The 129,944-nt window shown below is 39.2% G+C and overlaps 4 protein-coding genes across 14 annotated transcripts; 2 read left to right on the top strand and 2 right to left on the bottom strand.

The window, feature by feature from the left end:
- Nucleotides 1-539: 539 nt before the first annotated feature.
- Nucleotides 540-52,467, bottom strand: CENPI (centromere protein I). Of its 3 annotated transcripts, XM_057718382.1 has the most exons (21): nt 52,426-52,467; nt 50,463-50,698; nt 49,702-49,839; nt 45,594-45,712; nt 45,201-45,308; nt 35,489-35,537; nt 35,175-35,221; nt 32,013-32,102; nt 31,549-31,671; nt 31,145-31,312; nt 30,637-30,757; nt 29,424-29,515; nt 27,159-27,276; nt 27,009-27,073; nt 23,932-24,026; nt 20,760-20,895; nt 19,757-19,881; nt 18,324-18,372; nt 17,632-17,850; nt 5,287-5,328; nt 540-4,601 (listed from the first exon to the last, which is right to left on the bottom strand). In XM_057718382.1, exons 2-21 carry the CDS (start codon nt 50,683-50,685, stop codon nt 4,500-4,502), a joined length of 2,229 nt encoding a protein of 742 aa, XP_057574365.1. In that variant the 5' UTR covers nt 50,686-50,698; nt 52,426-52,467; the 3' UTR covers nt 540-4,499. The 3 variants fall into 3 exon arrangements, with proteins under 3 accessions (XP_057574365.1, XP_057574366.1, XP_057574367.1); XM_057718383.1 differs by lacking the exon at nt 32,013-32,102; XM_057718384.1 differs by lacking the exons at nt 540-4,601; nt 5,287-5,328 and adding an exon at nt 9,149-9,195.
- Nucleotides 52,468-53,976: 1,509 nt separating this feature from the next.
- Nucleotides 53,977-65,760, bottom strand: TMEM35A (transmembrane protein 35A). Its single transcript, XM_057718710.1, has 2 exons — nt 65,517-65,760; nt 53,977-55,779 (listed from the first exon to the last, which is right to left on the bottom strand). Exons 1-2 carry the CDS (start codon nt 65,634-65,636, stop codon nt 55,366-55,368), a joined length of 534 nt encoding a protein of 177 aa, XP_057574693.1. The 5' UTR covers nt 65,637-65,760; the 3' UTR covers nt 53,977-55,365.
- A 14,039-nt stretch (nt 65,761-79,799) lies between these two features.
- Nucleotides 79,800-115,785, top strand: TRMT2B (tRNA methyltransferase 2 homolog B). 9 transcript variants are annotated; one of them, XM_057719390.1, is made up of 14 exons: nt 79,809-80,074; nt 81,729-81,890; nt 82,966-83,230; nt 83,930-83,984; nt 85,313-85,447; nt 86,252-86,351; nt 90,007-90,077; nt 102,885-103,031; nt 104,195-104,289; nt 104,553-104,767; nt 104,940-105,041; nt 106,072-106,191; nt 106,421-106,520; nt 114,685-115,785. In XM_057719390.1, the coding sequence occupies exons 3-14, from the start codon at nt 83,010-83,012 to the stop codon at nt 114,809-114,811; spliced, it is 1,488 nt and encodes a 495-aa protein (XP_057575373.1). In that variant the 5' UTR covers nt 79,809-80,074; nt 81,729-81,890; nt 82,966-83,009; the 3' UTR covers nt 114,812-115,785. The 9 variants fall into 9 exon arrangements, with proteins under 9 accessions (XP_057575375.1, XP_057575373.1, XP_057575377.1 ...); XM_057719394.1 differs by having other exon boundaries at nt 83,039-83,230; XM_057719391.1 differs by having other exon boundaries at nt 79,809-80,049.
- LOC130842701 (transcription factor Spi-C-like) lies at nt 87,393-88,139 on the top strand. Its single transcript, XM_057719397.1, has one exon. It carries the CDS (start codon nt 87,393-87,395, stop codon nt 88,137-88,139), a length of 747 nt encoding a protein of 248 aa, XP_057575380.1.
- Nucleotides 115,786-129,944: the final 14,159 nt, after the last annotated feature.

Below are 129,944 nucleotides of genomic sequence, written 5' to 3' on the forward strand. Positions count from 1 at the left end.
CACCAATCTAGTTAGATAAGTTAATATTCTTCCCGGCAAGCTGAAAAGTTTTGCATTCCTGTTACATACTTTAAAATGAACTTTAATTCACATGTACTATTATGTTCCTTGGGAAGATACCCTATTCTGAGTATTATAAAAATAAAGCATTAATGATTCTGATCAACAGTATATTCTATTAAACATCATTGCCCATTGTCTTAGTCACATCAGGCTGCTATGTAACAAACATACCACAGACTGGGTGGCTTTAAAAAAAAACAAATTTACTTCTCACAATTCTGAAGGCTAAAAGTCCAAGATCAGGGTGCCAGCATGGGCCCTCTTCCTAGCTTGTAGACAGCTGCCTTCTTGCTGGATCTTTACACAGTGGAGAGAAAGATCATCTTTCTCTTGTCTTATAAACACACTAATCCCATTAATGAGAGCTCCACTCTCACAATCTAATTACCTCCCAAATGCCCCACCTCCAAACACCATCACATTGAGGGTTAGGGCTTCAACTATGAATTTGAGGAAACATTCAGTCCATAGCATCCATCTTTATTAGAAACATATTTTTTTTACATGACAGAAATAGAGGCTCTCCATATTAAAAAAAAACTAATAATTTAAACAAATTGAAAAGTAATATCAATTGAAAAAAGATCTTAAAAATATAATACCAGTCTTAGAGAATAATTTTTCTTCTATCTAGTAAACTATTTTGTGATACAAAATGAATCTGATATAAAGAGAATTTCTACTATGTTAATAAAAGTTATGTGAGGCACCACAGACATCTACTTTTCTTTCCAGATTGTCCCCAAGACCAGAGAAAGGAGAAGTTATGATAAAGAGAAAAATAAAATGTTAGAAATCTAATAGCAATGTATTATTGAATATTAAGTCAATATTTATAACATCAACAATTTTACACAAACACTAGGTAAACAAAGTATTCTTTTTGTACAATTGGGAAAATAAGCCACATTTTCTATTTCTTTTCCTTTCTAGACATGTTTGGCACTAAAGCAAAATAGCTATTCTTATTTAAATCTTGTTTTTCTTTGCCATGAAGATTCTTCAAAAAAGACTTTGGGCATGTTTGCATAGCTGTACATCTAATCTTAAGTGCGTTAAAAATTGATCAAGAGAAATATACAGTCAAAAGGCACCCAGGGAATCATTAGTGAACAAAAAGGTAAGCTAAAGGAAAAAACTTTTTTCTCCCATAACATAAACTTAAGTTTAGAAAAGTTTCTTCCATGATCTGAAGATTGTTAGGGGTTAAATTTCATAAAAACTAATCAAAGCCCTTCTCACAATTTAAAGTTCTACATGATCTTAAGGACCAAAATACCATGTTCTAAAAAATAACTATGGGAAGTTATTTGGAGTACAAACTTAAAAAAAGAAGAGAATTATCTAAATGATAAAGGTTACCCATTGGGGAAGCTATCAGATTTACTTCAAAGCAGCTAAAGCTTCTTTTACCCAGGTATATAAGCTACATTCATCATTAAATACCCCCTCCTTTTTTTTTTCTTTTTTTATTTTTTTGGGGGTACACCAGGTTCAATCATCTGTTTTTATACACATATCCCCGTATTCCCTCCCTTCCTTGACTGCCCCCCCTCGAGTCCCCCCCACTCTCCCTGCCCCAGTCCTCTAAGGCATCTTCCATCCTCGAGTTGGACTCCCTTTATTATACAACAACTTCCCACTATTTTACAGTTGGTAGTATACATATGTCTGTGCTACTCTCTCGCTTCGTCTCAGTTTCCCCTTCACCCCCCGCCCCCTCCCATACCCCGAGTTCTCCAGTCCATTCTCTGTATCTGCATCCTTGTTCTTGTCACTGAGTTCATCAGTACCATTTTTAGATTCCGTATATGTGAGTTAGCATATAATATTTGTCCTTCTCTTTCTGACTTACTTCACTATGTATGACAGATTGTAGTTCTATCCACCTCATTACATATAGCTCCATCTCATCCCTTTTTATAGCTGAGTAATATTCCATTGTATATATATGCCACATCTTCTGTATCCATTCATTTGTTGATGGGCATTTCGGTTGCTTCCATGTCCTGGCTATTGTAAATACCCCCTCCTTTTTGAAACACTTTCTTTACTTGGCTTCCAGCACACCAGTCTCCTGACTCTTCCTTAACCTCACTGGTGGGTCCTTCTCAGTCTTTTGCTAGTTCCTCCCTTTCTCTACTTCTTAACATTGGCATACTCCAGGGCTTGGTCCTTTGCCATTTTCTCTTTTCAAGCTGTACTAAGTGATCACATCCAATGTCCTGGTTATTCAGTAAAGACTCCCAAATCAATTTTATCAGTACCAAATTGTACCCTGAACTCTAGACCTGGATATCCAACTGCCTATTTAGCACCTCCAAACTAACATGACCAAAAAAGAACTCGTGATTCCATACTCCTCCAAATTTGTTCCTCATCTCTCCCTTCCAGAATTCACCCAGTTGCTCAGTTAAAAACCTAGGAGTCATCCTTTACTCCTCCCTTTCTCTCTCCTCATAGCGAAGCTATCAGCAGATCCTATCTTCTTTACCTTTAAAATAGAGCTTGAATCCAATAATAATTACCCTCCCTCCCCCTCTCTATCATATACCACACTAGGCTAAGACTCTTGCCTGGAACACTGTAGTAACCTAACTGGTCTCTCTGCTTTCACGCTCAGTCCTCTTCAGTCTAACCTTCACACTGCAGCTCCATACAGGTAAGTAAAATTATGCCACTCCTCTGCTCTCAATCCTTCTAATGGCTTCACATTTCCATATCCATACCAGGCTATAAGGATTTTCATGAACTACTCTCTGGCTTTCTCCCCTATTTCATTTCTTACCATGCTTCTCCCTTAATCACTATGTTGTCACCTTCCCGGCCTCTGCTATTCCTCAAACATGCCAAGTAAGTTAACATTTTTAAGACTTTTTACTTGCCTTTACCTCTTCCCAGAATGCTCTTTCCTCAAATATTCACATGGTTCATACACTTATTTCATTAGGGCCTCTGCATACGTCACCTCTTCAAACAGACCTTCTCTTACCATCTCCTCTAAAGTTGCAACCCTCTCAAACATGTATATCTCTTTATGTATAATTTGGTGGAAGGCAAAGTCTGATGATGAAGTCATTTTTCACTAGTGGGCTAAAAGAATCTAGATCTTGAAAAATATAATTAGCCACATTGAGGCTCTCCTGAGCCATGGATAGAAAGACAACTTAAGCACTCCCTGAGGATGGCAGTCTGTTGGTAAAACAAGTTGAGCCACTTAGCCTCTCTACCAACTAGGAAGGAATTTAGCCCCATACGCTCAGTTTGTTTCTGCCCCTATTCCTTGCTTTTTCTTTAAAGCACCTGATATTATACATTTGTTTACATCTCTTCTCCCATGGAATGTAGTAAATTCCACAAAAGCAGGTACTGTATAACCAGCACACAGAAGAATACATGGCATGTGGTAAGCTCGATAAACATGTATTAAACCAAAAATGAATGAATAAATAGTATTTCTAGTCTGAACACCATCCAATAATATAGTTTAGGGTTCTGTTTGCTTTAAAAGGAAAAAAAGAACCACAATGTGCCCTTAAAAACAAAAATAAATTCAGCTTGATTTCTCTCAAATGATATGAATTTTATTAAAAGGGAGAGAGTTATTCAGTAGCGCTGAAGCAAAATTTTGTAGTAAATTTTCAGCAAGATACTCTAGCTATTATAAAAATTTTTTAAAAGCTTCAGAATTATTCCTGAAAATAAAGTTATAGTTAGTTTATTTGTACCTAAACACTTAAAAATAGGGTATATACGTACACATACACGCGCACACACGCACAAAGTAGAGCAGTTCTGTGAAATCAAACTGGTATAAGTAGGAATGTTGATTATCCCATAATCCTCTCCCTTTCCTTCTTTCATCAAATTGCTAGCAGTGAAGACCCAGGAAGCTGCCAACTACTTAGAGCCACCTTTCAGAGTTAGAAATATATCCCATTAACTTGGTGTTGGTGTGGCTGTTCACAATAAGAAAAATGGCAATATCCACAGAGGTTTCACAGAGGCAGCTGAGTATTCTGCACGAATATGTCTGTGGCTTAACTGCTACTGTATATTATTACCTGCCCTCTTCCATCGAAAATGCAGTTCATAGCCCACAAGAATGTGAAAAATCCCACCACATAAAGGATATATCTCTTTATGTATAATTTGGTGGAAGGCAGAGCCTGATGATGAAGTCATTTTTTATAAGTGTGCTAAAAAATCTAGATCCTGAAAAATAAAGTTAGCCACATTGAGGCTCTCCTGAGCCATGGATATAAGGCTAGTCTAAGCATTCCCTGAGGATGGCAGTCTGTTGGTGAAACGAGTATGGAAACTCAAGTTGAGCCACTTGACCTCTCCAGCAACAAGGAAGGAATTTTAGTCCCATATGCTCAGTCTGTTTCTGTCAACATTCATTTAATGTTGATCAGGTGGTTTGTGCTCTCTGCTCAGGAAAAAGAAGAACGATGAATACTACTTCTTATGAAAAGTTTCAAGCCTTGTAACCCTTCTGAAAATAAATAGTCCAAATACCAGTTCCATTTCTTTCCCTGCAGGCACAGAAAAGGGAAATTACTTCTCAAATATTTAGTTTGCTTATTCTCTACCTCCTCTTCTTTGCTTAGGAAATGTTCCCAGTATCCTGGATGCACATACCAAGAGTTAGCCTGAGTGGCCAGGTTCATAAATGAAACTCAGTCACTAAGTAACAGTCAAACCAGAAAGTACCCAAAGTTTAAGGGCTAAGTATTCCTTTTATTATACTGGCCAAAAAAATTTAGCTGTTCAACTGAACAAGTACTGTGAAATGGAAATTGGTCACCATTCCTGCACTCTAGGAATTAAACATCTAAAATAGACAACACAGGAGCAGACATTATTATATTACTGACTATATTAAATATGTACACAGCAGAGTTGCTATACTGAGAAAACTACGTTTGGTTTTGTTAAATCAGATGAATTACAGTGACACTTTGACTACATGCAAGTGTATTATAAAATAAGATGATGCACAACAGCAAGAGTCAAACTATGAATAGTTTTATCTATGTAGAGGGCATGTGCCAATGAAGTCACATAAAAGTCACTGGAATTAATTCAGAGGGCAAACACTTCACTTTGACTTTGTCTAGGCAGCAGACTTGGGATTTAGGGAAAAGTAAAGGTATAAATTCTTTTGATGAAATGAAGCTTTATGAAATCCCTGAACATGATGAAAATAAATTTACTTACCCGAATAGAACTCATGTTTACAGTCCTTGTTTCTGGCTGTTCCTTTAAAAACAAAAACAAAAAACAAACAAAAAATGAAATGGAGAGGAATGGAGATGAAAATATTTGGTTAGCAAAAATTACCAGAAAATTAAGATGGCTCTTGACTATCTGATTCATTTGCTACGTTCTATTCCTACCAACAGTCTTGGATTCCTTTTGAATAAACACCCACTATAACCTTCCTTATTTCTCCGTAGAAGCACAAACAGAAAGAAAATAAAATCACAGTAGATAAAGTAAGCACCATTTTTTGCTAATCTATGGCCTCATTTTTTAAAATTCTGTACTCAGCCACTGGGGTAGAGATGAAAGGTGTTACAGAAGGCTTTTTCTGAGGAATATGATTAACTGAATTGAGTTTTGAATGATAAGGATGAAGCTGGGTGAGGCAGTCTGTGTACACAGTCGATTCTATGAAATTGTAATTCTTTATGAAAACTCAGAGCTAGGTGAGCTGGCTAGTTATTCCCTGGCCTTAACTATTACCTACTGTACTTCATTGAAGAGCCATCAATTCTGACAACTTTTTTTATGTATCACTAAGAAAAAACTCTGCCTATTAAACTATGTATTAAACAATGTATTTTTAACACTTAGAAGTTTTTATTTTATAATGATTGAAAGTTTTAGCTGTAGGCAGATTTTGATCATATATCATTTTTACAAACATGAAATGGTAAATATAAACAAAATTAAGTGGTGAAAGTATTTCTAAAACTTCACATTCAGAGTCCAACTCTTCTGAATTACTTTTCTGCTCAAGGGTTGTGGATATCTATGTTTTTTCACACAACATCGTCCTCTGTGCCAGACTGTTGATTATGCAGCATTGCTTAAAAGAACTAAAAGGTACGGTGCTTAGGTCTCAGCTGCACAAAGCTAACCTACTTTCGACCCTTGATTCAAGGAAATTCCATAATATGTATGGTTCACCACTTCCCTCCCTTCTTCCTCCAAGTTATTTGGTTTTGAGGGCTTAAAACAGTGCTTCAATATCTTCTCCAATTTTCCCCCATGCTGCTGACATCCAATCTGCAAGGTCTGATTCTGGCAATCTGCCTGTGCACACTCAAAAACAGCAAATGACAATTATATCATGATTGTTGCCTGGCTGACATTGATCACAACATGCATCTTGATCTCTGAGAAGTTAAAAAGTGAAAAAAATGTGGTTTTGGAACTGATGCAGTATAGTCCCTGCTGATGAATTCCATATTTATTTCTCTCATTCCAACCTTTCTCTTGAGTTCTAAGCCCCTATTTCAAACTGCCGACTTACACTTCTTCTTGGATATCTAACAGGTATCTCAAATTTAAGTAGGTCAAAAGAAAACTTGATTCTCAACTTGTCTTCCCCCCAAAACAAAATAACCTGTCCTGTTCTACCAGTATTCCTCTTATTAATAAATGGAACCACCATCAACCCTGTTGCTGAATTCAGAAAACTCAAAAGTCCTTTCCTTTTTCTCATTCCCACTTCTAATCAAGCCATTGGTTCCTGCCTGCTCTATCTCTGCAACATATCTCAAATCAGTCCACTTCTATGCATCTTCGCCACCACCACTTGTATACAAATCACTATCAATGTATTTTGTCTAGAGCAAAAGCCTCCTAACTGGTGCCTCTGCTTCCACTCGGGCCTCCTCTTACAACTCTATCCTCCACTAAAAAGCCAAAGTGATCTCTACTACGCATCAACTCAGACCATACTACAACCTGCTTAAAAATTTTTCAATTGTTTACCACTGCACTCCTAACAGATCTGTAAGATAGTGGCCCCTGCATCTCTCCAACCTTATTTCATTCCATTCTCCCTCTTGTTCCTTAATCTAAGCCACACTGGCCTTCCTTTCTTCCTTGAACCCCTTAAGTACTATTCCCACTGCCTGGAATGCTCTTTTCCCAGCTATTCCTAGGCTGGCTTATTCTCATCTCTTAGAAGAAATCTCAGATCAACTGTCACCTCTTCAAAAAGGCCCTCCTTGAACATCCATCGCTGACAAATCCCCAGTCACACACTCTCTCACTCCACCTTGTTTATGTCCTTCATAGCATTTCTCAAAATTTTAAATTATCATGTCTAGCAGATGTAGAGAACAGACTTGAGGACACAGGGAGTGGGGGAAGGAGAAGCTGGGACAAAGTGAGAGGGTAGCACTGACATATATACATTACCAAATGTAAAACAGATGGCTAGTGGGAAGCAACTGTATAATACAGGGAGATCAACTTGATGATTGGTGATGACCTAGACGGCTGGAATAGGGAGGCTCAAGAGGGAGGGGATATGGGGATATATGTATAAACATGCTGATTCACTTTAGAATATAAACTCCATTTGGACAGAGATGGTATCTATCTTCTTACGCACTGTATTCTCAGTGTCAAAAGCATAGTGGACACCAAATATTTGTTGAATTAATAAAGAAATAACTAGTTATTAATTCAAAGGTAATTGATGATAAGAAAACCTAGATCTTCAGAATTTCCTGAAACCATAAGCTCTACAAATGTCCAGACTCATGAAGTGACCTGAGCTCTTTTGATACTGGCCAAATTAAATTTACTAAATTATCTCTAAAAATATGGCCAATCTGAAATATTTACAATATGAAAATTCAGCAAAGTAAAACTGTCAGAATTAAATCACACTACGACGATAGCAGATATTTTTACCACCTCAAAGGTACAACACTTAGATAATGAGCAGTTAGTTGGTGACAAGGCTCAAAAAGCATTCTTTTAAAAGGAAGATTGACATTAAGGCTAGTATTTTCAGAATCATACAGAAACATCATCAATTACAAAATGGTAGTTTCACATTTTGCCAAATGGGCTTAATGCTGCTAGAATTAAACCTTCAAGAATCAACCTTCCTAAAATATTTTTAAAAAACACTTCTGATTTAAAAGAATATATTAATTCCTGATCCTCCAAAACAAGTTTGCTTACCTATGTCTAAGCTGATAATATTTACTACTTTCGAGACTGAATCTTATAATTAAGACACATACACACACTCAGTCTGGGAGAAAAAAAGAATCGACTTATGAAAATCAATTCCACTCTACGATTCATCACATACTTTTTCAATTAAGAACTGGATGCAACTGTATTGACAGGGTATGGAGAGCTGGACACCCATTCATTGTTAGCAGTAATATAAATTGGTATAACTTCTACTGAAAGCAATTTGACAATACCTAACAAAATTACAAAGATATATCCTTTGAAACCAATTCCACTTGGAGCAATTTTATCCAACAGACACAGCTGCATATGTATGAAATGATGTATATAGTTCAAACACATTCATTAGAGTATAATTTAATAACAAGATTAGAAATAACTCAAATACTCAATTTATAAGTTATATGCTTAACTTGTACTACATCCACACAATAGAACACTATAGAGATAACAAAAAGAATGAGGCAGTCCTTTATGTACAAATATGAAACAAAAGCCAAGATACTAAGTAAGAAAAAATCAAGAGGCAGAAAAGTATGTATAGTGTATACTGTTGAAAAAGATCATTTATACAGAAACATACAGTATGTCTCTGGAAGGCTATTCAAGAAACGGAGAGTGGTTGTTCTATGATAAAAAGTGTCCACATGGAGTTCCACTTCCAGGATGAGATCATGAGGAGTTCTCTGGAATCACTCCCCAGCAAAGCGGGCAAAGTTGGCAAAAACTACTTTTACAAACCCAGCTTTTAAAGTCTCTGGAAACTGTCCTAAATGACATATAGAAAAACAAAATTACTTATTCAAGAAAATCTACTAAAATTCTGTAAGAACAGCAATGTAAGCCACTGGTCCTTCCTACTCAGCGTGGCTGATGAGTCAGGGCTGTAAACATAACCTACAATAAAAATGAAGGTCTCAAATTAATAATCTATTTTACTAAAAAATATCAAATTGTACACTTTAAATATATGCAGTTTATTGTATGTCAATCTTTTTTTTTTAATTTTTTTTATTTTTTGGGGGGTATACCAGGTTCAATCATCTGTTTTTATACACATATCCCTGTATTCCCTCCCTTCCTTGACTCCCCCCCGCTCAAGTCCCCGCCACCCTCCCCACCCCAGTCCTCTAAGTCATCTTCCATCCTCGAGTTGGACTCCCTTTATTATACAACAACTTCCCACTGACTATTTTACAGTTGGTAGTATATATATGTCTGTGCTACTCTCTCGCTTCGTCTCAGCTTCCCCTTCACCCCCCGCCCCCTCCCATACCTCGAGTTCTCCAGTCCATTCTCTGTATCTGCATCCTTGTTCTTCTCACTGAGTTCATCAGTACCATTTTTAGATTCCGTATATGTGAGTTAGCATACAATATTTGTCCTTCTCTTTCTGACTTACTTCACTCTGTATGACAGATTGTAGTTCTATCCACCTTATTACATATAGCTCCATCTCATCCCTTTTTATAGCTGAGTAATATTCCATTGTATATATATGCCACATCTTCTGTATCCATTCATTTGTTGATGGGCATTTCGGTTGCTTCCATGTCCTGGCTATTGTAAAGAGTGCTGCAATAAACATCATGGTACATGTTTCTTTTGGGATTATGGTTTTCTTTGGGTATATGCCCAGGAGTGGGATTACTGGATCATATGGTAGTTCTATTTGTAGTTGTTTAAGGAACCTCCAAATTGTTTTCCATAGTGGCTGTACCAACTTACAGTCCCACCAACAGTGCAGGAGAGTTCCCTTTTCTCCACACCCTCTCCAACATTTGTGGTTTCCAGACTTTGTGATGATGGCCATTCTGATTGGTGTGAGGTGATACCTCATTGTGGCTTTGCCTTGCATTTCTCTGAAGATTAGTGATGTTGAGCATCTTTTCATGTGTTTGTTGGCCATCTGTATGTCTTCTTTGGAGAAATGTCTATTTAGGTCTTCTGCCCATTTGTGGATTGGGTTATTTGCTTTTTTGGTATTAAGCTTCATGAGCTGCTGTATGTCAATCTTTAATGACTCCCCAGCAAAAAAAAAAACTCTAATTTACGGCCAAGAAACTAGAAACAGGAGAGCAAACTATTAATAAATCCAAAGCAAGAAGGAAATAAATAATAAAGATTAGAGCACAAATAATTGAAATAAAAAATATTAAAAAAGAGAATCTCACACTTCCTGATTTCAAAACTTAATACAAAGTTACAAATTAAAAAAATGTGATACTGGCATGAAGACAGACATACAGACCAGTGCAAATGAATACAGAGCTCAGAAGCAAACCCTCATGTATATGGTCAAATGACTTTTGACAAAGGTGTCAAGATCATTCATGGGGGGAAAGAACAGTCTCTTTAACAAATGGTGTTGGGAAAACTGGATCTCTACATGTAAAAGAATGAAATTGGATCCTTACTTTATACCATATACAAAAATTAACTGAAAATGGATTAAAGATCTAAACATAAGACTGAAAACTATAAAATTCCTAGAAAAATACATAGAGGGAGAGATTTATGACATTGGCTTTTGCAATGATTTCTTAGATATGACACCAAAAGCACAAGCAAAAATAGGCAAAAAAATAGCCAAATGGGATTACATCAAACTTAAACCTTCTATGCATCAAATGATGCAATCAAGCAAAATGAAAAGGCAACCTACAAAATGGGGGAAAATATTTGCAAATCATATATCTGTAAGTAATTAATATCCAGACTTCATATATAAAAAATCCCTACAACTCAACAACAAAAACATCAAATAACCCAATTAAAATAATAGGCAAAGGACTTGAATAGATACTTCTCCAAAGAAGACAAACAAATGGCCAATGAGCAGATAAAGAGATGCTCTGCACCACTTATCATTAGGGAAATATGAATCAAAACCACAGTAAGATCACTTCACACACATTAAGATGGCTATTATGATAAAAAAAAAACTAGGAAATAATAAGTACTGGTGAGGATATGGAGAAATTGGAAACCTTGTGCACTGCTTGTATGAATGTAAAATTAATATGGAAATGCCTATGGAAAACTGAATGGTGTTTCCGCAAAAAAAGTAAAAATAGAATTACCATATGATTCAATAATTCCACTTCTGGGTGTATAGCCAAAAGCATTGAAAACAAGGACCTGAAGAGACAATTTTACACCCATGTTCATAGCAGCACTACTTACAACAGCCAAAAGCTGGAAGCAAGTCAAGTGTCCATCAAAGAATGAACAGATAAAACAAAATGTGGTACATACATACAATGGAATATTATTTGGCCTTCAAAAAGGATATTTTGATACATGTTAAACCATGGATGAACCTTGAAGACACTATGCTAAGTGAAGTAAGCTATGTACAAAAGAACAAATACTGTATGATCCACTTATATGAGGTACCTAGAATTGCCAAACTCACAGAGACTGAAAGTAGAATGAAGGCAACAAAGGCTGATGAGAGGAAGGAACAGGGAATTACTGTTTAATAAGTACAGAGTTTCAGTTTTACAAGATGAAAAGAGTTTTGTAGATGGACAATGGTGATACTAGCACAACAATGTGAATGTACTTATTGCCAGTGAACGGTATACTTAAAAATGGTTAAGATGATAAGTTTTATGTTTCATGTATTTAACCACAATTTAAAAATTTTTTAATTTTTTTAAGTAGAGAAAAATCAATGAAACCAAAAGTTTGTTCTTTGAGAAGTTCAACAACATTGACAAACCTTTAGCTAGACTAAATAAGGAAAAAAAGAGAAGATACAATATACTAAAATCAGGAATTAAAAGGGGGAAAACATTACTGACTTTATAGAAATAAAAGGTATTATCAAAACAACAAGGTCCTACTGTATAGCACAGGAAACTATATTCAATATCCTGTAATAAACCATAATGGAAAAGAAAAGAAAATTTTTATTAAAAAATAAAAATAAAAAAATCAATAAATTAGACAAATAACATAAAATGGAGAAATTCTAGAAAAATAAATGTTGAGAGCGACTCAAGAAGGAATAGAATATCTGAATAGACCTATAATAAGAAAAGAGGTTGAACAGTAATTTAAAACCTTCCCATTAAAAAAAGCCCATGACCAGATGGCTTCATGGGTAAAATTTACCAAATATTTGAAGAAGAATTAATGCCAATCCTTCACAAACTTTCCCAAAGAGTAGGAGAGAGAATACTTCCTAACTTATTCTTGGAGGCCAGAATTAACCTGAAACCAAAACCAGACAAAGACATCATGAGGAAAAACCAATATCCCTTATCCTCCACAATCAACTGGGAGGCCAAATCTGAAGGAAATTATGCTAGGTGAAATAAGTCAAACAGAGAAGGACAAATACTACAAGATACTACTTATATTATGAATCTGAAATAATTAAACTCATAGAAGCAGAGAGTAGACTGGTCATTTCCAGGGTCTGAGGCTAGAAGCAAATGAGAAGGCATTAAAAAAAAAAGCACAAGTGATAAAAGAAAACATTAATAAATTAGAGTTCATCAAAATTTAAAACTTGGGACTTCCCTGGTGGCACAGTGGTTGGGAATGCCTGCCAATGCAGGGAACATGGGTTCAATCCCTGGTCCGGGAAGATCCGACATGCTACAGAGCGTCTGGGCCTGTGTCCCACAACTACTGAGCCTGCGCTCTAGAGCCCAGTGCCTAGAGCCCATGCTCCACAACAAGAGAAGCCACTGCAATGGGAAGCCCATGGCACCGCAATGAGGAGTGGCCCCCACTCACCACAACTGGAGGGAGCCCGCGTGCAGCAATGAAGACCCAATGCAGACAATAAATAAATAAATAAATATTAAAACTTCTGTGCTTCAAAAGATACCAACCAAAAAATGAAAAAGACAACCCACAGAATAGGAGAAAACTTCTGTAAATCACATATCTCATAAGCAACTTGAATCTAGAAAATAGAAATGAGTCTTAAAAATCCGCCTGCCAATGCAGGAGACACAGGTTCAAGTCCTGATCTGGGAAGATCCTACATGTCAGGGAACAACTAAGCCTGTGTGCCACAACTACTGAGCCTGCACTCTAGAGCCCATGAGCCACAACTATTGAGCCCATGTGCCACAACTACTGAAGCCTGCATGCCTAGAGCCTGTGCTCTGCAACAAGAGAAGCCACTGCAATGAGAAACCCACGCACCACAATGAAGAGCAGCCCCCGCTCGCCGCAACTAGAGAAAGTCAGAGTGCAGCAACAAAGACCCAATGCAGCCAATAAATAAATACATAAATTTAAAAATAAAATAATGAGCCTTATAAGCCTTTGAGACAAATAACCTAATTTAAAAATGGGCATAGGGTATGAATAGACATTTCTCCAAAGAAAATATACAAATGGGAAATAAGCACATGAAAAGAAGCTGAACATCAACAGCTATCAGGGAAATGCAAATTGAAACCAAAATGAGATCCTACTTCACAACCTCTAGGATGGCTAGAATGAAAAAAAAAGAAAACAGGTAATAACAAATCTTGGGGAAGATATGAAGAAAATGGAAACCTCACAAACTGTACACCCATAAATAGACCTTAAAAATATTATGCTAAGTGAAAGAAGCCAGCCACAAAAACTCATATATTGCATGAGTTAATCTTTATGAATTTCCAGAATAAGCAAATCTATATAGATACAAAGTAGATTGAGTGTTTGCCTAGGTCTGGGGATGGGGAAACTGGAGCATGATAGTTAAGAAGTATGGGGTTTCTTTTTGGGATAATAAAAATATTCTAAAACAAATTGTGGGCTTCCCTGGTAGCACAGTGGTTAAGAATCCGCCTGCCAATGCAGGGGACACAGGTTTGAGCCCTGCTCTCGGAAGATCCCACATGCCGTGGAACAACTAAGCCTGAGCACCACAACTACTGAGCCTGCGCTCTAGAGCCCATGAGCCACAACTAATGAGTCCATGCTCTGCAACTACTGAAGCCCGTGCGCCTAAAGCCTGTGCTCTGCAACAAGAGAAGCCACTGCAATGAGAAGCCTACACACCGCAACGAAGAGTAGCCTCTGCTCTCCACAACTACAGAAAGCCTGGGCACAGCAACGAAGACCCAACGCAGCCAATAAATAAAAATAATAAAAAAAGTATTAAAAAAATAAATAAATAAAACAGATTGTGATGATGGATGCACAGCTTGGTGAAAATGCTAAAAGCCACTGAACTGTATACTTCAAATAGGTGAACTATATTGTATTTGAATTATATCTTAACAAAGCTGTGAAAAATAAGAGACTGAAAAAAAATTTAAGTGCCGTTATCTTTTAGAGGTATAGAATGAAACATTTACAGTAAAATTATGTAACATTTGGTATTTGTTTCAAAATAACTGGGTCAAGGGAGAGTATAAAACTGGGTGGGAGTAAAGACAGAGCTGGGTGATGGGTACACAGGGGTTCATTATACTATCTCTTTCCTTTTGTATGTTTAAAATTACAAAACGAAAATAAGTTTTGTAAAAAAAAAAAAAAAAGTAATAAAGGGATAACACTAAGGTAAGGAATGCCAAAATCAATGGTAAGGAAAGCCAAAATCTAGAGGATGAGAGCCCAGAGGGGTAAACGTAATACTCAAAGTCACTCTTGGCCTGAGGGAATTTGCCAATCCAGAGGACTCAGTTGCAAAACTGAGCTGCCCTTCCACAGCCTCGAAGGGCTAAGCTGACTAAAGTCAAAGCAGAAGCTTTGCTAAAAGTGGAAACTCTCATAAACCAACCCCCTCTTTAAACTAGAAACCCAAAGGGCTACACCTTCAAGGTAAGAGTTCACCAGAAATAAATTAGCTTTCTCACAGGCTTGCAGTCTGTCCACCAATGGTGTAGGGAATCTCAGGCACAGAACTTGGATTAGGTCAGCACCAGACAAACAGCATCCCTATGTACTTGTAAGAAGCAAATAAAAGTTCTCTCTGAAGGAAGATATTCTAATTTTCTGATTTTTTCTACAAGTAATATTCCAGGCGTCCAGCACATCATCAAAGGTAAGCAGATACACAAAGAAATTAAGCAACATGAGGAAGAAACAGCAACAGAAGGAGGCAACAGACACCAGAAACTTCTGATATTGGAATTATCAGACAGATTATAAAACAATGTTTACTAAGTTTAAAGAAACAAAACATTGGATAGAAAAAATAAGGAGCAATAAAAATGAATACCTAAAGACAAAGAAAAGAAAAGATGGAGGAGACAAGGATGGAAGTGAGATTCCTACAGTTCAGAATTTGGAATCATTTAAATGTTTTATATATTCTAAGAATCAAATTAAATCAAAAAGAAAAATGTGAATAAACAACAAGGTCCTACTGTATAGCACAGGAAACTATATCCAATCTCCTGGAATAAACCATAATGGGAAAGAATATAAAATAAGAATGTACATATGTGTATAACTGAGTCACTTTGCTGCAGAGCAGAAATTAGTACAACACTGTAAATCAATTACACTTCAATAAAAAAATTTTTAATGATCAAAAAAAAGAAAAAGCAATCTCTAAAGCATGAAAACAAACTAAAACAAATGGTCTTAACTGCATGTAAAATACAGCATTGCAATGTACATTTTTTTGTAAGATTTAGTCCAGGGGCAACAAGAACTAAAAATATTTCAAATTTCATCCAGTAGTCTCATTATTAATAGTAATATATTATTAATTTGAAATAAGTTTTTTATATATTGTATGATAAATCAGGCAAGTTATTATGAAAGCAGGAAAAGAGAAAAAGAGGAAGGAATATCAGAAAAATCACAAAACTATATTGCCTCTGTGTACTTTAAAAATGTAATTTTTATTCAATTATTGAAATCAATCAGTATGTTTTTGAAGGCCTACATATTACTTTTTTCACCTTCTGGTCCTTGACTACATTTCAAAACATCATCTCCTACCATACTATAGTCTAGCATAGTGATTTTCAACCCTTGTTGTACATCAGAATATTTATATCAAAAAAGCAGATCCAGGATATCACCCCAATTAGTATAGCAAAATGTCAGGGTGGAAGCAATCAAGGATGTATACTTTGCAAAAGCAGCCCGGATACTTCTGCTGCTGAGTCAGGATAAAATCCCTGCTCAAACACTACATTTCTGCTTAAATTCCTCAGACAAAGCATGCTCTAACATACGGGTCAGCAAACCACATCCAGTCCAATGCCTGTTTTTGTAAATAAACTTTTATGGAACACAACTACGCCCATTTGTTTACTCATTGTCTATAGCCACTTTCACGCTACAACAGCAAGGCTGAGTAATCTTGACAGAGACCATGTGGCCTGCGAAACCTGAAATATTTACAGTATGGCCCTCCACAGAAAAAGTTTGCTGTCCCCTGTTCTAGCTTTGTACTTTCCCCCCAATACTGCTCTTGTCTTAACAAGCTCACGCTCATCCTTCAAAACTCCAATTAGCATCATTTCTGTAAAGCCTGAACTAGGTTAACCCTCCCTGTATATTTTTTCATTGTTCTCTGTACTTTCCCTATATTATTCATCATTCTTTATTGTAAGACATCTGTTTAATGACTGCCTCCCTGACTAGATTCTAAGCTCTATGAGGGCAATACTCAGATGTATCTTGTTCACCACAGTGCCTGGTTCTTACATGAATATATTAAACATTTATTCAATGAATATCTCCCCCATTCTATACACTTTTTTCATTTTGTTAGATTTGTCAATGTTCCAATCTGTTCAAGAAATTCTGAATCCAGATTCTATCAGTGTATTTGTAATCCCATCCTGTTGTGTCATTCACATATATGATATGCAAACCACTTGAGTTCTTTGAGTCACTGACACTGTTGAAAATGACAGGGCTGGTGATAAAGTCCTGAGAAGACCCCCTTGCCTACATACTGATATCAACCCATTAAATCAGCAGTCTTTGGCTAAGACTCCAACTCTAATTATAATATCATCTAGCCTACATTTTCCATCCTTTAAACTAAAGCTTCAACTTCTCTGTACCCTTTTCTTACCTGGCACCACCTCTACCCAAGTAGAACTGAACTAATATGCACTCCCCCATCTTTCTCACTATTGTATAGCCTCTCACTTCACCTAACTGTACTGTGGTAACGTTCACAAATCTGTCTCTGCCACAAGCCCAAGCTCTTTGCAGGTAGAAACTAATTACTTAACTTTGAATCCCCAGAGCCTAGCACAATGCCCAAAAGTTAGCTGATAACTCAAAAAGTATGACTGAACACATCTTGCAATTCAGACACACTACATTTACGGCATTTCCTATTTCTGCCATCATAGTATTCCTATAAAAAAAATCTAAAAATCATTTAAATACACTTACCTGTAGCAGAAAGGAAGCAGCATAACTCAAAAGAGCAGGATGTTGGACTAAATTTAAACTGTTTTTATACTCTGCTACTGAAGCTTTTTCTAAGACTTCCAGGTCAATATATAATCCTTTCTGGAAGGGTTTGGATGTCCACAAGCAACCAACCATGGCTGTCAAATAGTGATTAAATTCTTGATAGGTCTTGCTGCTGAAGCTGAACTCTGATTTTGTCTATTGGGAAAGAAAAAAAAATGTCAGTATCACCTATTGTCTCTTTTTCTTATTCCCAACAGATCATATATCTCTACACTCAATTTTCATTTTTTTAAAATAAATAAATAAATAAATTTATTTATGGCAGCGTTGGGTCTTCATTGCTGTGCGCAGGCTTTCTCTAGATGTGGTGAGCGGGGGCTACACTTCCTTGCAGTGTGCAGGCTTCTCAGTGTGGTGGCTTCTCTTGTTGTGGAGCACAGGCTCTAGGTGCACAGGCTCCAGCAGTTGTGGCTCGCGGGCTCTAGAGCTCAGGCTCAGTAGTTGTGGCGCATGGGCTTAGTTGCTCTGTGGCATGTGGGATCTTCCCAGACCAGGGCTCGAACCCATGTCCCCTGCATTGGCAGGCGGATTCTTAACCACTGTGCCACCAGGGAAGTCCCTCAATTTTTCAACAATGGTGATTTAAAACAGAGATTTATCACCCATACCTTTTGTACCAACTCATTTTTCTTTGCAGCAGTCAAATTTTTACGATACCTAAAGACAGAACAAACAGAACTTTTACTATTAAATGCCTTTGATATGTAAACATAAACAAAACTTCACATTTTAAATGTAAATATATGCACATACACAAATATCCAGCTGTCTAGTTTTTTTTCCTTGTTTGGTACATTTTCCTCAAAGAATAAAAATTAACAGAGGCTCAAGTATTGAGTTGTACATTTAAGATATGCACTTGACTCTGTAAATTATACTTCAATAAAAAAGAAAGGAAATGCTTTAATGTTTCACTATTAAAAATTAATAGAGTAAAAACAGATGATTGAACCTGGTGTAACCCCCCCAAAAAAAAAAAATTAATAGAGGCTCAAAAGCAGTCACTGATGCAAAACATACTTTCTTAATGAGGAAAAACAGGTGCAGTAGAAAGATTAAAGGGAAAATTTAGAAATGTACTTTTTTCTTGCCTGAGAACTATTCTAATTAGCTTTTGAAAAATTTTTTTTTAAATTTATTTTTGGCTGCATTGGGTCTTCATTGCTGCGTGCATGGGCTTTCTCTAGTTGCAGCAAGCAGGGCCTACTCTTCGGCACGGTGCATGGGCTTCTCACTGCCAAGGCTTCTTATTGCAGAGCACGGGCTCTAGGAGCACAGGCTTCAGTAGTTGCAGCACGCAGACTTAGCAGTTGTGACTCGAGGGCTCTAGAGCACAGGCCCAGTAGTTGTGGCACATGGGCTTAGTTGCTCCGTGACATGTGGGATCTTCCCGGATCCAGGCTCGAACCCGTGTCCCCTGCACTGGCAGGTGGATTCCTAACCACTGCGCCACCAGGGAAGTCCCAGCTTTTGAACATTTTAACCTTGGCATAGTCCTACAAGTTATGCCAAAAAAGGTCTACACTTATTGGCTAAAAAGAGCAATTTCAGTCTGTAAGTAAACAAATTAGAAGGGATGAGAAATAACACAATTTTACATAATTGGTAATAGCTCCCCTTATCTCCCAGAAAATGTTCTTTTTACCAGAGAAGCTACATAGACTTAAACCAGTTGTCAGTAACGGACTAATTTTTCTTTGAGACACAGCAATGAGAATTAACAATGCTGAGTTCAGCGGTACCATTACACAAAAAATCCTTAACTATGAATTCTTTTAATCCATATCCCCGACAGTGACATTTAAAAAATATAGTTAAGATAGTCCCATGTTGGAAGGTCATTCCCGAAAGAAACCCATGTTTCCTACTTCCAAAGTCCTGGCAGAAAATCTGTAACAATTTTATAGTACTTAATATTTTACCGTATTATATACAATAAACTTATTGTAGTATATTTATAAATTATAAATTATTGTATAGCTGGAAAATTAAGATGAAATTATGATGTACTAATTCATAAAATGGTAAAAAGGCTTTGTACCTGTCCATAATGTAACAGAGCTGGTTCAGGATACTAGAATCCAGGCTGAGGAGTGCCGGATAGAAGACCCCAGGAGGAAACGACACCACTAATGGAAGGTTATAATTTACATATATGTCACACACCTTTTTGGGAAGAATGATAACATCAGTATATAAATTATTCCTCAGAACCCCCCAATTTCACCCAAACAATCATCACTAGAGAATAAGCAATAATATAACATCAGGTTTGGGCCTGCCTGATTCATAAATAGAATAGGTAGCCACAACTTGCTTAAAAATGTACCTCAGCAAACAGCAACCTTACGATACAGGATTATTTCTGAAAGGTCATTATTAAAATCTTTTATTTTTTTCTGGGGAGAGATCTTAGAGTTAGGGAGAAAGAGAAAGGGAGCATTTCTTAAGTCCTATAAATATTGAATTATCATATTAGTTAGCTGTCAACCTGGAAAACAAAGGAGTATGCTTCCAAGCAAATATAACACAAGACAACTAGGTATCAATGAAGGTAAGAAGCCAGGAAAACTAAGACTAGTGGGTACTTTCTGGATAGTTCTGTCTAGGTTGAACACTACAGAACAAGAGGAGGACCCGAATCATAGGTACTGGGAGAAATAAGGCAGTTGAAAGGTGCGGTGGAGAGCTAAAGAAACAAAAGGTATTTTTGGTTTTCTACCAGGCGTTGGAAATGTACAATGGATGAGCAAAAAGTGATACTAAAGACAGACTTCTGTCTGGGGCCAGCATTATTTAGGGGAATGCCTATTAAAGTGGTACCTGGACTTAAAAAAAAAAGCATTTACTTTTTCCCCTTTGTTTTATGCATGTCAATTATTCAGGCCAGAATACAACATTAACTTCAAAATATGTAGCTTATCTTAACTATGCTGATAAGGTCACAGCCCAACCTAATAGTTGTGCATAAAATTTAAACAGTAGACTAGCAAAGCAGACAGCCATCACAAAAATCTAAGTAGAGAAAATGGGATGTATACTACCTTCTCATAGAAATCCAAAATAAAGTGCAGCAAGAAAGTACTGTTGCCTTCCAAGCGCATTGCAGTAGTGGACAGCCACCCTACATAGTGAATCAGTTCAGACACAGAGTTCATGGATCCACCTAGAGTTGTCTCTCTGCAATAAGAAACCATGACATCCGGATGCATGTTAGCAAAAGACCTCACAACTTCCAAGCTAAAGTTGGATTAAAATATACAGCAGAAAGTTGTTGGGAACTTCAGAAAATGATCAGTGCTCCAATGTATGATTCACTTCTTTTTTTTTAAACCACGGTGATTAACCATAAAACTACACAGCCCTCTAGGGAACCATTACGATCAATTCACAGAACATCCTGAGCAACCACTCTACTAGTAAATACCAGAGAAAGAAAGGATTAAGCTCCAGACTTTAGAGAATATTACCAATGTCCAGCGACCACAGCATCAGCAAATTACGAGGGTGAGTCAAAAATTATCCGCACTCGGGTTATATTAAAACTTCTGTTGGCTGCACTGTCTTATCAGCACTTTCTGTTCAAGGCTATTGTCTCCCCAGTCACTGCTGTGCAGGTATGAATGTGTTACATCACTTCATTTGTAACTGTAGTGTGAGCAAAAATGGATGTCCCACTTGTGATTTGCACAAAAGAAGAGCAGTGTGCAGTGATTCATTTTTTGTGGTCTGAGGGTGTACCTGGTGCCGTTATTTATCGAACACTTTGTGTGCAGTATGGAGAAAGTGTTTTGTCATGAAGAAGTGTGTATGAATGGACAGAGAAGTTCAAGGAAGGTTGCATAAGTATTAGCCATCAAGGAGTCGGACACCCGTCCACCTCCATGGCTGATGACAACACTGAGCATACACGTGAAATGATTCTGTTGAATAGACGAGTGACAGTTTTCTCGGATTCTTAAGGGCCAGTATTGGAATATTATCAGGAAAAAGGTTCAACAATCAACAGTGCTCATTACAGTGAGATGCTTAGTGAAGAACTGAAGCCTAAACTTCAGATTTAACACAGAGGACTGCTCTCCAAGGGCATTGTGATCTTCCATGACAACGCGTGTCTGCACACTTCTGCTCACACTGTTGATGCTCTGCAAAAACTTCGTTTTGATGTGTTAAAGCATCCTCCCTATAGTCCTGATCTTGCTGCATTGGACTTTCACCTGTTTGGTCCCCTGAAAGCAGCCCTATGAGGACGAAGATTCACTTCTGATGAAGAAGTGAAGACAGCAGTACATTCATGGCTCACAGCTCAGCCTAAAACATTTTTTAATGAGGAAATACAAAAGCTTGTTGACAGATGGACAAAGTGTATTGAAAAGCAAGGAGATTATGTTGAAAAATGATGTCTTTGTCTTTTCTAAAAGTTAATTAAAATAAATTCTACAGCCAGAGCGCAGATAATTTTTCACTCACCCTTGTAGTTTCTAAGTACACAAATTCAAACCCAGTTTTGCCTGAATTCCTGAACTAAAATGCTGTTAAAAATATTTTCACTTTAACTGGAATTCAATTCAATTCTAAAACTGAATGAGTAAAATTTTTGGCATCTTTCATTCTTCTAGTAAAAACCAGATCTAGATATTTTATATTCTTCCCAAATCAATGAACCATGTCTCTTTAAATCACACATGGGTATAATTTGTTCAATCCATCTATCTGCCCACCCCTGTCCTTCAATCCACGAGTGGATTAGGAAAAGACTGGGAGATGTGATTTCTTAGCTTTACCCTCAGATCTAGATAGCCAACAATGGTTATGCACAAGGACAAAAGGACAGTATATAGTCTTACAGCTTGAGATGATGATAACTCTACCATTATGCACCACCATGATGATTCAGTGCCAGAGCAAGCAGGGAAAGATTAAGAGCCCATTCAAATAGGCAGGCATACATTCAGTCAGCCCATCACTCTCAAAACTGTACTTTATGATTTCTGGCAGCACTTGACAAATGTGTCTGAAATAATTTGTACAATGATGATTGCTCAGATAGCAACCATGTTTCTCCACAGGACACTACTGACATTTTGGATGACACAATTCACCATTCAGGACGGCTTCCTACTCCCCACCCACCACAGCAGATTTAGCACCTCTGGCTCTTACCTACTAAAAGATGTTAGCACCTTCTTCCCAGTCACTATGCCAACCAAAAATGCTCCCTGGAGAACCACTGCTGAGAATGGTTTCCCACCCTTCTCTCCTTGTGATCCACAACTACAATTTACTCCCTCTTTGACAGTCATATGGCATATGGTCATAGGATGGAGACACGGCATTACACTCATATCTCCAAAATAGAAAAAATTATTGAGAACTTAAGAGCTATATTATATAATGCCAAGCAGTATTATGGGAAGCAAAGTTACCTACAATTATGTCCATTTATTTGTTTTAAGAATTTTAGAAAGCAGAGCCCCTTTTTAAATGCTCTCTCAAAATTTATGACACTAATTAAAAAGGATCTTAGGATTTTTGGAAAGAAAATATAGAAATTGTAAAGCAACTGTATTAGGGTGCCTAAGACTTATACTGCAAATTGGCCAAAGATTATAAATGCAAACGTACCATTCTTAGTAGAATTGAGGCGCTTGAAGAGGCTAAGCATTCAAATGCAATTTTTTTATGATAGTGGTTCTCAAACTTTAGCTGGCATCAAAATTATGGAAGCATTTGTTAAAACACAGATTACTGGGTTCTACCTCCAGAGTTTACTTCAGTAGGTCTAGGGTAGGGCCTAAGAATTTCTTTCTCTACAAGTTCCCAGGTGATGCTGATGCTGCTGGCCCAGGGACCACACTTCGAGAAGCACTGCTTTACAAGATACTTTCACTACTCACTAATGCTCCATTTCCTTCTAAAAGTGATCAGACATACACAATATATGGAAGCACTGCAAAAATGAGTAAGAAGGATTAAAAAATTTCCAGGCAACTCCCAAGAAGCTTCTATTCACCATTCTCCTAATAAAGTAGGAGATAATTATAGGGAAAAGAACATATAAAAAATAGGTCTGGGCTTATCTAACTAAGCTAACCACCAGCTATTTGCAATTGGAGCTAAGAGATCCTTATAAAGTAAGAATGTGACTGATATGCACTCCATATGCAAACAGTTTTGAACAGATCAACTCTTGTGGAGGGTTACAAGATAACTCACAGAGGACTGTTCATCACAGATTTCATGTGGATGTCCATAGAAAGCCACAACAGCCAATTTTGCAGTAGCTCTTTCAAACACTGTAGAACACTGCACTGTGGAGGCAAAACAAAAAAATCATTCAGACATACTATAGTGTTAAGAACAGACTAAACCAGAGGTTTAGAGGTGGAAGGGACTTTGGAGATGACCACATCCAATTCAGAACCCAACAGCTGCTGCTCCAACCTGATCGGTCTCTAAGAGACAGATTAATGCAAGTACAAGTTTATTTTGCCATTTTCTCTACAAGCCTGCCCCCAGCTTATCAGTGAGGAACAGACCCTTGTTTCTCTACATTACATTCATTCATAACATGTATTACATTACCCACCCCTTATTATCTCCCCTCAGAGATCCTTTGAAGTTGCTGCAGATAATGAGTTTCCCACCCTTTTCAACTTGTGTCTACAACTGCAATTTACTTTTTGTTGGTCATAAAATTTATCTTCTGTGACTGTGGAAAACAAACAGTTCTATAGTTTTTCCTTTCTCAGGCCTTGCCTTGATTTCCCAGGGACTCATTCACATACAAAAAATATAGTCTTGAAATAAGTGTGCACGGCACACTTATAAGGATAAATCACAATATGTATAAATTTGAAAGCAATTCATATCATCCCAAAACCTAATACAGGAAACCTTTCTTAAATATCCTTAATAAATGATGGTCTAGATACTATTTATATTTGATTATCTCCAGTGATAGAATGCTTACTGCTACTTCATAGAACAGTTCAATTAATATATATATTTTTTGAAATCGACACCTCATATTCAGGTTATAAATATGTTCGAGTTGAAAGCAACCTTGGAGTCACCTAAAACAATCTTCTATTTTGGTGTCAATTTAACATTTGAAAAGATATTCAATATTACTATGTCATATTCAGAAAATCTCCACTCACCTACTCTACCCCATCCAGCCTCCATATTTAAGGAAGGCATGAGATCTTTACATTTATGAGAAGGGGGCGTGGGTTTAAAAAAAAAGGTTGAGAAGCACAGCTCTACCACTCCTAAGTTATGGTCTCCAACTTCATCTGGGCCCTTAATGAAGCTCGATAATCCTTTTACTATACCTCTCTTCAATCAGCCATCTCTCTCTCCCATTTTTCTAAATGGCTTTCCTAAGTACATAACACCCTCTTAAAGCCCTCTACTCAATTCTATCCTCTACAATGCCCTTCATATTTTGAGAAATTTAACATTATTAGGCACAAGTATTTCAATTTCTTGATCTTTCTTCAAACTGTACAAATACATCTATATGTCCACCTATCTCTACATCCTTGTCCCCAATCTTAGAGAATAAGTAGTACCTCCCAATCTCTTACCACCCATGCAAGCAAATCCCTCTACCTAGTCTTAAACCAATACCTTATGCTTTTTCTGAAACCCTGCATTGTCGATTGTCCCCCATCTTTCCCCCATTTTCAATCTCTCCTTCTTCTCATCTGGCTCCTTCCACCCCATTTATAAACATGCTCAGGTTTCTCTCACTCTGGGGGAAAAAAAAAATTACAACCTTCTCTTGATTCAAAGTCCCACTAAAGCTATCGCTAGCTCTCTCTCACTCCCTCTCTCTCCTCTCCCCCTCCCTCCCCATTCCACTTCTTTTAAGCCAAATTTTTGGAAACAGTCAGTACCCAATGTCTTGTCTTCATTTCTCATCAACTCCTCAACCTTTACAATTTGGTTTTTACCCCCACACTCCACTGAACCTGTTCATAAATGTAGCCAAGACCTCTGTATTATCAATTCCATAAGAAACTTTTTTTGGTCCATATCTTTCTGGACCCTCTTGGGATATATGGCAAAGTTATCCCTTCACTCCTTCTTGATAGCCTGTATTTGCTCTGTTTCTTTGGCACTACTGTTCTCCTGGTTCTTTTCGTACCTCTTGAAAAGGTTCCTTCACAGACTCTCCTTTTCAGTGAGAATTAAATAGTGAGTATTCCCCTGATTTCTGCCTTTGGCCCACTGTGTGTTTCCCTTCCTCTCCCCAGCCCCCACTCTCAAATATAAATATATGCACGTGTGTATAAATGTATATATACTTATTAGGCTGGAACAGATGAAACTGCTAACTGCCAAACATTTTTGACCTATTAGGTTAAACCTATTCATATGGTTTAATCTAATATTTACAGATAAATAGTACTCTAGATTGGTGGAATAAGAGAAGAAATAAAGAATAACCAAATTAGAAGACTGGAAGAGAATCACAAAAAGTTGCAAAATGAAGTCTCTGAAAACATGTTATCTGGGAGAGTGGTATGTATCGTCATGCGAATGACATGACATGGTAAGGTAGAAAGTTACAAATAATATAAATAAACCTTGAATCCAAGTTAATGTGATAGGTAATTAATAAAGTACCATTTGATTATGACAAACACTAACCAGGACAATATATTTTTCCCATAAATGTGGCTAATAATAAGTGATTTAAGGTGAAAAAAAAGTTATAAAAAAATTACTTATTGTGTCACTCTTTTAGAATAGGAATAACCATTCTATAAGAAAGTGGCTCTCAAACTTAGTCAGATAGAACTCCTGGATGTGAAGCCACAGTGGTCTTATTCGGAGCACACCCCAAAACTGTAACACATTTTAATTTTATTATACAAGGTTAGAACAATTTTATTAGCAGAAAATGACTATAACACTATATTATAACACAACACATACTTGAGAAATGAATAAGTGTATCTACAAATTATCAACCACAACAATCAAACTAAGTATGCTTAAGTTATTTCCCAGTTTGTTTTTATTAATACTCATTTGCCACCTGTTCATTCACTTCATCATCTGCTGCAAGTGGAAACAGTTCAGGAAAATTATATGTGACAAAACCTTAAAAACAGAAAATTCTACACATTAACTTTGATTTGAATGACACAGCACACCCAAGTTCAGGTCCAAGTGAATCCTGTTAGAAAACTATTGCTGTAACGTGGGTTTGAAATTGTGCACCACCAGCCACAGACAAATACTTCCTATTGAATCTAAGCAAGACAATTTTTTTTTACCTTGAAATATATAGTTGATGTAAAGAACAGCCGTGATAGATGGTCAAAAAGAAGTGGTTTCACCTCTAAAAATTAAAAAAAGAAGATTATTCAATCCTTTTAATTAATATTACATTGAATTAAATGACTCCAAATTTTCATGATACATACCAGAGAAGCTACTAAAAGGAATCCAGCTCACAAGCTGAAGGAACTGTGATCGACAACAGAGGCCATCCCAGAGAGGAAGGCTCTTATACAGGAATGCTTCACAGGAATAAAACCCCTCCTGTAACACAAGTTGATAGTAAAACCTTGCATGGAACTCTTTAGTCATAATTACTCTCGAAACAACCAGTTTACTTTGTACTATAGTTGTTTTACCCTTAGACTAATTTTTTTTTGTCATAAATATAATTTAAAGCCTTGGGTTAGGTGCCAGACTTTCTCATAAAAAGGATCAGATGATTAATATTTGAATACATTATCATCTTTATCAACATAGTTTTCAAACACCATAAAACTTCACCAATTGGAAAGAAGGTAAGAAGTCAAGTTATGGAATATTTTTAAAGATAAACGAAATTGTATTTTTTGGAGTACATGCAGTCACTTGAATAGTCAATGAAGTGTATACAATGTTGTATAACAAGGCTGGAATTTCATTAGGGGCCATGGACAAAACCCAAACTCTGGGCAGCACCATCTGGAGAGGCCTGAGTGTCTAGCCTCCTTCTGCTTTACCAGAGTGAGGATCCAGGGCTTTCCTTTTTTTTTTTAATTATTTATTGTTTATTGTTTACAATAAACTGCATATATTTAGAGTGTACAATTTGGTCTCCCAATCTCCCAATTCATTCCCCCCCCAACCCTCCCCGCTTTCCCCACTTAAGTGTCCGTATGTTTGTTCTCTATATCTGTGTCTCTATTTCTGCCTTGCAAACCAGTTGATTTGTACCATTTTTCTATAGTCCACATATATGTGTTAATATACGATATTTGTTTTTTTCTTTCTGACTCACTTCACTCTGTGTGACAGCAGGGCTTTCCCTTTTAACTTTGTCATCCTGAGTCTTAAATACTGGCATGCACCAAGACTCTATTCTGGACCTTCTTTTCATGACATGAATTCTCTGGACTATTGCATCTATAACATAGCTATAACCACCACCTATATCATGAGGAGTCCTAAATGTCTGCATTTCTAGCCCAAATCTCATTCTTGAGCTCTAGGCTCATTATCTAACTGCCTACTGGACCTCTTAGATACCCCACAAGCATCTTTTAAATCAAGTATATCTTTCCTTCCTAACCTGCTTTTCTTATATTCCCATCATCATCCTCCCAAGCAGTAAATCTAAAAAGTCAACCTAAATTCATCCTTTTATCCTCACTGCTGTTATCCGCACCCAACTTCTAATTCAATGGTTTCACACCAAATCCTTAAGATTTATTCAACAAACACTCACTGAGAATCTCTTTTGTACCAGGTACCAAGTTGAACACCCATACATGAAGAAAAGTTAGACATGGTTCCCAACTGTCTGGAGCTCATAATGTGTGGAAAAACAAATGCTAAGAGTACCACAATACAGCTAAACACAAAGAGCTAAGGGAGCACATAGAAGAAACATCTAACTCAGACTGAGTAAAGGCTTGATGGTGCTGATACCTGAGGGGTAGCTTATAAGTACAACTCAGGGCTACCCAGACCAAATAATTAATTGGCTGGAACATATTCAACAATCAAAAAGTGTTTGTTGATTATAAGAATACAAGTAGCGACACTATGAGATTTATCTTACTAGCTAATTCAATTAATGTAATGTATTCACTTACATCTTCAATTTGTTCTCTTAAATTATAGACCTTTCTCTCTTTTTGGGGGGGGGCAGGGCACACAGGATTTTAGTTCCCCCACCAGGGATTGAACCTGGGCCCTTGGCAGTAAGAGCACAGAATCTTAACTACTGGACAGCCAGAGGAATTCCCTAGAACTTTCTCTCTTATTTGCATAATTTAACAAATTCTTTCTTCAAATCCAATAGTACAAAGATAAAGTCAGTTCAACTTGGCTCTATTTATAATGAATTTTGAATTGAGCAAATATTGTTTATAAAAGATGTCAAGCACTAAAGAAAAGGGTTTTAACAGATATCTAAATAAATTAAGAAATGGTGGGACTTTCCTGGAGGTCCAGTGGACTCTGCACTCCCAATGCAGGGGGCCCGGGTTCAATCCCTGGCCCGGGAACTACATCTCACATGCTGCAACTAAGAGTTCACATGCCACAACTAAAGATCCCACATGTGGCAATGAAGATCCCGAGTGTCACAACTAAGACCTGATGCAGCCAAATAAATAAATAAATAAATATTTTTTTAAAAAAGAAAGAAAAGAAGTGGTGAAGTGTGTAGGAAACAAGCAGAATCTTACTTGTAAGAAGCATTCTGCCCTGAGGACAGTGTCCAGGAAGTTGGTAAATTCTTTTCCATGTTCATAATTATTCACCTTGTACCAAATACATTCTGGAACAAATATTAAACATAAGGCTCTGGTTGCAAAACAATAAAAACTATATAAAACATAACCACCACAAATCCAAAGTGACAAATCAATGACAAATATAAAGAAGCTATCAGTCTCATACATCCTAGCCAACTCACACTGAAGACTATAACATATATGTGGAGGTGATAGTACGATGTTCCTCAAGAACTTGGTAATATGGGGGAAAGCTTATAGTGAAAAAATAAACTGGTAAAAGGTACATATGATTAGCTTTATGCCACACAGTAATCCAAAAGATTATAAGTGTATGAATTAAAAGTTTCAGAATGCCTAAACGTCAATTAGGGTGAGCTGGAGGTAATCTAAGGATGGCAGAACTTTAGTTAGTGGAAATCTAACAAACTGTATCATATCACATGTAAAGAAAGACTCTGAGTAGGAAAAGGAGAGTTATCCTGCAACTGACTAAAACTGACCTTAAACACTGGAAGAGTCAGGATTTGCTTACCCAGGAAAGAAACAATCTGGTGAACACAATACTATCTTTAGATAAATCGACCCCCTTGGAAGAATGAAATGATCGGGCTTTACTATGGCCTGGATGAAAAACTCCTTCACTGCCCTTTACTTCAGCTCTATAATTATGAAACCTTCTGATGACTAATGTGGCTCCCATATATACTGATAGCAGAGAGGAGCTATTGTAGTTGGCAAACATGAACATTTTGGTCACCAGAAAGAATTACTTCTATTATGAAATAATAAGTTGACATTCTGGCTCACACAATAGTCTCTGAGTTTAGTTAGCATTAATCTGATCATTCGGGGGCTTAACAGCAAGTTTCTGAACATACAAAGATGAAGAGGCCTTGGACTGTGACAGTCATCAAAGCAGAACCACCCAGTGAGTTCTGGTGGCCATTCAGCAGTGCTTCCTTAACAACACACCTCTTTTCTTACTATCCCTTAAAATTACAACAGCAGCATTCAGCCTCTGAATATATGATTATCAGAAAAATAATTACAGCATATGAAGTCTCCTCCTGTCTAGAAGTTGACACCCTTTTAAAAGAAACCCATCTGTAAACCATCTTGTTCCTTCTTCATTCATCTAACACTTCTGAGTATCAATTTTTACCTTCTTGTAATGTTTGACTCAACCAGTGATAGAGCCTCAGTAAGACTGACTCATCTCTGACACAGTTAATATAGTGAAGTAAAAGAGAGTTGTTCAGCACTGCACCCATCTGAGAAGGCAGCTGCAAAGACAGAACAATCAGTCAACTGCAAGTATATAAAAAGGAGATCAGAGCAACAAGGAAATTATCAGATAGGAAATATATAACAAAAATAAAGGCCGTAGCAGCACAGACATATATATACTACCAACTGTAAAATAGATAGTCAGTGGGAAGTTGTTGTATAACAAAGGGAGTCCAACTCGAGGATGGAAGATGCCTTAGAGGACTGGGGCGGGGAGGGTGGGGGGGACTCGAGGGGGGGGGAGTCAAGGAAGGGAGGGAATACGGGGATATGTGTATAAAAACAGGTGATTGAACTTGGTGTACCCCCAAAAAAATAATAAAAAAAAAAGGCCATGAAGATCAAATGGAAAATGCAAATAAGCACATGGTCCAGGCACATACCTCTAAGCAATGGATATTCTGTAAGAGTTGAGGGAAACTTTTAAGCTGTTCCAGTGGAAATGATCCACTGCTATTGAAATAATCACAAAGATTCATCCTTTTTTTTCCACTTTCTTCACTGCAGTTATGGGAATTCAGCACTGGTATAACTGAGTAAGAATGCCATTTCTAAAAAAAGAAAGACAATAAAACAATCTAGCAATGGACTAAACAGATTACAAACTATAAATGTAAAAGCACTTGTTTAGGTGATTCAATGAATGGAGTCTGAATGTGGTTTGCATAGAATCCTGGGTAATTAAAATGTACTTAAATATCTATAATCTCTTCCGACATCTGAATGGTTATTGTTTGAATTTAATAAAAGAAGGGTGTGCAAGTCTTTTCAGGTTTTAGATACTTACTCTTTTTACAGGACGGACATTAGCTAACATCAACTTCAGAGGTTCTGGAGGAAGTCCCTGATTCCTTTGCCTCACAGCAAGTAGAGCTGTCTTCCACAGATTCTCTGAATTCTTAAAATAGATCTATAAATTTGAATGTAAAGTACATGAGAGGAGATATCCATAAGTCAGAGCAACATAAAATCTAAAATTCTTCATTAATTGAAAGTATATTAATTATGAAATCTTTTGCACCCATGCAAATCCATTTAAAGTTTTTTTTTCTAATCCAGAATCTATTAAATACATTGAATGGAATCAAAACGAAGTGCTAATCCCTAAAAAAAACTTCTCAGAAACAACGCCACACTATTAGATCTTAAAACAGTATGTTACAAACATTTTAGTCCAAATCTATATAAATTAACTTACTCAAAATAACATATTTCTATCTCAATATGACTTACCACTCCTTAATCCCTTACCTTCTTCTGCATAGGCAAAGATACAGAAATCAAAGTAGGAACAAAGAATTTATATAGTGACAACAAAGCCTGGAGATGAGGCTGCATTCCCTGAAATAAAACAAGAGCTTTCAATTTTTAATTCTGTGGCCAATAAGAAAAAAAGTAACAATAAAATTAAAAGATTAAACATATACTCGGACCCTAATTTTATTATGTGATATAGCTATAGGAAGATGATAGAAAATCAAGGAATAGAAACTCAAACATTTAAATCAACTATCATAAAGCAACCCTCGCCAACTTGTAGTCTTCTATGACCTTTTTCCATATTTTACTTCTTCCTTATATTTTCTCTCTTCTTCTCTGCCCATGCCTTAGGCTTACCAGTCATATCTGCTAGCATGGCTTACTCTCACTGGTAGGATACTCAGCACTCAAAGTTTACTCATTCTTGATTTAGACAGGAAGGTGGGAGGACAAAAAGGGAAGCCAAGAAAACAGAGCAAAGTAAATATTAATATCTTATCATTATGATTCTTGGAAAATTCACTAGGATATCTAACAATCAATATGCAGAAGTCAGCTTGATATAACTGAAACAAGTCTTTACAAAAACATTAATTTTACAGTGACAAGTCATTACTGCTGGATACTTGTGTTTGATATATCTGCCTATCCAGAGAAAGCATATCACTAAAATTCCAAGGAAGAAACCAAACTGTTTTACTATATTACACTTTTGTTGAATCAAATACTATACCAAATAAGGAAGCCAGAAAATGGGGATTAGAAACACAGTATTCCTATCTTATAATAGTCTCGTGAAATTAAATTTATGATAACAAAACCAAAATGACCTGAGCTATCTATGCTGAAATATCTTCTGATCCTTGTACTCATTATCAATTAGTATCACAGTGTGTGCTTTGAGTTGGAATGTTTTTGATAGAGCAAATATTTAGGAATGGAGAGACCTTTAACTTATTGTCTAGTTAACTAAACCTATCTTTGCTTTTAAAAAGTTAACACTTTAAAAAAAGAGAGAGAGAGAGAGACTTCCAGTTAAACATGGCATGCTGGACATACAGGTTTAATTCTGGGTCCTCCTAAAGCCCCACTAAAAAGTAAAGGAATGAAAAAAAGGCACAAAGCACAAGTTCAAAGAGAACAAGAGAGCAGACAATAGCAGATGTGAGGTCTCAACAAGATTTCAGAACCTCAAATGAAGATGGACAAACAATAACCAACTTAGCAGGACAGAGAAAACAAAACGTAAGGCAGCAACAGAAAAAGCCTCAAAAGCAGCAGATTCATGCTTGAGAACTCTCAGAAAGGCTCAAGAATTTGAGGGATCAGATACCTCTGAAAAGTGGAGGTGCAAGAGGGCTGAAAACAGGATTGGTTGAAAGCCAACATAAGAAGCAGTTAGAACCACAAATTCCCTCACTACACTGGCAAACATTAGGGTTTTACTCACCGAAGATGAAGCTGGACTCAAAACAGTAGACAGAACTGAGGGAGTGTACCAGAACCTTTCCCCAATCCTTTCCACTGCTTAAGTCCCAGAGTGCTAGTAGCCAGGTTTATAGCCCTGTGACAATTAATTTTATATGTCAACTTTGCTGGGCCATGGGGTACCCACATCAAACATGTTGGGTACTTCTGAGGGTGTTTTTGATGAGATTAACACTTAAATCGGTGGACTCGAGTTAAGCAGACTGCCTACCATAATGTGCGTGGGCCTCAATCATCTGAAGGCCTATACAGAACAAAAAGACCAGCTCCCCCAAATAAGAGAGTATTCTCCACCAGACTGCTGACTGCCGCTGAACTCAAACTGGAACATCAGCTCTACTGAATCTCCAGCCTGTAGGCCCACCCTGCAGATTTTGGACTTGTGAGTCTCTATAATCAAGTGAGCCAATTTCTTATAAAAATCTCTTTACACACATTGGAGTGGTTCCATTTCTCTGGAGAAACCTGTCTAATACAACCCTTAGGCAGGAAACAGGAGAAATCTTTAGGAACAGTGACACCGTCATCTGGGGAATTCCCTAATGAAACATCAAGATCCTACAATAAACAAGTCCTGCTCACGTACACAAGTTTCCAATCACCATTTCAGTGCTTTATTATTAAATATGGGCAAATGTAAAGTTTACCAGGTATTTAAGAAAAGCCTCTACCGTGAAAGACCAAACAAACAAGAAATGAACACTGAGGAAACAGAGACAAAGCTGGGAACAGAAAAAAAACAAAAAATCAGCCTGAATCACACAGGTTCACGCCTGGTAGAGGGAGAATCCCAGAAACCACCCTCACCAACCTTTAACATGAGACCTAACTCTCCCTTCCTTTTCCAAAGACTGCTCTCAACAGGGCCTGGTGCATATAAGATAACAATGTGCCTGTTCCACTTCCCACCATTCATACTTGCCACCAGAAAGACAATTTCTGTGTTTTGTGTCCATCCTGATGGGAAGTTATGGGGCACGGATGGGTATATAGGTGATGCATGCCTCTGCAGGTATCAGAAATTCACATATCCAATTTATTTGCTCACATAGGCTGATTATGCCTGTTACCATTTTACTTTGAATGCCTCTATATAGGTCACGCAGGCTTCAACAGTTAGGCATAGGCACTACAACTTCCTATCGTTTTATACCCAAAACTTCACAGACTTCTGTTACCTGGCAGGTATAGTGGAAATAACAATGCAAGACAGCTGTAAGGACAAGAGATAATAGTCAGGAAATATACTGAAGTTTAAGTATCCAGAAAAGGATGGTTTCCTAGGTCACAGCCACAGAATAAATAAGCTAGTCATTTACTTTAATAAAATAATTAGTTTTGACTATTCCTTAACACATATTTTCCAGCCATACCAACCCAGTTCCGTAAATAGTTTCTGCTATTTGATATCTACCTGGCTTTGCTCATGCTGTTCCCTCTGCCAAGAGTGCCCTTCTCTTCCTTCTTGGCCTAGTTAAATTCTACTCACTATCACCACTTCTCCTTGACCACAGTCTGATTCTGACTTTTTATTTTATTGACTGAGCTCCCTAGGCAATTAAGTTCCTTGAAGACAATGACGCATTTGGTTTTACATCCCCAAAACCTAGCTCAGTACCTAGCACAGAGTACCCTTGGTCAGTTTTAGGTCTTTTTAGTACTCACCATTTTGGCCTGAAGATCAAGCAGTTTTCTCACACGAAATGGTTTGACTAGAAAAGGTAAAGAAAAGAAGTACCAAGTCTGTGGTTCAGAATAGAAAGAAATCTTGTTCATGTAGCTTCTCTTTACAACTCATCAAGAATATAATTACCCTGTTCAGTTAAGCCATTAAGCAGATGCTCTTAGATAAAAGTACTAAAAAGAAATTCCCACAAAACCCTGTCATAGAACTAATGCTAACAGTTAACTTTATAAAGGCCAATACAAATGCTAATTCCAAAGAGTGAACGTAATACAACTGGAATGAAAATACTCACCATTCTCTTTTTTGGTAAGTAAATATAACAAATGGCAGGCATAAGGGCACTGTCAAAATATAAAAATTTTTAAAAATGACAATACTTCTTGAACAGAGCAACAATGCATTTTCCTCAAATGTCAATCTTATACTGATTACGTAAAAAGGCTTCAGGATTTCATTGAACAATAGTTTTACAAAGCTTCTCTTTTTCATACTACAAAGTAGTGATAAAAAAACAATAGTTTTAGCTGTCATCCCTTTATGCCATTTTTAAAGTTAATTTTGGAATACGACAATTCAGACAATTTAAGAACCAGAAAAAAATTCTTCTACCTAACAAAAATTCATATATTCCTTCTAGTAGTCCATAGTTATTAAGATACAAATTTTTTTTTATAAATTTATTTATTTATTTATTTATTGGCTGTGTTGGGTCTTTGTTGCTGAACAGAGGCTTTCTCTAGTTGTAGCGAGCGGGGGCTACTCTTCTTTGCAGTGTGCGGGCTCCTCACTGCCATGGCTTCTCTTGTTGCAGAGCATGGGCTTTAGGCGCGTGGGCTTCAGTAGTTGCAGCACATGGGCTCAATAGTTGTGGCTCACGGGCTCTAAAACATAGGCTCAGTAGTTGTGGTGCACGGGCTTAGTTGCTCCGCGGCATGTGGGATCTTCCTAGAGCAGGGACTGAACCCCTGTTCCCTCCATTGGCAGACAGATTCTTAACCACTGCACCACCTAGGAAGCCCCACAAACTTAAAATTTTTATCCTGATTTCCCACTTAAAAGTATTTTCCCATGTTACTTGGGCTTCAAAATGATCTTAATATTCCAGTGAGTGGATATACCAGAATTTAATTAATCATTTAGCCTTCAGTTTGGCAAACAGCACATAATAAATTTGTTACTTAAACTACTGAATGATTGGTTCTCTTATGCCACTTCATTTTGAGCGTCACTTGTTGAGGTTTTATTCTGGATCAGGGGTCAGCAAACTACAGTCCACCTATTTTTGCAAATCAAGCTTTGCTGGAACACAGCCACACTCACTCATTTATGTATTGGCCACGGCTGCCTTCTCGCTACAACAGCAGAACTGAGCAGTTGTGACACAGACTGAGTGGTCTGCAAAGCCTAAAATATTTACTATCTGGCCCTTTACAGGAAAAGTTTGCTGATAACTGTTCTAGAAGAAAACAGAGGAGAATATTTTCATGGTCAGAGGGTGTCAGTGTTTTTCTTTCATTAAAAAAATGATAACCATGAAATAAAACGTAAAAGAAAAAAAACTCAATAAGAGTTCATTAAATTAAGGATATCTGTTTATCAGACGAGGAAATAATACTCTATTGCAGGGATGGGTAAACAACAAACTGTGGGTCAAATCCAGCCTACTGCTGGTTATTGTGAATAAAGTTTTATTGGAATACAGCCATTCATTTATGTATTTATTGTCTGTAGCTGCTTTTACACTGCACCAGCAGAGTGAGTACTTGTGACAGAGACAGTATAGCACCCAAACCTAAATATTTACTACCTGGCCTTTTAAGAAAAAAATTTGCCAATACCTACTTTAGATGTTAGGAAATTGAGAAAGTAAATTATTAAATGGGACTAGAGAAGGCAACAAAAGCAATGATTTTCTTTAAACAAACTTGTATTTTGGTAGTGATGATTCTAAACTTCAAAGTACAACATTCCATATTGCCACTCCTCTACTTAGAAATGGGTTGATAAAGACTGAACATACTTGTAAGAGGTGTGAATTTAGATACAGGATCTTCTTGTTTTTAAGGGAAGAATACATATTATGACCAAGTCTGCCATATTCTACACAAAATACAGTAACTTTCAGTAAACAAAACAAAACAAAAAAACCTCACTGCCTCACATCCCTAGGATGTGAACCATTAGCAATACTACTTATCATGTTGGGTATGAAATGAGTGTCATCGTAGGCCCCAGCATTCTATCTGACATTCTCCTTTAATCACATCTAGAAAGGAGAAATTCATGTGCCTCTAAGACTTTACAATTGCTTTTTCGTCAAATAGTTAAGCACCGCATCTCAGTCACTATAGAGCCAGGCGCCCGCCAAGTTGTGACTTCTTTAATGCTTTTAAAAGTTAGGTCCCTATTTCTTGGTCTGGGCGATATTTATACAAATGTGTTCGGTTTATAAAAATTAATTGAGCTGATCACTTACAGGTAATTTTGTGTATGTATACTTAAATATTTTTCAAAAGCTAGAAAAAAGAAAAGAAAAAAAAGGTAAGCCCCCTTCTCCCCTGCCATGCTGAGCAAGAAACTCTCTAGTCAGCATCATGAAAACTACTCAAGTATATTGCAATTATTTGACAAACATTTATGAATAGTTCCTATTCATTTATTCACTTATGAAATAAGTATTTATTAAGCAGTGGCTAAAACAGACAAAAAGGTTTGCTCTTATGAAGTTTCCAATACTAAATACTTGGGTTATAAGAGGCTCAGTCCCTGCCTAGAAGAACTCCTAAGTGTACATCCAAAAGAATTCTAAGCAGGGACTTGTACAGGCACTTGTATGCCAATGTTCACTACAGCACTATTCTTGTTAGCCAAAAGGCAGAAACAACCCAAGAGTTCATGAACAGATAATGGATAAACAAAATGTGGTATAAACATGCAATGGAATATTATTCAGCCATAAAAGTGAAGCTCTGATATACGCTATAACATGGATGAACCTTGAAGACATGCTTAAAGGAAGAAGCCAGACACAAAAGGACAAATACTGGATGATTCCACTTACATGAGGCACCTAGAATAGACAAATTCATAGACAGAACGTAGATTAGAGGTTCCCAGGGGCTGGTTGGAGGAGGAATGGGGAGTTATTGCTTACTGGGTAGAGAGTTTCTGTTTATGGTAAAAAAAAAAGTTTTGAAAATAGATAGTAGTGATAGTTGCATAACATTATGAATGCAATTAATGACAATGAATTGTAAACTTAAAATAGTTAAAATGGTAAACTTTACGTTACGGAAAAAATATAACAGGTTAAAAGAATAAAGTACTAACTCATGCTGACAACTTGGATGAATCTTGAAAGCATTATGCTAAGTAAAGGAAGCCAGTCAAAAAAGACCCCATATTAGGGACTTCCTGGCAGCCCAGTGTTTAAGACTCCGTGCTTCCATTGCAGGGGTTCTGGGTTCAATCCCTGGTCAGGGAACTAGGATCCTGCATGCCTTACAGTGCAGCCAAAAGAAAAATAAATAAATAAAAATAGAAAAAAGAAAAAGAAGACCCCATATTGTATGACTCCATTTATGTGAAACGTCCAGAATAGGAAAATTTCTAAAGACACAAAATAGATTAGGAGTTGCTTAAGAACCTCTAAATAGGAAGATGGGGGTGAAAGCTAAAAGGTATGAGGTTTTTTTTTTTAATAAAGTGAAAGAATGTCACAATAAAGCAAGTCACACGAATTTTTTGCTTTCCCAAGGGATATGAGATTTTTGAGGTGATGAAAATGTTCCAAAATGGACTCTGCTCATGGCTGCACATATCTGTGAACATACTAAAAAACCAGTGGATTTTACTTTGAGTGGACCATATAGTATGTGAGTTATAGCTCAACAAAACTGTTTTTAAAAAGTATCCAGAGAGAAAAGAAATGATATATTACAATTAGACTGATTCAATAACAATGGAAAGGAGGTGCCAGTGGTAATAATATTGTCAATGTCCTGAGAGAATTTAACTGTCACCCTAGAGTTCTGCACACAGCAGAACCAATTTTCAAGAACAACGGCATAATAAAGACATTTTTAGTCAAACACAGTTTACCAGCAAAGAGTCTACTGAAAGAATATTCTAGAAAATGAGCTAGATTGAAGGTCTGAGATGCAAAAACAAATGATGAGCAAAGATAATGGTAAATACGTGGGAAAATCTAAACAAACATCAACTGTGAAGAAAATAATGTCTACTGTATGTGTATGTGGAGGAGGATGGAGAAGAAAAAGCCAGAACTAAAATCAGACAATAGCATATAATCTCTGAGTGGTATGATCAGAGTTAAAGCATTCTAAGGCCCTTTTAGTGATCAAGATGAAGGTAAAGATATTAGTTACCTTTAGACTTTAAGAAAAAACATTAATAACTATAATTTTCTCAGTTTAAATTTTTAATTCATTAAAATAAACTCATTACATGCTAAATGACATATTTAATGAAAAATAACTATTTTCCAAACAAAAGAAAAATAGTAAGAAGGATGACACTGTTTTACATTTTACACGATATATGCATGTTAAAATAGGCACAATAACAACTAAAACACACACAGAATGTGTAATTTCCAATCAAGAATGGGGGAAAACCACAATCAATCCAAAATAAGAGGGAAAGAATCAGAAAAAAGCAGATCATTTAGAAAGCTCAAAATAAGATATTTCAATTTATTTCTACTATATCAACAATCAGTACAAAGGTAAATAAACTAAGTTTCCAGGTAAAAGTGAAAAATCATCAAACAGGATTTAAAAATAAAATCTAGTTATATGCTATTTAAAAGAGGCATCTGAGACATGAGGGCAAAAGAAGATTTTTCAAAAAACCAAAAGATGCAAATATATCAAGCAATATACTAGCCAAAATAAAGCCTGAGTTAGCAATGTCAATATCAAACAAAATGACTAAAATAAAAAGCATTTCTAACAAAGGGCTACTGCATGATAAAGGTTTGATTCGGCAGGACAATATGAAAACTATAATTGTGCATATACCTAATAACAGACTCAAAATATATAAAGTAAAATTTGACGAACTTTAAGGGAAATCTGACAAATCTGCCTTCACAGTGGGAGATTTTCAATACACCTCACTCTGTAATTGATAGATGGGCAATGATGACAACAACAAATCCATAAGGATACAGAAAATTTCAATTCTAATAACCTTCATTCCCTCACTCTACTTCAACAACTCACCCCACTGTCACTGTGAATCTTGTCATCACATTGAACCATCCCCTCCTGAAATCCTGAACTCCAATGCTACAATTTCTATCATTCCAGTTTTTAATTCCAATACATCTTGAATGTCACCAAAGCATCCTGAACCTCAGCTGCATGTGCTCCCAATGTGCCCTCTTTTGTCTTTACCTTTTCCCTTTTCTCTCCAGACTTACTGATCCATCAGCTCAGTCGCTCTCTTGCCTTCTCGTCCCATCCTGGAAAAATTACCCACCCTTGCATATTAGTAACATCACAAATTCGCATTCCCTAAACTCATCTGGGCCTTCAGAACTGTGTCCCTAGTCTCCTATTTCTATTTTCACCAAGCGCTTTTTCAAAATGTATACTCTCTCCTCAGACATAATATTCTAGCTTCCCTCCTCATTCTCAGCAGAAGACCTTGCCTCCTACTTGAGGGAAAATTTGAGGGAAAAAAAATCACTAAAACCACTGGGCAGGAATTCCCTCAATCGTGTCCTTTACTAACCCACAAATTTATTGACATCAACACCCATATTTCTCTTTCGGTTGAAAACAAATTCCTATAACTTTAACCCCGATCCCTAGTCTTATTTTGATACCTCTCCTTTATACTCCCATGAACTCTGTGGATACTATCACAGGATTTATCACGCCGTACTTATCTTCTTTCCCACTGCATTTAAACATCTTCAAGCCTCAGCCTCTTACTAGGTAGCTTACCTTAGCAAAGTTACATAACTTTTCCAAGTCTCAGTTGTCTTATCTCTAAAATGGGAATATCTCCATAAATCCTGGCTCTAGTCACGTGACCCTGGGTAATTATTTAACTTCTCTGTGCCTCAGATTCCTCATCTCCAAAATGGAAGTAAAAGGGAATTCCCTGGTGGTCCAGTGGTAAAGAATCCACCTTCCAATGCAGGGGACATGGGTTCAATCCCTGGTCAGGGAACTAAGATCCCACATGCTGCAGGGCAACTAAGCCCGTGTGCCACAACTACTGAGCTCGCACACCTCAATGAGAGAGCCTGTGTGCTGCAAATTAGAGCCCACGTGCCCTGGAACCTGCGTGCCACAACTAGAGCCCACGTACCCTAGAGCCTATACACCACAACTAGAGAAGAGAGAAAACCCGCATGCCACAACTAGAGAGAAGCCCACGTGCTGCAACAAAGAGCCCCTGAACCGCAACAAAAGATCCCTCATGCCTCAATGAAGATCCTGTGTGTTGCAACTAAGACCTGATGCAGCCAGAAAAATAAACAATTAAAAATAACAAACAAATAAATAAAATGGGGATTAAAGTGTATACCGCATAAAGCTGTCAAGAGGTTTATACAAGTTAAAACCACTTCTTATCTGGTGTGTGTTTTATACTCACAGCACATTTCAGTTTGGCCTAGACACATTCCCAGTGCTCACCTAGTCAAATTGAGGTTAGTGGCTACTGCACTGGACAGCACAAGTATAGAAAATAGTAGGTGCTCAATAAATGTTTTTTTTTTTTAGCATACTGATGTAAGAAAAGAATTTTCAGATCCCCAGAACTGGGAAAAAAATACTTTACATAATCTAACATTTCTTTTTCTACATTTTAACATCTCTGAAAACAGAGATGTTAAAATCGATATCATATGATAGTTTTAACGGCAGCATTCCATTGTAGATAATGATGCATCTTAAAACTGATGGCATCTTATAGTTGATGAAATACTGTGTATATAAAGTATACCTAGTGCCTGGCATATAAGCCTCAAATAAGTTAACTATATGAGGTTTACAGTTAACTTATTCTTACTCTTATTTGTATTTCCAATACTATAAAATGCCTTTCACATTATGCAGTTAATATGTGTTCATTGAGTTAATTACTACAGTATATAACCTCAAACTTTGTACATCTAAAGTCAAACATTATATTCCTTCCAAAACTACCTCCTTTTCACAAATTCTCTTTTATGGTCAAAGGTACCATCATTCTGAGTCATGCTGACTTACAACTTGGATCTTTATCCCTTGACCCTTCCCTTAATCCAATTTAGGTACCAGGTCATGTCAATTCTTCCTTTACAATTTCCTCTAAAATTTGTCCTTTCTATTTTTCATTCCCCTTAGTCTAGGATAGTGATTCTTAAACTTTTTGGTCTCAGGACTCTTTACATTCTTAAAAATTAGAGGACCCCAAAGAGCTTTTGTTCATCTGGTTTATATCTGTTGATATTCACCATATTAGAAATTAAAACTAGGAAAATTTTAAATGTTTATTAACTCATTTAAAAAATAAACCCATCACATGCTAACGATAAATGAAATATAAAAAATAACTATATCTTCCTCCCAAAATGACTTAGAGTGACATAGTTTTACATTTCTACAAATCTCTTTAATGTTTCTAACTTAATAGAATACAGTTGGATTCTCTGTTTCTGCATTAAATCTGTTACGATATGTTGTTCTGATTGAAGTACATGAAGGAAAGCCAGCCTCACATAGATATGTAGATGGAAAAGAAAGGAATATTTTAATAGTCTTTTCAGAAAATTGTGGATATTAGTCTTTGATACTTCACCAAAACTTGGTAAGTGGTAGTCTCTTAGGGAACAGCTGCAATGTGGAATCTGAAATCTTATCAATGAACTCTCTTTGTACTCTGTTCCATTAAAATTCATTGATATATCTCGCACTTTGGATGGCTCTTTTACCCATGCATAATTCCATAACATCATACTTGATAATTTGGAAATTAGTTACACTGAGCTTCCAAGCATTGTCACATTTCATTATACAATATCTAAAAACCACATTCATTAATATTGCCACCATTCTCATCGGGAAAGTCTTTAAGTACTGGGAAGCTGTCAAGTTCACAGTGGCAGATACAAATTTTCCAAACTTGTAATTTTCGCTTAAAAACTCAAAGTTTATCATTGGCAACAAATAGTGCTAGTTGTTTTCTTTGAAATGACCAGCTCACTCTGTTCCTTTTCAAGAAAACATCTGCCAAATACCCAAGTCTGAATAACCATAGTTCATATGTCGTCCTTCTTTGAAGTAAAAATGGTATTCCGCGAAAAAAGCAGCTAGTTTAGCTCACAACTCAATCAAAACAAGTGTTTTTCCTCGGGACAACTGTTGTACTTTAATATGCGGAAGGGATTTATTTGTACTTCCCATTTCATCAAACAGAATATTAAAGATGTGTCTCACAGGTTGAAGTTTAATATAATTAATGAATTAATTTTTACTGCTTCATTTGGGACATTATTAAGTGAAACTAGCATTTTTGTTTTTTACTGCAGTGAAGAACATAACGACCACTAGGACAGTCTGGCCCAACTGCCCTGATTTGTGCTAAGGTGCCAGCAGTTTTATCCACCATCAGTGCAAATGTCAACGCAGTGAAAATAGCTAATAGCATCTTGATATTGCTATAAAGACAATTTTAACCGCTCAAACCTCCTGAAAGGTTCTCAGAGAACTTCAAGGGAGTCCACAGAGCATATCTGAGAACTGCTAGTTTAGGATGTCATCATCATGTTAGTCTCCTAACTAGTCTTCCTGACTCTAGCCTCCATCCTAATTCATAATGTTTGACACTACTAGATAAACGTCCCACAATGCTGCTTTCAACATGTTCGATTTTTCAGTGATTTCCCCACTGGATAGAGGATAAAGTTCAAATTCCTTATCATCACATTTAAAGACCTCTACAATTTTTCCTCACCCAACTTTTTCAGCCTTACCACACACCACTGCCTGACGAACTGTAATTAAGTCAGTTTGATTTAAGGTCTCCTGAAATACAATTTACACAGTTCACAACTTTGCTTGAAATATTCCTGTCATATCAAACATCAAATCTCAAATCCTACTCAACCTTCACGGCCCAGGTCAATGCCCACATACTTTATGATGCTTTTTCTAATCACTCTGTTTTACAGTGTTCTTTCCTTCCTGGAAATATCATAGCAATTGTTATCCCCATATTAACATATACTGTCTTTGATAATTTAACTTATATGTTGATATTTAACTTTATGTGCTTTCCTTAGTCCCCCAACTGGATTATAAACCCCTGGAATACGCAAACTCTTTGCTAAACTTTGAATCTTCTACAATGCCTTGTACAATGCAACAAACACAGTCAATTTTTTAAAATGAAATCAATGAACGAATTCCCTTCCCAAAGGCAAGAGGAATTCAGTTAGATGAATGGTTCACATGGACTGTGAACTACTGATGGTCCTTGAAAGTCTTCCAGGTGGACAGTAGATTGATTTCTTAGAGCTATTAATGTTTTAAATGGGAATAATTATGTTATTTAATTAAAATCAGTCCATTGGCATCTCATGAAAAGTAATCCTCTCCTCATTAATTCTGATGAGGTTTTCACAGTGTTAATCAAGAATCTGCAGAATAAGTGACCCAAAGGACCCTGCTGAAGTGGTTTAAAAGGGAAAAGATGGCAATCGTTGCTCTAGATCAGCAAAGAGACTCCAATGTGAACTCAATTCTATCTGTAACAATTATTTCCTTAAAAGAAGATATAAAACAAATGTAAAAATTTTATTTGTTAATCTGAGAGACAGATGTAAAAGTGTTTGTTATGTTACTCTTTATACATTTCTATGTGTTTCATATATTTTAAAATAAGTAAGGAAAGTTGTGTGGCACTTTGAAGCACATATTGTACATTGATATACAAGCACGTACCGTTTTATCGATGCATGATACTGTCCAATTTTTACTTACCAGTGCATCATCTTGCAATGAAGCAAAAAAGAAGCCATAGAGCAAGTTAATTTGCTCCTTGTGATCAATGAAGTCAAACATTGCAACCAGCCAACGATAAAAAAGTACCTATTGAGAGACAAAATGCTTATCTTTGGAGAAATATAACTGGCCCAGAAGAGCTTAATTCCCTCCCTCAGGGCTGTTTTAGAAGCCTCTAGCACAAAGAAGGATAAAAGATTTTATTTCTCAGTAAAAATTTCTGTTTGAACAGACTCCTTGCATCAAGCTATATTGTTCCAAAACTACAGGCTTTGCACAAAAGGCCACTGCCATTACTTCATAAGTGGCTCTTTCTTGCCAGCCCTTAAGTGGTTCTGAAGGACTTATCATCAAAGTGTTTAAAAAGATTACCTTAGTGCTACCAGAACACTTGCCAACACAAAGCCAGGAGACTGCCTTAACCACAGAATCTTCTGATATTAGAGTTGCTGGAATCATACACTTGAATATCCGAGTGTTTACAGCATTTCCTAGAAAGCAGACAAACTCTAAATTAAACTACATTTTAAAATCTTGATGGTTCCCTTACTATTAACTCTTGGTCTTAAAATTTTCACTTCACATTGAAGGCAATAAAGTAATATTCAATATCTCTTATCATCATTACAAAACATAGTTTGAAACAAAAATGTACCTGTATAGTTTATATTAAACTATAAAGCAAATTCTTTGGCTCTAATATTTTTATCTAACAAGGGAGGATGAGTACAGGATTTCTTCTTGGCATGATGAAAATGTCTGGAAATCAGATAGTGATGATGGGTGCACAACTCTATGAATATGCTAAAAAAGAAAAAAAACCTGAATTGTATGCTTCAAGAGGGTGAATTTTATGGTATGCAAATTACACCTCAAAAAAAGTCTTTTATTCCTAGGAAAATTTCAAGGAGTTTTTAAAATGGCATAATAGATTCTGATTTATTCAAAGCTACTGTAAGGCATCTTGCATGAGCTGCTATATTTAAGAATAAATAGATATATTTGTATTCTCCATCCCCCCCAAAAAAAGTGGGAAGGATAGCAGAATGAAACAACTATCCTATTAGCTGGTAGTAATATCATTCTATATTGGTCCAATCTTTCCATCATACTCTCTGGCTTGCATGCTATTCTCCCATCTGCTAATAGAAGTGATGTTGTAAGTAGCTTTGTGTATACCCTATATCAACTTCTGCTTATTAAGGCTTCAATAATTAAATATATACTTATATAATCTATTTTTTTGTATTTAAACATTGTTTTATTTGCATTATACTGTGGTGATCACAACCATTCACTGAATAAAGTTTTCTCAACTTCTCATACAAGTAGAAGCCTCAACAATATCTTGGATACATGTGTCTTTAACCACTGTTTTACAGGCATTACAGCGTGGTAATTACAGCCATTCAATATAACACTGTTCTCAACTTCTCTTGCAAGTAGCATTCTTAGAAACATACAGGTCTTTAAACACTGTCTTACATGCATTATAGCATGGTGATCACATCCACTCACTGAGATAACACTGTTTTTAACTTTGCCTGCAAGTAGCATTCTCAGAAACATCTTATACGTGTCTTTTCTTTTCCTACAGGTGTAGCCCTCTTGTTTTTTTTTTAATAAAAATTGTATATATTTAAGATGAACATGATGATATGATATAATCAGCCCACCATATCCATGGGTTCTGGATCTGTGGATTCAATCAACCACAGATAGAAAATACTCCTTAAAAAAAAAATTACAGAAAGTTCCAAAAGGCAAAACTTGAATTTTCAAGCCACATACAGGCAACTATTTACATAGCATTTACATTGTATTTACAACTATTTACATGGTGTTTATATTGTATTATGTATTATAAGTAATCTAGAGATGATTTAAAGTATACAGGAGGGGGTTTTCTAGGTGGCGCAGTGGTTAAGAGTCCACCTGCCAATGCAGAGGTCACGGGTTCGATCCTAGCTCCAGGAAGATCCCACATGCCGTGGAGCAACTAAGCCCGTGTGCCAAAAAAAATAAATAAATAAATAAATAAAGTATACAGGAGGATATCTGTAGGTTATATGCAAATATTATGCCATTTTATACAAGGGATTTGAGCATCCTAAGATTTTGGTATCCGTAGGGAGTCCTGGAACCAACACCCAGCAGATACTGCATACCTATATATAGTAAAATGACTACTACAGTCAAGCTAATTAACGTTTTATCTCCTTACATAGTTGCCATTTTTTGTGTGGTAACAGCACCTGAAACCTATTCTCTTGCAAATATTCTATACAATATTATCAAATGTAGTCATCATGTTGTACATTAGATCTCTAGATTTATTTATCCTACATAACTGCAACAATATATCTCATCAATTCCTACACCATCATTCTGTGGAGAAGAAAGGATGCAGTGATGGCAGGTAATGAATCACAAGAATAAAAATCTCTGCTTTCCACTCTTGTGGTTCCTTGTTTTTTACTTCTCTCTTCTCCCATACTCCCATCCCCAAACCCTTGTAAAGTTTACAACAGTCTGACCACTAACACTTTACACATGTCCCAAATTTAAAAGAATTCAATACAGACTCTGTTTTTACTTCCCAATGACTTTTTAATTACTAAAGAGTCCAAAGTCCCTCTGTACCTAATTATGACATTTCTAGCATACCTGCTTCAATATGCATTTCAACTTAGCAAAAGAGCTACATATAAAGATATAGCAGTGATGGTGGATATCATAGAAATAAATAAAAGGAGAAAAGCCATTAAGGAGGCTACATTTAATGTCACCAAATTTCAGCTTAACAGAAAAATGAAATCAGACTAGAAAGCCAGAGACTATTTTTTAAATTACTATATAGAAGTTTCTAAGTCTGAGGCATGCATTTTGAAAGACACATGCATTTATTTGCCACAAGACCTGGCAAACATCACGAAAACCTAATGATTAATTTCTGAGATATCAAAAAATAAAAAAGAAATTCCAAAATAGAAAACATCTGTACAATCTATACATGTTTTAGGGGGAAAAGGGATAGCTAGACTTGTTCTTGATAGACACTAATCAGTTAAGTATGAATTCCTAGAAATTTGTTAGAAGCAAACAATCTGAAACCACTTTTAAGAAGACCAATTTTATTAGGTCAAATTTAACTTTCTAGGAAAACGGAGAGAACTAATCAGGTAAAAATAGAGAACTAAAATACATAGAACTCATATACTGAATTTGGCTAATAATGTATTGTCACACACACACACACACACACACACACACACCCCTCCCTGCAAACATGATAGAGTATGCAAAAAGGATCACAATATGCAAGGGCTAGAAAATGGTATATAAAATATCCAATTTTGATAGTTGTCTTAATTAAAAAAAAAAAAAGTAGAAAACCCAGTAGCAGTGTGGTGCAGCAGATTTCCCCAGTTCTCACTCTGAGATTAAGCAAGTCTCTTTAACCACTCTGGGCTTCAGTTTCCTCACCTTTATAATGAGAGTGTTCAAAGGCTAAAATACTCTCTAAGTCGAAATTTGGATGAGGGTAAGGTAAAAGGGTTATTCTCAAGTAAAATGAATAATAGACAGGGCTTCCTAGGTGGCGCAGTGGTTAAGAATCCGCCTGCCAATGCAGCGGACACGGGTTCAATCCCTGCTCCAGGAACATCCCACATGCCGTGGAGCAACTAAGCCCATGCACCACAACTACTGACCCTGTGCTTTAGAGCCCGTGAGCCACAACTATTGAGCCCACGTGCTGCAACTACTGAAGTCCACGTGCCTAAAGCCCGTGCTCTGCAACAAGAGAAGCCATGGCAATGAGGAGCCCGCACACTGCAAAGAAGAGTAGCCCCCGCTCGCTGCAACTAGAGAAAGCCCGTGTGCAGCAACAAAGACCCAACACAGCCAATAAATAAATAAATTTATTTTAAAAAAAGAATAATAGACATATTATTTCTTTCTAAGAATCTCCCCCCACTGCCATTATGAATGAACTTAGAAAAGGAAGCATTTGCACAGGAAAAAAAGCATCTTGACTGACTATTAAGGCCACAGACACTGGAATGGAGATAGTTTCAACAGGGACTTGCCATAGACAAGTGAACCTAAAGGCAGTAAAGTAGACCAAGTAATCTCTTAATGTGCCTTCTAGCAACACTATTTAAATTATTATCTACCTTTCTGAAGAGAAATACTAAAAATGGTTCCCATGCATTCGGTGACAAAAACCCATTTTATTTGTAAAAATACGTGATAACTAGCCATTTTCAGCATATGCACATAGAAACTTTTGGTTCATAAGGTAGTTTGAACACAAAAAAGGCCCATTTTATTGATATAATCTTATCAGATTGGTTTTATGAAAAGAATAGGAAAAATACACAGTTCTTTAACTGCAACTGATTCCAATCAATAATTTAATTCAAAGTCTGAAAGACAAAACTAATAGCAAGCTGAAAAATGTATCCCCTTGACATACCAAACTTGCCACTGAGTGCCACATTTAATAGAATGTCGATTCCTTCTGCAGCTAACCCATTCTTCCACGCCATACTTTCCACAGTTTTCAAGTGTTTCTCCAAGGTTTTATCTTTACTCCGTGAAGTTTTAATGGGACCTGAAAGAGGAACAATATTGAATAGTGAGAATTTTAAAACTCTCTCACTCCTCAGCCTCAACAGTTACAATTAGGATACTTCAAAGGAACAGCTGTATATAAAAAATGTCTTCCTAAAAACCCTTCAAAGCCTTTAAAACCCTAGAATACTTCACAGCAAAGCAGTAAAACTGAATGCTGCCCTGGCTTCTCTGCTCTAAACTAACTAAAAGCACTGAACTTAGACTAAGCTGTTCCAAAACTAGGGCAGTGGTTCCCAAACTTTGCTGCACATTGGAATCACCTAAGAAGCCGGGGAAAAAAATCCCGATGCCCAGGTTGTATCCCATACCAGTAAAATCAGAAAGTCTAAGAGTGGATGCCAGGCACCAGTGGTTTTTAAAGATTCTCAGGACATCCCAATGTGCAACAGTTTGGAAACCACTCTTCCAGGAACACGCTTTATTGTTGTATCCCTAGTACCTAGCATACCGATATGTCATAACTGCTAAATAAATGTCCATTAAATAAACAAAAATCATGAATGAGCAAAAATATGCTCTCCTTTATAATTCATTAAGAAAAAATGTTTAGAAAAATTTTTACAGGTATAGGACTTACATAAGGAAAACAATCTGTCTTACCTTTCTCAAAGTATCTCAATGCTATTCGCAGAGTGTCTTCTGCTTGATCATCAGCATGTTCATAATCTTCCACTGGATTGTTTTGTCCATGTTTTGAGATGCTCTTTGAGTCACTTAGGTCTTCTTTTACTTTCCAGGCTGAGAGTCTAGCCTGATAGCTATTACTACCTTGTGAAATCCTTCTTGGTGCCTGAGAGTTCTTAACTTTCCTTTGAAGTGACATTACTGCACATGTTCTATACAGAAATAAGTGTCAAGTTACCATTAACCAGTAAAACCATCCCTCCCTTTTCACTCCACAAAGACATGGACCATACCTGCCTGTATTCCCCATATTTAGTACAGAGCACCTAGCATACAAGTTCACAATAAAAAAAAAAAAACTGACAGCAATCCAGGCAACAAAATCTATAGGTTAACTTTCTCAAAAAGCCCTTGACCTAAATAGAAACAGAGAGAAACAACTCTCTGAGGTCACATTCACTAGCTGAACTGGCCTTGTGAGGGGGTAAAAACAGAAAGAGTACAGGCAACATAACAAATTCTCTTAAAATACCTATATCACATAAGTGAGTCCAAAATTAATCCATCTCATGAACTCAATGTTACTTTCTCCACTCTCTCCACCCCACCGTGATTTTGCTTTTAATCTTTAATGCTGTGTACCTTGTCAGTACTAAGTTAAAGACAAACTGGTGGCCAAATCAAGGATTCTCAGAGCAGAAACATGCCCTGTTAAATCACTTATTCAATAAATAATTACTGAACATCATCTACAATATATGCTACACGCAGTTCTTTTTACCAGGGATAAAATAATAAAACAGTCAAGGTCTCTGCTCTCATGAAACATATGGGGGCGGAGTGGAGAGGAGTGTGAGACTAAATAAATAAGTAAATAATTAATAGTGAACATATACAGTGATGTGACAGAAAAGGGGTGGGGGTAAAACGCTACTTTGGAATAAGTGTTTAGAGAAAGCCTCTCTGATGTAACCTTTAGGCGGAGATTTGAATGCCAGGAGAAACAATGTTAAGAGCTGGTAGAAGGGTATTTTATGAAAAAAAAGAACAAGATATGCTACGATCTTAAAGCAACAGCTTTGTGTTAAAGAAACAGCAACACCACCAGTGGAGGGGGGTGGGCATGAAAGAGGTACAGAGTAGTGGGAGAGGAAGTCAGAAAGGCACAAAGGGACTGCTCTATTGGGGCTTGTAAGCCAGAACAAGGAGTTTGGTTTTTAAGTGTCATAGGCAACTATGGGGGAAGAGAAGAGTGTTAGAGACGGGAGTGATAACCACCTGATTTGTTTTAAGATCGATTTAGCTGCAGCGTGGAGAATAGAATGTGAGGGGTCCAGGAGTGGAAACAGACAATTAAAAGGGTCTAGCAAAAGTCCAGAAGAGATGTGACTGCAGTCTGAACCTGGCCTAAGGTGCAAATGGTAGGAAAGGTAGAAAATGATTGCATTCGTGAAATGTTTTGGAAGGAGGCTGGGCAAGGCCATAATAAAAGAATTGGATGTAGGGAAAAAGAAAGACAGGAAGCCAGAATTACTTCTAAGTTTGGGGCTTCAAATGGGAAAAATTAAGGGAATGGTCCTAATGACACTCAAGCCCACCTCCCAAGAACAGATGAGGCTGGAGCAGAAGAGCAATATGTATGTCTAACCCACTGGGAGGTTCCGGGTTCCGAATTTTTCCCTTGGGTACTACGAAAGAAGGGCGGGCGAGCAGCTTCCAGCCCTTTCCGGTGGAACTGTCCCAGCGCTCCCCAAGGACCCCCCTTTCACAGCCTGCCCTAGCAGGAAGCGAACCTGGCCGCAACGACTGACCCACTGCGCAGCTTCCTGGTCTGGAGGAAAACCCGACACCCTGTAGGACAGTCTTGCTCAGAAGTCAGGAGACTGATTCCCTTCGGTCTCGGGGCTCCCATTTTACCCGGTGTTTAAAAGTTCCTCACCTAAAACACTCCTCAGTTCCAACGCCTCTGCAGGCCAAACAACTCCCACCGGATTCAAATGAGCGGGCTCTGCCCCGCGCATGCGCTTCCGCGGGTACAAAGGGTCGGCAGGGCGGAGCCGCGCGCTCTGCTGAAGCCTGATTGGTTGGGTCACAGCTCTCTGGCGCGAGGCGGCGCGCGCGCGGGCGCTGACGCAAACCCAATTCCTCAGAGCCGCCGGCCCCACCCGCCCGACCCGGGGACGAGCTGGCTAGTGGGCGGTTGCTGCTGAAATCAGCTGATTGGCTGACGTTCCCACTGTTCTAATATTGTTTGCGCCCGTCACTGTGCGTAAAACAGAACAATTAGCGTCTTGGTTCTTGAATTTAACAAGACCAATTATAGTGATCCTTTTGCTCAGATTGACCCCAAATGTTGGGACTTTGAATCTGTAGGAAAATATGAAACTGCAAACTTCTCAATAAAGGCTGCTTCTCCCATGCTGGGCAAGAGAGTTAGGTTGAAGGATCTGAGACCTCTGACGCTGTCGCTAGGAGGTGGGGGGAAAGGACGGCTGAATTTGCCCTCCTTTTACCGAGGATGGGCATGCATACCTTCTACGGTTTGCTGGAAATGTACGTCCTAAGCCAGATATGGCATCTTCTACGTAGTCGGCCAGTCAACACCTAAAGATTCCTAACTTTGAGGAATCGATGGACCTTAAAGAAACTGGCTAAAACAGCAACAAGGTCTTAGTCTGAGACCTGAGCTTAGTCCCTAGTTTAATCTCTTACTAGAGTAGGAACTGGAGAGGAAAGATAAAAATTTAATGACTTTCACTGATTTTTCATAAACTGTAGGCAAATTTGCAATCTCGGGGAGAGATGAAGAATCAGACTAAGTTGATGTATTTGGGAAAGAGTACAGCAAAAATGATTATTTACCACATCTTACATGGTTTTCAAAGTACTTTCAAGAGCTCTAATCATGCAGGAGAACTGAGTGTTCAATATTTTCTATGATGGCTGCTCTTCCTTATCTAGTAAAACTGAACATTTCTCATCATTTTTTTTTACAGCTTTAATCATTTCATAGACTCAAAGGTAAATTGGAAAGAATTTTAAGCCTTCAATCCCCTTACTTTTGTAAATGATATTGAGGCTCTGAGTGGTAAAATAACTTGCCTAATGTGACAAGTCTGTGGCACTGAAATTTGTGCCAGTTTGTGGAACCAGTATTTATGAGAGATACTGGTTCATCTTTATTTAATATACCTGCAATTATTTCTGAAATCATTCTTCTACCTTACCTTGGCATCACCTAACGAAGCAGAACTCCCCAAACCTGGGAATTGTATTGAGATCCTAATTTTGTGGCTTTCTGTCTTCTGACATCACAAAAGTGTAAGGAAACTTAAATGAGACTGGAAAGTTGGTAAGCTCTAGTATATTAAGTTATTGTACTTCCTCTTCTCTTTATTCTCCTCCCTCATCCACTCAAAAATAAAACAGCCTGAATCCCATGATAGGACCCTTTCTTTCCAGATTTTCATGATTTGTCCAGACCATTTCCTCCAAACTTCAAAAATTTTTATTTTGAAAGAATGAGAGAAATAAGACAGAGAGGTATCAATTAACAAGAACAATGACACTGAAGAAAATACAATAACTGGTACTCCCCACACACACAACACCCCCACCCCTTTCCCCAATCCCTGGCACAACAATATTAAAACCATCAAAGCACATCTAACAAGGAGAAGCAGCAGTATGTAATTAAGAAAGCAAATTTTCATACTGCTCAATCCAACTAACCCCTATCAAATGTCCTTCCCCCAGCTAAACTCCACCCACTGGAATGATAAAGAGGTGTAGAGGAGACAACCATGGGGGTAACTTGGATCTCTGCTTACACTAGCAAAGTTCAGTGAAAATTCAAAAGGAATAGTGAACCTGTTTGGCAGGGAAACACTGGATACAGCTCCTCTGTCGAATTTTAGATGATTTAAGAGAACAGCTTGAGATTCACAGACTTCTAACAGGACTAATCCTTGCTCCCTCAACTGCAACAGTGGAGCAGCTGCCAAATCCTGTTTAGCTGCTGAGAACAGGGGAAGTGAGGCAGCTTTTGGCTTAAGAAAATCCGAAAAAGATGTCTGATAAAAAGTTTACTGTTTCAGTTTCCAACCGTGAGTAAAGGAGATTAGTAGGTTGGGCTCCAACAAAGGCAAGGTGAAACTTCCAATTTTATCACTTGAAGAATTAGATTATCTATTGACTACATATTTCCCTTATTTACTTAAACTCAATGTGGAGTATTTAATTAAACAACAATTTCAACAACTGTTAAAGTAGAGGTTAATTCATTTTACAAGTAACTCAGTGTCTCAAATTAAAGGAACTTTTCCTAAAGTGGTAGGTTTGAGTTTTGAGCTTAATCTAGTGAGGGATTCCCCCATCCCATGGGAACACATAGTTTTATACCAAGAAGTAAGTAGGATTCTCTTTATAGGAGATTTATTTTATTCTGCCTTCACTAGAATCAGTCTATAAAGGGAAGGATATCTATGCAGGATTAGTTCAAAATCAGAGCCTTCTCCTTCACACATGTGTGCGAACGAACACACACACACAGAGTAAGTAACATTTTCCCACATATAATCTCACAGTCACATGCTTGCTGGAGTCCATCTCACGAATACACTTCAAGAGTTAGCCATATACATGTACATGCAGCAAGATGTGAGAGTTGCCCCAGAGTGATTACAGGTGGTGCACATACGTCTATGTGGGGAGGTCATTATAGGGTATAGGTGTACACAAGCCAATAGGAGCATTAACTTGCAGGTTATATTTGTCCCTTTTCCCCCAAGATAAATCAAATGAAAAACACGCACTGACATCTTCCTGGGTGTCATGGAAGCAACTGCCTGGAAGGTCCACTTTTTGCTCTTCCGCTTTTCTACGACAATTTCATTTTGCCCTGAGGGGCCTTCTCATATAAGGACGGCGGCTCCTCGGTATTCCCCGCATTGCTGGCACTCCCCGCATTCCCTGGCAGCGAGGATTTCTTCTCAGAGGACCGGTCTTCGGGCTTTCGGGCAATGAGCAGGCGGCAGGTGAGCAGGATTCCGAACACCAGGGCATGCGCGTAGCGTTTGAGAGGATCACCAACTAGCTGGTGGAAGAAGAGGACAGCCAACACCAGCAAGAGCAGGAAGAAGTTGGCCACATCTTTGGGACGCCCAGGCACAAGGGTCATGACAATGCCACAGGCCACCTCAAGAGCACCAATGCTTTTGCGGAGGAGAATGGAATTGATCCCCATTTTCTTCAGCAGAGGGAGCGCTCGAACATAGCTCTTGTAAGCACGTTTCTAGAGTGGAATACCATAAGGAAATCGCTGCATTAACCATGATTTCAGCATTAGAATGAAGAAAACACAAGCAAGATTCTTCTTCCCCACCATTCCCTTTCCATACCAGCCAAGAGTGTCCTATTCTTTTTTTTTACTGTGTCCCCTAAATAAAAGCCTTGTAATTAAGGAAAAAAGCAAGCAATCTGCTGAGATCCTTGTGATTTTAACTCTACTAACAGCACCAAAGGTAAGAGAATTTGGCTTTATAGTTTAAAAAAACATTTTTTTTTTGGCCTCGCCACGTAGGCAGCATGTGGGATGCGGGATCCTAGTTCCCTAATGGGGGATCAAAGCCATGCCCCCTGCAGTGGAAGCGCCTTTTTAAAAAAACATCTGATTATAAATCATAAACAACATTAAGAATTTAAAAGAAAATTCATTAGGCCCATAAAAACTGGTACGGATTAGCCATATCCACATTTTCCAATAGGCAGCCTACCTTGTCCAAACCCAGATGCATATGAATACCAACAAAAACCAAACAAGGCGGTAAGGCCTCACTAATTTGGACTTCCCTAATTTGGGATTTGTGATAATTCAAAAAAGAGCTAAGTTGGAGTTTACTTTTGTGGAATCTTTTTTTTTTTTAAAGTGTGTGCTAAGCAAATAGAAAAATTTTAATGTAAGTAAATGTTAGCCCCTTATATAGCTTTAAAATACGGTAAGACAAAAATCATTCTTATGGTCATTGAGATAAATCCCTAGGCTTTTACAAGACACTACTTTGATTAGCCTGGTTCAAGTTCATTAACTAATGTTTTAATTCAATAAACATTTATCAAATACCTATTATGGATTATGTGATGGAGATATAGAAATGAATATGACAGGGTCAAGAAGCTCTAGGTCTAGTGAGGGGAACAGATGCATAAACAACATTATAAAGCAGCATGGTTAGTGGTATATAATAGAGTCCTGTACAAGGTCTAATTGCAGCCCAAAGGCAGATGTCATGGAACAGAGAAGGGAGGCACTGGATATACCAAAGTAATAGAATCATCCTGACCTTAGAGTAATAGATAATCATATTTTTCACTATTCAGATTGGCCCAATCCTCATTTTGTAGTAAACTGATGAGATTTTATCAAGTGTCTTTCTGGTTTTGCCCACTACTTTGTTTTTATGAAGTATCCATTAATTCATTCACTATTTATAAGTGCCTCCTTGTGCTAGGTATTGTACTCAGTACTCCAGATACAGATATCAGTCATTCAAAAGCCCTGCCTTCCTGAAGTTTGAGTTTATAAGAAGAAAAGTTATGGAAGTACATAAGTGCAATAAAGTATTATGGGTGCTGAAATAAATTATGTAGTAGGTACAGTGGAGGCACACCAGAGTGGTCAAATCTCCCTAGATGGGGACTGAGAAAAGCTAGAGTGGAATCTTAAAAGAAGAGCAGGTGTTTGCAAGATCAATAAGGGAAGGGCATCACAGGCAGAGGAAGCTGGATGAGCAAAGATCCTGAAACACAAAATAGACTGGCATGTTTCGAACACTGCCCCAGCTCAGCATAGGTTGGGGGAAGGAGGGGGAAAGGGTAAGACATGAGACAAAGAAGACAGATATGAATTAGATCATGGAGTGTTGCGCTGTGGAGCTGGACTTTATCCTATAAGCCAGGGAACAACATAATTTTCTTTTAAGGAAGGTCCCTCTGGAAGTAGCATGGAGGATGGATTGGAAGGTATATGCCTGGAAGGGAGGAGATCAGATAAGAGACCTGGACTAGAGTAATGACAGGATAGAGGGAAGGGGACAGAGTCAAAGACACTTTGAATGCAAAATCAACAGGAATTAATGTTATTGAATGTGGACACTGAGGGAAAGGCAGAAGTCAAGAATGCATCTGGAAGAAGAGGGGGATGGGGCAGGAAGGAATGAGGAAATCAATTTGGAGTTTTTTAGTTGAAGTATCTCTGAGACATCTAAGTGGAGATGTCTGGTAGGCAGCTTAGTAACAGAGGTCTGGGGTAAAGATACAGAATTGATAGTTATCAGTATGCCCAGGTAGAATGTATACAGTGGGAAAATTTGTGTGACGACATTTAAAAAATGGGAGGAGGAAGAGAGTCCACAAAATAGACAGAAGCAGGTGTGGTCAGAAAAGTAGAAGGAAAACCAGGAGAGATGGGGTCATAAGGGCCAAGAATTTTTTTTTTTTTATATTTCTTTTTTTTTTTTTTTTTTTTGGCACACGGGCTTAGTTGCTCCGCGGCATGTGGGAGCTCCGCGGCATGTGGGATCTTCCTGGAGCTGGAATCGAACCTGTGACCTCTGCATTGGCAGGCGGATCCTTAACCACTGCGCCACCTAGGAAGCCCCAGGGCCAAGAATTTTAAGAAGAGAATAGTCATGAGCACCAGATGCAAAACAAGTATTATAAGAATCAGGCAGAAAGCCAACTTGACCTGTCAGGAGCATCTGGCACTTAGAATAGTGTTCACACACTCTAGTTTGGAACAAATGTTAACTCATTTCTCTAGTGAATGTGCCTTTATTTCATGGATTAATTATCATGAGTGACACAAGATAATCCTTTATAAGTACTGTTTCAAGACCAGTGGTTTAGTAAAAAATAATAGGTCTGGATTCAAACAGGCTTGGTTTCAAATCCCATCTCTGTCATTTTCTAGTTGGGTGTCCCTGGGCAAATTATTTGCCCTCTCTGAGCCTCATTTTCCTGAGCTGGGCTGGGACTAAGATGAAGTGAGTAAGGCTATGTCTCCTGAGTGCAAAATTTAAGAAGGCACCAAAACACTCACTGATTAAGGCAAATAATATCCACAACAAACAAAACATCACAACTTTAAATAGAGGCGGGATCTGATTCTGCACTTGTACAACCCTACCTCACACCTCTTCCTAATCCTGGCCCTGTCAGATTCTGTCTTTATTTACCTTTATTCACCTCTAGTCCCTACCCTGTTCCTGAGCATATAAGGAAATACAAAGTATCAGTCGTTCTTCCTCCCTCTTCCTATTTTAGGTTAAATCAGGGATTTTCAGAGAGAAATTAGGAGAGAGGTTGACCAGTAGGCAGAGTAAAACCCTGGGCTGAACTGAGTGAGACCCATGTGGAGCAGAGCAGAGCTGAGCTGAGGGTTAGGGCATCTGGTGGTTTCCTCTCACTATTAACCTAGATGCCAGCTGCCCACTCTCTCTCCCTCTACACTCTGGTGATGGTAGCCCCTGGTGAGGGGACATGAGGGAAAGAAATCTAGACCCAAGAGTTTTCCTTAACACTTTTAAGCTAGGACCTTTTAAAATTAGCAACACAAAGCTCCCCAAGAGGCAGTTCCTTCTGACATAATGAACACCGGAAGCAGGATGAGTTTCTTACAGTCAGTTCAGAGCCAAGACTTCCAGATGCTGACTGAATGGCTTCTGGAAATGTTCCTTTTTTGCCTAGGGCTAACCACTCATTCAAGAATAGATTTTTATCTGTACTATAGTGTCATTTGTAGGCCAAATTCCAGGTCTCCATTTGCTGTAACTCCATATTACTTTTTCAGTTGTTTATCTAACCTCTTAAACTGCAGCTGTGGATATTTTTATGCAGAAGTTGCCTCTTTCCTTCTTTTCTCAAGAGGAAACTGCATGTGGATAAGCCATTTCATCAAATCTTTAGTTCAAAGCTGAGTAGGTACAGATAGCATCTATTCTCCAGGACTCCAGACAAGGAATGTTTGACTTGTTAGAGATGGAACTAAGCTTGGATGAGGCCTTGACAGTATAGGACGCCCTTTATTCTTTCTCCTGTGGAGTAGGATAGAGACATCAAAAGTATACTACTATTGCCAGCCCGAACAATGCTTGGTCCAGGCCACCTCAATTCCAACAATAGAAGGGTCACATGTCTTAAGTCTATAGTAATTAGATCTCTAAAGACTTTAATTGTTCTGACAGTAAGAATAAAGAGAGTTGACTGAGTCATTCTCCTAAAAGGCTCTTGCAATTCACTTTGTTAGGTCTGTTTGTTTTTCATTGCCCTGACCCAGACCCTGTAACCACAGTTTCCTTATAGGGGAAGGAAGCAGGAGAAAGGTTTTAGTCAAATGTTTCAAATCCCTTTAATCAAAGGCAGTCATCTAGCAGTAGCCTTGGGCCAAGCTAAGCTAAATTCCAATTTTAGTTTTGACCCTAAATTGCTTGGAGAAAATTACTACCTATTTTATTACCTCAGTTTCCCCTTTTGTAAATTAAATGAGTATTTTGGAGATTTCGTCAAAGAATCATAACGTCATAGCATCAACCAAGGGCCATGCACACCTATTTTATGATTAATGAACCACACAATTAGAAATCCATACGTTTGCAAGCCACAGTAATTATTTTAATGATAATAGCAATGATTCAGCAGGTCCATCTTTATGTATGAGACAATATGATTCAGACATGAGTCAAGGGACATCCTAGGTGGTGCAGTGGTTAAGAATTCGCCTGCCAATGCAGGGGACACGGGTTCGATCCCTGCTCCATGAAGATCCCACATGCTGCGGAGCAATTAAGCCCCTGTGCCAGAACAACAACAACAAAAAAAACAGACATGAGTCAAAAGCATATGGAGCCTTTCTTTAGTCATACTTTTTTCTTTTTATCATTTATTCTTCATAACACCCCAGGGTCCATGATCTCATATTAATTACATTAAACTTGAACAGCTCACAACTGCCTAATAATATTCATCTTAGATTACAATTAATTACCGATCTGAGCCAGCTAACAGGACAAAATGGGAACAGAGGGCAAGTGATTTGGTTCGCTTTAGTTCATTTATGCTAGTTAGGTAAAAGAAAAAAAATAATTCAACTAATATACCATATAATTCCATTTATATGAAGTTCAAAAACAGGTAAAACTAACCTATATTGTTGAAAGTCAAGATTTAACCTTGGGGAGGTAGTAATCGGAAGGGGCCATGAGAGAGGTTTCTGGGATGCTGGTCATGTTCTGTTTCTTGATATGGGTGGGTTACATAGGGGGATTCGGCAAATTCCTCAAACTGTACACTTAGGTGCACATTTCCATATGTATGTTATACTTCAATACAATTTACAGTGAAAAAAACTATATGAAAGCAGAAGAGGGCAACATATATTTTGGCTAAAAATCTCAACCTGGTTGATATCTTAGACCATAAAGGCTACGTAAAGGCTGCAAAATTTACTGTCTCAAGGAGGATTTCCCTGAATCTCTGTAGGAAAAAAAGCCATATGCGGATCATAGATCATTTCTTAAATGCAGTAAAAAGCCATCACATGTTTAACTGCCAAATATCCACGAGAATGAAAAACACTTTTTAAGCAGTTCTACTTTCCACTGTCATATAATGCCCACTAAAAAGGAAGCTGGCGAACCTGGTTCTACTAACCAAAGTGGATCCCTTCCAGATTGCATCTAAGGGGAGAAGGGTCTGACTTCCACTGTCAATCAAAAGCTGCTCTGAAACAAGCACAGCTGTTGGCCATTGAGAGGCTACAATCTCCCTGGCATAAATTCCAACGTAGTTTAACTTAGAATGGCTAGCTGTGTGAACTAAGCAAAGTCACTTCATATCTCAAGGTCAGTTACTACCTCAGAGAACAGTCTAAGCATCAGTAAATTACTATCTTATTATATAGTTGGAAAGCAATTAATAGTGTGATTGGAAGCATAAAAGATCACCTATGGACAGTAAATAAACTGTGCAAACCTATGTGGAGTATTTCCCTAGGGAAATACTGAAACCCTGGGGAAATACTGGAGGGCATTTAACCATAAATAACCAAATCATTCGAAGCAACAACAAACCTTTCCTATGAGGGGATGCAAAGAAGCGGCAGAGACTTACCCTGTCAGAGACTTGCCCTATCTTCCTCAGGGTCAAAATCCTTTGGCTTCAATGTGACAGGGGTTTTGGTGTTTTCTTACTATTCCATTCGTGGCCCTTTGTGCTTATAGGATGGAACCACAGCTACAAAGAGCTGAATACCAAATTCAGAGCAAGTCAACCATTCATATGTTAAATTGCTTAGCAGCATTTGTATGTGCTGTCTCCCAATTTCAAGTGAATTAACGAAGGCTTTTAGTCAAGGGAGTGGTCAGTCGTGTAGAATTCACGCAGGATTTAGAGTACTCTGTAATGACACTTGCTAAATTGAGGGGAGGTATGGTGTGACACATACCAAACAGGCATCCGGAAATTCTGCACAGGATCCACTGTGCATTACCCAGCAGCAAGTGTGGAGTTTTCTATATTAGCTGACTGCATAGAGTTCTGTTCACCAGGGCATAAGGAAATAGCATCTTGCTCTTTTAAATGCCTGATTTCAACCCCTTAAACTGGCCATTCAAATTAGTCAGGAAACCACTGCATAAAATAGAATCAATTATCATGACCTCAACCCAGAGCATTTCTTGAACACCTACCATATTCATACACTGTACTAGATGCTTCCATGTGTAATCTCAGTTAATATTTACAACTTCCTGTGGTAGGTATTATTATTCTCATTTTTACAGATGAGGAAACTGAGACACTAAGAGTGTCAAGTCTTGAACCCAAACCTACATGACTCAAAGCCTGTACTCTTTCCACTAATCTTTCCTGGCTTCCCCAATAAAGACAGGAAAGAAGTTCATAGTCATTTGTCTGTTTGGTTTTTAGCAGTGAGTCTCCATGGAGGGGATAACACCTAAGCATAACACTAATGACTTTAGAACAAGAAAAAAATAGTTGACAGAGAAGCAAAAAAAAATCTAAATTTGAAAAATGGGTCTCAAAGTAAAATGAAACCCCAAAATATGGGATTAGAGCAGTGGAACTGGTACCAAAAAAGGAGAAAAAATGTGCCAGATATTTTCAAGAATCGGTTGTAAGTTCTGACATCCAAAAAAGCAGTTGTGACCATTAATGACTCCCCTACTGGGAATGTTGAGTCACAGACTTGGTTTCTAATCTGCTCCAACAGAGGCTTATGCTAGGATCTTGGATAAGTCATTAAACTTGCTCTGTTTCAGTTTATCCATCAGTAAAATAAGCATAACTTTAAAAAATGAATCTACCTCATAGGGATGTTTTAAAGAACAAATAATCATAAACAACAAGAGCAACAACACCACCTTGAGATTTTGTATGAAAAGCCACTGCAGTCAATATATGATTAACTCCATTAATGCAGAGGAATCACTCCTAAATGGAAAACAGAAAATCCCAGATAATCATCCCAGCTGATCTCTGGTTGGGGTCCTGAGGGGCTGTAACCTGCTTCTAAGAGGCAAGAGATGGCTTCTGAACTGTATCATCAAGAGCTAACCAGAGAAATCTGAAGGGTAGTGACCAGCCAAGACAATGCTACAATGACTCATTCATTCATCCAGCCACTCAACAAATATAAATTGAGCACCTTCTTTGTACTAGAACTGAATTGTGCCCACTTCTTATGGGTTCATCAATAAAGCTGGGCCGGCCCAGGGACTATGCAGTGGGCCCTATGCCAGAAAGCCATCTCTAGCCTGGGGCCCAATGCTCAATGCAGGAGGGGACCCTCGAAAAGGGCAGTCTGAAAATCCTCCTCAAGCTTCATACTACTGTGAAGTTTTCCTCCCAGCTAGATATAGTTCTTCCATTGCCTCCAGATGCCCCTGAGCACAGAAGCACAGAATTGTGCATACACACACACACACACACAATGGTTCTGTACTGCTGTATTAGATTATACCTATTCAAATATATTCCTTTGTATGATGTGGAATCTTCATATATTTCTTCTGCCTTTCATTAGACTGTAATGGACAGCTCCACGCCCTATGGAGAAACCTACTGTAAACCCATTTGTGCCTGGTCCTTCACGTGAGCTCCTGCCAAGCTGATAGGAAGCTTCCCGGTGACTCCATCTTAGTTGGATTGCCTGCAGAACCTAACACTGTACTTAGGGTGCAGCTTGGGCAGCCTCTAAAGCGGCTGAGCAGGGTCTGGGGAGACAGGGAGTATACTGAAGAAGGGTACTATGTCCCTAAGGAAAGTGAAAGCTTAAATATACCTAAGGCACACACACACATATAAATGTATGTATATATGAAAAAGAAAGAAAAGCAAGAGCATATGCATTATTTATGATCTAACGCCAAACTACTGCTGCCAAGACAAAAATATAGAGGCAATTCCCTTCCACCCTTTCCCTCTGCCTCTGGTGGCTTCTGCTACCCCACTTCCCCTCCCCTCCCCAATGCAGGCTGCCTTGGATACTCATTTTGACCTGATTTCAATTCCATCTGGTCAAATGTTCTGGGAGGAGGGAAAGGGAGAAGGAGAAATACATTAGGATTTGCAACTGGGGCTAGACCTTGGCTCTTGAGTCCCAGCCACCATCCCTGAAACCTAGATGATCCTGTGGTGAGAGAGACCTGGGAAACATCAGCTCAAACCCTGAGACAGAAGCCAGAGCTGCCTGCAAACATTTCTAAGCATCTACAATTTGCCAGACTCCATCCATTTGCAGCTCACGTTGAGGGGCTCTGGAAGGCTCTGCAGTGAGCTCCAGGAGAGCTATTTATTCCTGTCAACTGTCAATGTGTGGGGCTATTCCTCCTTGCTTTAGCCCTAATCTCCCCGGGGAGTCCCTCTTGCCTTTTTCTCTCTCCCTCCTGTTCCTCCCCTAAGCTCTTTTCCTTCTTGACCTTGAGAGCCCATTACTGGCAGTCTGGCAAAAGCAGTGAGAAGCAGGTTCTCTTCAGCTGGGGCGGGGAAATGAAGAGGTAAAGTGACAGGGGAAGAAGCGAGAGCGAAAGTGCTGGAAACATCCCCTTCCATCTCCTCTTACTCCACAGCATAGGAGCAAGTTGTCTTCACGCCCAACTAGGGAGAGCAGCCCAGCCCCCAAGTTGCAGAGGAGGTGTTTTGGCCAGTCACCTTCAGGTGATTCCAACTCTGCAGAGGGGAAAACCTGCAGAGGGCCTGGCCCTGGGCATCCACAGGAGGCAAGGTGGGGATTACGGACTATTTTGCAGGAGAGGAAAAGCAGACTTTGCAGATTTTGCAGATTAGCCCATAAACAAAACAAAATGAAACAAAACATCCAGCTCTCCCTTGAGAGAAGGGGAAGAAGCAGGCTCTCGGTGACCTTTATTTGGGCCAAGTCGGCTTTGTCTCAAGCATATAGACACTCGCCCAGGCAGCTAGGGGAATACCATCAGCTCTCCGCCTGGGATGAGGAATACCTTCCCCGCCCCCTAAAAATTGCTTGTTTTAGTAGCCCATTTACCTTCGGCTCTTTCCTTCTTCCCTTCTGTTCTTCCCCCAAGATAAATAAACTCTCCAGCTTGCTAAACTCTTAGCTCCCAGGGAAGGAATCAGACTTGCAGACTGGCTGCCCGGACTTTGGGTGTGCTGGAAGGAGGGACGGGCTCCTGCCAATGACAGGTGTTACGCAGGTCTCAGCCCTCCGGTTTACTTGCGGGTGGGGGGGTACTCGCCGGGCAACCCCTCCCCCAACTGGCATTCAGTGGCTCCGGAACAGTTGCTCCCGGCATAGCCCACAAATGAAATCGCTCTCGTCCAGCTGCTCCTTCCCAGCTGCAAAGTTGTTGGGGAGAAGGGAGGGTCCGGGGTGGGGGTAGGGGTGAAAGGGCTGGGACCATGGACCGGGAAGGAAAGAAGGGGAGAGGTCCTCCCCATCCCTTGGGGGTGCGCTCATCACCCGTTTGCTTCACTTACCATCTCACTGTAGGCATCCTTGCTGAGCCTGGGGGTCAACTTGATAGTCCCCATGAAAACAAAGAAGAGTCCCAGGGCCACTGAGAGGGCCACGACGGTTACGGTTCTAGGGGATGCCATGGGGTCACCAAGGCAGGTCCCGACTAATCCTTCTGCTTTTCACACCCTGTCTGTCTAAGGCGCAGGCACTTAGCACAGAGAGAGCTAGAGGGACGCTGCGGAGGCAGCAGGCAGCTAGAATGACAAAGGGAGAGGAGGGAGCTCGAGGGAAAAATTGAGAGATCGAGATTCAACCTCTCTCACTACAACAATCGCTGGGTCCTAATGCCCTACGCTTGCTCCTCGCTGACAAAAAGCACAGTCTCAAAATTAAATGAAGTCCTAAACTGAGGTGGAAACTTCAAATCTTAAATGGGGGAAAAGGTAGGTTATGCTTCGAGTTCAGTCCCTGGGCTGCCTCTGCAATGAGGAATTAAGGAAGACCTTTCCATCACTTCCCACCAGGAGTGCTTTTTATCTCTCAAGTCGTTTAATTACTTACTCCCCTATTCCAACCTCTCTCCTTCTCTCCCCTTTTCCGCTCCCTCAGTGAAAACATTAGTCCTCAGAGTTGCTGGTTTCTGCAGTTGGTAACACTCGAGGATAAATCTGCAAAGTTGTCAGGCTTGATTGCTGCCAAAGAAGGGTTTATCTTCCTCTTCCTCCAAAACCTTTCATAGCTCCCATTGCCCAGTGGTTAACTCCAGAGTTTTAAATATAGCATTGAAGGCCCTCCACATTTTGACCTCTGCCGCTCTTTGGAGGTTTATTTTCCAATAATTCCCACCGCCACCCTTCATCTCCTATCTACTCATGGTCCCATCCAACCTGAGATTTCCCACCTCCCCTACATTCCCTTTCCCTGCTCTGTTACTCTTCATTAGCATTCAGCCTTCTCTTCAATGTCACCTCCTTTGCCTTCCCTGATCCACTCCCAGCTGGGTATGATTTCTCCCTCCTGATTTCCTGTGATAGTAACCAATATTTATTGATCATTTACTAAGTGCTAGACACAGCGCTTGACTTGTGTTAACTAATTTCATCTTAACAGCAAGACTGTGAGCTAGATATGAGTTCCCATTTTATGGATGGGAAGTTAAGTAACTTGCCCAGGAGTATATGCCAGTAAATGGAGAAACAGAATTCAAACCTGGGCTGTCATTTCCAGAGCCCAGGTTCTTATCCGTTGCTCTACTGCCTCTCTGTATAATATTTTGCATCATAAATATGGCACTTACTTGATAGTGCTGAGCATTGTAATTACACAATGCTCCCCCCCACACACACACATACCCCTTTTTGAGAGGCAGAGTTCATTAAGAGAGAGAGAACAGGTCTGGAGTCAGACCCAGAAGGTCCAGTGTTTCAGTCCCAGCTCTGCCACGAACTCTGTGAACTTGGATATGTCGCTTAACTAATCTGAGCCTCCATTTCCACATTTATAAAATGGGAATAAAAATTCTGCCTCAAAGGTTTGTTGTAAGAATTCCATGTTAGTAAATTGCCTAGCACAGTGTCTAACATAATGATACCTCAATGGAAGTGGTTTTCTTTTTGCTTCCTCTCCCTTCCCAATCCACTCCACAACTCGTTTAGATTATAAGCATTTAAAAGGGAGGAAAGGGATTTCCTAGGTGGCGCAGTGGTTGAGAATCCGCTTGCCAATTCAGGGGACACGGGTCTGATCCCTGGTCTGGGAGGATCCCACATGCCGCACAGCGACTAGGCCTGTGTGCCACCACTATTGAGCCTTGTGCTGCAGCTACTGAAGCGTACGTGCCTAGAGCTGGTGCTCTACAACAAGAGAGGCCACTGCAATGAGGAGCCCATGCACCACAATGAGGAGTAGCCCCTGCTTGCCACAACTAGAGAAAGCCCACATGCAGCATCGGAGACCCAAAGCAGCAAATAAATAAATAAATAAATTTAAAAAAAATAAAAATAAAATAAAAGGGAGGAACAACTTCTGTATACCCCCCTCAGTACCTAGAACAACCCTGTTGTGCACCAGATTCTAATATATCTTGATTGGGAAAAATTTGATGAATTTAAATGCAAATATCCTGGAGAGTGGTAACACTAAGATTTAGCAATCATTTATATCTTATAGTGGAAGCATTTCAGACTCTTTTCTGATTATGATTCAGCCTATAAATTAGTGAGTCACAAGGTGCATACAAGTGAGTTAGGCATTGTAGGAATACACAGGTAAATGAAGACCATGCTCCCAATGGGTTTGTTGCATGGTAGAGAATAGGATTTGTTAGAGAGGAGAAATTTTCTTCATACGTAAAAGAAAGACTGGAAAGAATAAACCAAAATGAAATGTTTGTCTTTATAATTTGTTTTCCAAATGTCCTACGTTGGATATGGGAGTGAAATGAGTACTTAGGGAAGCACATTCATATAGTTAAGCAACTGATCAAAATATGTATATGCTATTTTCCTTTCAAATTACATCATAATGGGAATGACACAATTATGAAAATGTATAAAATACTGAATAATAAATAATATAAGGAAAAATTAACTCATGATCCCAGTGTGCAGAGATAAACATTCTTAATATTTTGATGGGTCAATATTTTAATTGACCTTTTTCTTAAATACCTCTCTATGTACAAAATATATATAAATTAGTTTTTCAAAATTTGATCCTACTATAGAGTCAGTTTTATGCCCTGCTTTTTTTTCACTTATCATTTTTTCTGTATCATTAGGCTGTCTTCAAAAACACAGTCTTTTAAAAATGATTGTATAATGCTTTAGCATCGTTTGAATGTACTATAATTCATTTAACTATTGTCCAATTGCTAGATATTGATGTTGTTTCCATGGTTTTTCCTTCTGCATATCCCTGTACGTTAGTCTTTGTCTGAATTCTTGAATTTTTCCTTAGGATAAATTCCTAGAAGGTGAATAGTTCAAAATTATGAATTTTTCATATATACATATGCCTATATATACAAATTTAATAACTAACATTTACGTATCACTTAGAGGATGCCAGACACTATGCTAAGTAACTTACACGTATTGTGAGATTAGTATTATTAATTCTCTCCATTTTGTGAATGAGAAAACTGAGCCAGGAGGGAAGCAGCTCCCCAAGTCCAAAACAGGCGGCAGCCTATTGGGGTACTCAAACTTCTGTTGTTCCTCAATTTGCTGCTGCTGCTCCTCTAATTCATTTAGAAGATATGAATATTTAAAAGACTCTTGATACACATTACTAAAGTGCTTTCCAGAAAAAAAAGTTACCCTCTGATCAGCAGCATAGAAATATACATGCATCAGCACATCAGATCTGCATTGAGTGTATCAGTGTGTTTTTCATCTTCACTAATTTCATCATTTAGAATTTTGTATTTCGTAGATTATTAGTGTGTTAGAACATTTTTTAATATATTTATTGGTTGTATGTGTATCTTCTCTTTATGTTCTTTTCCACTTCTATTTTGTGTGTTAATGGGTTTTGATTGATTCATAAGATCTTTATGACATCGATCATATTTAAAAAATTTTTCCAATTTGTGTTTGTCAATAAATGTGATGGAGTCAAGTCCAGCAATATTTTCATGATTTTTTTCATTGGTTTTATGCTTAGAAAATTCTTTCCAGTCTCAAGATTAAACAGTTGCCTATATTTTCTTAAAGCAGTTCTTTCTTTTTTTAAAAAGTAAGGCAATCTCAATTTTTTAATTAATTTATTTATTTTTGGCTGTGTTGGGTCTTTGTTGCTGCGCAGGGTTTCTCTAGTTGTGGTGAGTGGGGGCTACTCTTCATTGCGGTGCACAGGCTTCTCATTGCAGTGGTTCCTCTTGTTGCAGAGCACGGGCTCTAGGCACGCAGGCTTCAGTTATGGCTCGCGGGCTCTAGAGTACAGGCTCAGTAGTTGTGGCACGTGGGCTTAGTTGCTCCGCGACATGTGAGGTCTTCCCAGACCAGGGGTTGAACCCATGTCCCCTGCACTGGCAGGCGGATTCTTAACTACTTCCCCACCAGGGAAGTCCCTATTCTTTCATCTTTTTTTTACATTTAATATTGTTGACTAAATCCATCCTCATTGGTCTGTGATGCTTCTTTTATTGTATATCAGGTTCTTGTCTTTTTCTAGGGCAGTCTCACGGCTTTCTGTTCAGTCCTGATTTGTTTGTTGACTTGTGACAGTACTACGTTTTAAATATTATAACTTATGTATACATTTTAATATCTTATAACCCAAGTCTCCCATCACTATTATTCTTTTTCTAAAATTTCCTTGCCATTCGCCCCTATTTAAAGTTTTAGGTGAACTTTAGCATCACTTTATCAAGGTAAAATAACTTTGAATTTTGACTGGATTGAATTAAACATGTAATTAATTTTAAAAATTATCTTACAAAATTTAGCTTTTCCATCCAGAAATATGGCATCAATTTCCATTTATTCAAATCCCAGTTGCTGAGAGATGTACAAATATCTTTGTTTTCTTTGTGTAGAGACTATACATTAAAAAAAATTTATTCCTATGGATTTTATGCTCTTTTCTTTTTTTTGTCATATGAATGGATTTTTTTTCTCCGTTATATCTTCTAACTGGTTGTTGCTGACTTACAGGGAAACTATTGACTGGTGTTCAGCCATTCTGCTGAACTCTTTTCTGAACTCTCTTGTTAAATCTATGAGTGTTCCAATTGATTCCCTTGGGTGGTCTCTGGAGAGACAACTGGATCAGCTGCAAATAATAATGATTTTCGTCTCCCTTCCAATAGTTATGCCTGGTTTCTTTTTCACATCTTACTGCATTAGCTACAGGCCAGCTTCTAACATTTGCCTGGCCTGGGGCAAGAGTACAAATGGAGGCCCACTTACCACATGTCAAGGAACCATGAATTGGAACACAAAAAGAAGCACGAAAGCCAATGCTTATTACTACTGGGAAACAATCATCGTTATGAAAGAAACTATTGCTATTGAGAGAGGAAGCACTTGACAAGTTAATTTGTCTTTTCTCTTACTAAGCACTTCTGCTGCTCAGATTCTCCCTGTACACCAAAGCAATGTTTGACATCAGCAGCAGCATAACTCACATCATGGCATTTGGATACTTTTGCCTTTTGTTTCAAGTTAGTAAAGAGCTATCATTTATTGAGGGCTTACCACGTGTCAAATGCCATTCTAAATGCTTTACATACATAATCTTATTCATTCCTTATAGTAACCCTAAAAAGTAGGAACTATCATTGTTAGGCTTTAAGTAACTTCCTCAAAGTCACATGCCTGTTTGTCCCTGAGCTGGTATTTAAAATCCAGGTAGGTCTGAAACCAAAAGTTCATTTTGTTAATAACTACGTTATACTAACTTCTATCATTTATCATAATGTTGGCTCTTGGTTGAAATGGATATTCTTTCTTTCTTTCTTTAATTTATTTATTGGCTGCGTTGGGTCTTCGTTGCTGCACACGGGCTTTCTCTAGTTGCTGAGAGCGGGGCTACTCTTCTTTGTGGTGTGCAGGCTCCTCACTGTAGTGGCCTCTCCTGTTGCGGAGCATGGGCCCCAGTTGCATGGGCTTCAATAGTTGTGGCACATGGGCTCAGTAGTTGTGGCTCACGGGCTCTAGAGCACAGGCTCAACAGCCGTGGTGCATGGGCCCAGTTGCTCCATAGCATGTGGAAGCCTCCCAGGGCAGGGCCCGAACCCACGTCCCCTGCATTGACAGGCGGATTCTTTACCACTGCGCCACCTAGGAAGTCCCGGATATTCTTTATCTTTACTTGGCTCTGGAAGGGAAATAGAATACTAGATTTTTCAACTTGAACTTGAAACTGAGCTGAGATCCTATACCTGCTTCCTGCAAAGAGGTGGCCCTCTTTGTTGTCTCTTAGGGCCTGAGAAATTCTGTTCTTGGTCCATCTCATTCTTTACATCCTACCGCTTAAATATTTGTAGATTTTTGCTTCAACTGTAGAGGTCTCAGGATGGTGACTGCCCAAGGGATCACAAACTCACATGCCTGCAGACGGTGAAGAGTTAACATAAATGTGTCAATAGGTGAGACATTAGACAACAGAACTGTGTTATTTTGTATTGTGACCCCTGAATGCTCTGGAAATTCTGGGGTAACTGCTAATGAGGCCACCAGTTACAGCACAGATCATTGCACATTCTTTTGGTGGTTCTCAAAGTGTGGGCTGAGAACCCCAGGTGGTCTGTTATTTCCTTGAGTTATTTTGTGGACTGATCTCTTAGAGTATCAATGTTACTTTGTTTCTGGTTTGCTTTTACTTGTGTCTTATCCAAAGAAGCATCATTTCCCCTATTGGTTATGGGAGAGGTTTGTTGTGATGTACAGTAGATGTTCTGCAGAGTCATTTGCCTTGTAATATCAGTCCTGATTGAAAGACTGTGAGATCCATCGCAGAGTGGGTACAACACCCACATCTCCCATGGGGTCATGACCTGAGGACCTGCTCTGTAGGCTGAAGTGGGATGCCTTAATTTTATCACTGGCTACCATCTAGGGAGCGATCACTCTGTGCTAGGCACTGTATCATTATAGTGCATTATGTCCACCAGCCTATTCAATCCTCCAGACAGCCCTATGAAACAAGTCCAGTGGGTTCAATTATTATGCCAGTTTTTACAGACAGAAGAAATTGAGGCTCAGAGAGGTTAGGCCATCTTTTCCTAAGTGGCAGAGCTAGGAATGGAGTCTACCTCTCAGCAGAGCCTATGTTTTTGGATCATTATTGGTCTTTAAACGTGGCTAGCATTAGAATCACCTGGAATGTGTTTTTAATGCATATTAGTGGGGCCCATCTGCAGAGACTCTGATTTAATTGGCCTGGGGTGGGGTCCCCAGCACTGGTATTTTTACAAAGCTGTCCAAGTGATTCTAACGTGCAGCTACACCAATGAACACTGCACCCTGCTGCCTCGAAACTCAGCAGCCTCAGCTGTATCTCAGGAAACTACAAGGCATGTGGTAGAAAAAGTGAAAAGAGAAATAAGGTTATGGTGGGGTGAGTGTTGGTCAACCTGTGCCTCTCTCTGTCTACGGTAGGCAACATATGTTCTTTATAAGGTAGGTGTGAACAGCCAGCTCTGAGGAGAGCTTGCACGGTAATGGCTCTTCCCTTGGCTTCGCAAGTGGTGCTAATCGAGACCCTCACAGCCTCACACTAAATGTGTGAGTTATATCAAAATCCCAACTGACAGGCTGGCAAATACTGTGCTTCAATTTTAACTCTTCAGGTTACTTCCAAAGGAGAACCAAGATCACACGGTACATGGCAGCAGGTTTTTATAGCTGTCAAGACTAAGTTTGAAACTGAACCCAACCTGGGATATGTCCAGCTCTTTCCAGAAATATTGTATTCTATGAGGGCATCCTATGCACTGTGATCTCCCGCAGGGTGGGGTCTCTAGCCACTTGTCTGGTCTTCCTAGAGAGGCAGAGGTAGTGACGGAAACCTGCAGATCAGAACATCCCCAGGATCCCTGAGCACTGAGCCATGAGAAGAGCACAAGCCCTCTGTGCTTCATTTCAGCTGAAGGCTCTTCTGCTCTTGACCAGAGGCAGTAGAGTACAGAACGCAAGTCCTCTGCTGCAGTAGCATCAGCATCACTTGGGGACTTGTTAGAAATGCAAATTCTCCGGCCCTGCCCCAGACCTACTGAATCAGAATCTCTGGAGATGGGACCCAGCAGTCTGTGTTTTAAGGAGCCCTCCAGGGAATTTTGATGCATGCTAAAATTTGAGACCCACTGGCCAAAAGTTAAAAGATTAAAAGTGGAGATGTGGCATCAGACAGCTGAATTCAGGTTCTGGTTCCATCATTTACTGTGTTACCTTGGGCAAGTTTTTGATCCTTCTCTAAGTCTCAGTTATTGCATCTGTAAAATACAGCTGCCAGTTTTCTTATGTGTAAAATAGGTACTTACATGGAATAATGCACATAGAACACAGAGAACAGTGGGAGTCACAAAGTAAGGATTCAATAAATGTTGGATACTCATTATTATTATTATATTGGCTGTTCTGGATAATCAGCTTTCATTTCCAACGTAATTGAGTTCCTCTGGAAAAGATCCTAATTATAAGATCAGAAACCAGATAGTGTATCTTAAACAACTCAGTGGGAATGGGGCAGAGAGTATTTCATTTCATCTACCAGTTTCTTTACAGAATCATGGAACATAAAGGTGGGGGCATGCCTAAAAGCAGTTGTTCTACCATTCCATCCAATCTAATAATGGCTCTTAAAAGAAATCCAGGTGTATAGCATCAGGAAAGAAAGTAGAGATGAGTGTCTTCATTACTGAGGGTTTGCTGAGGATGGTGATTTGTAAAGAATTGAAATTTTAGCCTCCAGATAGTTTGTAGAATTTGTGCCCTTGGTGCTGAGTCCCAAGCATGAAGCCAAGGTTCATGTACTGATGGCATTCCAATGTAGACCAGGACATGGGATAGGTGTCCCCATGTTATTTCTCTACATCTAGCTCTGAGGGATGTCTGTCAGTGCTGGAATGCTATTGATATTGAATTGCAAATTTCAACACTATACAAAGCAAAGAGTTGAGACCTTATTAAGTGAGAAAATGAACATTAGCACCAGCCATGTAAATGTGAGGTAGTAAATATCTGTTACCCTAGAAACCAGAACATAAAGGTAGCTAGGTAGTTTGGTGACAGTTTCTACGGTAATTCCTCCCACCTCCAACATAAGAGCTTTCCTATTATGTTAACTCTTTCTCTACATGCCCACTGGACCTTCACTTGATGTTGCACTATCATCTCCCTCTCCCAAAAGATTCCCTTTCTGATTTCCCTGTTTTCGTAAGTGCCAGTGCCATTCTCCTAAGTACTATTGTCAAAAACCCTTGACATTTATTAGGGAACTGAAAGGCCCCCAAAGTAATGTGTATCTCCAAACCTAAGAGATAGAGTTTAGAAAAAATTAGACACATAAATCAGGAAATGATAGACTCTTCAATAGAAAATTAAAAAAAATAAAAGCTCACAGTGGATGAAACTAACCATCTGTGACTCTTCCCCAAAGTGCCTTCTTGTAAATATAATTTGTAGATACACTGCAGATGAGATTAAGATGCTTCCCAATATCTCACCTGGGAGCTACCAAACTAGAATGTAATTCATGTAAGATGAGCAGTTACCTTGGCAACTGTGACATGTAATGAGGCTAGGAGGCAGTTAATATTTGTAATGACAGAAGATTCTGGTAACTAGTTAGAGATGGTGGAAAAAGAATATTGGAGCATCAGTGTTTATCCAGCACTATTCAAATAACAGGAACACTGGTCTGGTAAAATGTGTTACAAATAACCCAGCCAAAGAGCTCCCTCAAAACCACACAGCTCCATATGTTCAAATTACAAATGACTGTTAGTTTGGTTTCTCAGGTACATTAATAGCTAGTAGATATAACCTTGCACAGGAGATAAGAATATTTCAGACACTAGACACTATATTCCTCACTGGCATTTGGCTTGTAAGCCAGTCTCCTATAAATCTGCTTAGTGTAGGTTAGTCCCTCAGAGTCTAAATCACCTCTATGGGAACTGGTGAAATCTAGTTCTCAGTTTCACACACTGGACAATGGGAGCTTCACCAAGATTCATCAATTCACTTTTTTCTCTGATATTTTAGGTGATTTTCTTTCCTAATTATCAATGTAATGACTGTCCATTGTAGAAAAAAATTGGAAAGTACAGAAATGGAAAAAAACTTTGCAAATGATCACCCCAAGCCCACTCTCTAGAAGTAACTGGCATATCGCCTTCTAATGCATTTTTTTCTTTAAAAATTTAAAATCATACTGAATGCATAATTCTTTATCCTTCCCTTTTCACTTAAGGTTGCCTTCTACACAGTTCCATGTCATTATAAACTTTTCAAAGACACAATTTTAAGTTAAATTTTTTTATTGAAGTATAACACACACAGAAAAGTGAGTATAACGATGAATTTTCACAAAGTGAATACATATTTATAACCAGCACCCAGGTGAAGAAATAGAATTCTATCAGCACCTCAGAAGCCTCCTCATGCCCTCTGCCAGCCACTCCCTGCACCATAAAGGTAATGCCATCCTGACTTCTAACACCATACCACGAGCATAATTTTTTAATTAATTAATTAACTGGCTGCATTGGGTCTTTGTTGCTGTGGGCGGGCTTTCTCTAGTTGTGGAGAGCAGTTGCTGTGTGCAGGCTTCTCATTGTGGTGGCTTCTCTTGTGGAGCGCTAGCTCTAGGCACACAGGCATCAGTAGCTGTGGCTCACGGGCTTAGGTGCTCCACGGCCTGTGGGATCTTCCTGGCCCAGGGATCGAACCCACATCCCCTGCATTGGCAGGCAGATTCTTAACCACTGTGCCACCAGGGAAGTCCCACCACAAGCATAATTTTTTGTGTCTCTATAGTAGTCTATGGACAGACCACATTTTATGTAAAATTTTATGTAAAATTTCCCTATTTTTCTAATGTTGGACCTTGAAGATGTTTTTTTTTTATTTTTAACTTTGAGAGCCTCTAGGCATATATCTTTGTTCACATCTCTACTTCCTTAGACTAGATGCCTAGAGGTGGAGTTTCTGGGGCAAATAGTATAAAATTTTAAATGGCTCTGGATTCTAATTGCTTTCCAGGAAATTCATATCAATTTACAATCCCACCATCAATGTGTGAGAGCATCTGCCTCACTGTCCATGGTCCACTTTGAGGAATAACAGTTCTTTTTTTAATCTTCATAAATTTTATAGTTAAAATAATATTATCTACTTGTTATATAGTTTGCATGTTCTGTCATTATTAGTGAGGTAGAACAAATCATTTTTTGACCAGTTATGTTTATTTTCCTGTGAATTACCTCTCCATGCCTTCACCAAGGTCTCTACTGGGGTCATCAGCTATTTCTTATCAGTTTATATAGCTCTTTATACAATAAAGATAATGACCTTTTGCCATAGTTGTGTATATATTTTTCTGTTTATGATTAAATTTGTTAATTATATTTTTGTCATATAGACGTTTCTAAGATTTACATAGTAAAATCTACCCAGGTGGTAGTTTTTTTCCCCACTGCTAAAGTTCTCCTATCTCCAAATTTCAGATGTATAATCATCTATATTTTATTTTATGGCTTTTATGATTTATTTTTTTTTTACCTTAAACTAATTCACCTGGGATTTGAGTTGATGCCTGGTAGTGGGGCTCAAATTTTCACAGGCATCACTGGGGTGCTTGTTAAAAGCCCAGATAGTCCTGGGCCCTACCCCCATGGGATTTTGATTCTGTAAGTGTGGGGTAGGGCTCGCAGCCTGCATCTGTTACAATCACCCCAGCCAATTATGTTGTGCATGTGCCCCTGTGCATATTAAAATGCAGTGTAGCCTGCCTTAGTACAGAGACTCAGCACCTCCCATCTGGATGACGATTGCAGTCCTCCTCAGCTTCCAAGTCACTACACCCTAAAATCCATCCTACATACAGCTCCTAAAGTTTACTTCCAGAAACACCTCATGAAAAACTCTTCACTATGCCTATTAAGGGAACTAAATCAAACCCCTCATCCCAGCTCTCCAACTCCAGGCCCTTCTTCTTTTTTTTTTCTATTTAATATTTAATGCTGGCAAAAAGTATAAAACTACAGTAGGAATGACTCCAGGCCCTTTATCTTCCTGGACCTATTGATCTCCGCTTACTTTGGCACCACAGTCCCTTCCAACCAAGCCTGCGTCCTCATGGGCCTTGGATATATACTGCTCATTCCTGTTTTCATGCTGCAGGCCCCACCTCCTCTCAGGTGATTAAAATTCTATGCATTCAATTCAATTCTCATTCTCATTCTCTTCCTTCTTTGACTACTAAGAAGATTCGCTGCTTTTCTGGAATTACCAAAGCCCATGGTTGTATATTCTGATTTTGCGAGCCTTGTCTTTCCATCAGGTCACACACACTTGCGGGCACGGTCTGTGTCTATCCCTCCTGGCCTCTAACAGAGGCCTAGAGGCCTGGGAAGCACACCTGAAGAATGTGGTTAATGGAACCAAATCAGCCCTGACTGCCAAATGATTTTAATACGTTATTTCTGAGTGCTAATGCTGTAGCCTCTCAGAAATCCTTTCCTTGGTCTGAAATGAGAATATTTGACAAATTTCTAGAGACTTCACTTTGTGGTGATTTGGTTTGCTGATAACAAAGTTAAGCAAGGGTTATCTTGGTTTCAGCTCTTATTTAATTTGACAATATTGCTTATCAATAAATGTTCATTTATTGACTTTCCAGTTGAAGAGTCTAACCTTTTCTATAGTATGGTATATTATTTCTTTCCCCTCTTACAAATGTAATGATTTCTCTTGTAGACAAGAACATAGTTTATCAGATTAAATATATATAAAAGTGTTAATGGCTAAATAATTACATTATAGCTTTCTTAATCTCTTTTCTCTTGCTACCCCTCAGGGTTCTGCCTTCTCAAATGACATACCTGCTTTAGATGAGTTTGCTTGGATGCTCAGAGCAGGTGAGGGTGGGGGTGAGCGAAGATAGATATGCCCTTTTCCTTTCAGTAGACAAAGTGGGATTCAACTTAATTCATCAAATATTTATCGAGCTCCTATAGGGCACCTGGCTCTGTTCTAGGCACAACAAAGGATGCCAAGATGAGAAATGATAAAGGAGCAGAAGGGCATGGGAAGGAGAAGAAAGGGGAAGAAGAGGTGAGGAAAGGAGTAGAGCTGGCTTTCTGAATAAGAGGGGATTAAAAGGAGAGAAAGGGAGAAGAGACCCAAAGGTGCATCCTCTGGCCTGGTTCCACTTGCTAGCACAGTGCAGGCCTAGAAACCAGAAGCAGTGGTTTGAGCTCCAATTTTGCTCAAGAGCCATTAGAGCAGTTAGGAAGGCCACAATTTGAGTTAAGCACTTACCCACTCAAGTCTTTAGAATGGGAAGCAAAGATCTCTCTTTTTTTTTTTTAGTGGATTAAAATTTTTTTTCATTGGGGTATGGTTGATGTATAATACTCTATTAGTTTCAGGTGTACAACATAGTGATTCAACATGTTTATAGATTATACTTCATTTAAAGTTATAAAATATTGGGTATATTCCTTGTGCTGTACAATATATCCTTGTAGCTTATTTATTTTATACGATGTATAAAGTCTCTTTTTTTAAAGAAAGGTATATATGTACATGTGTGCATGTGTGTGTATACACACACAGTGTATACAATTGTTTTTGAATAATAATAGCTAACATTTATTGAGTGTGTGCTTACTCTGTTCTAAGCACTTTGCATGCATTAACTTTAATCTTTTTTTTAGACTCACTTTCAACTACTTTATTTTTTTATTTTATTTTTTTAATTATTTTTTGGGGGTACACCAAGTTCAATCATCTGTTTTTACACACATATCCCCGTATTCCCTCCCTTCCTTGACTCCCCCCACCTCGAGTCCCCCCCACCCTCCCCGCCTCACTCCTCTAAGGCATCTTCCATCCTCGAGTTGGACTCCCTTTGTTATACAACAACTTCCCACTGACTATCTATTTTTAACTTCTTTAATCTTTATCACAACTCAGCGAGGTAGGTGCAATTATTATGGACATTTTTTCAGATGAGAAAACTGAAGCACTGAGCAATTAAGTAACTGGCCCAAATTCACACAGCTTATAAGTGGCAGATCTGTGCTTTGAACCTTGGTCAGGCTGATAATGTTTGCTGTTATATAAGTTTCTGGTCCCTGTTTAACTTACTGCTATACTCACCAGGGCTAATGCATTGCGTTGCACACAGTAGGCCTGTTATGCTTTCAATAAATAACTGAAATGTTGACTATAAAGTGCTTTCCATTTAACCCCAATTACTCTTAAGCATACAAATCAAGTGTCATAAAATGTAGATTCATTCTGCTGTAAATTTTATTCTGTTAAAGTAAGTTTTTTACAGCACACACGTGTGCATCCTCAACGTTGCGATTTGAAGAAACCACCCCGCTCTTCATGTCCCAATCTTCGAATCCATTATGGATCTGATGCCTGCAATCTACCAACAGAAAACTATTCTTTTGGTTGAAAGAGTTAAACCGCAGGCACCCCCTACAGGGGTAGCACTGTTTACACCACAGTAGTGCGAATTTCTCTGTGATTTTGGAGGTTTATTCAAATCCACCAATGGGAGGGTGAGGAGAGCAGACAGTGGGCGGGGTCGCGCGGAGGGGTGGGGGCGGGGGGAACCGGAGGGGAGGCGCCGGGCCATAGGGCAATGAGTGCTTTGGGGGAAGGTTGGTAGAGAAGCGCCCCGGGCAAAGTCGGGGGTAGGGCTCCAGAAACTAGCTGCCCTGGGGCGGCCAGCCAGCGCCCGGGGGGAGCCCCGCGTCCCGCCGCGTCTGCCCCCGGAATCGTGGCGCCGGACGCACCAGGAAGTGACTCTCCCAAGCGGCTACGATCAGGGCCCTGGGCCTTTTCGTTAACCGCCTCCGATTAAGTAAGAGGGTTTGTTGGTTAGGAAGGTAAGAGGGGTATGTGGAGTATCCGAAAACCCGACTTATGCCCTACAGTACAGAAAACTGCTTACTGCGCCAAGCTGCCTGCGGGGCGGGGAGTTGGGAAGGCAGGCGAGGTGGGGAGGGGACGACCCTACGCTGGTTGCACGTGGTCGCGTCCAGCTCTGCGTCCGCCTGTGCTCTGACCTACCCTCCTTCACCTTGCCGGCTCTTCTGGCCCTGCAGCCCGCCCAAGTTCAGTGGTAGCCTTTCCTAGTGTCTCTTCCTTGTTATCCTTCTTACAGACACAGTGGGCAGAAATTGCCCAAAGAGAAGCATGGAGGGGCTGGTGAAGGGGGTCTGGTGGGGGGAGGAAGGAGCTGACTGCACGTGGGCTGCAGTCAGGACGCAGCAGTAAACCCATCTGTCCATCTGGTTTAGCCAGGAACCATGTCTGGGGCCAGGCCAGCTGTAAGAAGGGTGAACGGAGAGTGTAAGCAGGATCCTTTTCGAGTGGGTGAACATTTGCTCCAAGGAGATCCTTGGCTCTGTTAGGATCAGACCTACCACGTAGTCTCTGCTTTGAACATCTCTGAGCATTTCAGGCTGGTTAGCTCTTCACCCCTAGAGAGTTAGTCTGCCTTCCTATCTGGCAGCTCTGGACCCTGGGTCTCTTTCTGATCAATTCCTAAGACAGAAATAGAGCACTCATCACACTTTTTTTTGAACCCAAGCATTTATTTAAAACAGGAAACACTATAAAAATAAAAGTCTTTTCTGTAAACAAATGCCCCCTCTGACATCAAGAAACAAACAAATGTAACTCACTTTGACTGGTATTACTGTACTAACTTGAAAAATTATATATATTTTACTACAGAAATTACTAAGTATGATGAGAGGCTCTTTGCCAGGAGAGATGTCTGGGTGGCACCCTAAAATAGTAGGGTCCTATTGTAGACTATAATCATTTGGAGAAACCTAGAAGGACAAGAGGTATGGGGCAAGTGGAGCACAGTCATGGTGGCAGTCAGTAGGGAGAAGGCCCGTACTTTCACAAAAAGTCTGAATGGCACGGGATAGAGATCTGTCCTCAAATTCCTCAGTTCCCCTGTCCCTCTAGCCAACCCCCAGTGGGCCTGCAGCTTCCTTCTTCCTTCCCTGCCAGCTGGAGGGACAGGACCCCTTCCCTGGATGAGCACCCCTCCCTCCCTCTGTAGTGTGGGCCTCTTCAGTGCCCCCCTCCAAACCTTTATTCTTTGTCTGCTGCCCCTTCACTCACTTCCTTTCTCTAGCTTTTGCTTTTCCTTATATCTAATATACACATTTGTCTCACCTTGGAAAGAGGTCTATCACAGGTCATTTTTTTTTGACTAATTTTTTTTTTTTTTTTTGGCACACGGGCTTAGTTGCTCCGCGGCATGTGGAATCTTCCCGGAGCAGGGATCGAACCCGTGACCTCTGCATTGGCAGGTGGATTCTTAACCACTGCGCCACCTAGGAAGCCCTATCACAGGTTATTTTTGATAGTATTAACAGGTAGTCTGGAGTGGGTCTTAAGTTCACCACACTCCAGCAGGCACTGAGGATAGGATAGTTTGCATGTCTGTGTTGTTTTTTAAGTTAATACATAATTGTTCTTACCCTCACTGCACTCACATGCATTGTTATATCTTGCCAGGTTTGCAGGTTGGACACATTGAGGTACAAAGAAGTCCAGCGACACACTTCGAATCAGAGCCTGAGGCAGGGCAGTGTCACACATTGAACACCTGCTGTGTTAGGCACAGACCTGAGCGCTTGTATATATGAGCTCATTTAATTCTTAGCACAACCCTGAAAGGTAGGTGTTACCAGTCCTATTTTTATAGATGGTGACACGGAGATTCGTAGCACTTAAGTAACTTGCTCAAAGTCACAGAGCTAGTGAGAAACAGAGCTGGGATTAGAAAAGGGCCCCAAAGCCCATGTTCTTAACGACTTGCTTCTTGCTTTCCAAATATTGCCTTTCCCCCCGGATTTTGTCATTTTGCTCTTCTCTTTACTAGAAGCTCCTTTTAATCTTAAAGCTTCTACTTCTTATAGACACTTGACCAAATCTCTCGCCCTGACTTCTCTCCTGACTTGTGGTGCTGCTTCTCTACTTACTTGTTAGATATTTCCATTTGGATATTTCCCTATCATTTCAAACACATGCCTCAAACATGACTTTGCTTTTTATTAACCACCGTATTTCATCTTTATTTTTCTACATAAAGCCTCCATCAGCTCACTGTTGTCTTCACAATAAAGTCCATATTTTAAGCAGGCATTAAAGTTCTTCCAGATCTCCCCTCGACGGACCTTTTCAGCCTTATTTCCCCTGTTCCCTGAAATGAACTACCATTTTAGCCAGAATGGTCTAGCCACTGTCCTCCAAATATCTGATTCACCTCCCTGCCATCCTTTAAGACCCGGTGCAAGGCCTCCCTGCTCTGGGAAGCCTTTCCTGAGGACTCATCAGGAACCAGGCATGTGGTGTTACTTATCATCTTTTCCTGTGTCCGTGCTTGATCTCCTAAATTAGATTATGACCTTTGTAACCCTTCTGGTATCTAGTGTGGCACAGTGCCTGGCACATAGTAAGCATTTACTAAATATTAGTTGATTGATTGGTTGTTGAGTAGGAGGATAGAACAGAGGGGAACTGACCACAGAAGTGTATCCAGAGAGTTGAACTCTCCCAGAGGACAAAAACTATCTTTTCCTCATCTTTTTATTTTGGGAGCCTTAGCCATTGCCTAGAGAGCAGTAATTGAGTTCAGCCAAGCAGTGACTCTGTGCTAGGTGCTGGCCTTCTGTAAGGTTTCTAAGTGAATGAAGAGCATTGGGAGTTGTGCCTCTGTTTCCCAACTTCTGTTTGTCCACCTTTCGTGCAGGTGAATTTTAGTGTTTCTGTGGTTGGCTGGTATTAAGAGTCCGAATGCATAGCCCAAGATGCTTCCTCTCCAGGGCGGATCTCTTCTCCAAACCAGGGCTGCTCCCCTGGTGTGCCAGAAAACCTCCAGGTTGGTCACAGCTCTTTTGGGGCTCAGCATGTAAGGGAAGCTTCACCCACGTGATAGCCAAGAAGCGTCAAAGAGGACAGAAAAATCAGATGAAACCAAGACATCTTGGACCACTAGATGATTCCTGGCAGGAAAGGTAAGGCCCTGGGTGATGTCCCTTCCCCTTAACAAGTCTGACTCTCTGGGCCTATTGAAATTCTGTATGCCTGACGTACAGTGTGGCATTGCAGGGATTCAGTGGGGCACTTCAGGTAGGATGTCCAGGGCAAGCTTAAGACATCTAAAGAATGTTGGTGGAAATGCTTTAGGATTGCAGAAAATGTTCTCCTTGCCTTTACATGTGTTTTCGGCAGAAAGGGAATATTAAACTGGGATCTTGTATCTAAAAAAGTCCAGGACAGGTATGCTGAAAACCAGGGACTTAGAGATGAGATGAATTACAAATGAATAGTCCCCTTGCAGCCATGCAAACACAAATATACCTCATTTTATGCAGCAACTGTATTTTCTAAATCAAATTATATTTTAAAAGCATTAGGGAGGTAAGCTATTTAAAGGAACCCAACAGTGAAGCCTTTTTGTAATATGATTAATTACCTCCTGATAAATCTGGATTTTTCTTATATTAGGTTTGCCCATCTGTTCGGCTTTGTTAAGTAGACAGCACTGAAATGGGCTCTTCTCCTACACTCTATCTCCCCAGGGGCTTGAGAGTTAGGTCTTCTGAATGATAAGTAAAATGCCAGAGCAAGTGGTGGCAGGAAGTACTTATGCATAGTAGGTGCTTAGTACATATTTAGATAATGAATGAAGTGCCTGGATTATTTTATTCAAGGCTGGCTGATGTTGTGACACCACTCTGGAGGCTGAGCTATGAAGAACAGCTCAAGGTGGGTACCCAGCTTAAATCTTCACTCCTCCATTCCATCAGGTGCTAGACTTGTAGGAAGCTTGGCTAGACAGCTCTACCCAGATGCCCCAACCAGTCCTTAAACTCAATATGCTAATGACTCTGAAATGTTCACTTTAGGCTAGTTATTTGTTCCAAACTCTAGAGCCTTATCTCCAAATGCCTATTTCCTTTCTTCCTTGCTTTTTTTTTTTTGGTTATTCTTATAGCTCTGTGTGTATGAGTTGCCAGTACTCTTGCTGCTTCATATATAGCTACATTTTGTAACGTGGTAGCCACTAGCTACATGTGGCTATTTAAATTTAAATACAGTCAATTCTGCTCTAATGCTTGTTTTGAAAACGAAAATTTGTTCCAATGGATTGATGTATTAGGGAACAATTTGAGCATAATGCAGATTTCACGTTTGCTTAGGAGTGATTTCATCCACAAGAAACATGAAATGAAAGGGGATCTGTATCTGGCTGAACTGAGCTGGGTAAGAGTTCATAAAATGAACACTAGCACAAACCTCACATGGCTCCCGGCTTCCTCAGTTCACTGAGTGTGCTGTGAGCCACACCCATTCACATCTGTTGTGAGAACTTTCTGTTCCACCCACATCACCCTCCTTTCCCAACCTCATGATAACTCACAAGTGGACAGCAACTTCCACAAGCAAATTTCAGGTCTTTGTCAGAGTAACATGCTATCCTTATTGTAGTATTTATACATTGCTTAACCATTTAACATGTGTAAAACTGCTATTTTTATTACTTTTCTACCTTTTCTGTGTGTTACTAGTAAATTTTTAGAATGTGTGTGCCCAATTCCATTTTCCCCTGAGCTCTGTGATTTCTCTTGAGTAATTTTGCATAGTATGGTGTAGGAATGCTTGTGTCACATGATAGCAGAGCCAACTGTTAATTAGAATAAATAAGATTAAAAATTCAGTTCCTCAGTCACATGAGTCATTTCAAGAGCTCAGTAGCCACCTGTAGCTACTGTAGGCTGCCGTATTACATAGAGCATAACACCAATAGAGAACATTTCCATTATCACAGCAGGTTCTACTGGATAGCACTAACATATATAGCTGGAATGTTCAGTTTGAAATGTCAGATAAAATGATGAGCTTGCACAAGAGCGCACTTGACCTTTTCCCAATATGTCATTAGGTCTATTGCTGTTCTAGCATTCTGAGTTCCTTATCTGCTGAGACCATTACCCAAGAATCTGTGGGACAACCTTCTCTTATCCTGTTTGTTTTCCATTCTTTGAGGTGATACTGCAGAAGTCTTTTGTTTCATTGTTTATATTCTTTTGCAGGTGAAATTTGAAGCTCAGAAGAAAATTTTACAGAGGCTAGAATCTTACCTCCAAGTGCTCAATGGAGTCAACGTGACAACAGCTGCACGCAGATCCAAGGAGCTCTGTTGTTTTCTCCATCCCATTATACCTTCTGTAAGCCCCTATTTCCCTATCCTTTACTAAGTCTCCTTAATAGCTAATCATATTGGCTAATATTTAACTGGGCACTTGCTGGGGACCAGGCCCTATGCTAAGTGAGTAACATGTATTATTGTCTTGTTTACGGTTTATAGTCACAGGGAGGGGTAGACAGTATCATTTTACAGATGAATACCTGAGGCTCAGAGATTAACTGACTTGCCCAAGGACACACATCTAGAAAGTGCCAGAGCTAGGGTTTACACTCAAGTTGATCTGATGCAAAGCCCACTTTCTCAACCAGTACACTACTAGCTCCTTAAAAAGATTCCAGACTTTGGAAAACTTCTAATGAGGCCTCAGAAAGGCAGAATTTAATTTGTGGCAGAGGTTGGCAAACTATGGCCCTGAGGCCACATTTGCTCTGCTGCTTGACTTTGCAAATAAAGTTTTATTGGAACACAGCTGAGCTCACTTGTTTACAGATTGTCTATGGCTACTTTTGCACTACAGTGGCAGAGTTGAATAGTTGTGACAGGGCCTGTATGGCCTGCAAAGCCTAAAATAGTTTACTATCTGGCCCTTTATTGAAAATGTTTTCCGACTCCTGCTTTGTGGCAAGATTGGAACTCCTTTCTCCTATGGAGTGTCTATACAGTGCTTTGATCTTCTCAGCCATGGACTTTCACCTATGCCATACCTTCTAACCAAGCATCATTTATTTTTTTCTCATCCAGAGAACATTCTTTTATTCTTTGTATTGTTGTCCTCTTTGGTTTTATTTGACTTGTCCCTCTCCTGTCCTTCTGCCTTCTCCAGCCTGTCATCGATGGCTACCGAAATAAGTCCACCTTCTCTGTGAACCGAGGTCCAGATGGCAATCCAAAGACTGTGGGGCACTACCTGGGAACTTGGAGAGGTCAGTTGAAGGCTATGACTAGTAGAAATAACAAACCGAAAACTGAGAGGAGAGGGGAGGATGCAGAGAGCAGTGTTTGTGGGAGTGGAGAGGAGTTGGAAATATGATGGCTTTAAAGGAGAAGGTTGAATTGGAAGCCTTTGATGCAGAGCACGGTCACAAGGTTAATTGGAGATGTGGTATATATACACACAATGGAATATTAGCCACAAAAAAAATGAAATAATGCCATTTGCAGCAACATGGACCTAGAGATTATCATATTAAGTGAAGTAAGCCAGACAGAGAAAAACAAAAATCGTATTATATCGCTTATATGTGGAACCTAAAAAAATGATACAAATGAACTTACTTGCAAACCGGAACTAGACCCACAGATATAGAAAGCAAACTTACGGTTACCAAAGGGGAAAGGGGGGAAGAGATAAATTAAGAGTTTGGGATTAACACATACACACTACTATATATAAAATAGATGACCAACAAGGGCCTACTATATAGGCACAGGGAACTATACTCAAAATTTTGTAATAATCTATAAAGGAGAAGAATCTGAAAAAGAATATATATATATAACTGAATCACTGGGCTGTACACCTGAATCTAACACAACATTGTAAATCAACTGTACTTCAACTAAAAAAATGACATAAAAAAACAAGGTTAATTGGGGATAGCTTTTGGTGAGTAGTCACTGTATTATAGTGCTAGGAATCAACCTCATCCCCCACCGCCACCCATCCTACAGCTTTCCTCCTCTAAAAGCCATGTGCCTGAGACCTAGTAAGCACTTCATAAATGCTGATGCTGGTGCTGGTGCTCTCTCCTTATCACCGTCATCGTCATCATTTTCTGTTACTTTCTGTACTGGGAGCAGTCTCCTGCTTATTAGAGACACGCTCTTTCTATTTCATATCCCTGAAAATTAAGAGCTTTCTGTGATAAACCTACCTTAAAAGAATTGGTAGAATTTCCACCTGGAGTACACCTAAATGTTAGATTGGCCTCTGATGGACAGAATTGTCAATTTATTAATGAAGTATGGCTTGTGTTGAACAAGACAAGCTGGGTCAAGCATTTGAAGATGCTTTTGAAGTACTGAGGCAATATTCCACTGGAGATCTTCAGTACTCCTCAGATTACAAAAATTACCTGGCTTTCATCAACCACCGATCTCATGTCAGAGGAAATTCCAACAGCTATGGTGTGCTGCCCACAGAGGAACCAGTCTATAATTGGAGAACAGTAAGAAACAGTGCTGCGGACCTCTATCTTGAAGGAAATATTCATCCATCTCTGCAGAGCATCCCTGAAAACCAGCTGGTACAGCCTACTCTTCTCCAGCAAAAGGGAGGAAAAGGCAGGAAGAAGCTCCGACTGTTTGAATACCTTCACGAGTCCCTGTGTAATCCCGAGATGGCATCTTGTATTCAGTGGATAGATCAAACCAAAGGCATCTTTCAGTTTGTATCAAAAAACAAAGAAAAACTTGCCCAACTTTGGGGGAAAAGAAAAGGCAACCGGAAGACCATGACTTACCAGAAAATGGCCAGAGCACTGAGGAATTATGGAAGAACTGGAGAAATCATCAAAATCCGGAGAAAGTTAACTTACCAGTTCAGTGAGGCCATCCTCCAAAGACTATCTCCGTCTTATTTCTTGGAAAAAGATATCTTCTACTCACAGTATGTTCAACCTGATCAAGGATATCTCAGTTTAAATAACTGGAATGCAAATTATAATTATACATACGCCAGTTACCATGAGCTAAGCCACCCTGATTGCTAAGTATACTCTTACATTCTATAATTTTCTGGCATCAGAATTCCCTACAATTTTTAGGATTTTTCTCTGAAAGCAAATACTGAAAAACAAAACAAAACAAAAAACCCCAAACTTCATTATTGCTATCTTTTATGAAGTAGCATGTTGTCTAGACTAACTTGGTGAGAAATTTTGCCAGTGAACAACTTTAAAATGATCAAGTCCCATTTGAAAGTATAGACTAAATGTCCTTCCTCTTCCTATTGTCTATGTAATACTTCCTTCTAGATTAATAATGCCAGCGGAGATGACTTGATTTACATGTTAACTTAAACATTATTTTTCTGTCATACACTCAAGCCAAAAAAAATCACTGTGCCATAGATCCAAGAGCTTTAGCAACAAAACAGAAAGTAATTGCCTGTGATAGTGTTCCTGCTACATTGCATTCATGGCTTTAGAAATTTCAGTGTCTAAAACTAGAACTATCATACGATCCAGGAATTCCACTCCTGGGTATATATTCAAAGAAAATGAAAACACTAATTTGGAAAAGATATATGCACCGCATTGTTCACAGCAGCATTTTTTTTTTTTTTTTGCCACACCGTGCAGCTTGCAAGATCTCAATTCCCCAACCAGGGATTGAACCTGGGCCTCTGCAGTAAAAGCGCTGAATCCTAACCACTACACTGCCAGGGAACTCCCATAGCGACATTATTTATAATAGCCAAGTTATGGAAGCAGCCTAAGTGTCCACCAACAGATGAATGGATAAAGATGTGGTATATATACACAATAGAATACTACTCAGCCTTAAAAAAAAAAAGAGTAAAATTTTGCCATTTGCAACAACATGGATGGGCCTGGAGGGTATTAAGCTTAGTGAACTAAGTCGAGCAGAGAAAGACAAATACTGTATGTTATCATTTACAGGTGGAATCTAAAAATTGAAACAAATGAATATAACAGAATTGAAACAGACTTAAAGGTATAGAGAACAAGCTAGTTACCAGTGGGGGGAGGGAATGGGGGAGGGGGAAAGAGGGGTAGAAGATTAAGAGGTACAGACTACTATCTATAAAATAAATGAGATACAAAGATGTAATGTACAACACAGAGAATATAGCCAATATTTTATAATAGCTTTGAATAGAGTATAATCTAGAGAAATATTGAATCACTATGTAGTGCACCTGAAACTAATATAATATTGTACATCTGAAACTAATATAATATTGTAAATCAACTATATTTCTATAAAGTAAATAAATGAAAAGTAAAAACTTTAAAAAAAAAAAAAAGAATTGGTAGGGGAGGTGAGTGCTGGTGAGTGAAACCACAATGGCATATTTCTGAGACTTAATTCCAGTATCCATTCCCAGATTCCACTCCTGAATTTTCCATTTACCCATTTTCAATAAATCCACTTGAAACATCATCATTTTATATTAGTCACACTATTTAATATCCATATGCCTTAAACTACAGTTCATTAGGGCAGGCACTTGGCTTTCTTTTTTCCCCCCCCGTGTGCTGAATTAAATGAGTATATGATGTCAGTGTTCTGTTATTCCCTAACAGAAAAACAAGACCCATTACATTTTATTTCCCTCTTAAAATCTGAACAGAAAGCAAACATTGTCATATTGCGCATTTGTGGCATAAGAGAAAATATTGCGGACTAGCTCCATTAAGAATAAGCATTTTAATGGCCAGACCAGGAAACAGGTTTTCTCTGAAAGATGGCCTTGAGCATGAATTAGGTACTTTGCCTCCTTATATCTGCATATGCCTCTTTGGAGGAGGGGATTTGAGTTGCCAGACATTTTCTTCTAAATAATCTTTTAGGAATAACACCATGTAAATCAAATTCTTTTTCTTTCTATAGACAGGAACATGGTCTGTGTGCGGTCTAACCGTCTGAAAAACATCCCGGAGAAACACAATCAAGTGGCACAGGTAATAAGGAACAAAGGCTGGTTGAAGAGGACCCCGGGCATTGCAGTCTGTAACAGCAGCATGCCTGACATTTTAATAACAGAGCTGCTTCTAGTGCTACAGGGGAGGAGGGGTTCTGTTCTGAAAGTGTACCTCTTAACCCTGGAGAGAACATTGCTACTGTTTCATTTCAGAGAGGGTGGAGAGGAGGAGAGAGAATAGCATCCATTACTGCAAATGTCAAGCATCCAAGGAATTTAATACAAGGGAAATTTAGGACCGAGAGGGACTGATGAGGGCAGGGTAGTAAGTGGCAGGTATCTGAAGTATTTGGAAGACTAGTGTTTTCAGCAGAACAAGGTTGAAAAACATCATGAGAGATGTGGGAGTGGGCGTAAGGCATCTACATCATGAGATTGGCCTCTGAGACGGTTTTTTTGTATCCTTCTATTTCATGCACCCGCTATTTATTGAGTACCTACTATGTGTCGGGCACTGGGCTAGGTGCTGGGGATCCAGTGTTGACTCAAACATGGTGCCTGCCCTCCTGGTACTTAAAAAAGGCAAAAGCCTTACTTATGAGGACTAAACAAAACTCCCAACTGACGTACTTGTTCCCTGTTTATACTTACAGCACCCATCCTCCTAACAATTCAGCTTTCTGGCACATGGGTGGTGCCTTCTGGTAGGACACATCTTGACCTCAGAGATTTCCTGGCTAGGACAGAGCTCCCATCATAGGATCATTCTCCAGAAATCTTCCTATGTAACCCTTGTCAGCTTCTTCTCCCATTGTCTTTAGTGACTATTCTAAATTCTTACCTCTCCTCGAATTTCCTATCCTATCACCTTTACCCTTGCTCTTGACAAATGGCTGTGCCTCGTTCTCCACTGGAAAATTAAGACCATCAGATGAGAACTCCCTTAGCTGCTTCCCCTACCATCTGCCAGTTTTGCTGAAATCTTACCCTTCCTTTCCCTCCTATCTCAGTGAAATGCTGTTGGTTTTCTCCCTGTCCAAGGCTGTTATTCTTCCTTCAAACACCATCTTGGACTAATCTCCTCTCTCCCCAGGACCTTTGCTCCTTCATTATGTTCCCTCTTTCTCCTGTTTCTTTACTCCTTTTTTCTCACCTCTGTTGGCTCTTTCAGTTCACAAACATGTTCATTATCTTGCATCTTTTCAAAAAAATCTGGTGGTTCTTACTTCTGCCTCCCACAATCCCTAGAAACACACGTGGCCCATCTTGTTTTCACTATACTCTCACCCACTTTCCACCAACCCCTTTGGATTTGTTTGAGGCAAATTCCAGACATTATATCATATAAAATGTAAATACCGCAGCATGAATTTTAACAAAAAGGACTTAATGTTTAACATAATTTCATACCATTGTCACACTTGCAAATAAATGTTTATCCCATATCATCAAATACCTAGTAAATGTTCAGATTTGGCACTGTTTTAGCTCATAAAAAGCTTGATTGTTATAGCTGCTTTGTTCAAATCAGCATTCAAACAAGGTATACACATTGCATTTGATTAATATGTCTCGTTTAGTCTCTTAATTTGTAAGTAACCCTCCCTATTAATTTCTTTGTCCCTGTAATTTACTTTTTGTTTTCCTGTGGAGATTCTCACATTGTAGATTTTGTTTTCCTGTGGAGATTCTCACATTCTAGATTTTGCTGATTGAATCCCCTTGATATCATTGAATGTTCTTCCTCTATCCCCTGTATTTCCTATATAAGCTGGTAGATCTAAAATGTTGATCAGGTTCAGGTTTGATTTTTGGCAAGAATGTTTTTATATGTAAATATCTAATGGGCTCTCTTTTGGTGATGTTAAGAGTAAACAGTCCACTCATTGAAAAGTTCCCTGTCAGCTTTTTGCCTAATGGTTTAGCCATCATTGGTGATCATTGCCTAGATCTGTTATTTCAGGAGGGGTTGCAATGCAGTGATATTCTAAATCTATCATTTATTAGCTGGAATTCTTCTAGAAATAACTTTTGCCTATCAATCCTTTGGTTACTCTAAGGTACTCTTACAAGAAAGGCAGGATAAATCCTTGGTTCTTTCACCTTCCTCAGAAGATGCTCTGTTAAATGTATGTGTTTTGGCATCATTATGAACTCGTAGGTTTTTAACATATTTGATATGTTTCCGCCTACTGCAGATATTAGGGGTTTGAAGGTACTCAAATTGTTCCATTTTTGGCCAATTGGAACCTCTTTAAATTGGCTGTGAGCCCTAGATGGCCATGATAGTTCTGGAATGGTAAGATATTTCTAGCACATCTAGTCCATTTTTTGCCTGGGAGCTGGAATCAGCCATTTCTTCAAGTAATCCTTGTCTCTTTTAGTGGGAAATTGCAGGCTGCTAGGTGGGTGCTTATTTATACTGAGTTGGTCATATTGCAAGCCCTTTTTAGTGGACAGAACTGAGAAATATTTTTTAAAAGAGAAAATATATCATGAGTTCACAGCAATATATCCAAATCAAATTAAAAATTACGGAGTTTTTACTTAAATCCTTTGATTTTATATATATATATACATATTTTTTAATTTATTGGCTGTGTTGGGTCTTCGTTGCTGCGTGGGGGCTACTCTTCACTGTGGTGCATGGGCTTCTCATTGCGGTGGCTTCTCTTGTGGAGCACAGGCTCTAGGCACACGGGCTTCAGTAGTTGTGGCTCATGGGCTCTAGAGCACAGGCTCGGTAGTTGTGGCACCTGGGCTTAGTTGCTCCGCAGCATGTGGGATCTTCCCAGACCAGGGCTTGAACCTGTGTCCCCTGCATTGGCAGGCGGATTCCCAACCACTGCACCACCAGGGAAGCCCTGATTTTATATTTTTATCTCTTGTTAGTCCTGACAGTATTAGCATAATTACAGTTGACTGTTGAACAAGGCCATGGTTAGGGGCCTTTCTGCTGCACTCCAGTGCAGTAGAAAATCCACTTCGTGTGGTTCCACGTCTGTGGGTTCAACCAGCCATGCATTGTGTAGTACCATAGTACACGTTTAGTGAAAAAAAATCCTCATATAAGTGGACTTGTGCGAGTTGTTCAAGGGTCAGCTGTACTTATTTATTCCATCCTACTCTTTACATATAATTTCAGAACAGCAGTACTAGTATTACTAACAAATGGTTACTGAAAAGAGGTCAAGATTTCCGTCCAGTTCTTGTCAAATTATTGTGACTCTGAAGGAATTCATCCCTGTACTTACACCACCAACTTGACATGATACATGGGTTCTTTTTCTTTTTCTTTTTTTTCATTCTGCTTGCTTTAAAATTTTAGGGATTGATTTTTTTTCTTTTTCCTTTTGATTAAATTTTTGTTTCATAATTTTGTAAGACATTTGCATAGTTTCAAAGTCAAATCTACAAAATAAAGGTATATTTTTGTTTTGTTTTGTTTTCATGCCACATGCAGGATCTTAGTTCCCTGACCAGGGGTCAAACCCTAGCCCGCTGCAGTGGAAGCACAGAGTCTTAACCACGGGACCACCAGGGAAGTCTCATAAAGGTGTATTTAGAGAGGTCTAGCTTTCACCTCTGTCCCCTCTACCCAGTTCTTTTCCTCCTTCTGTGGGTAACATTTTTATCCACTTTTATTTATTTAAAAACTGGAAGCAGATTTGTATCTCCCCTTGTCTTAGCTAAAAGGTAGCTTAATATGGACACAGTCCTGTACCTTTTTTCCCCCACATAATAATATGCTTCACTTTTAAACTGCTTAGTCCTATGTAATATGATGGATTTTACAACTTTTAGTTTTCATTGGCTTGAATAATTACCTAATTTTCTCATTGGCTTAGTTTTCTATGAACCTATTGCCAATTTTTTTTCTGAGTGCTCTAAGAGCTCTGTCAAACATTCATCAATAGTCTCCATGTGGTCAAAACTTGAGTTTAGTTTTTTCCCTGAAGACCTTTTTTCTGGAGTCTTCATCCTAGGCTCCCGAGGCTTTCTGCCTGGCTGTTAATCTTGGGACTCCTTTTGCTGTTCTCCTGTCTTTCCGCCTGTTTCTGAGATGTCTGTCTTCCTTTTCTCTGGTTTACATCCTCATTTGGCTGGAGTACAACCTCCATTAGCTTCCTGAGGAAGGGTGCCTAGGAGTAAAGTTTGAGTCTTTGCATGTCTATAAATGTCTTCGTTCTTTCCTGACATATGACTGAAAGTTTTTCTAGATTTCAAATTCTAAGTTTGAATCATTTGCCTTTATAAATTTTAAAGACATGGTTTCATTGTCATCTGGCTGCTAATATTGTGTAAGTTAGATGCTACTTTGTCCTATTCCTCTGTAGATAATCTCCCCCCTCTTTTTTTCTCTAGAAGCTTTTAGGGAATCTCTATCTCCGAAACTTCATGACCAGGTGGCCCTTCTTTCATTCACTGTGCTGGGCACTGTCTAGTCCTTGTCAACCTGGAACATAATACTTTCAGATGTGGGAAATTTTCCTGTACTATTTCTTTAAAACTTTATTTTTCATTTTTTATTTTTATTTTTTGGCCACACCACGTGGCTTGTGGGATCTTAGTTCCCCAACCAGGAATTGAACCCGGGCCCCTGTGTGAAAGCACCGAGTTGTAACCACGGGACCACCATGGAATTCCCTGTTTTTATTTTTTTCATTGAAGTATAGTTGATTTACAATGTTGTGTTAGTTTCATGTGTACAGCAAACTAATTCAGTTATATATATATATATATATTTTTTTTTTAAGAACTTTTTTTAAAGAATTTTTTAAAATGTTGCTGTATTTTCCAGTCTACACTATCAATCAACAGCTCTCTAGTTCTTTTTTTTTTTTCTTTAAGAACTTTTATTGAGGGCTTCTTAGGTGGCACGGTGGTTGAGAATCCGCCTGCCAATGCAGGGGACACGGGTTCGATCCCTGCTCCAGGAAGATCCCACATGCCGCAGAGCAACTAAGCCCATGTGCCACAACTATGGAGCCTGCGCTTTAGAGCCCGTGAGCCACAACTATTGAGCCCATGTGCTGCAACTACTGAAGCCCATGTGCTGCAACTACTGAAGCCCACGCACCTAGAGCCCATGCTCCACAACAAGAGAAGCCATGGCAATGAGGAGCCTGCACACTACAATGAAGAGTAGCCCCCACTCACTGCAACTAAAAAGAAAGCCGGCGCACAGCAAAGAAGACCCAACACAACCAATAAAATAAATAAATTAATTAAAAAAAAAGAACTTTTATTGAGATACACTTGACATACAGTAACTGCATATATTTAAAGTGTACAATTTGATTTTTTTTCTTATTAGTATTAGTAATGTATATATGGCAATCCCAATCTCCCAATTCATCCCCCCGCAACACCCCCCCCCCCCGATTTCCCCACTTGGTGTCCATATGTTTGTTCTCTACATCTGTGTCTCTATTTCTGCCTTGCAAACCGGTTGATTTGTACCATTTTTCTAGATTCCACATATATGTGTTAATATACGATATTTGTTTTTCTCTTTCTGACTCACTTCACTCTGTATGACAGTCTCTAGGTCCATCATGTCTGCTACTGTCCCAATTTCGTTCCTTTTTATGGCTAATATTCCATTGTATATATGTATCACATCTCCTTTATCCATTCATCTGTTGATGGACATTTAGGTTGTATATATATATATATATATTCTTTATCAGATTATTTTCCATTATAAATTATTATTAGATGTTGAATATAGTTCCCAGTGCAATACAGTAGATCCTTGTTGTTTATTTTATATATAGTAGTGTGTATATGTTAATCCTAAACTCCTAATTTATCCCTCCCCAGCCCCTTCCCCTTTGGTAGCCATAAGTTTGTTTCTGTATCTATGAGTCTGTTTCTGTTTTGTAAATAAGTTCATTTGTATCTTTCTTTTAAGATTCCACATATAAGTGATATCATATGATATTTATCTTTCTCTGTCTGATTTACTCCACTTAGTATGATAATCTCTAGGCCCATTCATGTTGCTGCAAATGGCATTATTTCATTATTTTTATGGCTGTGTAATATTCCATTGTATACATGTACCACAGCTTCTTTTTTTTTCTTCAGATCTTTATTGGAGTATAGTTGCTTTACAATGTTGTGCAGTTTCCACTGTATAACACAGTGAATCAGCTATATTTATACATATATCCCCATATCCCCTCCCTCTTGAACCTCCCTCCCACCCTCCCTATCCCACCCATCTAGGTCATCACCAAGCATTGAGTTGATCTCCCTGTGCTATGCAGCAGCTTCCCACTAGCTATATGTTTTACATTTGGTAGTGTATGTATGTCAATGCTATTCTCTCACTTTGTCCCAGCTTCCCCTTCCCTGTACCACACCATCTTATCCATTCATCTGTTGATGGACATTTAGGTTGCTTCCACGTCTTAGATATTGTAAATAGTGCTGCTATGAACATTAGGTGCGTGTATCTTTTTGAATTAGAGTCCTCTCCAGATATATGCCTAGGAGTGGGATTACTGGATCATATGACAACTCTATTTTTAGTTTTTTAAGTAACCTCCATACTGTTTTCCATAGAGGCTGCACCAATTCATATTCCCACCAAAACTGTAGGAGGATTCCCTTTCCTCCATACTCTCTCCACCATTTATTATTTGTAGACTTTTTTCTTTATTGGAGTATAGTTGGTTTACAGTGTTGTGTCAGTTTCTGCTGTACAGCAAAGTGTATTAGTTATACATATACATATATCCACTCTTTTTTAGACTTCCTTCCCATTTAGGTCACCACAGAGCATTGAGTAGAGTTCCCTGTGCTATTCAGTAGGTTCTCATTAGTTATCTATTTTATACGTAATATTTGTAGACTTTTTGATGATGCCCATTCTGACTGGTGTGGTGTATTATTTCCTTAATTACTTCCTTCCTCTCATTTTCTGTGTTCTGTCTATACTTCCTATTGGATTTTGGACTTCATGAATTGAGTATGTAATCTACTCATTCCTCTTCTATTTTCCATCTCTTTTCCCTTTTGTTCTTCCTTTTTTGGAATTTTCTTGACATAAATGGCAAATTTTTATTGACTTTTTTCTACTACCTTTTAATTTTCAAAAGCTTCTGCTTATTCTCTGATTGTTCCTTTTGTATAGCATCTTTTTCTTAGTAATGTCATATATATTACATTATTAATATGTGTATATATAGATATACACACACATGTTTAATTTTGCTTTTGCTTTTTTTTTTTTTCGCCTGTTCTTTGAGTTGTCTGCTTCCTTTAGGAATTTTTTTTCCTGTTTGTTTTGGGTATTTTGCAATGAAGGCTTTACTTAAATAGCTGGTGGTACTTGCCTAACTGTTCATATTTACGAATGAGGCCTTAAAAATTGATTGGCAGTTCACCTTGAGTGGGTTTGTTGATTCTTGGCTTCACTGCTGGTGCTTGTGGGTGGGGACCCGTGTCTCTGTCTTGGGAGATTATTACTCTGGGACTATTCAGTTTCTTGAGAGAGTCTACATTGAATCTTCCTGTTTTCACCTGTCTGCTACCACTCCGCCTTGTATTTCCAAATTCAGGACTCTTGTGTGTTCATTTTCTCCCAAGGAAAAAAAAATACCCAATCTCCTGCTATAGAAGGATAGAGGTTTTTGGTAGGATGAGGTTGTTTACCAGTTTTGTGTCTAGACTTTCAAACAATTCCTGTTTTTAGCCTTGTACCTTATCCCATCTCTGCCTCCTGCAGTACCTTGCACTTCAAGTTTGAGCTTTTCTAGGCTTGTATGGAGCAGATAAGCCTTACCTCTCATCAGATCCCCCTTTGTAAGCAGTCCAGATGTAGCTTCCTTTATCTTACTAAGTCAGTTGCCACTCCAGTCTTTTATTTAGTTTGCTCTTGTCTTCTCTCCCATTATCTCTGTTCTTTCTTTCATTTATTTATTCAACAAATACAATTGAGTACCTATGAGTGCCAGGCACTATTCTAGGTACTTAGGATACAATGATGAAGAAAATATTCCTTCCCTTGTGGAATTTGTATTTTAGTGAGGAGGGGGACAGATTTTTTTTTAAATTAAGTAAATTACTTATGTTAGAAGGTGATAAGTGTGGCTCTGGTCTGAATGTTTATATCCCTCCAAATTTCATATGTTGAGCTCCTAACCCCCAAGTTAATAGTATTAGGAGGTTGGGGCCTTTGGGAAATGCTTAGGTCATGAGAGTGGAGCCCTCATGATTAGGATTAGTGCCCTTATAAAAGAGGCACCAGAGAACTAGCTTGTCCCTTCTGCCATGTGAGGTTCCAGTGAAAAGACAGCCATCAATGAAGAAACTGTCACTAGACACTGAATCTGCCGGCATCTTGATTTTGGATTTCTCAGTCTCCAGAACTGAGAAATTTTTGTTGTTTATAAGTCACCCAGTTTATGGTATTTTTGTTTTAGCAGTCCAGAAAGACTAAGACAAATGCCATGGGAAAAATACAGCAGGATAAGGAGGATGAGAAGTTGTACGTTTGGGGGAAATGTGTAATTTTAAATGGGACCAAGGTAGGCTTCATTGAAAGGGTGCTATCTGAATAAAGCAGTAGTTCTCAACTAGGATTAGTTTTGCCCTACAGGGGACATTTAGCAATGTTGGAGACATTTTTGGTTGTCACCACTGGGGGATGGTTGGGCGGTGGTTTTGGTATCTATCTAGTGAGTAGAAGCCAAGGATGCTGTTAAGCAGCCTGCAATGCACAGGACAGCAGCGCACCACAAGGAATTGACAGTAGTGCCAAGGTTGAGAAACTTTGGAATTGAGAGTTAAAGGAAATGAGGGTGTTAGCCATGTGGAGGTCTGAGGGAAGAGCATTCTAGGCAAAGAGAACAGCCATGGCAAAGGCCCTAAGGTAGGAGTGTGGCATGCCTTTTGGAGGAACTGAAAGCAGACCCAGAAGAGTAATAGGAGATGAGGTAAGATGATTAATGTGGGCCAGATCGTGTAGTGCCTCAGAGGTCATTGTTGGGACTTTGGCTTTTATTCTGAGCTATTGGAGGTTTTGATTGGAGGGGGGAATTTCATGATATGATTTAGGTTTTAGACAGGATCACTCTGGCTATTGTATTGTATATGGATTGTGGGGAAAGGTAGAAGCAGGGAGAGACCAGTTAGGAGGCTATTGTGGTAATCCAGATGCGAGATGATCTAGATCAGTGGGAGCAGTAGTGGAGGTGGATATATCTTGAAGATAGAACCGCAGGATTTTTTGATGGATTGAATGAAAGGTATAAGAAAGAGAGGAGTGAAAAATGGCCCTAGGTCTTTGGGACAAGAAAGTGAAACAATGGAGTTACTATCAACTGAAATGGAAAAGGCTGTGGCAGAGCAGATTTGAGCAGGGCAATTTTGAGTAGTTCAGTTTTGGACATGTTGCATTGAGATACCTATTAGGCATCTGAGTGGATATGTTAAATAGGTTGTTGGATCAATTAGGTTGAGGTTCAAGAAGTAGAAATCTTGAAGTTGTTAACATGTGAATGTTATTTAAAATCATGAGACAGGAGGAGATGACCAAGGGAGTGAGAGTAGATAGAAAGAAAAGAGGAACATGGACTGAGCCCAGGGGCACTCCCGTTTTAAGAGGTATGGGAGGAGAAAAGGAGCCAGTAAAGGTGACTGAGAAGGGGCAGCCAGTGAAGTCAGAGGAAACTAGGAGAGTGTGGGATCCTGGAAGCCAAGTGAAGATAGTGAACTGAGGAGGAGGGGCTCATCAGCTGTGCCAGTGCTGCTGGTAGGTCAAGTAAGATGAGGACCATTGAACTGCATGACATGGAAGTCATTGGTGATCATAATGGGAGCTGTTTTGGTGGAGTGGTGGGGACCTGATTTGAGTGGGTGAATAGAAGGAGAGGAATGGGAGGCAGAGAATATAGACAATTCTTTTGAGGAGCTTTGCTACAAAGAGGAGCAGAGAAATGGAACAGTGGCTGGTGGGGAAAGTGGGGTCGAGAAGTTTACTTTTCTTTTCAAAGTGGTAGAATAAGAAGAGCATGTTTGTATATTGATGGGAATGATCCAGTAGTGAGGGAGGAAAATGATGCAAGAGAGAGAGAAGGGAGAATTGGTGGAGCAATGAGTTTAAATAAGTTTATGTCTTTTTTATTCCTTTATTTCATTATAGTAGGATTTTTAAGAGGAATAGTCTGTTATTTTAACCTGAAGGCCCTTTCACTCTTTTTTAAAAATTTATTTTATTGAGGTATAATTGACATGCAACATTGTGTAAGTTTAGGGTGTACAGTGTGTTGATTTGATACATTTATACAGTTGACCCTTAAACAACACGGGGGTTGGGGCACTGACCTTCTGCACAGTTGAAAATCCACCTATAACTTTGTAGTTGGCCCTCCATATCCTTGGTTTTCCCATATCTGTGGTTCCACATCTTGAGTTCAACCAAGCCCAGGTTCAACAAACTGCAGATTGTGTAGTACTGTAATACATGTTTATTGAAAAAAATTTGCATATAAGTGGACCCGCACAGTTCAAACCCATGTTGTTCAAGAGTCAACTGTAAGAGTAGCACAGACATATATATACTACCAACTGTGAAATAGTCAGTGGGAAGTTGTTGTATAACAAAGGGAGTCCAACTCGAGGATGGAAGATGCCTTAGAGGACTGGGGCAGGGAGGGTGGGGGGGACTCGAGGGGGGGGAGTCAAGGAAGGGAGGGAATACGGGGATATATGTATAAAAACAGATGATTGAACCTGGTGTACCCCCCCCCCCAAAAAAAAAAGAGTCAACTGTCTATTGCGATATGATAGTTAGGCATTCCTATGTAACAATAGGAGTTTCAGCCTCTGTTTTATAAATGAAGAAACCAAGGCCTTGGCTCATACAGTGGAGAAGCTATATTTCATATTTACTTACCCATTATCTTCCAGGTCAGACCCAGTTTTTCAGTTCCCATCCTTCTAGGACCTCAGTGACATTTGAATCTTCTTCCAGAAAACATTCCTTTCCAACCAGCAAGTAAACAACAGTTGAACCAGTCTTTCTTTAAATCACCAACTTCAAAATTTGGAAAAATATGTTTAGTATAGTTAAGCATCTTACGTTGCATTTGTATGAAATTATAGCAAAAGTGATCAAGTGCACCCTTAATTGATTTTTACCCTCTCAGGTGGCACTGATTTTGGTGTAACTCTCTCTTCCATGCACAATTTTGTGTTTATTTGAAAATACAGTGGACCTAGAACACATGCATTATGAAAACAAGGGGACCTAGTGAATCAGATAATGTGTCCTGTTGTGGCAGCAACTGGCTTGCGTTTGAAGTTTGGCTTTAAGGATTTTTGATATCTCAGCAACTGAATCAGGACTGCTTTTGACCTGTATTTACCAGGAGAAGATGAAGGATCTGACTAAGCTATGGTATAGTTGGCACCTGGTTATATGAAGAAATACAGAAACAATGGGCTTATATCGGGAAGTTATAAATAAGAATGGAATTATAGTAGCTTAGTAGTATATTAGGAATTACTGTCAGGAGTTCACAGAAATGGATGATTATTGTATTCTACATCGTGTATACAATAAGCTGAGATTGAGATTCTACATACAAATACCTTTCCTGTTCTTTCATACCTTCTTTCAATAATAATTATTGAGCACTGGTTATGTGCTAGACTCAGGATACAACTCTGAGCCTTCATGGAGCATACTTTTGGGCTCTAATGGATAGGATCTCTCTGTAAGGTCGCAGGGCAGGGATCATGTTTCCTGTATCACTGCGTTAGTTTTGCTAGGGCTGCCATAAAAAAAGTCCCACAGACTGGGTGACTTAAACAACATAAACTTATTTTCTCAAGGTCCTGGAGGCTGGAAGTCCAAGATCAGGATGTCAGCAGGTTTGGTTTCTTCAGAGGCTTCTCTCCTTGGCTTGCAGATGGCTGCCTTTCTGCTGTGTCCTCATGTGCGCTTTCCTCTGTGCACATGTGCATCCCTGATGCTTCTGTGTATCCAAATTTCCTCTTATAAGGACAACAGTCAGGTTGGATTAGGGCCCACCCTAACTGCCTCATTTTAACTTAATCACCTATTTAAAGGCCCTATTTCCAAACACAGTCACATTCTGAGGTACTAGGGGTTAGGACTTCAATGTGTGAATCCTAGCCGGGGGACACAGTTCAGCCCATAACATTCTTTCCTCTGGACCCTCAGAATTCTTGTTCTTTTCATATGCAAAATGTATTCATCCCCCATTCCAGCAGGCCAAATTTTTTAACCCATTCTAGCATCTACTCTAAGTCCTAAATCTCATGTAAATGAAGTGTGGATGAGAGGTATCAATCCGAGCATAAATCATCCTAAAACAGAATTAGCTGTGAACCTGTGAAACTGGATACATTATCTACTTCCCAGATATAGTCGTAGGACAGGCATAGGATAGACATTCGCATTCCAAAAGGGACAAATCAGAAAGAAGAAAGGGGTCATGGGTCCCAAAGCAAATCTGAAACCTAGCAGGGCAAATTCCACTAGATTTTAAGGCTCAAGCATAATCCTCTTTGGGTTGATACTGTCCTCCAGGGCAGCTGGTATGGTGGGCCCACTGAGGTGGCTTCCTGGCTGACAGAAACCAGTGGATTTGGACCCACCCTAATGGCCTCATTTTAACTTAATCACCTCTTTAAAGACCTCATCTCCAAATCTGGTCACATTCTGAGGTACTGAGGGTTCAATATATGAATTTGGTGGGTGGAGAGAGGGTGGATATACTTCAGCCCATAATAGTCACTCATCATGAATAACCAGCTGTCAAACTTTGTTAGTTTTGCGTGTGTAATAATACTGTTTTCTTCCTAGTACTATGAAGTGTTCCTTCGACAGTCTCCATTGGAGCCCTGCCTTCTGTTTCATGAAGGCGGATACTGGCGTGAGCTCATAGTCCGCACCAATAGCCAAGGGCACACAATGGCCATCATCATTTTCCATCCCCAGGAACTAAGGCAGGTAAGGCTTAAACGGTGATGAGGGGCAGCTTCTTTAGCAACCCTTACTATCAATATGCTGCAATTGGTGTTTGGAGATTTCAGGGCAGATAGCAGAAACAATACCTCCATATGATGTTGATATGGGTTGGAAAGAAGGGTTGGGAATGATGAGGAGGAGGAGATGGCAAGGATCCTCTTAACCATGCTGCTGGGCATGTTGAAACCAAAGAGGCTGAGGCTAGGTTACGAAGTTAATTATCATGTGAGGGCTCCTAAGGATTTTCACAAGAACTTTGCCCACGGAAGTTATTAGGTATTCTACTAAATCCAAAAGCCAATCTAATAGAGGCTAGAATATGGTCAGAATTTCATAATCCACATAATCCTTTACATTTGTAATACACTTAGAGCTTTCAAACATTCCTACATTAAAATATTCTAATACTTATGTGAGCATCTCAAGCAACTTGTGAAGTAGGCTGGAGAAGGAGAGGTATTGTCCCCTTCTTTCACAGCTGAGCAAATGAGGTACCCAAGGTTAAAGGTCCAGTAAATAGCAAAGCTAGGGCTTGAACCCAGGTCATTGACTCCTGGCCTTTTAACTGTAGCTCCAACATAGTTCGTTGTCATATGTCTTTGTGTCAGGCTAATGGATAGGGCTCTCTGTAGTGACGTAAGAATTTTAAAACGTTCAGAACTCGAAAAAAGGATTTGCCCATTCTCTTCCGTGCCCTTTCTTTCCTTTCTTCTAGGATGTGTGTCTTCTGAGGTGGTGTTTGGATGGGTGGATGGGATATTTGAAGTAGAGAAGTGGGAAGGGAATTGAAAGGTTATTGCTTCTTCGTAATGGAACAAAAGCTTAGTTTAGCTCCTTGGTTAAAACAAGAATAACTCTCACGCTTTCTCTAGTCAACTATTAAAGAGGCTCAAACCAGAGAAAGTGCCATGTCTATTGTATAGCATTTGTCAAAAGCCAATAAGCAAAGCAATGCTTCTGCTGGGATGTGAAAATGGCTTTTTTTTTGTTCTACAGAACATTGCTTTATGTTGTGTTATTTATAATAGGATTTGAGAAATATGCCTTCTTATCTGACTACTACAGGACTGATTACCATAGAGCTTGGAGAGAAAATTTGTCAGAGATGAGTTTTTGCTTGACTCTTGATTTTGTGGTCTGGGCAGGAGGAGCTCTGTGTTCAGAAGGAGACTGTAAAGGAGTTTTTCACCAAAGGGCCAGGAGCAGTCTGTGACTTGACATCACTTTACTTCCAGGAAAGGTAAACCTGGGACACCCCAACAGCAAGCTGGAGGCCAATGACTTGCATAGTCTGGGTTGTGGATTACTGAGGCAGTGCTGCCGATGGCCAAATGTCTGCATGTACTTCCATCCCCTGAGAGGGGAACTCCTCTAGAGCTCTCAGGGCCATGCCGTGGAGGCTTTGTCTCCTAGCTGAGATTGTGGGGCCTCCCTCTCCAACCAACCGCTAGAGATAGGTTGGCCTGCCATTCCAAGGTGCTTTCTTCTTTTATTCTTTTCTAGCACAATGACCCGTTGCAGCCATCAGCAGTCTCCCTACCAGCTTCTATTTGGGGAACCCCACATCTTTGAAGATCTCCTGGGCTTGAAGATCCGCATCTCTCCAGATGCCTTTTTCCAGATTAACACTGCTGGTGCAGAGATGCTGTATCGGACTGTGGGGGAGCTGAGTGGAGTGAATTCTAACACCATCCTCCTTGACATCTGCTGTGGAACTGGCAAGTGGCAGCCCAGGGCAGAATCAACATGCAGGTTATCTCCCCAACCTCATTCACCCAGCACCCAGGGCCCTTGCAGCCAAGGTGGGGAGGTGGTGGTATTGGTGCAGGCATAACCTCATTGGTTTAATACCCTAAAATACCGTCCTCTTATTCTCTCCTACTTCCCCAGGTGTGATCGGCCTCTCTCTGGCTCAGTATACCTCCCAGGTCCTTGGGATTGAGTTGGTGGAGCAGGCAGTAGAGGATGCCAGGTGGACCGCAGCCTTCAGTGGTACACTGCTCACGTTCTGGGGAGAAATTAAGAGCTGTAGTTGTTCCTGTGCTATGGGAAGGGTTTTGTGGGAAAGGGCATCTACTGTATCCATCACTGTAGGGAAGAAGGGAAGGTGTTCTGGAGTGGTCAGAATTGGATCCTCATGATTTTCTAAAAGAGGTCCCAATAGCTAATCTTTTTTTGTTTTTGTTTTTTTTAAGTTGAAGTATAGTTGATTTCAATGTTGTGTTAGTTTCAGGTGTACAGCAAAGTCATTCAGTTATACATATATATATATTCTTTTTCAAATTATTTTTCCTTATAGGTTATTACAAAATATTGATATAGTTCCCTGTGTTATACAGTAGGTCCCTGTTAGGCATCTATTTTATATATAGTAGTGTGTATGTGTTAATCCCAAACTCCGAATTTATCCCTCCCTAATCTTTTTTTTTCTATCCAGAAAAAGCCTACGGGAAGGAATAAGCCTAGCTGATAGGAAGGGAACTTGGCAAAACTTTGAATAATATAGAAAAGCCTTCTTGACATTAGACTCATGAGGCATCATACCATAATACAATACATTTCAAACTATTTTTAGCAATAGAACCTTTTCTTTGAACAAAATCTTATGCCAAACTGCAACATAGAAAAAAGATTTTCTTTCGCCTCTACCTCACCTCTAGACAGCTCCTGAGGCTCTGTGTGAAAGCTTCCAATATAGCAGAAGGAGCACTTGAGTTATAGTCAAGATTCTCTTGTTGGTATAAGGTCCTTATGAGCTCTGTGAGTCGCTAAGTTGTAAAATAACACATCTGGTCTCTCAAGCTGAAAGACCTACTGAGATATTGCACGGGCAAGTGCACTGGAAAAAATGAAGCAGGTCTAAAAACATTTCTTTCATTGTCATGCTGAAGTATGCTAGATCCAAAGGGAAGATGGCAGAGCCCTCCCTGGTTTCTGTGCATTTTTATAAAGCTGCAGCTCCCCACTCCCAACTGCTTGGCTTGCATTTTGAGTTATGGCATGTGGGCCTCTTTTTTTGCAGGTATCACCAACTGTGAATTCCATACTGGTCGAGCAGAGAAGATTTTGCCACAGCTACTAAAGTCAAAGGAAAATGGGCAGTTAATCGTTGCTGTGGTGAACCCAGCCCGGGCGGGACTGCGTAAGGATAACTAGCTTTCCTGCTACAGAGCTAGTTAGGTGTTTCGATGATGTCCACTAGCTTTGGTCCCTCATTTCTACACCATGTTAAGGCTGCTCCCAGTGAGCTGGCTCTGAACCTGCTTCTCCTATATTTCTAACCAGTCCTATGTGCTGGCCAGTTGCAAGTTTGTGGTAACCTGGACCATGATAGTTCAATTATATTAATAGCAATGTGTTTCTTCCTTCAGATTACCAGGTGGTTCAAGCCATTCGAAACTGCACAGCCATCCACACACTAGTTTTTGTTTCCTGCAAGCCCCATGGTGAAACCACAAGGAACATCACTGAGTGAGTCTTGACTTCGTTTTTAAATTATTTTTGCTTGATGATCAAAGTAATCCTTATTGTTATGCTTATTGTGCAGAATTTGGAAAGTGTAGAGAAATGTAAAGAAATTAAAAAGTCATTATACTATCATCAAGAGTCAATTATAGGGCCAGGTCTTGGATGAGGCAAATAAAGCAACCTCCATCAGGTACAAAATTTAAGAGGATGTCCAAAATCTTAGTAATCAAGACATATTTTTAATGCAGCATTTTCAAAAATTAAATTTAGTCCAAAATACCTGTGAACAAAATACAAAGTTTTTTTTAAAAAAGGTGAGATCCATTCCTGTACTTGCTAAACCATGCGTCACTCACCTTGCTCTAGTCCTGGCCCTAGTTCCAATAAAACTTAATTTATAAAAGCAGGCAGCCAGCCTGCAGGCCATAGTTTTACAATTCGATTTTCCAAATTATCGCATCAAGATATCATTTGTCTTGATTACTGCGTTTTTGGCACCCTCTTAAATTTCGCACCCATGGTGAATGCCTTCTGCTTCACTCCCAGTTTTGGCCCTGGTCAATTATTTTGATTTTTGAAAAGTTTTCTTCTTGTAATCTCTCTTTTTTATGTAAGTAACACAATTTCTTTGTAATAGTCAAACAACATAGGTGGGGATAAAGTACAGATGAGGGAATTCCCTGGTGGTCCAGTGGTTAGGACTCTGCGCTCTCACTGCCAAGGGCCCGGGGTTCAATCCCTGGTCGGGGAACTAAGATCCCACAAGCTGTGTGGCGTAGCCTAAATAAATAAAGTACAGGTGATATACCTAGAGAAAACAAGTGAGAATGAAAAGGAAATAGATTGAGCTTTCAAGTCAGTGAGCTAGGAAAAGAACAATAAAGCTAAAGGAAACTGAAGGAGGAAATCAATAACATTTTAAAAATCCAGAAATTAATGAACTACAAAACAAAAAACCTCTATAGACTCAACAAATAAACCAGAAGGTGTTATTGGAAAAAGAAAATAAAATAGGTAAGTAAAACTAATCAAGAATGTGAAGTCTTAAATGAGAAAAAGAGCATAACTATAGATATGAAGAAATTTTTTAAAATATGAGAAAATACTTTGTATAACTCCTTCCTAATACATTTGAAAACCTAAATGAAATGGGAGATTTCCTGGAAGAATGCAAATGGCTAATGTTAATTCTAGAATCTACAGTAAATCTAAACACACCAGTACCCATGGGAAAAAACTGAGAAAGTTGTCAAAGAGCTTCTTCTACCCAAAACAAAATCGTGAGGCCTATATATTTTCACACTTATTTCCTTATCTTTTCTTGCATACTCTTCCAGTTGTCCTTTATTTTTATTTTCATTATACAGTTTAAAAATGTTTTTGTGAGTATATCATGAAGGTGGCACCTCAGATCAGTGGGGAACAAATGAACTATTTAATAGCTCATGGTGGACAACTGGGTAGCTAAGGCAAAAAAAAGAAAAAAAAAAAAAAAAGGTTGGACCCGTATGTCACACCACAGACCAGGATAAATTACAGAAAAGAGTTAAGATATTTAAGTGTAAAAGGGGTAAATCATAAATGTATCCTAGGAAATCAGAGAATTTTTTTTAATAATCTTGGAGTGTAGAAGCCCTTTCTAACTATGAAAATTCAGAAGCCATCTAATAAAAGGTTGTTAAATTTGGCTACAAAAAACACAACTTCCTTTGTTACACCATGCACAAAAATGAATTCAAAATGGATTACAGAACTAAATGTAAGAGCTTGAAACATGGGAGTAAATATTTGTGACCTTGGGTTAAGCAAAGCCTTCTTAGATATAACATCAAAGACCCAAGGAACAGCTATAAGTGTGTATGTGTGTAATTGAATATCATCAAAGTTAAAAAAACTTTTTGTGCTGCAAATGATACCATCAAGAAAGTGAAAAGACAGCCCACAGAATGGGAGAAGATATTTGAAAATCATTTACCTGATAAGAGACTGGTATCCAGAAGCCAGACACAAAAGGCCACATATTATATGATTCCATTTATAGGAAATGTCCAGACTAGACAAATTTCTAGAGATAGACAGTAGATTTGTGGTTGCCTAGGGCTTAAGATGGGGGGTTTTGGGAGAACTGGGGAATGATTGCTAAGGAGTTAATGCAAATATTCCAAAATTGGTTGTTGTGATAGATGCGTAACCCTGTGAATATGCTAAAAACCACTGAACTGAATAAATGGTTGAGCTGTGTGGTATGTGAATTACATTGCAATAAAACAGTTTAAGAAATCAATAACTTGTATGATAAAAAGCATCAAAAGCAAAGAGAGGAAACAACATACAAACTGGAAAAAATTTGCAGTTCATATCACAAAGACTTTTGTCCTTAATTTATAATGAACTGGAAATCGATGAGAAAAAGAACAACAGCCTAAAAGAAAAATGAACGAAAGATATAAAAAGAAAACATAAATGCGTTTATGAACCACGAAAGGATGCTCAGTCTCTTACGTTATAGTGGAAATGCAAATTAAAAGTACCCTGAGATACCACTTTTTATATCTCAGATTGGCAAAAGTTCAATAATGTACTGTTGGCAATACTATGGGGAAACATGAATTCTAAAAAATTACTGGTCGGAGTGTAAATTGGCACTATCCCTATGGAGGGAAATTTAGCAATCTAGATTAAGATTATAAATGTATATATACTCTTTGACCCAGGAATTCCATTCCTGACGCTTTATCTTACAAATATGCTGACACACATGTAAAATGACATGCATTGATTGATTAATTGATAGTAATATTGTAACAGCAAATGATGAAATATCCTAAAAGTCCATCAGTGAGGAACTAGTTAAATCAGATATGCTACAGCCATACAATGGAGTACCATGCTGCTATAAAAAAGAATGAAGATGTTCTCTGTTTACTGATATGGAAAGATCTCTAAGGTATGTTATTTTTTGTTAACAACTTTATTGAGATATAATTCACATATCATAAAATTCATCCTTAATTAAAATGTACAATTCAAAGGTTTTGGGTACATTCACAGACTTGTGCTCTCTAATTGTGAACATTTTCATTACTCCAAGAGGAACCCAGCATCTCTGATCTGTCATGTCCCATTTTTCCCTAACCCCCTGGCCCTAGGCAAGCACTAATGTACTTTATGTCTGTATGGATTTGCCTGTTCTGCACAATTGATACCAGTGAAGTTCTTTGCAAATGTGGTCCCTTGCATCTGGCTTCTTTCTCTTAGCATGAGGTTTGTAAGGTTCATCTGTGTTGTAGCATGTAGCAGGACTTCAGTCCTTTTTATGGCTAAATAATATTCCATTTTATGGATATACCACATTTTATTCACTCATCAGTTGATGGATACTTAGGTTGTTTCCACCTTTTGGCTATTATGAATAATGTGGCTATGAACATTCATGTGCAACTTTTTGTGGGGACATATGTTTTCATTTCTCTTGATGAAATTGCTGGGTCATATGGTACCTATTTTACCCTTTTGAACAACTGCCAGACTATTTCCAAAGCAGCTGTCCCATCTTACATTCCCACCAGTGGTATATGTGTTCCAATTTCTGTACGTCCTTGTCAACTCTACTGTCTTTTTTATTATATACATCCTAATGGATGAGAAGTGGTACCTCCTTGGGGTTTTGATTGCATTTCCCCATGGTAATGACGTTGAACATTTTTTCATATGTTTATTGGATATATATATATATATATATATATATATATATCTCTTCCTTGGAGACCTATTTAGATCTTTTGCCCGTTTTTCAGTTGGGTCATCTTTTTATTATTGAGTTTTAAGAATTCTTTTAAAATTCTAGATATAAGTTCCTTATCAGATACATGATTTGCAAAACTTTTCTTTTCTTTGGGTTGTTTGTTCACTTTCTTGACATTATCCTTTGAAGCACAAGATTATTTAATTGTGATGATGTCCAGTGTGTTTTTTTCTTTTGTGGCTTGTGATTTTTGGTTCTAAGTGGAAATAGCAAGGTATGCAGAATTGTTTATATAATAGTAACTATCTTTGTAAAAAAGGGCAAAAGATGAAGAGAAGGATATTGATTTGTATTTGTTGTACATGCATAGGGAAACTGGTAAGTTTTATAAGAAACTTATAGTAGAAAAAAATTTTTTTAAAAAAAGGACTTCTCTGGAGGTCCAGTGGTTAAGACTCTGTGCTTCCACTGCAGGGGACACAAGTTCCCACATGCTGTGTGGCATGGGCCCCCCCCCCCCAAAAGAAACTGATAATAGTAATCTATGGTGGGGGAATACTGCAGGGATGGGAGTCAGAGGTGGGGAGAAACTTCACTATATACCTTTATATGTTGTTGCACTTTTGAATAAAATGAAAATATTTATTGTACAAAACAATAGATTAAAAAAGGCAACGATTAAGAGTAAGCTTAGGATTCTGCTAACACTCAGCCTGAGTAAAACAATAAATATGGCCTCAAAAAGGCAAGAAAATTTTATTTTGAAACGACAGTATGTGCATATGGTAGAAAAAATTCAAACAGTACATAAGAGTGCACGTGCATGCAGTGAATGATGAGTTTTTTTCTTATTCCTGGCTTCTAGTCCTTCAGATGTCACCACTCTTGCTAGTTTCTTATGTAGCCTACCAGAGATATTGTGTGTGTGTGTGTGTGTGTGTGTGTGTGTGTGTATACGTACATCCCTCTTTCCCTCTTTTTTAAACAAATCGAAATAGGCTATAAATACTGTTCTGATGGAGCTAGAGATTATCATTTTTAGTCAAATAAGTCAGAGAAAGACAAAAATCATATGATATCACTTATATGTGGAATCTAAAAAAGTGATATATAAACAAACTTATTTACAAAACAGAAATAGACTCACAGACATAGAAAACAAACTTATGGTTACCAAAGGAGATAGTGGTGGTGGGGAGATAAATTAGGAGTTTGGGATTAGCATATACACACTACTATATATAAAATAGGTGAACAACAAGGACCTACTGAATAGCACAGGGAACTATATTCAGTATCTTGTAATAAACTATAATGGAAAAGAATTTTAAAAAGTATATATATGTGACCCACCTCCTAGAATCAGGGAAATAAAATCAAGAATAAACGAATGGGACCTCATGAAACTTAAAAGCTTTTGCACAGCAAAAGAAACCATAAACAAGACTAAAAGGCAACCCTCAGAATGGGAAAAAATAATTGCCTATGAAACAACGGACAAAGGATTAACCTCCAAAATATACAAGCAGCTCATGAAGCTTAACACCAAAAAAGCAAATAACCCAATCCACAAATGGGCAGAAGACCTAAATAGACATTTCTCCAAAGAAGACATACAGATGGCCAACAAACACATGAAAAGATGCTCAACATCACTCATCATCAGAGAAATGCAAGTCAAAGCCACAATGAGGTATCACCTCACACCAATCAGAATGGCCATCATCACAAAGTCTGGAAACCACAAATGTTGGAGAGGGTGTGGAGAAAAGGGAACTCTCCTGCACTGTTGGTGGGACTGTAAGTTGGTACAGCCACTATGGAAAACAATTTGGAGGTTCCTTAAAAAACTACAAATAGAACTACCATATGATCCAGTAATCCCACTCCTGGGCATATATCCAAAGAAAACCATAATCCGAAAAGAAACATGTACCATGATGTTTATTGCAGCACTCTTTACAATAGCCAGGACATGGAAGCAACCGAAATGCCCATCAACAAATGAATGGATACAGAAGATGTGGCATATATATACAATGGAATATTACTCAGCTATAAAAAGGGATGAGATGGAGCTATATGTCATGAGGTGGATAGAACTACAATCTGTCATACAGAGTGAAGTAAGTCAGAAAGAGAAGGACAAATATTGTATGCTAAGTCACATATACGGAATCTAAAAATGGTACTGATGAACTCAGTGACAAGAATAAGGATGCAGATACAGAGAATGGACTGGAGAACTCGAGGTATGGGAGGGGGCGGGGGGGTGAAGGGGAAGCTGAGATGAAGCGAGAGAGTAGCACAGACATATATATACTACCAACTGTGAAATAGTCAGTGGGAAGTTGTTGTATAACAAAGGGAGTCCAACTCGAGGATGGAAGATGCCTTAGAGGACTGGGGCAGGGAGGGTGGCGGGGACTCGAGGCGGGGGAGTCAAGGAAGGGAGGGAATACGGGGATATGTGTATAAAAACAGATGATTGAACCTGATGTACCCCCCCAAAAAAAAAGTATATATATGTGTATATATATATATTTATAAAACTAAATCACTTTGCTGTACACCTGAAACTAACACAACATTGTAAATGAACGATACTTCAATTAAAAAATTTTTTAAAAAACCCCACTGTTCTTCACAATGCTTATCACTTAATAGATTTTAGAGATTGTTCTACAATGATGTAGAATCTACATCAGTACTTCTAGGCCTACTTAATTTTTAAAATAGGCTATATAGTTTTAACTTATATCATTGAACTTGTCCCTTGCTAATGAACTTTAAGGTTGTTTCTACTCTGTTGTTACCACAATATTACAGTGAATGTCCTTGTGCATGTATCTTTGCATATTTGTGTAGTAACTATGTATATGTGATAAGTGTATGTGATACTATATATATTAGATAAATCCCTGATGTGGAATTGCTGGGTTAAAGGATATGTGCTCTTTCATGTATTTTCTAACAGAACTCTAGAATCAACCTATCAAAAATACTCTTTTGGGCTTGTGATTGGAATTTATTGATTCCAGTTTATTAATTAATTTACAGAGAATTGAAAGCTTTACAGTATTTTTTTCTGTCCAGGTATGTGACCTGTCTCTTCATTTACTCTAGGCTTATGTAATTCTCTAAAAATACAGTCATATTTTTCCCCAATATAGGTCTTTTTTCTTCAGATTAATACGAGATACTGTAAAGTTTCTATTGCTACTATGAAAGGGACCTTTTTCATGATATTTCTGACTGGTTATTGCTGATTTTGTGTCAAGCTATCTATTCTTTTATCTGTTTAATATGTTTTCCAGTTGATTCTCTTGCATTTTATTGGTAGCTGGCCATATGATCACCATATAAAAACAGTTTTGTCTCTCTCCTTACAATATTTTTTTTTGTTGTTGTTACATTGGATAAGAAGATGTTCCAGTGTAGGAATGCTAGTGAATATCTTGTCTTGTTCCTTGTTTTAATAGGACAGTGCTATTGAAACTACTGAGTGTTAGCGAGGGAAACAAGAACTCTTCTGCTTTGTTGGTTTGAGTGTAAATTAGTACAACCTTTTTAAACAGCTATTTAGTCGTACATATCTTAGGGTCTTAAAAACATATAGGCCCTTCAACTCAGCAGTTCCACTAAATAACTAAAAATGTGTGTGAAGATATAACTATAAGAATATTCATGAAGGGACTTTTTGAAATAGCAAAAGGTTAGAAACAGCTTACATTTCCAATAGCAAAGAATAGATAAATAAACAACATTACATTTATTTAATGAAATACCATATAGCTAATAAAAGTGAGGTAACTACATATAATATAGTGGAGAGATGCTCATGATGCATTATTATGTGAAGAAACTGTTGTAAAGCAGTATGTGTAATACGTACAGTGTGACTCCACTTTAAGAAACCAATTTAAATGTACATATTTGGAAAGATATATCCTGAAAACTTAGCAGCGGTGTTCTTCTCTGAATGGTGAGTTTATAGGTGAATTTTTGTTCTCATTTTTACCTGACTTCCGTGAAATAAGGGAAAAAATAATTTGCTTTGAAAAATTTCAATAGAATAATTCAGTAATGTATATTACATATGTACAAATCATACAGAAAAGTGTATGACTCAGGCCCCTTGCTCCATTCACCATTGAACCCTTACTCTGTGTCACACACTGAGAACACAGAGATGAAAAATAAGCAGTTTTTGCCTCGTTTCTACCCTCAAAAAGATTATATACTCCCATGAGGAAGATGGTTAAAAAAACCCAGGTTGTTACATTAAATATGATAAATGCTGTTACAGGGAGAAACACAGAGGGCTATGGGAACACAGAGGAAGGACTTAAATTTTAAGGAATTGTGTCCCTGTAGTTTCTCCTTGGTTTATTAGACTGATATTATGATCTGTTTCTACAGGTTGTGCTGTCCTCCAAACTCTGCTAAGAAGCTCCTCGGCGAGCCTTTCGTCCTAAGACAAGCTGTGCCCGTGGATCTGTTCCCTCACACCCCGCACTGCGAACTCGTGCTTCTCTTCACTCAATAAGCAGCCTCCTACAAGCCTGCAGGTTCTTTGTTAAGGCTGAAGTGTCAAGTAACTTCCAGGTTCGGCATATTGCTACCTCGCAGACCCTGAGAGCATTACCAGGGAAACCAATCTTTGGATCCTGAGCAGGAAGAATACAGTGGGTCTCCTACCTGAGGCTCATTTCTAACCTTAGTTTTCAGGTTTGCTGGCTCTCTTGCATGTTTGCCTGGTTGTGACCACTCCTTGGCCCTGGATCTGGACTGTTCCTTCCTTTTGCTGTCAGCCTGTTATGGCTCCCTTGATCCTAGTCTATATAGTCTGTCTCCTCTGTCTGGCTCTGCCTGAGGTGGGGTGACAGCTGAGCTTTTCTCTGTATCTGGTCATAATGTCACATTGACCTGGGTTACTATATCTGCCCAGAAATTTTACTAGATGTGTTCTGCATTCATGAAGGAGACAAAGATTAGAACTAGAAACAAGTCTAGCATTTTTAAAAAGCAGAGTAAGCTTTGAAGCGATTACAGAGTGACTGCGTGATCTCAGTAGAGATTCATTCCTTTGGGTTTTCTGGGCTTTGAGGCTTCCAGAACAGCCTTTAAAAATGTGGTTACACTTAAGAGCAATACCGCCAATTAGCTCTCACCTATGGAGGGAGAAGTGGTTGTAGTAGAGACCCTATGGGAAGGGAGAACATCAAAGAAGAAACTGAATACCTGTAATTGTGCTTTGTAGTATGGAGGCAGAAAGCTCCAGAATCCCCTAATGATCCAGTATATATATACTATAATAAACTGGATATTGAAACTGACATTCTCTAGTCATGATTTCTTCAACTCTGGAGTTGTTATGGGATACGTGCCCAACAATTAAATTATGTTTTGAATCGTAATAGCCTAAGGACTTGTAACTCAGCACTGTCTGATTTACAAACTGATATCAGGTCAGCTAGTGTTTTTAATTCTCAATCCTAAATATCTCTAGAGAAGCCTCTTTCTCAGAAAAATAAGGCTCTTAAAGCTACTATATAAATATCTATATAAAAAATATTAGAAGGAAATAATCTAAAATGATAAAAAGTGTTGATTAATGGTAGTCAGATAAATTTTATTTCAATTTCCCTATTCCATTTTATATAAATATTATTATATATTTATATATCATATACATTGTATATTTCCATTTCCCTATTTTTTATTTTATATAAATATTATTTTTATAACTGAAAAATCTTAATGTAAAGCAGAAGTGTAAAGTGACTTTTATTTTCTCCTCCTTTGTTCCCCATATTTGTAAATGGCAATCCCATCTATTATTTATGTAAACTGGAAGCCAGAGTTATCTTTCTCATTCTCATAGCCAACTGCCTACAAGGTGGATTCCACCTGGGAATCTCCTAGGTACTCTGAACTCATATCTAATGTTGCATGCTTCTCATCTTTCCCCCAAACCATATTTCCAATTTTGATGAATATACCAATCTCCTTGGTCACTCAAGCCAGAAGCCTGGGAATGAGTCCTTCTTCTCCTATACCCTCTGCCCACATGCAGTGTATCACCAAGTTTCCATCCCTGCAGGTTACCATCCTCTCTCACCAAATTCTTACTGAAAGGGCCATCTTCCCAACTTGTGCTGCTGTATGCACTGTTGCCCCCATCCATTCCAGTCTCTAGAGCCAGAGTGAGTTTTCTAAAATGCCAATCTCATTGTGTTTCTCCAGTGCTTGAAATCTGTCATGGACTTCTTTTAAAATTAAGTCCCCGATTCTTCATGTAGCCTCAAAGACCCTTCATAATCTGGGTAGCGTCATTTTTCTATACACATTGAGTTTCTTTCCTTGAAAAAGACAAATTTCTTCCATTCTGGTCCTTTCTACATTCTGTTTCCTCAGCTTGGAATGTGCTTTTTTGGTTTTGGCTAACAACTCATTTTTCTGTTTTTAACTTAGCTATCCCCTAAGGAATATCTAATGAATAAATATAAGACTAGCTGTAGATAATCAGCTTCCTGGTGATTCTGTTAGTGTTACATGTTGTAAGTAAGATGATTTTAGAATCATGTTTTCGTCCTTTTTATAATGAAAACTTTAAACATACAAGAAAGTTGAAAGAATAGTACAATGAACACGAGTATATCCACTGCCAAGACTCAACAAAAGTTAACATTTTGCCATATTTGCTTCATCTGTGTGTGTGTCTGTTCTTTGATAAACCATTTGAAAGTAAGTGGTAGACACCATGACACTTCACCTTTAAACATCTCAGCATACATCTTCTAAGTATAAGGACGTTTTTCTCCATAACCATAATACTGTAAGCCCAGCTAAAAAAGAAATTCCAGTACCTCACTGATCTTTACGAATGTTATCCAGTATCTAGTCCAGTGCTTCCCAAAGTGTGGTCTGCAAACTGCTTTGATGGTTCATAGGGAGATAAGGAGCTTGTGCCAGAGTGTGTATCAGTGTGCCACATCCTTCATTTAGGAAGTTTCACTACCAAAAATATATCAGCTGGACTAAATTGTGTGCTTAGTGACCTGGTTCATTTACATCTGTGGGCTGGCTGAGTAGTACTGCTCTATATTCAGGTTCCCCCACCTGTCCCCTAAATGTCTTTTATGGCCAGTTCACATGTTGTATTTGAGTGAGGTCTCTTTTAATCTAGAACAGTCTCCCCACTTTTTTTTTTTATAAATTTATTTATTTATTTATTTAATTGGCTGTGTTGGGTCTTTTTTTTTTTTTTTTGCTGTGCGCAGGCTTTCTTTTAGTTGCGGTGAAATGGGAGCTACTCTTCATTGTGGTTCGTGGGCTCCTCATTGCCGTGGCTTCTCTTGTTGTGGAGCATGGGCTCTAGGCGCATGGGCTTCAGTAGTTGCAGCACATGGTCTCAGTAGTTGTGGCTCACGGGCTCTAAAGCGCAGGCTCCATAGTTGTGGCGCATGGGCTTAGTTGCTCTGCGGCATGTGGGATCTTCCTGGAGCAGGGATCGAACCCATGTCCCCTGCATTGGCAGGTGGATTCTTAACCACTGCGCCACCTAGGAAGCCCCCCACTTTTTGTGAATGGCACTGACTTTTAGAGACCAGGTCTGCCTCACTTACGAATCTGATTGTTGTGTGTGTGCCCAACCATCCTGGTTTTCCTGGGAGTCTCCTGTTTAATGCTGATCCTGCATCCGGGACAGTCCTCAGTCCTGGGCAAACCAGGATGGTTTGTTTTCTTATGATGGTGTTTCGCTTTCCCTTCCAGCCCCCGGATTTCCTGTAAACTGGAAGTTGTTGGATCTAGAGGCTTGAATAGATTCAGTTTTGATAAGAATGCTTCATAAATAATGCTGTATACTTCATGTAATATCCCATTCGGTGGTACATAATGGCAGTTGTCCACTTTTTTTTTTATAAATTTATTTATTTTATTTATTTATTGGCTGCATTGGGTCTTCGTTGCTGCACACAGGCTTTCTCTAGTTGCTGCGAGCGGGGGCTACTCTTCATTGTGGTGCGCAGGCTCCTCATTGTAGTGGCTTCTCTTGTTGTGGAGCACAGGCCCTAGGCGCGTGGGCTTCAATAGTTGCAGCACATGGGCTCAGTAGTTGTGGCTCACGGGCTCTAGAGCACAGGCTCAATAGTTGTGGCGCATGGGCTTAGTTGCTCCGTGGCATGTGGAATCTTCCTAGGGCAGGGCTCGAACCCGTGTCCCCTGCATTGGCAGGCAGATTCTTTACCACTGCACCACCTAGGAAGTTCCAGTTGTCCACTCTTAGTAAAGGTGATGGTTAAGGTGGTGGCCCTCAGAAGTCTCCATGTACTTTTAAATTTCTCTTCCTAATTAACAAGAAAACTACGGTGTTACTTTGATACCATGTGACTGTCCTGTTCCCCAATAACCTCTCATCTAAAAATTTCAGCATCCATCAGTCACTGTTTCCTGACTCGGTAATTTGTTGTTCTAATTTTTAAAATGTATTTCCTGACTTTGTGATTTAATTGGGGGTTGCAAAATGGTGATTTCCTAATTCTGCCATCCAGTCTATGCTTCTTGGCTCTGGCATTCTTCTGCAAAGATGAGCTTTCTCTCATCTAGAGGATATGAACCAAAAAGGCCAGGTAAAGACCTAATTCTTTCCCCTCAAATACCAATTTTCATGTAATAGTTACTTCCAATAGTAGAGAAGTAGTTTTGTTTATTTTTTGAAATTCACTTAATTCAATGTTTTTCTTAATGTAAATTCAGTGTTTTACATTCAGTTCAGTCATTTTCTTTGTAATGCTCAAATTTTCTCCGGTTTGAGCAGTGGGAGTCCCTTTAGTCCTTTTGACATGCTTCCATGAGTCTTTGAGCGCTTCCTTAGATTCTGACAGAAGAGTCTTAGGCTCACCCATACATTTTTCTGCGCTAGTCCTGGAATCAGCCATTTTCAAGGAGCCCTGGTTCCAAGTGGGGAATGGTATTTAGAGACCAAGATCTGGATGCTGGATGTTAGAAGCAAAATCTAGTAGTACTGTATTCCAGTCTGTGAGCTGTAAAACATTACTACGGTGACAACTGTCCTGATTTACTCGGAAACTGTAACTTTCAGTGCTAAAACCAGGAGTGTCCTAAACAAACCAGGACAAGTTGGTCACCCTAAATTGGCCATATTGTCTTTTATTATCATTTTTTAACTTTCATTGAAGTACAGTTGATTTACAATTCACATTGTCAATACGTGGTAATGATTACGGAAGAATAGTGGAAATTGGGATTGGGACATGTGGACCAATAGTAGCTAAAGTAGCTCTAAATTCTCAGGAAATTTAAGGGTTTATACTAAATGATCTCTTCCAGCTGTAAAATATCTAGGTCTAGGGCAGTGGATCACAAACTTCAGTGCACATTAGTATCACCTTTAAAATCCTGATCCCTGGGCCTCAGACATTCCAATTTAATTGGTTTAGGGAGGGGCTCAGGCATCAGTATGTTTAAAATGCCTCCCAGTGATTCTCACGTGCAGCCAAGGCTGAGAACCAGTGGTCCACTTGGGGCTCTACCTTTCACGGTGTGGTCCCTGGACCAACAGAATTGTCATCACTTAGGAGCTTGTTAGAAATGCAGACTTTCAGGTTCCACCCTAATTGGATGAGACCCTCTGAGGGTGAGGCCCAGCTATCTGTGTTTTATTTAATGTGCTTTCCAGGTGATTCTGATGCACACTCAAGTTTGAGAACCACTGGTTTAGAGTGACAATTCTCAGCCTTGGTTGTGTCAACTGAAATAAAAACATGCAGTGTGAGAGCTGTGAGTTCAGTTTTATTTGGGGACTTAGTGAGGACTAAAGCCCGGGAGACAGTCTGTCAGAGAGCTCTGAGGAACTGCTCCAAAAAGATGAGGTGAGGAGGTCAGCATGTATGTTATTTTGGAGAAGGGGATACGTGCAAGCCAAGCACACATCTTGGTAGAAGGTTGCTGCTAGTCACGAGGAACAAATATCTTAGCTAATGATTTTGGTGCTTTCCTTCCTCCCTCCCTCCCTCCCTTCCTTCCTTCCTTCTTTCCTTGGCTGCGTTGGGTCTTCATGGCTGCACGCAGGCTTTCTCTGCTTGTGGGGAGCAGGGGCTACTCTTCGTTGCAGTGCGCAGGCTTCTTAGTGCAGTGGCTTCTCTTGTTTGGGAGCACAGGCTTTAGGCACATGGGCTTCAGTAGTTGTGGCATATGGGCCCAGTAGTTGTGGCTCACGGGCTCTAGAGTGCAGGCCCAGTAGTTGTGGGGCACAGGCTTCGTTGCTCTGCGGCATGTGGGACCTTCCCAGACCAGGGATTGAACCCGTGTCCCCTGCATTGGCAAGTGGATTCTTAACCACTGCACCACCAGGGAAGTCCCTGGTGCTTTTCTAAGTATGGGAAGATACAACAATCCGGGTTCATAAAAAGTTTTCCTGAAAATATGTAACTATCTGAGGGCCTGTTCTGCCTGTTTTCCCAGAGCAGAGTACGTCATTCCTGATCTTCTTCCTGAATTCCTTTCAGGGTGTACTGTAGGTAGAACTGAATGGCAGGCAACATTCTTTGTTTTACAGTTGGCAACATTAGAATCACCTGCAGACCTTTTTTTTTTTTTTAGCATTTTTAAGCGATTTTTATTTTAAAAGTATTTTTATTTAAGGTATGTATTTTTTAAACTTTTTATTTTATATTCGAGTATAGTTGATTCACAGTGTTATATTAGTTTCAGGTGTACAGCAAAGTGATTTAGTTTTACATATATCTTCTTTTTCAGATTCTTTTCCCATTTAGGTTATTACAGAATATTGAGTAGAGTTCCCTGTGCTATACAGTAGGTCCTTGTTGATTATATATAGTAGTGTGTATATGTTAATCCCAACCTCCTAGTTTATCCCTCTCCCTCACCTTTCCACTTGGGAACCTTTTAAAACAGATTCCTGGGCGTCAGCCCTTCAGAGATTCTGATTTAATTCTCCTTGGGTGTGGCCCTAGCATCATTATTTTAAAAGCTCCCCAGATGACTCTAATGTAAGGTAAGGATGAGAATCATGGCACAGGGTTTTTTTTTTTCCTCCAAGCCCAGCGTTTGGCTTGATGAGTAAAAATGCACATCAAGTTGCAGATAAAAACTAACTAGTTGGGAAATATATAGGCCAAATTGCTTGCTTTTCTGCTTCCTCCTTGTCTACATACATGCAGAGTCTCTGAACACTGGTTTGCAGTCCTTTGCAAAGGTTTTCATCCCTTTAAAGCACTTTCTTTCCCATTCTTTCTGCAGTGATTTTGGTGGGTGTAGTAGGGAGTAGGGCTTCGATGCCATCAGATACTAGTGATCCTAGACAAGCCTTAAAGTTGACCCTCATACGTGGCAAGAGAAAAGTGAGCTTATTTTAATATTAAACTAAGACAGTTGTTCTAAGGGTTGGTCCCAGCCTGCTTTCTACCTGGCTTCTAGAACTGGCTGCTTCTCATTAGGCACATCTTAGAGTTGCTGAACCTCTGAGTGCAAATTTTGCCTTTGCCCTTATTGTGGGTGTGGAGTTGCACCTACAGCTGTGCTTCCCAGTCTTGGCTGCACATTGGACTCCTCTGGGAGATCTTCAAAAAATCCTGGTTCCTGGGACTTGGGCACTACCCCCAGATCTTCTAATGTAATTGGTCTGGGATGTGGCCCAAGCATCTGGATTTTTAAAAGATTCTCCAAAGGTGATTCTAATATTCAGCCAGGGTTATGATCCTCCAATTAAGGTTGTGGTTCCTGAACTTGTCTGCACATTAAAATCCCCTGGGGATCTTTTAAAACTTCTAAAACCCAGGCCACACCCCAGGTCAATGAAATCATCACAATCGCTGGGGTGGGTCACAGGTGTTGGTAATTTTGAAGTTTCCCCAGTGATTCCCATGTGCAGCCAGTGTTGAAAACCACAGGGTTACGGTATTTGATTGGAGGTTGGGAGAGAGAAGAGAATGATTGTCAGTTGCTGAGGTTTACATCTTCCAGCCCATCACTTTTAAAATCATGTTGCCAGTTTATAATTTACAGGGTCATTGCCATTTTTCTAAGAAATATATTTCAAAATGGCATGCCATAAAGTAGTCATGAACCAATGGAAGCTCCCTTAGAGCTCACCAGTTAATGCAAGTTCGAAAGGACAGTTGAAATGGAATATAATTACGATGTCCCAGACTTTAAAATTTTCCATCAGCTGATTTGATTTCATCATTATGTGTATTTGCACATTATAGTTCCCGTTGTTTCTCGTCAAAGGAGACTATGTTGGAGTGGCGGGGGCAATGGTGACATCTAGCCCAGAGCCACAAAATGGAGGAACATGTCAAGTCCTCAAGTCCATTCCTAACTGTTAGGGATCCTCAGGGTACACAGAGGGGAGAGGTGTTTTCTCTGAGGACCTAAAAAAGAAATTTCAGTATATAAAGGTGTTGGGATTCACTGCTTGCATTTACTGATCACCTTTACTTGTAACCAATACAAGGAATATTGAGGAGGAGGAGAGAGGGCAGTTACTTAGCTATTTAATGGTCACTCTCCTCCAACTGGACTGTAAGATTTGAAGGAATAAGGGGTGTTCAGTTACTGTATCTCTATCTAGCATCAGCAGTGTGTCTGAAATGTAGCAGGTGCTCAGAGTGGCAATATAGCATACTGGCCAAGACAACCAGCTTTGGAATCAGCCTGACCTAGCCTTGAATTCTGGCTCCATCACTCCCTGCTGTGTGACCTAGGGCAAGTTACATAACCTCTTCAATCCTCTGTTCCCTGCCCCTCTAGCTGTAAAAGAAGGGTAATGATAGTACTTACTTCATGAGACGTAGTCAGCGAAACAATATTTGGAAAGCACTTTGCAAATTGCCTGGCGCATAGTTGGCATGGATTAAGGGGGGGAGTTATTCCTAACAATTCAATTATTTGTTGAAGGAATAAATGGATGTGATAGCCTGCTTTCCCTTTCCTCTCTTGAGATGAACGAGTCAAAAGAATCAATTTGGTTTCTGTAAGACTGCAATACTTAATTTCAGGCAAACAAAAGCAAACACATATTGGAAAGAGTCCCTTCCCTGTTGGTGTGGGTGTTTCTCAGCATTTGTGTTACAGTCAGATATTACAGCTTCTAGTAAAAAGTTTAAATACAGTTTGAAAAAAAAATGACGCATAGGAAACAGATAAGGCCTTCCCGCTCATTTTGTCATCCTCATAATATTGGTTGCTAAAATAACCCACTTGTCAAATCCCTGTGTACTGCTGTGAGACGTGCTGATGTAAGACATATTTTCTGAAAATAACCATGATGAGGTGTTATGAATTAAGGGCTTTGGTACAGAAGTGATAGAGTTCCCTTCTGGGTAGAATAGCTCAGGATCACAAATTGTCCAGACACCTACTAGCTTACCTGTTCCACCTCCTAAAAGGAAACTTGTTTCTAGAGGTGTTGTGTTTTGTTTTTTTGTTTGTTTTTTTTAACTAAATATACTATAATCGCTGCATGGGATCCTGGGTTGGATCCTGCACAGAAGAAGGACATTAGTGGAAAAACTGGTGAAATCTGAATAAAGCCTTAGTAAATAGAATTGTGCTCATGTTCATGTCATAGTTTTGATCAATGTACTGGAGTTATATGAGGTGTTAACGTTAGGGGAAGCTGGGTGAAGGGTATATGGGAACTCTTTGACTATATTTACAACTCTTCCATAAATCTAAAATTATTTCAAAATACAGTTTTTTTTTTAAACCCTACACATAGTCTTTTAAAAACTAATACTGATTGGAAGCTCATTCTAGAAAAACCCAGTCTGGGCAGGTGTTGAGGCCAGGGCCCCAGAAAGAGAATAGTGCTCATCCAGACACCCAGATATGTGCTAGATGTTTGGCTAACTGTAAGCACTACCAGTCACAAGGTGACGGGGTGGGGCTGGGGGAGAGCATTTAGCATTTCTTTTTCAATAAGGAATTTCTGGCAGCCTATCAAAAAATAGTTCCTTTCTCTCCGTATAAGCTAGCTTAGTTCAAAACACAGCAGCCCTACTTAAGAGAGGTCCAAATACATGTTTCCTTAAACTCCCATCTTGGAGTTTGGTGGGCTAGATGTTCTGAAGGAATTTCTCATTGGAGTGCTAAACCTGAAATGGTCATGTACCCTGATCTTGAGAAGGGGCATGGGAAGAGGAAGGATCCAGTCATTTTAAAGCACCAGCCCCCTTAGCATTCAATTCTTTATTCCCTGAATCAAATGATCTGCAGAGTTAACTCCTGTGTCACTTAAAAGGCAGGTGCCTCAGTAACCTAGGATGAGCAGCATGACAATTTTAAAAAGTGTATTATAATAAAAGGTGTTGTGGCGGGGGTGGGTAGGGTGGAAACTCAAAGGACTGTGGTGCTCTTCAGTCTCTTTGCTTCGTTAGGGATGAACTCTTCGATGTGTTTTCCATAGTTTTGATCAGCATGTGTACCTATTTCCTATTTTGCTGTTTTCATGTACCATTATTTCACATTCTGGTTCCCACCTGCACAGTGTGCGTCATTGGCATCTTTAATGGCTGTATACCATTCCATTGTATCGAATAGCAGGATAGTTCTTAGGGCTGGACTTGTTTTTCTGAGCAGACATAAAAGGCCTGCTGTCTCTTAGCACCAGAGGTCTATTTTTGTTCCTGGAAGTGGCGACTAGCAGGAGCGTGGGAGTGCGTGGGATTCCTGAGTCATCATCACACAGCACAGTTTGAGCGCTTTGTTAACATCACTGCCCACCACCCGACAGCAGAGCCCCCCGGGCTCTCTGGTCCTGAGCCAGGCACTTCAGGGGCACCAGAGCGGAAGTACACGTCCTACCACCCACAGCTGATACTATCTCCCTGCCAACAGCAGGAAGTTCCTGCTGCTCTCTCTCTTACCTGGGTAACAACTCCACCTGTGTTTCCCACAGAGCTTAATATGAGAGAAAAGGCAAGGGGGAGTGGGAGGATGGATTATTATAGCTAAAGGAATAAGGCACAGGTCAGGGGTGCCATGGCTGCAGTTTTTAGGTGCACCTGTGAAAATGAAGTGGGATGGGGGGATGGTTTCAAGTCCTGGAAAGCTGGGCGATAGAGCTTCTGTTCTCTACACCCCTTCCTGTCAGAAATCCAAGTCTGGGCCATCCAATAAAGGGTTTACAGGGGTGAATGACAAAGCAGTGAGTCCAGGCTTGCCCCTTACTCACCCATAGCCAATGGTGTTTTATAGTTAAGAATGTTAGTTGGCAAAATTCTCCTGAGTGGTGTTGTGTTCAGTGTATTTGGTTAAGTCTTGCCGGTTGCAACTGCCTTGAAAATGAGGGATATTTAATAGGATTCTGGGAGGGAAGAGTGATATGTGAAACACAACTGGGATGGCCCATACACCAAACACTCAAATCTTCAGGGGATTCGTGACTAGGTTAGCTATTCTTGGTTTCCATCTCCAACCCTAAATCACCACAGTTCTTCCTTAACCCTTATGGTGTACTGACTCTCTGACCCGTGTTCTGCAGGTCATACTGGATACTAACCCTACTGATTAGACACTACAGGGTGGGTAGAAACAGTATATGAAGAGTGGTGACAAGATTTCAGGAGTAAAAACCATTCAGAGCAGAGGGACCCCTCTACCTATACATATGGAATTCTCTAGTCTGAAAGCCCAGGTCTGTCTTGCAAGACAAAATGGACAAGTACCCGGAGCTTGTTGAATGATGGGCCAGGGTCATATTTTCGAAGTGCATCTGACAGAAACTAGACTTTAAAAGTCCTGGAGGAGGGAGGCCAAGACCTTGACAATGAAAGGAGAGAACTCCAAGGCAACCACTTGCCTGAAAGAAAATTTGCCCTCAAGGCTCAAGAAACTCTCATTAATCTTGGTCCCTGGGGTGCCACGCTGAGACAGATTTGTAAGATGTTTTTGGCAGGTTCAGGATTCTCAAAGACAAGGATATGGGAGGCAGTGGTTGGCAGTGGTTATAGTTACCCTAGATTCTCTATACTCTTTGCACTAAGACATCTCTCTTTGGGTTGTTCTCTGCAGAAAAGAGGATACTTCTCCCAGAGAAGAGGTATAGCTATCTAAGGATCTAAGACCCTCCCCTAATCATAATAATAGTAGCTAACATTTCATGAGCTACTTATTATGTGCCAGGCACTCTGCTAAGCATTTTGCTCTAGATTGTCCCCTTTGATCTTCACGACGAGCCCGTGAGGTACATACTCTTATTCCTGTCTTCACTGGGGGAAATTGCCTGGTCACGCAGCTTGATAAAGGGTTTGGAAAGTATGGTAACAGCCTGCAGCAACAATATTATTCACTCAAAAATAAATAAGCAAAAAAGAAAAAAAATGAGTATGCTGGCTGTATTTGGAGGATATTCTTTAAATATTTTTGACTGATAGATTTTATGTAGGAAAATTTGGTTCACGCCCAGGAACACATATATTGTACAAAGGGAAGTATACCAATACACTGAAATTCAGTTTTGTCAGAGGTTGTTTCAACCTAAATTCTCCACCTTGCCCATATGATAGCACTCCCAACCCCTTTTAGCCATACTTTCCCTTCCCTCTTGGCTGAGGAAGTGTGCCTGCCTCATAGACATACATGCCATAAAGAGAAATACGGGTGGTCCAATTTTCTGAAGAACCTTGGTTTTTTGAATTATAGTCTCCTGCCTGATAAAACTCTTCTTCAGTAAAGATATTTGCTGCGTCCCTGGGTGAGAATGATTGTCAGCAGAATTCTCCAGTGATATTTATTGGGAAAATTGGAGGAAAGTAGGTGGGTCAAGAGTGTCCAGAGAAGACCCAGGGAAGGTAAGGAAGACAGCATACTAGCTTGGGCATGCAGGAGATGTGGATTTTAGGAGCATGTCTGTCAGTGGTCAGCTGTACAGTCTTGGGCAAGTCACTTAACCTCTCTGTATCAAATTCCTAATCTGTATAACAACTGGGGTTGGACTAGAGGTTCTGTAAGGTTCCTTCCAGCTCCATGAGTAATAAGCTGAGCCTTAGTCGGAATCCTGTCAAAGACCCACAAAATGCCTGGAGGTGGTCCCCTTGGACATAAGGCCATATGCAATGCATAATAGCAAATTCTGCAGCCTTTGACAGTGTCAGGCCCTCCAGATGGGGTTGTGAGACTGATCCTTATGTGCCAGGTTTCTATCTCTCAGAAACAATTATGGGCTAGTTGGTTTATATTGCCTGGTGAGACCATATAGGGTAGGAGTTAAGAGCATGAGTTATGGAGTTGCAACTTTGTTTGAAACCCAGTTCTACCATTTCCTTATGGGTGCCCTGGGACAAATGATTTGACCTCTCCAAACATCAGTTTCTGCCTCTGTAAGATGCTCGTAATAGAACCGACCTCATAGACTTGTGAAAATGAAAGGCAGTAATGTTTGTAAACCACTTAGCCGAGTCTGGCAGAATGGAAGTGCTCACTCACCCGTGTCTGCCACGACCATGGATGTGCTTATTGCTGTCAACGTAGTTCTCCTGACATGGGCATGGCGAAGCTGCAGCATTTTTCCTCGGTATAGCTTTCTCCTTCTGGTTAGAGTTTGAAAAAAGCATAAGCAGATCTTTCTGGCCTAAAGTTGCTCTGGAGTCAGATGTGGATTTGGTTCCTTGCTCTGCATCTTACAGGCTGTGGGGCCTTGGATAAGTTATTTAACTTCTCTGTAAAATGCTGGCAGGTATACAGCCTACTCCCAAGGGTTTTTAAGAATAAGATAATGAATGTGAAGAGCTTAGCGCTGCACCTGACATCCAGAAGGCACTCGGTAAATGGGGGCTGTGGTACTGAAAGTAACAGCTACAGTAATAGTGAATAATGATTACCACCACTACCACTGCCCTCCTTGGAATGGAGAGTTGAATGTGTTTAAGCTCATACAGTTTTTTGCATACCTAACCTAAGTGTTAGGAGAGACAGCAATTGCTACTCCTGAAGGGACAGCAAAAGAATTGTTGCCAGGCTTCTCAGACAGTGGCTGGGAATTTAAAACGGAGTTATTTTCGGAGGCATGACTGAAAATGATTCAGCAAAGCGTAATTCTCAGCAGAACAATTCTATTTATTTTTGCCAGTCCTCTTCCACCCAAGAACATGGTTTGGGGGGGGGCGGGGAATGTAATTCTAAACTGACCCTGTACTTCTAAGGCTCAGTTGCCATTGGTCACCCACAACATGTTGCTAATGAACTTCATCAGGAGCATCTGGGTACAAAGAGTCGGGGCTCTGATCTTCTTTGCTAAGGTCGTCTTCATTCTCAAACGGATGCCCCCTAACTGTTCTTGAGCCTGTTGGTGGGGGTAAGATTCATTTGATGGCTCGAATGTCGATGTACAGGCACAATGGGAGTTCTCAGGGATATTATGTTAGAGTAGGTGGAGTTGTAGGTGGACTGTAGAGGTATTAACAAACAGAAATTAAAAAACTGAATAATTGTAATGGTTCTGTAGATGCAACCATTTGCTAAAGGAGGGATATGAGATGTTTCTTTGGACTTCCCTCCTTTTTTCTCTTTAGCGCTCTGTTAAAAGTCTAAAAAGAGAAAGAAAATAGGCAGTCACTGCAAGTGAAGCTAAGCACCAGGCTTCCTGTCCTTCCAGGTCAGGAGGGTGTTAGCTACTTTCCAAGGGGTGTAGATTCCCCTCCCCCCACTAGGTGCCCACCCTCTGCCCTGGCCTCATACTTTCTCTCCCTTTTGTTCGCTCCCCTCCACTTAAGGAATACTAACTGTAGGATCCAAAGGCTTCTTCACTGGGATCTTCCAGTAACATCTCCTCTGTGTCCCAGGTGTCCATTCTCTTCTTTGCCCTTGGTTCTGAGCTTATAGAAATGAAAAATGGATTTCAATTTTGGACAGAGACTTAGGGGTAGATTCTGACATCTAGAAAGACACTTCCTCCACTCTTCTTCCAGATTCCTTCCACTCAACTCTCCATTCCCAGAGCAGTACCTCTCTCCTCCTCAGTGTTCCTGTCTAGAGCCCTCTGTGTAGGGATAACAACCCAAGGCTCTGGGGTAGCCTGAAGGACCAGATCCTTTGGAGAGCAGAAGTAACATTATAATATTGACAGTTTACTATTGTGGAGACTGGGGCTAAGGAATACTGAGATGGAGTAGCCATTAGCAACAATGGTCCTTTAAGTCCTCACAGCTTTTTTTTAGTGCCATTAGTATACTGGGAGAAATCATATATTATTATTAAAAAACTTTCCAATAACACAAATGTCCAAGGAAAGGTACCTCGGCTCTTCTCAAAATCACCTAGAATCTTACCCCTAGAGAAAACCACTGCTTGTGTTTGGTGATTCCCCTCCAGATATTCCGTACGTGATGTGTATATACATCACGCTCTACATGTTGTACTCTCACTTGCTGTTTTCCCTAACAGAACATCAGGTTGTGGAAAACTTTCCATGTCAGTAAATACAAGTCAACATTAGCCCTTTGAAGGTCTGCATAGTATTCCATTGGGTGGGTGCACCACAATTTAGCCATTCACCGTGGTTAGGCATTTAAGCTTGTTTCCAACTTTTAGCTGTTATACATAATGCTATGATTGAACAACCATGAGCATCCTTTGTGGGTACTTGTGTAATTATCTTTGGCTTCAGTTCAAGACATGAGATGATTGGCTCA

The sequence above is a fragment of the Hippopotamus amphibius genome, chromosome X, assembly GCF_030028045.1.
Source record: "Hippopotamus amphibius kiboko isolate mHipAmp2 chromosome X, mHipAmp2.hap2, whole genome shotgun sequence".
NCBI classification, from domain to species: domain Eukaryota; kingdom Metazoa; phylum Chordata; class Mammalia; order Artiodactyla; family Hippopotamidae; genus Hippopotamus; species Hippopotamus amphibius.

Excerpts from the sequence above, each read along its gene's own strand:
- TRMT2B (XM_057719392.1), top strand. The coding sequence starts at position 83,010 with ATGCATAGCCCAAGATGCTTCCTCTCCAGGGCGGATCTCTTCTCCAAA. Across the intron at positions 86,352-90,006 it reads CTACCTGGGAACTTGGAGAG|ACAGGAACATGGTCTGTGTG; the intron begins GTCAGTTGAAGG and ends TTCTTTCTATAG. Across the intron at positions 104,768-104,939 it reads TGACATCTGCTGTGGAACTG|GTGTGATCGGCCTCTCTCTG; the intron begins GCAAGTGGCAGC and ends CTACTTCCCCAG.
- CENPI (XM_057718382.1), bottom strand. The coding sequence starts at position 50,685 with ATGTCACTTCAAAGGAAAGTTAAGAACTCTCAGGCACCAAGAAGGATT. Across the intron at positions 35,538-45,200 it reads CATTGCAAGATGATGCACTG|TGCCCTTATGCCTGCCATTT; the intron begins GTAAGTAAAAAT and ends ATATTTTGACAG. Across the intron at positions 30,758-31,144 it reads AGAATATCCATTGCTTAGAG|CTGCCTTCTCAGATGGGTGC; the intron begins GTATGTGCCTGG and ends CTGTCTTTGCAG.
- TMEM35A (XM_057718710.1), bottom strand. The coding sequence starts at position 65,636 with ATGGCATCCCCTAGAACCGTAACCGTCGTGGCCCTCTCAGTGGCCCTG. Across the intron at positions 55,780-65,516 it reads AGGATGCCTACAGTGAGATG|AAACGTGCTTACAAGAGCTA; the intron begins GTAAGTGAAGCA and ends ATTCCACTCTAG.
- LOC130842701 (XM_057719397.1), top strand. The coding sequence starts at position 87,393 with ATGGCTTGTGTTGAACAAGACAAGCTGGGTCAAGCATTTGAAGATGCT.